The sequence below is a fragment of the Urocampus carinirostris genome, chromosome 12 (genome assembly GCF_059441175.1).
Source record: "Urocampus carinirostris isolate Australia breed hairy pipefish chromosome 12, RoL_Ucar_1.0, whole genome shotgun sequence".
Taxonomy (NCBI): domain Eukaryota; kingdom Metazoa; phylum Chordata; class Actinopteri; order Syngnathiformes; family Syngnathidae; genus Urocampus; species Urocampus carinirostris.
Window position 1 is genome coordinate 407164 of NC_142360.1, and position 120269 is coordinate 527432.

Sequence of the window (120269 nt, forward strand, 5' to 3'; positions counted from 1 at the left end):
GTGCAGCCACGATCAATTATCCCAAGTCCACTTTAGTTGGGATTGGCTGCTGTTTTTTGCAGTTTTTTTTTTTTTTTTACCTAAAATGAACTGCATTCATGCGTCTAGGATCATTATCCCAATCCCATATTACTGCAAGCAGGGACTGGTACAGCACATTCTTGGGGGGGGTTCGGTCGATGAAACATGCCATTTTGCCCCACCTAAAATGAACTGAATTGTTTTGGTGGTGATCCATTATCCCCAGTCGACAATTGCTGAGAGCTGGTGCCGTGAAAGAAATTTGTGTCATACCTGGTAGCTTTTCACCCCCCGTTCTTTACACCTAAAATGAACAGCACCCATGTGGCTGAGATCTCTTATCCCAGGTCTGCAGGATGCGTGTTTGGGTAGGGGTGTGCTCTATTTTGCATTTATCGGGAGGTTTGGTCCTCATTAACATCACAACTGTGCTCCGCTGTTTCCCTCTCAAGGCAAAAAAAAAAAGCAATATGCCAGTCACCCACTCATAGCAATATGCGATCAGAGATAATAGATTAACCTGCGATTCACTTAGGACACGAAGTATTGAGGAATTAGTCGTTTTCAAGTATACTTCACATTCAGAATTGAATGAAAATGAAACTACAGAAGCATAATCAAAGCCCATCAGGATATTTTGCTGTTGTTTCCATGTTGATGCTAATTACAAGATGCTAACTGGTTCTAGATAGATAGATAGATAGATACTTTATTCATCCCCGCAGGGAAATTAACATTCCAGCAGCATCCCTGCGCCTGATGATGTAAGCTTTTTTTGAAGCATGAGGGCATAAAAAAAAAAATCACTTTAGATGTCTTAAATGTGTTTTCTTTTTGTAGCCAGCCAGTCACAACACTAAACTCGCCAGCATAAACAGACTTTTCTTTTTGGGGTATCTTTTATGTGAATAATTATTCTTCCGCTGACGATTTTTACACTAGTCACTTTGCATAGTAGCATACTTGAACGCAGAATGATTGTTTTTTTTGACTGAGTTTGTAAATACCAGCAACTGCCTGATAGCGTTAGTAGTGCACAATAGATTTTTTTAATATCATTTTGATTATATTAACTGCAAAAAAATAGGATATTGTGAACACAGACTGTCTTAGTATTAAAAAGGGAAATTGTGCTGAACTTCTAGTGTGTTTTTTGTTGTTGTTGCGTTTGTCTGTATTACAACAAATCTTTTGGTTGCTGTTAACATTTTTTATGTTTTTCTTTTTTTTTTTTTTTAATCCCAGAGATGTGGTTACACTTTTTTTTCAAAATTCACTATACAACAGGGGTCTCCAAACTTTTTCGAGGTGAGAGCTACTTTTTGTTATTAGTTAGATCAAAGGGCACCCACTTAGATATTCATCCATCCATCCATCCATTATCTGTACCGCTTATCCTCAGTAGGGTCGCGGGGGTGCTGGAGCCCATCCCAGCCATCTCCGGGCAGTGGGCAGGGGACACCCTGAACTGGCTGCCAGCTAGTCGCAGGGCACAAAGGGACAGACAATTCGCGCGCTCATTCATACCTAGGGACAATTTGGATCGGTCGATTAACCTGACATGCATGTTTTTGGAATGTGGGAGGAAACCGGAGTGCCCGGAGGAAACCCACGCAAGCACGGGGAGAACCTGCAAACTCCGCACAGAAAGGTTGGTAGCTGGATTTGAACCCAAGACCTCAGAACTGTGCCGCACACGCGCTAACCACTGCCCCGCCGTGCTGCCCGCTTAGATATTAATTTCCAAAAAAACAACTTGGCTAAATGGCTTGCTAAACAGCTAAAAAGTACTGGGAGCTTGCTAGTCAGCTAGAATATTGACAGGTAAAAAACCTATAAGGGAGAAAGATGGCTAGCTAAGAGTTAAAAGCCAGGCAAATGGAAAGCTAGAAAAAAGCTTGACAGCTTGTTAGAAAGGAGACCAAATTTAGCTTGATAACTAATGAAAGATTTTAGCGAGATAGCATGTAGTGAAATGTAAAAAACTAGCTAGATTGCTAAATAGCCATAAATGTTGGAAGATTGCTGGCTAAAAAGCAAGTTAAAAGAAATGCACATTTTTCGCTCATTGGCTATACAAAACAGATAAATTGGACTTTTTTTTGTTGTTTTTCCTGTAAAATAAATCAATACAAAAATAAATTAATAATTTTGTTTTAAAAGTGAAGAGATTCTCATTCTTTTTAATGAATTGCTTAAAAATAATAATTAATACTTCAATATTTTTTGGTAAATGGCCTTCATTTATACAGCGCTTTGAATGGAATGTATTTATTTGAATTTCTAAAAAACAATTTATCGTGTTATCACGTTATGAGCTTGTTTGAAATTAAAAATAGGGTTGAATGGAATAGGCAACCAACAAAAAATAAATTGAATAGAAAATCACAATGACACAGCACTGGTGGGCTATTTACAGAACAGGCCTGCAAAAATCTTAGGGGGTACCACGTTGGAGACCCCTGCTATAATATGTTATATATTAGAAAAATATATCAAGTTTACCTTTGAAGCTTATCTTCGAAACTTATCCTGTCCTGTCCCCACACATGCCTTGACACCTTCCACATATTTTGAAAAACATAATGAATCAGAGTAGAACATTTCTCAAAAAATAAAGCTTCGACATTTTCAATTAAGTTGCATTATTATTACATATGAATAATATATATATATATATATATATATATATATATATATATATATATATATATATATATATGTGTGTGTGTGTGTGTGTGTGTGTGTGTGTAATGTGTGTGTAATGTGTGTATTAGGGTGGAGCTTATGTGACAATTTTTTTTTTCATGTATTCTTTTATCTTACCCCACAAAAATGTTCCACTTCCATCAAAAACTACACAGCAGAAGTTTCAGTCATGTAAGTTGATATTTAGACACTGTATAAATTTGAATTAGCGCGCATTAAGCCGGTTATACACACAAAATAATGATGGTTTAGGTAGATAATACAAACAAGAAGAAAAACTCAGTCCTTTATTAGAGTCTCTTTACGGCTGTCAGGAATAGTTTTGTGGTGTTTTTCAGCAATTTGTAGCAGATCCCGCAGATCAGTTTCATCGTTTGTGATATGACCACAGTATTCCTGAATCAGCGCCACACCTTGTTCTGCAAGATCATTGACCACACTGATTGCCTGAACAATTTCCAAAGCTTGTTTGAAGCCATCCCGTGATTCCCATTCCTGTGGTTCAACATCAAGATAGCCAACAGGAAGGTCCATGATTTTGAAGAAAGTGCTAGATCTAGAGGGCAGTCTTTTATATATTTGCTAGTAACAGTGTCTAAATCCTCTTTTGAAAATCCTGTTCAGCAGTTTCATCTATGTTGTCCTTATTTTTCATTGCAGCCACCATGAGTTGTTTCGTTGATGCACTGACTTGATTGTCAAACAAAGCGAGTGTAACCGTTTCTGGTGTTAGATACCACAGGTGATTGGAAATTTTCTGAAGAGCCTTAGATATTGCAGCATTGATGTTTGAATATTCCACCAAAGACTTTAAACGCTGCAAATCAGTGCAAGGGGTACTTGCAGCAAGAGGTGCCATGATCCAGGCCTTCACGTAGATCCTTACTGTGAAGACACACACGCCAAGGAGTGCTTGTTCTTCCCTTCTAGTCAAACGGAACTGGGATCGAAACATCCATATTTTTAAAGAATAAATCTGATATGTCATGACTTGTTCCTGGTTTATCATCTTCCGAACTACTACTACTTCATGATAGTTGAATTGAGTCATTCGCAATTCTTTGCTCAGCTTCAGATTTTAGGCCTCTTTTCAAGGTCTTTTCTTGTTTTTCTTTCAGTCTTTTTTCTTTCTCAGCTAATTTTTTTGTCAACACCTGTCATTGACCCTTTTCTTCCCTTTGCTCTTTGAGCCAACAAAAACTCTTTGTCTTCTGGAATTGTCATAATGTTGAGCATTAGCTTGAGCAATGTCAAACAAGTCATAAAGTTCTTCTTTGAACTCACTTTCCTTGGCTTTTTGTGTTGCCGTTTGTCGTCCTCTGTTCTTTTTTTCAGAAAATGTTTTTAAAGTTTAGTCTGACCATTTTGTGGATCTTGAATTGGAATTGTTCGAATGTACTGAATATTTAACTGATGCTAATCTTTGAATGTTAATCACTTCTTAGAGGACAAAGAAGGTCTGCTAGCCTTGTCTTCAAAAGTAGGTCGAGGGAAATTATACTAGTTGAATTAGACTGATTTTGCTGAGCAGTAACTTGTGGTTAATGATTGTTTGAAATGTAAACGTACACATCTGTGGCTTATCCCAGCATCTCTAGAACTCCCATTTAAAAAAACTTCAGAGGGAACTGCTACTGGTAAGACACATCTTTTGGTGCTCCACAAAAGAAGTTAATTTTAAGCATTATAACCACAGCTGACAAATCTCTCAACATGCACAGCAATGTGATTGATGTTGTCAAGCTGTTTAGATTTATTTTCGTTTTGTTTCTGTTTTACTAAAATATTAATTCCCCTTGTAGAGATCAAAGCCAGCAGAAAAGCTAATGTTGTGACTCATTCATCTGCAGAAACTGTAATAATAAAAACCTCATCATCCAGTCCACGTTATTTGTGGATCTTTTGTGAGACAAGCACACCGCGGTTACATTGGTGCCGTGACCTGTGACTTCTATCAAACTCTCCGAACCAAGGACTGTCCTACCTGCCACATCAGCTCACAGTATTTGAAATTTTAGTTACATGAGCGTTATCGTTAAGCTCATTACCGTGCAGTGTCACAGTGATGCAGATAACTAAGTGTGCTATACAGTGACGTGTTACACAGGCTGCTGATTTATTTTGTGATTTTGACTTATTTAAAAAAAATTCTGTTAATCTTTGAAACATGTTTAACCAGAGCAATGTGCTAGCTCCACAATTTGAGACACCTATTCACATTGGCAGGGGCAGGGGCATGGCTACCCCCATCCCCTCTGTTGATAGTTCTACCCCAGGTGTTGCTACACATAGAGTAGAGGCAGTTTCTAGTGTCGGCACCTATAATGCAGCTCACCAACATGCCAGCCTACCTTCACCTCAGGTCAGACCCACATCTACGCCAAATCCCACGAGTGACATTTCTGAGGGTGTAGCTAATCAAATGACAAATATTATTCAGGAGATAGGACATAAATTGGCTGGTAGCATTTTTCACGCATACAGTCGCACAATATAGTAGCTCCTAGCTCTGCTGCCACACAAGATGTAGCAAACACATTGAGTCAGCCTAGTCATGTGTCAGATGTATCACAGGTTCAGGTGGTTATACAGAGAAAGGTTAAGGAACCACCGTCATTTATTGGGGATGGCTCAGACTCAATAAAAGTACATGAGTGGGAAGATCTAATGCGGACATTTATTAAGAAGAGTAATGTGAGGCTTGAAGAGCAGGCCGAGGAAATCATTATGCATTTGAGAGGAAAAGCTAAAGATGTAGTTTGGTTTGGCATTAGAAACAGTAATATAGACCCCTATACCCGCCCTGACATGATTTATAGTCTTCTCAGGAAACACTTTAGCTGTACCAAGTACTCTGCTGTCCCTTTAGCTGACTTTTACTCAACCTTGCCCAAAGACCAGGAAGACCCCTATGACTACTGGCTAAGACTAAACAGAGCAGCTGACCTTGCCTCTGACTGCTTGAGAGAGCAGGGTAAAACATTTGACAACCCTGAAATTGAGGTAACTAGCATGTTTATTAGGAGCTGCCCTTGCAAAGAACTGGCACTCACTTTCAGATCTAAAACCATCGATAAGTGGTCAGCATGTGAAGTACTAGAGGTGCTGAATGAATACCATGCTGAGAAGAGCTACAAAGCAGCTTCCCTACAACAACCTGCGAATAGGGCGGGAATTGCCATACACAAAGCTAAGATGAGCCATAGTCCAACCCTCATGCACGAGCCACCTCAGACTTCAAGCCCACAGTATGTCCCTCTAACAGACGTTATTAGTATGTTGGAGAAAGTTCTGCTACGTAGTGCCCCTAACCAGTTTCAAGAGAGAAGGCGATCTCCAACCAGGCGACCTGGAGACAGAATGAATGGTTTCACTGACAAGCCATGTATCATTTGCAAAGAAGTCGAACACAGTGCTCGCTCTCATTGCCGAGACAAAAACCTTTGCTTTCACTGCCATGCCCCAGGGCATTCTCGACGTGATTGTCCAGTGAAGAAAGCTGTTCCACTGCCTCAGGGAAACTGACTGATCTGCGCTTAGGGGAGAACAGTGCAGATCAACTGAGTATGCCTCCCACCACTAATGTGATGCCTGACATGCAAGATAATAAATCCATTTATGAGTTATACAGCAACACGATACCTCCATCAAAGAAGCTGATCTTTCAGGGGTTTCAGAGAATAGCGGAGACTGACGAACTGTTTTACACACCTGTACTTGTGCAAGATGGCTCCACTTTCAGAGCGCTGTTAGACAGCGGGTCGATGGCTTGTACAGTAAGTGAGGACACTGCTAAGTCCCTGCTGCAGCAATTCCCTGATATGATGAGTTACACGGCCGATAACTATGTCATTGTAGGCTGCGGTGGACACTAAGTTTCTCCCAGAGACATGTACGACATTCACGTCACAGTTTACGGATGCCAAATGATAATGCCAGTAATGGTTGTGCCAGGCCAGACAGAACAGATGATCCTTGGCAGCAATGCCATCAAACATATTTTGACTCAATTGAAAAGCACTGACGGCTATTGGAGATTAGTTTCCAATACTGACAACGGTCTGTCCGATAACCACAGTCAATTCCTGTCAATGCTTTCTAACACAGAGAGATGGAGAGGTGATTGGATTCCAGACAAGGTAGGGACAGTGAAAATCAAGAGTTGCGTGACGCTGAATCCACGGACCGAGTACGTTATTTGGGGCAAGTTACCTGAGTTGGCCGGGAGGTCAGCGGGCAGCACAGTTGTTGTTGAGCCAACCCAATCTAAGGCTAAGCCCAGACAAGTCCCTGTCGGACGAGTTGTTACTCCACTCTGGGGAGATGGATGGGTACCTGTTAAAATATTTAATCCTACGGACAGAGTTGTGGTGCTGAGAAGAAACGGAAAAATTGCAGATGTGTCTCCTTGCATCGCAGCGGAAGACCTGCCCAGTGCAGAGGAGGTCAAGTGCAACGTGCAGAGTTTACAGAGCAAAGAGGTCCAACCCAGGTCAAAAGAGGACATGATGCGTACATTGGAAGCTCAGGGACTGCAAGACATTGACCTGAAGTCATGCGAGGTTTCGCTGCAGTGTAAAGACAAGCTCCTTCATATTATCGAACAATTTGAGTCTCGTTTTCTTGCCATAAGATGGACTGTGGAGAGGCCAAAGAGTTTGTACATCGTATCCACCTTGTTGATGATAAGCCGTTCCGTCTACCCCACAGACGTATACCACCAAGTCAGTATGAAAAACTGAGGACGACTCTGAACGAGATGGAAGAGAAAGGAATTATCCAGAAGTCGACTAGCGACTATGCATCTGCTCTTGTTCTCATATGGAAGCGGAATGGAGAACTCAGGGTATGTACTGATTTCAGAAGGCTTAATGCGAGAACTATAAAGGATGCCTACCCACTACCGCATCAAGCCGATGCTTTGGCCGCACTTGGGGGAAATGCCTTTGTCTCCACGATGGACTTGACGTCAGGCTACTACAATGTCCCCTTGCACCCTGATGCCAAAAAGTACACGGCATTCTCATCACCCTTTGGGCTTCACGAGTACAACCGGCTCCCTCAGGGACTCTGCAACAGCCCAGCAACATTTATGAGGATGATGATGTCGATATTCGGTGATCGGAATTTCATGAGCCTATTATGTTACCTCGACGACCTGATGGTGTTTGCACCTACAGAGGAAGTTGCACTCCAATGCCTGCAGATGATGTTTACTCGCCTCAAGGAACACAATCTCAAGCTCGCACCCAAAAAGTGTTTTGTCCTCAGACGGACTGTGAAATTTCTTGAGCATGTCATCAGTGAAGACGGAATTCGGAATGACCCCGAGAAGGTGAGAGCGATAAATGACGTACAAGTCGCTGACCTTATGGAGTCTGACGGTAAGACGCCGTGCCCTAGTAAAATCAGATCTTTTCTAGGCATGGTGATGTATTACCAAAGCTTCATTGAAGCATGTTCTGCAAAGACAAAACCTCTGTTCAGGCTCACATCTGAATCTGGTGCCCAGCATAAGCGCAAGAGAGGCCGCAAACTAGTGAGGAAAGGTCAAGTGAAGCTAACGCCTGCTGATTGGTCCAATGCATGCCAGAACGCATTTGAAACACTGAAGCACGACTTTGTGACCGGTGTCACTCTGGCCCACCCAGATTTTGATGCGCCGTTTATTCTGGCTGTCGATGCATCCTTCGATGGGATTGGAGCAGTCCTGTCACAGCTGCCACCTGGTGGGAAAGTAGCCAGACCAGTCGCCTTTGCAAGTAAAACGCTCTCTCGCTCCCAGCTCGAATTTCTTGCCTTGAAATGGGCAGTATGTGATAAATTCAGCCATTGGTTGAAAGGAAGACACTTCACCACGTGGACTGACAATAACCCGCTGACATACATTTTGACCAAACCAAGACTTGATGCGTGTGAACAGCGGTGGGTAGCGAAGCTAGCTGCATACAATTTTGACCTGAAGTACATTCCCGGCCCAAAGAACATCATAGCTGACGCTCTGAGCCGTGAGCCATTTGTACGGTCATGTGTGGGTCATCGGCTTGTTACCGAGCCCTATAACTCACTGTTGGACCAAGTCAACGGAGTGAACAACAGTACTGTGCAAGAGGTGTTCAGAGTATCCAACAATTGTCACGCTGTTGTAGACGAGAGTGCTGAGGCATCAGACGAGTCAGTGAAAAGGGCAGTTCCACCAGGCACGAATGGTTCTGTGACATCAGAAGAAGTTGCTGCTGTCCTCAGTGCTCAGTCCACTGGTGGCGTGGGTCAAGTGATGGGAACGGGTGCTAACTTCAATCTTCTGCAGAGGGAAGATCAGTCAACAGCACTCCCACAGAGTCAGCTTGTTGGTTTACAAGAACAGGACAACACAATAAGCAGAACCATGTACTATGTGCATAGAGACAAGAGACCTACCAAGCGTGAGAGAGCTGTCGAGTCGCCTAGTGTGATGAAACTACTGAAGCATTGGAGCAGACTCACCATACAGAATGGCATGCTCTACAAAATAAGGAAAGATCCTCGCATGGCCAAGAAAATCTTCCAGTTTGTGGTGCCTGACTCATTGAAACAGAAAGTCCTCCATGGTTTACATGACTCAGCAGGTCACCAAGGCCAGAACCGTACTTTGTCTCTTGTGAGGCAACGATTCTTCTGGAATGGCATGGAACGTGATGTTGTGAACTATGTTAAATCCTGTCAGCGTTGTATAGTAGGGAAAACACCGGAACCACACAACCGTGCACCGCTCAAGAACATAATCACCTCTGAGCCTATGGAGTTGGTCTGTATAGACTTTTGGACTGCTGAGCAAGAGAACAAGTCTGTAGATGTCCTGGTCGTAACTGATCATTTCTCCAAGATGGCGCACGCCTTCCCTTGCAGGAATCAAACCGCCAAACAAGTTGCTCGCCGTCTGTGGCAGGATTTCTTTCTTGTCTATGGTTTCCCTCGGCGTATCCACTCTGATCAGGGAGCCAATTTTGAGAGCAAACTGATCAAAGAGCTTCTAGAGATGACTGGTGTAACAGAGTTGAAATTTGATTGTTTTGAATGTTTTTTGAATTCTCACAAAATCTGTGTTTTTGTTGTATTACTGTTAATATTCCGGTACCTCATTTAGTTGTTAAGTCATGGGCGTCTGCAACTGTCTTTTTCGTTTGGCACTTTATGGGCTTCAGCGCTTGCCGTAGCTTAAGTGAATTTGAAAGCGCTGAAGGTAAGATGTGCCCAATATCAGTTGGATAAAAAAATGCATATTTTGGTAGACATATGGGCTGCTTTTGCAAATTATTTTTGTTTATGAAGATATATAAGTTGTGCTAAATGATGTATATTAAAAAAGCATTAAATAAGAAGTAAAGCAATACAGCTTGAAATGAAGATGCAACGTGTTTTGATGCAAACACGCCACGAGGTGCGGCCTGTTGAGTGATGACCCGTTCTTTTGTATCTTTAATATTTTAGATAATTGCAGTCGTGAACAGAGGCCCCTGACTTTTGTATTGTTTTGTTTACTGAATGCAGGTACGTGGGAAAGTTATGTTCATTGTTATTATGGAAGTTTCATTATTAATGTGCTCGCATGTTGTCTGCTTGCCGTAGCTTAAGTGAATTTGTAAGCGCTGAAGATAATTGCAGTCGTGAACAGAGGCCCCTGACTTTTGTATTGTTTTGTTTACTGAATGCAGGCAATAAACCCAGAGATTGTGAAACCTTGTGTCGTGCATGAAAGAGGGTCGCTACTCTGGTGCCGTGACTACACAACTGGATCATTTTTATCAGCCTCTGAGCAGATCCCGGCGTTGCTGCATATTCTTCTTGTGTCCACTAGAGGGTACCGTTGCACTGCATTGGCGCTTTGATTTCGTTTTATGTATTTGTGCCACTGTGCATTTGCTATCAATACGTAAATTATTAGTTAATTTCTGTTTTTTATTTTTTCCTGTTTTATTTTCTATTCTTTGTACTACTTAAAGTATAATGGCTGAAAATGGTCAAAATGACGATTTTCAGGGCTTTTCTATTGGCAGGGGCAGGGGTGTCCATTTTAATGGTTTGAATGCAAACACACTTACTAGTGGGTATGGAAGTGAAGGTGTAGGTGGTCTCCAAGAATATGTTAGTGATGGGAGGGACAGGGGGCGTGGTATGATCCCAAACTGGTCTCCAAGTGAACAGTTCTTGAGGGAGAGTGCACAGACTTCAACCCCAATGAGTGATAATATTGCCCTGCAACACCTGACTGACATGGTAGGCCGAATTGGAGAGCAGATAGGCAACTCAGTATTGGCTAGTCTGCTCTCTTCTGGTTTCATTGATCACACACATGCACATGACACACCAATGACTGGCAAAGCAGCGACTGGTATGACTAAAGACGACCCTAGACCACATAACACAACGCAGGTAAACACTACACCAGTAATTGTCCATGTCAAGACTGAACGTGAAATTGTGACTTTCAGGGGAAATGGTTCTGACAAGTCTTCAATTCAAGAATGGATCACTATGACTAAAGCCCAGCTTTGCAAACAGTCTTATACAACAGCTGAAAAAGCAGATGAGATACTAAGCAGGCTTTTAGGGAGGGCAAGAGACGTTGTCAGAGTAGCTCTCAGGAATGATGAGGCACTTGATGTGAGGCAAGACCCAGATATCATTTATGACATTCTAATACGATACTTTAGTCATTCCTCGTCAACTCTCCCGTTGCAAGATTTTTACACCACGCTACCCACGCCAAAGGAAAATCCAGTTGACTACTGGATCAGACTAAACAAAGCAGCAGACACTGCTGATGAGGGTTGGGCAGAAAAATGGAAAACCTTGGCGGGGAAGTGGCACAAATGTTTGCAAAGTACTGTCCTGATCCACAGCTACCGAACATTTTCAGATGCAAGCCTGTTAATGAGTGGACCTCTAAGGACGTTCAACTCAGGATAGATGAGTATCAAAGGGAATCAGGGGAGTCAACTAGGTCTTGCAGTGTCCCTCCACTGAAGAATTACCCGACTGCAGTGCTTGACAGTAAATCTTCTTGTTGTTCCTACTCTGGCTCTATAGAGACGGGTCTCCAGTCCATTTGTCCCCACCATGTTAACCCTGATCCATATACAGATTTTTCGTGTGTTCGACAGCATGCCCAGCGCCCACAGCATGTCTCACCGCCTGTCCGTGCCCCATCACAGCATGTCCCACCACAGCATGTCCCACCACAGCATGTCCCACAGCCTGCTCAGAAAGATGACAGTGATGTCCTTGGCCGAATGATGAGCATGCTAGAGAGAGTTTTGTCTAGAGTGGAGCCACGCAATCCTGAGCGTATTCAGAGTCCTTTCAACTCCCCTCCATGTAAGGTGTGTGGTGGCGCTGATCACTCCACTTTATATCATTGCAAATTGAATAATCTGTGTTGGTCACTCTAAGCAGCATTGCCTCGACAAAGTTCCTCCCCAAATCAGTTCAGTTTCGGGAAACTAGCTGACCTGTAATCAGAGGGAGGCCGTACAGGTCAAAATGAGTTCTCCCACCCATTTGATCTCAATTTCAATTCAGTTTTTAATTCTGACACGTTCACACAATCTCAGTTGCCTAATATTGTTTATCAAAACACACATACTGTAGGGGGCAGCGATAGTTTGTTTTATGTACCAGTTAGAGTGGGGAGCAGTATGACTTTGGGGGGGGATGTTGGATAGTGGCTCCATGGCCTGTACCGTGAGTGAGACTGCTCTGCGTAAGATGCTCTCTGTCGGAGCAGTACGTACAGAAGACGAATTTTCCACCAACGTGACACTCATTGGTGTTGGGGGTCGACGAGTGTGCCCAAAGTCAGCTTTCAACATCCATATGGAAATCAATAACTGTAAAATGATTGTGCCAACAATTGTTGTTGAGGTGCAACCTGATGACCTAATCATTGGAACTAATGTTATCAGAAACATATTGCATGAGTCAAAGAAGTTTAGTGCGTACTGGACAGCAATCTCTGCTCCATCATCCACAAATGCTGAAACGGAGCAATTTCTTTCAATGCTAGCTGGCTTGCATAGATGGAGTGGTGGTGAAATGCCCGAGAAGATAGGCACAGTGCTCTGCAATTCAGCCACATGCCTTGAGCCTGGCCGTGAGTACCTCTTGTGGGGGAAGCTGTCAAAAACTGCACGAGTATCTCCTGGGAGCGCAGCGATGACAGAACCTACGTCGGCACGATCTGCCCCCAAGGGTCTAATGGTCGCCAGAATCGTCACACCTCTGTGGGCAGATGGATGGGTTCCACTGAAGGTCATGAATGTCACAGAATATCCGCTGTTTTTGAGACGCAATGCAAAGCTGGCTGACTTGGTGCCTTGTGTTGCTTTGGAGGATCTAGACCTAGTCAGTGGCCATCAGAGTACTTCCGTTGTGCAATTGCCCCCTGTCTGCTCTGATGTAAGTAATGCTGAGGAGAAGCTACAATTTATTGGCCTGGGTGAACTAGATGTTGGCTGTTGTGATGCATCGTCTGAGTGTAAAGACAAGTTGTCAGAGCTGATCATTCACTTCTCGCGTAATCACCTTGACTGCGGAAAGGCGAAGGACTTTGTTCACAGAATCCATCTGGTTGACCAAAAGCCGTTCAGACTCCCTTTCAGACGTGTGCCACCGAGTCAGTATCAAAAATTACGCCAAGTCTTGAATGAAATGGAAGAGAAAGAGATCATTCGAAAGTCGACAAGTGAATATGCTTCACCTTTAGTTCTCATCTGGAAGAAGAATGGTGATATGCGTGTGTGCACTGACTTTAGGTGGTTGAACAAGAGGACTCTGAAAGACGCTCATCCTCTGCCACATCAGGCTGATTGCTTAGCAGCACTTGGTGGCAACTCCTTCTTCAGTACAATGGACTTGACGTCTGGATTTTACAACATGCCTTTACACGAAGATGATAGGAAGTACTCAGCGTTCACTACGCATATGGGGCTTTATGAGTACAACAGGTTGCCACAGGGGCTCTGTAACAGCCCAGGGAGTTTCATGAGGATGATGACTTCCATTTTCGGGGACCAAAACTATTTAAGTCTGCTATGCTACTTGGACTACATTTTAGTTTTTGCCCCTGATGAAAGTTCTGCACTCAGACGTCTTGAAATGGTGTTCAGCAGACTCCGTGCCCACAATCTGAAACTGGCCCCCAGGAAATGTCACTTTTTAAGGAAATCTGTAAAATTCTTGGGGCACATTATTGATGAACATGGAGTGTCAACCGATCCAGAAAAAGTTGAAAGTATAAGCAAAATGACTGTGGCGGACTTGATGGAGTCGGATGGAGCGACACCTTCTGAGAAACGTGTACGGTCTTTCTTGGGCATGTTAAATTTTTATCAACACTTCATTCTGGGGTATTCAGCACCCGCAAAGCCCTTGTTTTATCTGCTGGCTGGCCAGAAACAGAAGAAAGGCAGAAAGCCCAAATGCACTGTAGTGGGTCGCAAACTGAAATCAGGTGACTGGACTGCTGACCACGACCGGGCATTTACAGACCTCAAAAAGGCCCTTATCCATTCTGTGGTTTTGGCTCATCCAGACTTTAGTCGTCCATTTTTGCTGTTGACTGACGCCTCACTGGATGGCCTTGGAGCCGTTTTGTCCCAGGTACGTGAAAGTGACACAGTGGCTAGGCCAATTGCGTTCGCTAGCAAGTCTTTGACCCGGTCACAGAAGAACTACCCAGCTCACCGTTTGGAATTTCTTGCACTGAAGTGGGCTGTGTGTGAGAAGTTTAGCCATTGGTTGAAAGGCCATGAGTTTACCGTCTGGACTGACAATAATCCACTTACACACATTATGACTAAACCCAAATTGGACTGTTGTGAGCAAAGATGGGTGTCAAAGCTGGCCAGTTACAATTTTGAAATCAAATATGTGCCTGGTCCCCAAAACACGGTTGCTGACGCTCTCAGCCGTGTCCCTTTTTGTCAGAATGTCGGCCACAGACTAGTCAGTGAACCTCTTCATGATCTCACTGCAGAAGCTGCGGTTTTGTCTGATACAGCCGTCCAACAGACTCTCAGAGACTCTACAGATCAGCCTGTCATGGCAGAGAAGCTGTCCCATTCTATAGCCACAAATGTCCAGTCATTATTTGTGTCGGCCCAGACTGTATCCAATCAAGAAGTTGCTGCTGTTGTCCAGTCACACACTGAATGGGCCTCCGGTGCAGCTCAACTGATAAGCCACATGCCCCACCTTATTCCAGATACACTACCCAGTCTGCTTGCCTTCTCGATGGATGACCTGCGGGAGGCTCAGTCCAGGGACAGAGTTTTGTCTCGTCTTCGGTTTTATGTGGAACGGTCTCGAAGACCGTCTAGACGTGAAAGGGCACACGAGACAAGTCAAGTCCTGGGCCTCCTGAAGCACTGGGAGAAGTTTGTTCTGAGTGATGATGTTTTGTACAGAGTATCCCGTAATCAGATTTCAAATGCAAAACGCCATCAGTTAGTGGTCCCTGATTGCCTGAAGGCCGAAGTTTTAAAAGGGGTGCACGACAGTGCGGGCCATCAAGGCCAGTCAAGAACCCTGAGCATCGCCAGACAGAGATTCTTTTGGTTGCATATGGACTGAGATGTGAGGATGCATGTTCGTCAATGTCAGCGTTGCATAGTCAGCAAAGTCACTGAGCCTGCAGGGAGGGCCCCTCTGGAAAGCATTGGCACTTCCCGCCCATTGCAACTTGTTTGTATTGATTTCTGGTCCGCTGAAGATTCACACAACAAATCTGTTGACGTATTAGTGATAACAGACCATTTCACCAGATTGGCACAAGCTTTTCCATGTAGAGACCAGTCAGCCAGGCAAGTAGCTAAAGTTCTATGCGAAAAGTATTTTTGTGTTTATGGCTTTCCGGAGAGGATCCACAGTGATCAAGGCCCAAGCTTTGAGAGCAAATTGGTCGCAGAACTTTTACAATTATCTGGGGTGCGTAAGTCACATACTACCCCGTACCATCCGATGGGAAATGGAAGTGTTGAGCGTTTTAATCGTACTTTGGGCAATATGATCAGAGCTCTGCCCCCTGAATCAAAGCAGGACTGGCCAAGACGTTTACAAACACTCACATTCATGTACAATTGCACTGCTCATGAAACTACTGGATATGCACCATTTTACTTGATGTTTGGGAGAGTTCCTCGCCTCCCAGTCGACACTCTGTTTGGGAAAATTTTGTCCTACCCTGACATTACCACCTACGGCAGATATGTTGCAAAACTGTCTGAAGACCTGAGGGAGGCTATGTCAATTGCTCAGGAACATGCAAAAAAAGGAACAGGGCAGACAGACTCGACTCTATAACAGGGCAGCAAAAGGGCCGTCAATTGGAGTTGGAGATAGAGTCCTTGTGGCGAACAAAAATGAGAGGGGCAAGCGAAAATTGGCTGATAGGTGGGAGTCTACCATCTACACTGTTATTGAGATGAACCCTCAAACACACACATTCAAAATTCAAGACACCATCACAGGGAATGAGAAGGTTGTTCACCGTAACCTGCTGATGTTGGTTAACTTTCTCCCAGTTCAAGACCAGCCCTCTCTCCAGTCTGATTTGTCTTTGTCCTCTGCACAATCATCTGCCTCTGTTTGTTCTTCAATGACCAGTCCCACTGTCTCCGAAGAATCTCATGCTCGAGTGCCTGCTCAGCTAAATCGGTCTGGATGTGCGGCAGATGATGCGCAGAGTATTGTAAGCATCTCAGGCCCTGACAACTACACAGATCTCACACCTGCGTCTGGGGAGAGAACCAGAGAGTGGGTGCATGGGCTGAACTCTGAAAGTTCTGATCACTCTGGTCATTCCTTGACCACTCATACTCACGACACTGCTGTTAGGGATGACATTTCGACTCTTAGTGAGCATGACCATGTTCAATCTGTAGTGGCTGCTGTCTCTGGAGGTAACGTTAGCCACACTGATCAACCAGAGTCTGCACCACACCGCACTACACGCCTTGGTCGTGTTATACGACCAGTCAACAGGCTTCTTCACACTATGGCTAGACATGATGTCACCAGACACCTACAGTGTAATGTTTAGACTATGCGTAACACAGTAGTTCGAGCTCTTGGGTCATGACATTTTTTCCCTTTAAAATTCTTCTGAAATAAATTGGTTTTGGAGAGAATGTTTTGTGCTCATTTATGTCTTATATATGTCTTGGGTGAATGTGGAATGTGTAAGGCATTCTATAGCCGGTGGCTGGTTCAGAGAATTTTCTCTGTCCACTGCATCCTTAAAGGATACTTCTCAGGTCGGTCCTAATATGTGTGACCCAATGACTACTGTTATATATTGATTTTGATTTTATAACCAAGTGTGAGATTTTGTCCAGAATTCGTTGGGGGTGGGTGTAACAGAGTTGAAATTTGATTGTTTTGAATGTTTTTTTGAATTCTCACAAAATCTGTGTTTTTGTTGTATTATTGTTAATATTCCGGTACCTCATTCAGTTGTTAAGTCATGGGCGTCTGCGACTGTCTTTTTCGTTTGGCACTTTATGGGCTTCAGCGCTTGCCGTAGCTTAAGTGAATTTGTAAGCGCTGAAGGTAAGATGTGCCCAATATCAGTTGGATAAAAAAATGCATATTTTGCTAGACATATGAGCTGCTTTCGCAAATTATTTTTGTTTATAAAGATATATAAGTTGTGCTAAATGATGTATATTAAAAAAGCATTAAATAAGAAGTAAAGCAATACAGCTTGAAATGAAGATGCAACGTGTTTTGATGCAAACACGCCACGAGGTGCGGCCTGTTGAGTGATGACCCGTTCTTTTGTATCTTTAATATTTTAGATAATTGCAGTCGTGAACAGAGGCCCCTGACTTTTGTATTGTTTTGTTTACTGAATGCAGGTACGTGGGAAAGTTATGTTCATTGTTATTATGGAAGTTTCATTATTAATGTGCTCGCATGTTGTCTGCTTGCCGTAGCTTAAGTGAATTTGTAAGCGCTGAAGATAATTGCAGTCGTCGATAATTGAAGGCTGCATGTGTGCGGCACAATTCTGAGGTCATAGGTTCAAATCCAGCTACTAGCCTTCCTGTAAAAAGTTTGCATGTTCTCCCAGTGCTTGCATAAGTTTTTCCGGGTATTTAGTTGTATTTTTACTCTTTTAGCGAGTTATCTAGCTCCCTTCTGCGTTTTTTTTTTTTACCAGTTTCCTTTTCCAACTTAGTATCAAGCTACTTTATTTATTTGTTTATTTTAGAAATTCATATCAAACTGGGGGGCCTTTGCACTAATTAGTTAAAAAAAAGTAGCTCTCAGCTGAAAAAGGATGAAGACCTCTGGTCTATCATCAGGCTATCGATTGGCTCGAGTTAGTTCCAGGAAGTTGGCATGTGTGTCCTCTTTGTAAAAGGTTTTCTTCTTTTTTGTATCGCTTTTCATGAGTTGTACGATCAACAAATAAGAGAAAGCACTATGTCTCCCTAAAGCACCTAAATAAGTCGAGCTACTGCTAAATTTGTTATGAGAAAAAAAAAATACTTCCGAACAAAGTTCGACCAAGGTTTTGGAACGGGCACGCGACAGGCATCCACAAAAATGTCGACTAAAATTCTGCAAAAAGAACATTATACAGTACAATAGAACCCATGAATAGAATAGAGATCTTGTGTTTACGATGAACTTTGGGGTTATACAAGTGCTTGTTCAGAAGCTAGAGATGTTAAAAAACAGTTTGAAGCTTGTGACACAAGACGAAACGGCTGTCGTCTCGCTCCGTTGATTTCAACAGTCAGTCGCGCTCGTTTGTTCCTCGTGACTCCGTTGAGAAAGCTCAAAATAGGGAGGGGGTGCTTTTCAAAACGTTTTTTGGCTTATAAACACCCTGCGCTGCCTCATGTTGGAGAAAATGCAGGTTCGAGAATCGATTAATTCTCGCATGCGTTCAAAGAAATGCAAAGATGCCGGCGTCGTGAGAGGGATGTTCTTTATTGCATCGTCGCAAAGAACTTTAGACTTAACAAGGCTTTTATAGCTTCAAGTGAGTAAAACCCGAGCGGAGGCCTGGTCCTGCGAGAGGACCTACGGAACTTCTTCGGAATTGTTTTTCTCTTAAGGAAGGTGTTGTCGTATCCTTATTAGGAGATGTTTTTGCCTCAGTTTGCTCAGAGAGTCCTGGCAGGTCCCATGCTCTTTTAAGGACATAAGTCTGATGTCAACATGACTTTTCTCCATCACAGAATCTCCCCTTTGGGAGTTTCAACTCCCACTCTGAACGGAAATTAAAATTGAAAAATTAATACAGGGTAGTGGTAATGTAACATAAATCATAGCTACCAATACACGGACAGAGTTTACGCAAATCGAAAATAAAAATAAAATTCTGGCGGTCAGCCTGCTGTGATTATTCTAACTTTCATTGTTTATGTTTCATTTACAAAATCCTCCGACACTCCAAACACTTGACTTGAACATTTCAACCCATGCACTAATCCCCCACTGCATTTATCTTTATCCGTACATACTGGATTATACACGTAGACTGCCGATGGTTGCTCGGTACATGATAAAGGTACATGCATATATGAACTGACAAGTGATATCAGCGGCTACACAACAGTGCAAACTTCTGGTTACAGTCGTTGATACATTTCAACATGAGTGCATGATTGGATAGTAATACATATTGGCCTTAGGCCTGACCCCGTGAACACTTTGAAGACCCTGCTTCGCCGTATTCGTCATCGGGTGTCGTGAAGTCAGATGTCGGAGTGAGAGATCATCCCAGCAGGCATCACGCTCAGTTTCCATGCAGCCCAAAACCCGGAAGCGACGATGCATCCTGACCATCCCAGTCAGCAGCTTACTCCCCGGCAGTGTGACATATCAACAAGAGAACCACAATTAGAAACCAATATATTTGAAGCTATTATTCCTAGCGCTATAGTGCGTTGCGTGTCTGACGAAAGTACTATTGGATACTGCATTTAGTCCAGATCATCATACGCGTCTCTTCCCGCAGATGCTCCATTATCTAGTGTAGGTTTTCCTGACTGTTGACGTCGCCAGATAAAATTCAAGGTGTTGAATTCAGTTGAGTCATCTGTTCTCCCTCGCTCAGAAATAAGCTTGGATATTCAATCATTAACTGTGCTAATTGAGCTTCTGCCACCTTAGTACCTGCCAATACTGTTATTTGTACTCCAAAAGTCTTAAGCATTCCTCTTTTTAGAATAGGTGTGATACAGAAACACAACAAACACATAACTATTACGACGGTTAGTACAAGAATTCCCCCTTTTGCTAACAGACCACCCCAGTACCCAAATGTAGACGAGAACCAATCAAAGGAGATACTGTTCTTCTCTGTATTTACTGTCACTTCATTGCTCAACTCACGAATCTTTGACATTGCTTTCGTGAAGCTTCCTGACTCGGCTGTATTTAAAGGTATATAAGTACAGCACTCGTCTTTTATCATATGACACACGCCTCCTTTACTGGCTAAGAGAAAAGCGAGGGCCTGACGATTCTGCCAGGCCATCCTAGATGTCTCATGTAATTGTTCTCCTATTGCACTAAAGGCCTCGTTAGTGTAATTAATAAAACGTTGCTGGTTGTAATAAATGTAATTAATCCATTCCGCGTTCTTATTTGGAGTTATCCAGATAAATATTGATTCCAATCCAGATTTAATTTCATTCCTAGCTTTAAATTCATCTGGAATTCCCTTCGGTTGTCCGATGGCATCTAGATACACTCCTCCATCCGGAACATATGCTCTCTTAACTCTGGCTTCTCCGGGAGTTCTTAGTACCTCATAAACCCCCTTATACATTATATGGACAGGTACTTTCATTCTCACAAGTGTAAACAATCCTATCCAATTTCGTGGGAGCCTGTTCCTTAAATAGTCACCCCCACACATCCAGTAACTGTCTGCTACTGCGACTGATTGATCCCTAAAATAATGAATGTCCGGAATTGACATTGTTATGTTTTCGCACGACTGATCATGCACACCCGGATTTTCGAACCATATTGTTTTATCTGGAAAATAAGGATCCATCTTTGCGTGTGGAAACCAGGATATAACCCAAGTTGTCTTACACTTCACTGTCGTGTTTCCCACCTCATGTCCAATTAGGCCACTATAACTATACGCACCACTCGCATAACATTCATACTCAGCGGTTCGATCAATTCTATACCTTGTTGGAGGGCCTTTTTGGTCCGTTTTTCGTTGAAGTTCTCTACACATCCTATACCTAATTTTCTCAGGTGTTGATGTCAGCCTTGGATAATAATGTCCACCTTTATGACCAGAAGTAAAGCTACATTCTATCGTACACATTGGCAGTGGAGGAGGTTTAACCACAAAGACTTGTGAAGCAAATCTTGGGTCTTTGCAAATCCGCCGCTGCTCCTCTGCACATGTCTTCATATTATGTTTTTCTGGAATTACAATTGAAACGCCTGGCGGCGCCATCGAGCATGCTATGCATTCTTCATCTGTCATGTCTCTCGCAGTATACCATAACCATCTATACCACGTGTTGTACTTTGCGTTTTCCCACCCACGTTCTTTCGTCGGGTCAAAACTTCTTGGCCTAAATACACCCAAGCCTAGTCGACTGTCCTGACTGTCAACTCCACCATCCGCACAATAGTCTTTGTATGCTAAACTTTTTTGAGGTTTCACTCCAATTGGCTTACCCACTGTATCGTTTTGAGTTTTAACTTCAATTGGCTTTCTTTTTGTATCGTTTTGAGTTTTAACTTCAATTGGCTGTCTTATTGTAGGGCTCATGGTAACACCTTCCTTCAGATGTGGCTTCTTTGGCTGTTTAACCTCTGTTATACTTTCCTGTATTTTACGTACTGTTAGTGTACTCATTTCTGGCCGTTGGCGTGTTGTAACCTCACTCTTCGGTGTTGTCGCCGTGGGTGTAGGCTTCTCTGATTTTTGGTGTGTTGTCACCACTCCCGTCTGTATCGTCACTTTAGGTGCTGGAGTGACCCACCAATTGGCCCACCAGCTGTTAAGGTTTGGCTTATTATCCGTTACCTTAGTCTGTACTGTCGTTAACATAATTGGTTTTTGGTATTTGGTCGGCACTTCGACTGGTTGCACGTCTCTTTTTTTGTCGGATAAATCCCATAATACTCGGGATTTTAGTAGTTACAATTTGTTTTCTATTGCGAATTGTACTTTCCAAATTTTCAACCGTTTCGGCATGTTGTACAGTAGTGTCACACTTAACCAGGCCGCTGTCTCTTTGATGCGTCAAGGTCTGCAACTGCAGCGCCGCTGTTCGGATCTCCGGCTGCACTTCCGGACCCGCGATTTCCATTCGCCGCTGCGATTTCTCGAGCTCTGCTCCTAGTAACAACCATATCAGACAACTTATTATCACACACAACTTCATCATCCACATCTTGTTTTCCTAATTTAACGTTACTGCCCTGTTGATCTTGGTTGGTCTCCTTGACGGTGGCAGCGTGAGCCTTGGTACAGTGGTTCAGATGGTACCAGATTGAGCTGGCCTCGACCTGGACTGTGGTCGGCGTGGCGCTTACGACGGTGTATGGTCCCTCACGCCTCGGTTGGTTCCACTTTCGTCAAAACACCTTGATGTACACGAAATCTCCTGGGACCACCGTCTTCTCGAATGGTTGTTGGACCTTGGACTCTTGTCTCTTCACCTGAAGGTAGATGGCCTTCTGGACAGCCGTAAATTGTCTCATATAGTCTCTCAGTTCAGTTTGTAGTTGCTCAAGCGGCGGCCCCTTATAGGGACCTCTCAAATGCGGCGCTGGCATCGGTCTGCCTGTTAGCATTTCATGCGGTGTTAAATGTGTGATCCGATGAGTTTGCATGCGATAACTCATCAACGCTAACGGTAGCGCATCCACCCAGTTGAGCTTAGTACTCGCACAGATCTTGTTTATCTTTGATTTCAATGTTCCATTTACTCTTTCCACCATCCCCTGACTTTGTGGGTGATACACCGCACCCAACCGTTGTTTAATGTGTAATTTTTGTAGGATGCCCTTCACGACCTTTTGAACAAATGCCGCACTGTTATCTGAGCTTTTTTCTGACGGTATGCCAAATTGCGGAATAACTTCTCTGATCAAAAACTTAATTACTGTTTCCGCACCTAGATCCTTTGATGGTACTGCTTCAACCCAACGACTAAATCGGTCGATCACGACGAGCATATATCGTTTTCCTTGGACTGTCTTTATCATATCTACATAATCAATGACTAAATGCTTAAAAGGCCCCTGTGGGACTGGCACAAATCCAATCGGTGCCCGTACGCATTTCCTGATGTTGTTCTCTGCACATATTTCACACTGGTTGAGCACTTTGTCTACCGTGGCCTGTAAATATGGAGACCAGTAACCTTGTTTCTTCAGCTTTTTTACAACCTCCCCCCTTGCACAATGATCTATATTGTGCGCTTCCGATATCAACATAGTCAGCAGTGACACTGGAGCAATAATCAGTCCTTCATGTGATCTCCAAAGTCCTTTATCATCACAGGTAGCACCCCTCTCTCTCCACAGTGTCTTTTCGTTCAGGCTTGCGTTGCCTTGAATGAGGATTATATCTTCTGGCGTTGCTATCGATTCCAGGTGCGAGGACAGCAACTTTGCTTTTTGACACTTCTTTGGCTGCTTCATCCTCTGCATTGTTCCCACGTATCACTGCATCATCTCTTCTGTGTGCCTGGCACTTGATGATGGCTAATTTCGATGGTAACATCATTGCAGACATTAGTCCCGTGATTTGTTGATGATGTTGAATTGGGCTCCCATCCGATTTTTTGAATTCTCTTTGCTTCCAAACAGTTCCAAAATGATGGCAAACTCCATGTGCAAATGCCGAGTCAGTGTATATGTTTGCAGTTTTTCCTCTTGCTATCTTACACGCTTCTGTCAAGGCTTTTAGTTCTGCGCGCTGAGCCGAACAGGGCTGTTCACATTTTTCCGCTTTCTGCGTCACATACTGCTCAGCTTCTTGCCTGACAACTGCGTACCCAGCATGATTTCCTTGGTAATCTCGGAAGCACGATCCATCAACGAAATATGTCAGGTCTGCATTCAGTAGCGGAGTGGACTTCAAATCCGGTCGCAACCTGGTGTACTTCATCGTGTCTGCAACACATTCGTGCGCTTCACCCTCGAACTCAAACGGTATGGTGTTAGCCGGATTCGTTGTATTACATCTTTTGAATGTAATGTCCGGTTGATACATGTAATGTATGTCAACAGTGGCATGAACTGCAGACATCTGGCCTGAGTAACAACGAACTTCCCTTGATTTATCAGTTCTGAGATTTTGTGATGGGTGTAAATTATCACTGGATAACCCATAGTTACCGTTGTGGCCTTTTCATATGCATAATGAACTGCAGCCAAGCCTTGGTAACATGGCGGCCATCCTTGCACCACATTGTCAAGTTTGGTGCTGTAGTAGGCAATTGGCTGTTTTTGTCTGCCAATGCGCGTCTCTTGCGTTAACACAGCTGAAGCATACATATTGTATCGATTCGCTACGTATAGCATAGATGGTTTTGTGTAGTCTGGTGTTGCCAGAGAAGGCGCTCTTTGCATTTCTTGCTTGATGTTTTCGAAAGCGTCCATCGCAATGTCTGTCCATTGTAGTTTTGCTCTTAGCATCGTTGTTCCTGCTTCTTTCATTAAGTCCCTCAATGGGTTGCTCTTCCATGCGTGTCCTCAATCCACTCTGAGCTGAATCCCGTCATTCCAAGGAAAATCATCATTTGTCCGACCGTCTGAGGTTTTGGAGCTTTGCTGACTCCCTCGAGCTTCTCTGGTGTCATTGCAATGCTTCCTTGTGAGATGAGTCTTCCCAGATATTTCACTTGCGGCTGACAGTATTGTAATTTGGCTTGTGAAGCCTTGTGTCCTGTTCCAGCCAGTCTCTGTAGGACTCTGATTGAGTCTCTATGACATTCTTCGAGCGTTGCTGAGCAGATTAGCAGGTCATCAACATATTGTATCAGTGTACTATCGATATCCCGGCCTTCCAGGTCATTACGTAGTACTTGGTTGAACATATGAGGACTGTGTTTGAAGCCTTGTGGCAACCGTGTGTAACTGTACTGCTTACTTCGGTATGTGAATGCAAAGAGATACCATGAGTCTTCAGATAACGGAATACTAAAGAATGCTGAACGAAGATCAATTACTGTGAAATACTTTGCGTTTAAAGGCACATTTGTAAGGATTGTATTTGGATTTGGAACTTCAGCTGGCCAATCCTGGACAACCTCATTTACCGCTCTCAAATCATACACCAATCTGTATTTAGATTTGTCCGATTTGAGGACTCGAAAAATCGGAGTGTTGCATGGACTGCCCATCTCAATTAGTACTCCAGCCTTGAGCAGTCCGTCGATCGTCTTCTGTATTCCTACTTCCGCTTCTGGCTTCAGCAGATATTGTGGTCGAAACGGCAACTTCGTTCCCCGTTTCAATTTTATTTCAGCTGGATTTGCTGATTTTACCAATCCAACATCGGTGTCGTGGTTTGACCACACCTCCTTCGGAACATGTTTCAGCATTTCTTGTCTCAATACGTCCTCTTGTTTTTGTTCATCTTGAACAGCTTGTGTCGCCTCTGGTATGGTAATCACCCAAGGTTTCACATCCATTTTCACTTCACACGGTATTCTAACCATACCACCTTCGTCTGAGATCGTCATTTCCGAATTCTCAGTTTCAATCCATCTCACGCTCTTTGCTGCTTTCACCATGGGACCTAGGTCTTTAGATCTGAATCCTTTGTTGACAACTAATGCAATATGTGGTTCTGATTCCGGCACTCCGAACCACTGCGAGGTGAAGTCGTTTGGTTTGATGTTTAGAGCTGCACCCTGACGGCCAATCAGGAGGCAGTCAGCCCAAACTTCCACTGTGGTGTTCTTTGTTTGTTTGTCCCATATTTCCTCGTAGACCATACTGCAGGATGAGTCATAATACATAGTGCAATGATAATCTGTTGTTGGCTTGAATGCCTCTGGAAGCTGTATTTTGATGACAGGTTCCCAGGTTTTCACAATTTCATTTACGGGCTCTTGTAGATTCCCCAGCCAATAGACCTTTGCGCATTTGCTTTGTTGTAGCATTTGATTCTTGAGTCCAATCCTGTCCAGATACACCCCGTCGGAAGTGCACCACAATTTGACTCCAAGCTACCAAACCAGTAAGTGACTGCAGCCAGACGGCAAAACCATGCTTGTACCGCATATACTTATCGCTGAATGGCTCAAAAGCTCAATGAGATGCTGTCACTTGATCGGAGAGGGGGAGAAACTGAACATAAAAATTTTCTGAGCAAGATACCGTTCAGAGTAGAAATATATTAGTAATTCACACATACATTCTTTGGATCGCTTTTTCTATGCGAATTTATCTTAATAATACAACATCTGATTAACTGCTCATTTTTCTAACGTCGGTATAACCTTTCAGATTGCAGAAAATGGCGAGGTTTCATGCACCACACTTGTCTTTAAATGTAACTTGCATGTCAGCCCCCCAATCCTCAATCGACTAGGGAAACACATAAAAAACATTCCCCGTATGAACTATATATAGATCGTCTACTCTCGAACTGTCACTTCAGCCATGATGACGTCTCATCACCGCTTTTTACACAGATCTCAAGACAATTATACAGACCGGAATTAACCGTTTCTCAATGTACACACACCGACACGGCTGCATCTTTTATCCAGATATTTCAGCAGCCCTGTCCCAAAAAAAAAAAAAAACACAATAATCCCTGAGCACAGGATTGTTGTCGGACAGAAATCTCAACTCAATCTATACAATGTATCTCATCCGTCCGAACTTGGCCCGACTACAGACGAAAAAATCCACGCGCACAACTTTTTTAATTTGGCTTCACGTTACAGGCCCCTGCATTTCAACTTACCCCGACAAGCAAACTGAAATAAGGAGAGAAAAAAATTGTCCTTACCTCAATCGCTCGTCGGGGCAGCGTTCACGACGAGACGAATCAAGTCTCTTCAGCTGGTACAAAATGCCGCAGCGAGGCTTTTAACTAGGACAAAAAAGTACGATCACATAACACCGATTTTGGCTAACCTGCATTGGCTCCCAGTTAGCCATAGATGTGACTTCAAGGTTCTCTTAGTATTGTACAAAATCATACATGGACTTGCTCCCTCTTATCTTTCAGATCTGATTTGCCCCTATGTCCCGGTCCGAAGCCTACGATCTGAGAGTGCCGGTCTTCTGGTGATCCCAAGAGCAAAGAAGTGTTCTGCTGGTTCGAGAGCGTTCTCCATCCGGGCACCGGTGCTGTGGAATGCTCTTCCCCCTGAGATCTGATCTGCAACCTCAGTGGAAATGTTTAAATCTAAACTTAAAACTCACTTCTACTCCATGGCATATGAATAACCTACTCTTCTCGTTGGCTGAAAAATAGTCTGTGTAATATAGTGTAATAATCTGTGAAGCCCTTTGAGACTCTTCGTGATTTAGGGCTATACAAATAAAGATGACTTGACTTGACTTGACTTGAAACCCTTGCCAAACAGCCACGTTGGGCGCCAGTTAAATGTTGGAGAAAATGCAGGTTCGAGAATCGATTAATTCTTCTCGCCTGCGTTCAAAGAAATGCAAGGATGCCGGCGTCGTGAGAGGTATGTTCTTTATTGCTTCGTCCTCAAAGAACTTTAGACATAACAAAGCTTTTATAGCTTCAAGTGAGTAATATTAAGATGGACGGGGAAATACAAAATGCAGTTTTGAAATTCCGTGGGGGCAATGACCAGCTTGGTCGTCCAGAATGGAGGGGCGTGGGACATGGAACATGCATTTAAATAAATCTCTGGCCTGAAACAAGACACAAATATACAAATAATTTGTTGTTTTTTTTTTATAATAAATGAAGACTTTGGGGGTTCAAAACTTTATTATACCGCTGGAGAGTTTAATCACTTCCTGTGAATGAAGGGACCCTGATGTGCGTACGCTTGTGTGAAGTCCAGAAAAAGGAAAGGTCTCGTGAATGAATTTCATTGATTTGGCAGTCCGTGGTTGGCAATTGTTAGGGGAAATTGGAATTGTGGCAGTGTAGTTCCTATACACCAAATAACGATACAATAAACGTTAGCATATAAAGACTACTTATCTACTTATGAACATTCGGGTTACGAAAAATGGTAGATACAAAAACATTTTTCGGGATGTCGAAAAATATCCGGACATTGCTGTAAGTTAAATTTTGTATTGTAGACCTTTTTCCGAGTACAGGACAAGAGTAGTGTCTTCTTTTCACCGCTACCGGCGTGTGGCTCTGTGAGAGCTCCCCCAGCATTCATCCGCAAAAATCCGCCTTCCTCTTCCTAGTTCGTGTGTAACTATACTATACTGTACTCCAGCGCGCTAAGAACTTTGACATTTTTATTGTTAAATATCTCGTGCATCCATCTAATATGGTTGGTGTTGAGTGTAAAGAAAAGGCAAGCCATTTCTTTTACAATGAAAGGGGAATAAGAAAGCTTGATGCGGTTGAGAAAATGGTTTAATCGCTTTTTTTCGGCCACTTTCTACCAGGGAGAAGGAGGTTGCCTAACTTTTGAAGCCCATCTTCCAAAAGTAAGTTAAACTTAAATTTATTTATCTTTATAGAGGATATCATTTTATTAAACTTTTATTTTTCAGTACAAAATAATACAGGTTACTTAAACATACTTATATAAATCTAAAACATACATTTCATACAAAATATAGCACTAAAGCAATTTACGAACAAATTTAACTTACAAACGATCGTCCGGAAGGTATCTCGTTCGTAAGTAGGGCAGCGTCTGTATTCAGGAACTACACTGTAAGAGAAGGATAGAAAACCTGAAATACAAATGAATGTTATGGTAATATTTAATGCAGGGTCATCCAAACTACAGCCTGTGTGCCGCATCATAACCGCCAACAGATTTAATCCGGCCTTCGAAACATGGAAGAAAAAATGGCCGTTTCTCATCAAACAATGACCTGCAGTTTTCATATTTGCTACTGTCGTCAAAAGTCGTCACAGTCACGCGCCACGGCTGTATTTACTGACGACCATTTATCAACCAGAGAGCGTTTGAGGAAACACCTCTCCTGATTATATTTCATTTACTATAGAAATCAGGCAAAATTTGCAATCCCTTGATATCTTAGCCCGTGTCCCTTTGTGTACCCCTATAAAAACTATATTTTTTATTGCGCTCAAAGCCATCATTCAAAAATAGCTGGATGAAGCACCTACTTCATGTGAAGCACCTACACATTGCGCCAATACTGACTTGATATCGCCGATGGCTAGCAGCTTGCCAATAGTCTCTTCTTCAAACCGTCGAATCCACTTCCCAGCACCTTCATGTATGTCTGGCAGCCGGGAGATCAGACCAGCAAGGTCGAGCGTCTGCCAAGGGATGTACTGACCTTTGTTCCCCTTGATAAGAAGTGTACCCCTATAAAAACTATATTTTTTATTGCGCTCATAGCCATCATTCAAAAATAGCTGGATACATTCTTTTGTTTATGCTTTTCTTTAGATACATTTTATACATCAGGATATTGAATTTCATCCAATAAAAGACCTTTAAAGTAGCCCTATTGCATTGAGTTTTTCAATCAAAATAGTCATATTTATCGCTTACAAAAGGGAAATATTACTTTCCTATTACTCCTAAAGTTTTTATCTCTATATGAATATATTTTGGGATATTTTAAGAGTTTTAAAACCAATTGGATGAAATGGTCTTTTTATAAATAGTCAATCAAGCACAACTTGTGCAGGAAACAGGGAACAGGAAAAATGGATCAGCTTATGTTATCCCTTTTTCTCACATATTGCCATTTTATCAGACTTAAGATTATAGGCATTATAAGAAAATTAATTACAATAACCTATTTTTTTCCTCTGGCATGGCCGCAGTGCTTTTTTTTTTTTTTTAAATCAATGTGGCCCACGGCTCAAAAATGTTTGCCCACCCTTGACTGATTTAAGGGTAGTGGTAAATAAATGTGACTTGACCTGGCTAGATGATTTTCTGGGCTGTGTTGATGACTCTGTAAGTGGCCACACCCACTCTGAATCAGCCAAAATTTCCATAACTTGAGCTTTTTGTTACCATACAGATTGAACGACCACCAAGACATTCGTCTAGAAGGCTGGCTTTGATCAAGCATCAATAGTGCAGGTGTCCTCCCTCCCAAGGGACATCCAGGACGTTGATTGTGGCGTCTGTGTCCACAGGGGGGCCATCTGGGGGAATCTTAGGTCAGTAAATGCCCGGCAATATTTGTGTGTCCAAAAGTGTCCATTCGACTTCGTTAATCCATTTTAAAAGAGCCTAATGAGAACCCGCCCACCTCATACATAGAAAACCTGACACGACACCCCGCCCCTCGTGCATTACAAATGCACAGATTTTTACGGCAGTTAGTGCCCCATTCCACCCTCCCTCACCGATCTTTTTGTTTCACCTGTCTCTGATGTTCTTTTCTCTATGTTGGAACAATTTGGGCAAGCTGGTTGTTGAAATTGCTTAGTGTGGTTCGCATCACAATAGAAGCCATTAATTGGACCCTGGAGCGGCATGTATTTTATTATTGTTTTGATGTTTTTCTTATTTTTCTATTTTTGTGTTTTTTCTAATCATTAAATAGTTTTTGTATTCTTTTATTTTTTTCAAGCAGAAGCTTGAAGGGTTGTGATACAAGCATAGCTACATTTTTATTTTTTTTGGTATATTTATTTTGGTATAATTTACTATCCATCCATCTATTGTCTTCCGCTTATCAAGGGTCGGGTCGCGGGGGCAGCAGCCTCAAAAGGGAAGCCCAGACGTCCCTATCCCCAGCCCCCGCCTCCAGCTCATACGACGGGATCCCGAGGCGTTCCCAGGCCAGCCTAGAGACATAGTCTCTTCAGCGTGTCCTGGGCCTCCTGCCGGTGGGACATGCCCGGAACACCTCCCGAGGGAGGCGTCCAGGAGGCATCCTGATCAGATGCCCGAGCCACCTCATCTGGCTCCTCTCAATGCGGAGAATCAGTGGCTCTACACAGAGTCCCTCCCGGATGGCTGAGCTTCTCACCTTATCTTTAAGGGAGAACCCAGACACCCTGCGGAGAAAACTCATTTCAGCCACTTGTTTCTTTCGGTCATAACCCACAGTTCATGAGCATAGGTGAGGGTAGGAAAGTAGACCGACCGGTAGATCGAGAGCTTTGCCTTTCGGCTCAGCTAGCTCTTCACCAGGACGGACCGGTACGGGGTTCGAATGACGGCAGACGCTGCACTGACCCGTCTGTCGATCTCCTGTTCCATCCTACCCTCACTCGTGAACAAAAGCCCAAGATACTTGAACTCCTCCACTTGGGGCAAGATCTCATTCCCAACCCGGAGGAAGCATGCCACCCTTTTCCGGCTGAGTACCATGGTCTCGGACTTAGAGGTACAAATCCGACTTACTACCGGCAATGCGGACCAGACTCGGGCCCCGGGAATACAGGGACCTCACAGCCCGCATAAGACCGTGCGGTACCCCACACTCCCTAAGCACCCCCCACAGGGTCTCCCGAGGAACACGGTCGAATACCTTCTCCAAGTCCACAAAACACAAAACGCAAACTCCCATGCACCCTCAAGGACTCTGCAGAGGGTATAGAGCCGGTCCAGTGTTGCACGGCCAGGACGAAAACCACACTGTTCCTCCTGGATCTGAGATTCGACCTCCTGGCGGACCTTCCTCTCCAGTACCCCTTAATAGACCTTACCAGGGAGGCTGAGAAGTGTATTTCCCCTGTAGTTGGAACAGACTCTCCGATCCCCCTTCTTAAAGAGGGGAACCAGCACCCCAGTCTGCCAGTCCAGAGGCACTGTCCCCGATGTCCACGCCATGTTGCAGAGGCGTGTCAACCATGACACGCCCACAACATCCAGAGCCTTAATGAACTCTGGGCGGATCTCATCGACCTCTGGGGTCCAGCCACCAAGGAGCGTTTTGACCACCTCCGTGACTTCAACCCCAGAGATACGAGAGCCCAACTCGGAGTCCTCCAACTCTGCTTCTCCGGAGGTAGACGTGTCGGTGGGATTGAGGAGGTCTTCGAAGTACTATGCCCACCGATTCACAACGTCCCGGGTCGAGGTCAGCAGCACCCCATTGCAGCTATGCATTGTGTCAATGGCACACTGCGGAACATGGTTCACTCAGACTCAATGTCCCCCGCTTCCCTCGGTACATGGGCAAAGTTCTGCCGGACGTGTGAATTGAAACTTCTTCTGATAGGAGATTCTGCCAGCCATTCCCAACAGACCCTCAAAACACGCTTCGGTCTGCCGGCTCGGACTGGCATCCTCCCACACCGTCGGAGCCAACTCACCACCAGGTGGTGATCAGTAGACAGCTCTCTTTACCCGAGTGTCCAGAACATGTGGCCGCAGGTCCGACGAAACGACTACGAAGTCAATCATCAAACTACGGCCTAGGGGGTCCTGGTGCCAAGTGCACATATGGATACCCTTTTGTCTGAACATAGTGTTCGTTATGGACAAACCATGACGGGCACAGAAGTCCAATGACGATACACCACTCGGGTTTAGGGCAGGGGGGCCGTTCTTCCCTATAACGCCCCTCCAGGTCTCACTGTCATTGTCCACGTGAGCGTTGAAGTCTCCCAGCCGTACGAGGGAGTCCCCAGGGGGTGCGCTCTCAAGCACACCCTCCAAGGACTCCAAGAAGGGTGGGTAAGCTGAACTGCTATTTGGTGCATAACCACAAACAACAGTCAGGACCTGTCCCCCCACCTGAAGGCGGAGGGAGGCTACCCTCTCGTCTACCGGGGTGAACCCTAACGTGCAGGAGCCGAGCCGGGGAGCAATTTATATGCCCACAAATTTACTCCTAATACCCCAACTCTAGAGTGGAAGAGAGTCCAACCCCTCTCGAGAGGACTGGTACCAGAGCCAAAACCATGTGTGGAGGTGATTCCGACTTTATCTAGTCGGAACTTCTCAACCTCACACACAAACTTGGGCTCCTTCTGTGCCATAAAGGTAACATTCCATGTCCCATAAGCCAGTATCTGTAGCTGGGGATCGTCACGCCAAGGACCCCTCCCTTGGTTGCTACCCAGCTCTCTACGCACCCAACCCCTTTGGCCCCTCCCACATGTGGTGAGCCCATGGAAAGAGGGACCCACGTCGTCCCTTCGGGCTGTGCCCTGCCGGACCCCGTGAGCAAAGGCCCGCTCACGGTGGACCATAACAGTTAGCATATAAAGACTACTTATCTACGGACCCCACCTCCAGGCCTGGCTCCAGAAAGGGGCCCCGGCAACTCGCGTCCGGGCGAGGGAAATTATGGCCCAATGTTCTTTGTCTTCAAAGCATCTTCTTCTGTGCTTCTTACCTCTGTTTCTCCCTTGTTAGGTAAGGAGGGAGAAGAAATAACATTATTTTCTACCAATAATCATCCTGCTACTCCACGTGTCAACAATATTCCTGTGGTATAGAATTTGGGCCGCATCTGCCGTCATGCAAGGCACAAGACAAGCAGTATAATCTTGTGGAGGTTGCCACTAAGGTTACCATTAAGGTTCAAAACTCGCGAAAGGTTTCAGCTAAGTCCACAGTGCTGAAGCTTGACCTTCTAAATATTAGATCATTAGCCTCCAAAGCTTTACTTGTCAATGACCTTATTAATGAACACAATCTTAACCTTATTGGCCTTTGTGAAACCTGGTTAAAACCAAATAAGTTTGTAGTGTTAAATGAGGCTTCTTCCCCTAACTTTGTGAGTTTGCACTTGGCACGACCATGCAAAAAAGGTGGAGGTGTTGCTCTTATATATTTTAAAACGTTTGAAGCACTTGTTACGAGGTCCGTAATGTCAACACCAATTTATTTAGTTGTTGTGTATTGCCCACCTGGACCATACTCAAATTATTTGGATTAATTTTAGGAACTGTTAACAGACTTAGTAACTTATGCGGACAATGTTGTAATTATTGGTGATTTTAATGTTCACATAAACTCCCCATCAAATTCACTTGCAATTGCTTTTAAGTCACTGATTGATACGTTTGGTTTTAATCAAATAGTTGATGTGCCCACTCATAAAGATGGGAACACTCTAGATCTCGTTCTGACTCGTGGCGTAGTAGCCTCAAATGTTAGTGTTACCGTATCCTAATCCCATCTCTGATCACTATCTTGTTAAGTGTGAGGTGCTGTTTAATGTTTACTGTGATAAGGAAAATTTAGGCTTTAGTAGTCGCAATATCCGCCCTACAACGGTATTAGCTTCAAAAGAACCATTACCTACGGTAACTGCAGCCTTCCCTTCGTACACTGGGTCTGTTGACTCACTTACAACTTCAATACTGCTTTGGTTTGTTATTGATTCTGTGGCGCCCCCTAAGGAATAAATTTCGACCTAAGAAGAATACACCTTGGTTTACTGAAGAAACCAGGTTACTCAAACAAGGTTGCAGAAAACTTGAACGAAAATGGCGCACTACTAAGCTGGAGGTCTTCCGACTGGCCTGGTGTGACAGCTTGCTGAAATATAAAGTAGCTCTTGCCTCAGCTAAAGCATCGTTTTTCTCTAAGATGATTGTTAAACATAAGAATAATCCGAATTTTTTGTTTGACACAGTGGCGAAATGTACCAGACAACAACTTAACCCAAATAGTTGTACTTATTCTGCTAAGGACATTATGGATTTTTTTAAATAAAAACATTCAACTAATCAGGAATTCAATTTTAAAAGAACGCTCTGTATCCTCCTCCTATCTCAAAGATGTGGAGGTGTTAGGTAAGGACCGTGTCAGCGGTTGTTTAGAAACATTCTCCAGTTTCAATTATTTGTCCCTTGATAATCTAACACAGATGGTCAGTAGGGCCAAACAAACTACATCCCTGCTCGATCCGTTTCCGGCTTCACTGGTGAAGGATCTGTTTGGGATCTTAAGACCATCAGTTTTAAATATTATTAATATATCGCTATCCTCGGGTATTGTTCCTGTAGCCTTCAAATCTGCTGTCATTAAACCCACGCTTAGGCGACCTAACATTGACCCAGAAAGCCTAGGTAATTATAGGCCAGTGTCAAATCTGCCATTTTTTGCAAAATTACTTGAAAAGGTCGTTGCACAGCAGCTAAATGACTTCATGTCAGAAAATAACCTCTTTGAAACTGTCCAGTCAGCATTTAGGGCAAATCACTCTACTGAGACTGCCCTGGCTAAAGTAACCAATGATCTCCTTTTAGCAATAGATTCCGGTGCCTCATCATTGTTATTGCTGCTGGATCTCAGCGCTGCTTTTGATACTGTCGACCACAACATATTACTGGTTCGTCTAGAATGCATTGGTATCTCAGGAACTGTACTCTCGTGGTTTAGGTCCTACCTGTCAGACAGGATGCAATGTGTTAACATGGCAATTTGACTTCTAAACAATCTAATGTCCCCTGTGGTGTTCCTCAAGGCTCTGTACTTGGCCCCCTTCTTTTTAGTATTTATATGATGCCGCTTGGTGACATCCGCAAGTATAATATTAGTTTCCATTGAAATGCAGATGACACTCAACTGTATGTGCCACTGGAAACAACTGGACATTTAAGTTGTAGAAATCTGGAGGCTTGCCTTACTGAGATTCAAAGATGGATGTCACTTAATTTTTTTACACCTTAACCCAGAAAAAACTGAAATGTTGATTATGGTCCAGCTCACTGTCGTCAGTTGTTTTCAAACAATACCCTGAACCTAGACAAATGTAATATCACCCATAGTGACTCGGTCAAAAATCTAGGTGTTATATTTGATCCTAATCTGTCGTTTCAGTCACACGTGATAAGTATTACTAGAATAGCTTTCTACCACCTCCGTAATATTGCGAAGATTCGTTCGATGCTGTCCCAATCAGATGCAGAGGTTTTAATTCATGCGTTTATTACTTCTCGGCTTGATTACTGTAATGTATTGCTTTCTGGACTCCCGATGTCTAGCATTAAAAGTTTGCAGCTAGATCAGAATGCGGCAACTAGACTTTTGACTAAGACCAAAAAGTTTGAGCATATTACTCCTGTATTGGCCAACTTGCACTGGCTCCCAGTCCACTTAAGATGTGACTTTAAGGTTCTCTTCTTAATATATAAATGTTTGCATGGGCTTGCACCCTCTTATCTCTCTGATTTGATTTCCCCCTATGTTCTGCACGGAGTCTGCGCTCGGAAATTGCCGGTCTACTTGTGACTCCGAGAGCCAAGAAGTCTGCAGGCTTGAGAGCGTTCTCCACCCGCGCCCCGGTGTTATGGAATGCCCTGACTCCGGAAGTTTTTAAATCGAGGCTTAAGACACACTTCTATTCCAAAGCTTATGATTGATGCCCACCTCATCTTCTGTATTGTCCTGTCTTCTTCAGACTGCCTGCCTGGTGGTGATACGAAGGAGAAGGACAATTTGAGATGATTCAGCAGACCAGCGTCTGACCTGAACCATGTCAACCCCTGCATTGACCAGCTGGCAGAGATGGGAAGCTGCGTCGTGGCTGTCAGACTTTCTGGACTAGTTTACAGGCTGGGGGTGTCGTTGCTGTCATGCACTTTCCGGACATTTTCAACATCTTACCTAGTGTTTACAATTCTGTGTACAGTAATGCTAATTGTGATTCACCCTGGTCAATCCTGGAAGGGGGATTACCACATGTGAGGTCCTTTCTCAAGGTTTCTCTTTTTTCCTCACACTGAGGTTTTTGAGTTGTTCCTTGCTCGCATGCTGGTTTAAGATCAGGTAATTGAGCAATTGTGTAATTGTAATCCTGTGCAGTCCTTTGAGACATTTTGTGATTAAGGGCTATATAAATAAATGTGACTTGACTTAAAGGGTCTTCTAATCTGCGTTTTTTCTGGCCCCTCAACTAGAACCTGTTTGCCATGGGTGACCCTACCAGGGGCTTAAAGCCCCCGACAACATAGCTCCTAGGATCATTAGGACATATACTCCTCCATGATCTGCTACCTTGTCATGGTGGAGTTTATTTTACTATTATTTATTAATGTTACGATTATTATTATGATTTTTAATATAAATGTTTTTGTGTGTGTACGTTTTAGTTTTTTGTTCTCAGCGTTTATATTATTTTTTTAAATGTTATTTTGTTTTAAACTTTTTATATACAATGCTAGAAGTAGTAGCGTTCGTAAGACAAGCATTAGCTGCCAAAATCGATCAGAATTACCCACTAAACTGACACAAGCGGATAAAACAAAAGGTATCCACAGGAATGCTACCCGCTGATGCAGCTAGCCAAAATATTCACTAAAACCAAACCAGTGACAGTTTTAGAAAACGGTGGCTTCAATGAGTGACAATTTGCAATTAAACAATAAAAAAAGGATACTGTATGTTGTTTTCACATGTTAGCAATAATATTTGGTTATTACTTATAATAATGCTAAGAAAGCTGCCAATTTCCAACAAAAACAAGAAACAACAATGACATTGCTTTTCCCAGGATATTACTTTATTGACATTAAAAAATTGGAAAATACATCAAATTAAGTTAGCTTCAATCAAAAAGCCTTCGTACGACTGAAAACTGAATGAAGACAAACGTCATAAAGTTAAGACGACGGAGAAAGCTTGTACAAACTGTGAAAAACAAACAAAAAAAACTTTAAAAACTCATCAATTATTAAGAATATAAAAAAACTATTTCATGAAAATGAAGTTTCAGGTTTACAAAATGTCCACCGCTATAGGAAGCATACGTTTGAACTTTCAAACAGAAGAAAAACCTTTGTCATTAAACTCATACATTAACACAAAAATTGATAAAAAACAGCTGATGAAGAAGTCATCGTAATCGAGAATAATTCATTGTAATCGGTTATAGTTCACACCTCTTCGTGCGCTAGAAAAATATTTACATGACCCTGAGACAAGCATGACAATAAGTAACTTCAGTTTGTTGCTATCTTGAGCTTGTAAGATACAAAATTGAGGAAAACCAATGTAAAAAATAGGCATACTGTGCGTAGAGGTTGGCAGCATGATGATAATTTGAGCAAGGATTTGATGGAGTAATTTCATCAGTCAGCAGTTCAATGACGAACTGAAGAGAAAGGAACCCTTTGGTCTAAATGGAGCAGGACTATAGACCCTTAAAGTGTTCTCGCGCAACTTTAAGACCCGTCTGCCTCAGCAAGAATCCCACTAAGTCAATTTATTAGCAAACTGAGGAACCACTTGTTTTGGGTTGAATGGTGCAGGACAATGGACTTGTTGAGCAATCTCACACAACTTTTGGGCTTTTATGCTCATCTGCCTAAGCAAGGATCTTATGGAGATCAGTTTGCAGTTTGATACCAAACTGACGAGGAAACTGCTGTACATTTGACTAAAAGGAGCAAGACTATGGACTGAAAGAGCTTTTTACACACTTTTTTAGCTTGGGGTCTCCGAACCTTTTCAAGCTGAGAGCTACATTGTGTTTATAATTAGCGCAAAGGGCACCCTATTATCAAATATCCATTTTTCAAATAGCAACTTAGCTAGATGGTCTGCTGAATATGTAAAAAGAAATGCTTGATAGTTAGCTAGAAAGGTAAACAGGTAAGAAAAATAAAAAAATTAACTTGATAACAGGCAAAAAAAGTTCAGTTGTATATAGATAGCATCCCCAAAAGAATGTAAAAAGCTAGCGAGAAAGCCTGCTATAGCTAAAAAGGTGGGAAGATAGTTAGTTACAACGCTAAAACAACTGCACATTCGCTTAATAAAACCCATAAATAGAAATTAAGTTTACTGTATTTTCTTTAAAATAAATAGATTAAAAGATAAATAAATGCATTTGTTAATACATGAATAGATTCTCATTCTATTCTCTTAATTGCTTAAAAATAATAATCAATACTTCGATATTTTCTGTCCATGAAGCCCATGAACTGGAATTCATATTTGAATTTCTAAAATAACTTATCATGTTATTTCTATGTAGTTACTATGTTATTCCCAGGTTAATTATTAAAAATAGGGTAAAATAGACTACATGTTTTTACGAGAAAATTTATAACGACTCAGCACTGGTGAGCTATTTTTGAAAACAGGTCCACGGGCACCTCAACGGAATCTAGAAGGGACCTTGGTGCATGTAGGCGCCACATTGGAGAGCCCTGAAGCTTCTACACTCGTCAGCCTAATCGAAAATTTGTTGAAATCGTTTCATCAGTCAGCAGTTAAATGATGAATTGAAGGTGAAGGGATGAACATAAGAGAAAGGAACCACTCCATTTTGGCCAACTGGATAAGGACTCAGGGAGCGTTCTCACAAACCTTCTATGCCCGACGAACCGAAGAGGAAGGAACAATGGAACAAGACTTAAAGAGCATTCTACTCCTGTGCCACTGGCACATGGGAAAGTGACACAACACCTTCTGGGTAAACACATCAGGTGAAGGAAGGCAACGGAGACGCTCTTTGAGTCTCCACTTTCCAGGAACGGCTCCAGTCAAATGTTGATGGTAGCGGCGGGGAAGAGATGGGGGGCCTTTCATCCTGGTTGCTGTGGAGAGAAGGTGAATAAAAAAGATTAATGTTCCGCTATGGTGGCGACCCGAAAAGAACGCGGCGGGTTCTCCCGTCAGCTTGTCAAGATAGATAGATAGATACTTTATTCATCCCCGCAGGGAAATTCACATTTCCAGCAGCATCCCTTCGCTGAGAACAATACAATAATAAGGCAAAAGGAATACAATATACAAATACCCAATGTGACGTGCTAATACCCACCGTAGCGTGTTGTATAGAGTATTTAAATAGTGCTACATAAAATACAAACTGCAAAAAAGTACGGTAATATGCAATGTAGGAGGTGTGGTTTAATGTGGGTCTTTACTCCGCTGGGTGGAGTTAAGAGCCTCATGGCATGAGGAAGAAAAGATCTCTTCAGTCTGTCCGTGGTACAAGACAGTGACAGCAGTCTGTCGCTGAAGCTGCTCTTCTGTCTGGATATAATGCTGTGTAGTGGATGTGATGAATTGTCCATGATTGACCGCAGCTTTTTCAGTGCCCGTCTCTCTGCTACTGTTGTGAGGCTGTCGAGCTCTGTGCCCACAACAGAGCTCGCTTTCCTCGCCAGTTTATTGAGACGAGAGGCATCCTTCTTCATGACGCTGCCTCCCCAACACATCAAAGAGACATTCTATACGGCTCAAAGGCAGGGATGATGCCGAAGACCCTGCATAAATGCGAGACGCCCCTATTAAATACACTGCCGTGCTCTTCTGTGTTAACCACCTGGAATACTTGGAATTGGGAGGCTGACGCAGATCATATTTTACACCGATACAGTAGACCCTGAGGATATGGCATCCCTAGTTTACGATCGTTTGACTACCATAGTCGCTAAGATGTTTATTTGGTCCCTCTTTACGGCATTTTTCCCAAAATACGGCATCAAAAACCCTGCATTACTAGTTTATATTTTTACTCTACAACCTAGGTGTCAAACATGCGGCCCGCCGACGAATTGAAAGCAACTGTAGCCCTATATTTTCTATAGCCTGTAGCCAAGTGGCTATTATAAGCGGCTAGAGAAGGAAACGGTGGAAAAAAGGAAAAGTGGCTATCACATCAGGAGCTCCTGTGTTTGGTAAGTGACCGTTAGGTGCTTAAAGTACCAATGGGCCAAGCTAGCTTTGCTTAGCTTCCATAGTTGTAGATGGTGTAATATCATTACAAATTTCTAATGCTAAAATAATGTTTGAGATACATGTGTTTTTGCTTATAATTTTAATCAGTTTTGTTTTATTTTACCCCACAAGATGGTCACTAAATGTACTAGTACACTAGTTAATGCCACAATGAGAGGACACGGAAGATGATGACAAAGCTGCTTCTTCTACTTTCTAGAGTTATGGCCATCGTTACTTTTAAATAATAAATGCCATCACTTTCATACTTGGCCTTCAGCATCAAGCGCTCTTTCGTTTTGTTTACGAATCAGGTCCTTGGAACTATTCCGGCGATCTCACGGTAAGGTGAAGCCCCCGGTAAATGGAAAGCTAATTAGAAACATTACCAAAACTTGGGCTCATGATGGGAGGAAGTTGATCCACATGGATCTGTTGTTTGTGAGGGATTTCAACTCCAGTTCTGAATAGTGCGAGACAACTTTTCCGATTTGAAATCTGATGGCTCCTTAAGAAGCATACCAAGGTTCTACCATGGCCCAACCAGTCTCCAGACCTGAACCTAATCAAAAATCTTTGGAGGGAGCTCAAACTCAGTGTTTCTCGGCGACACACCAGAAACCTGACTGATCAAGAGTAGATCTGTGTGGAGGAATGGGCCAAGGTCCCTCCTGCAGTGTGTGCAAACCTGGTGAAAAACTACAGGAAATGTTTGACCTCTGTAATAGCAAACAAAAATTTTCTCAGGTGTCCGAATACTTATTTGCAGCTATATCACACAAATCAATCGTTAAAAAAATCATGCATTGTGATTTCGGGACTTTTGTTTTTAGTTTATCTCTCTCACAGTCGACATGCACCTACGATGAAAATTTCAGACCACTCCATGATTTCTAAGTGGGAGAAATGGCAAAATAGCAGGGGGTTCAAATACTTATTTTCTTCACAATATTAACTTACATTTACAGTTGCAGGAAGTTCTTGCCATAACAATGTAACCACTGGAAAACACTACCTTCCTTTTTTGCATGTCCATAATTTACACGTAATCCTTGCACTAATACACACTTAAGAGAGCCTTGTTTCAGTGTAGGATGCACATGTCCTTTTGGGCACAACCCGTAGGGGGCGATGACGCTTCCTACGACAATGCCATTCAATCTAATGCCAGCTTCCGTTAATGACGAGGTAAGAAGAGACACAATGGAAAAGTGAAGCCACCGTGGAGCAGTGACAACGTCATTTTTAAGCCGACTTGTTGAGTAAAATGGCAACAATTTCATACATTCATAAGCAATTTACAATCCTTAAAAAACAACATTAAAATTCACTCTTTGTCAAGGATTTTGAGCACCCGTATGAACCCTGTAATGCCCACCACACTGATTTTCATTTATGTAACAAACGACCGCCGTCTTTCTTTTCGATGTTCCGCCTTGTTTGCAAATACCTCCGTACTGCATTGTCCTTTACAAAAATTGCAGTCATTTGCAGGCGTGGGCATTGTTTAAAAGAGGGGTGGGCGGGCGTCTCGGTGCAGCTGCAAAAAACGGAGCATCCTTGACGTAGCGGGCCGGAACAAAGAGGGCCTCTCTAACTCAATTCTCGCCACCTTAAATAGTACGCAATTGGGAGATTAATTAGCGGGCACGGTTGGCGCGTGCCAGCCGGCGCCCATTTACAGAGGTCCCTTGAACTGTATGATGGCCCGCCGCTTTTTGAGGTCATAATCAAATCAATGCGGACGATTATTCCGCCATTTCAAGAAGAGATGCACAGGAGCAAATGTATGACCGAAAACGAAACACTGAAACATAATTCAAGACCTTGCACTGACTTGTGGAAAAAAAACATAAAATGATAATTAACCAAAAGGCATATTACTAGAAGCATATTAGTAGTGTTTTATTCATTAAATTCTTATAAAATGACTAAGAAAATGCATTTCAAAGTTTGAAAAAAATCCAGTTTGACAACAAAGTGATAAAAAGAGAAGTAAAACTGTTGAGAGACCAAAAATGCAAATAAAACAAACTAGTAATACATCTCTTTTGAGGTTATTATAGTATTTAATAGACAGGAGAGTGAAAAGTACGAAGGAATTGATGATGATGGTGTGGTAGTTGAGACAAACGAGTGGCACTCACATAGTTGCCATAGTTTAGTAATAAAGTCAAAGTCAAGGTAACAGGTAACGAAAACCTCAGGGACTAACGGAATGTATGTCAATCACAAAGTATGTACTACCAAAATAAAACTGCTGACGTTATTTCTGTATCTAACGAAAACTTCAAGGATGAATGTTTGAATGTGACACACAAAAAGTATCTGTTTACAAATAAACACGGCTCAACTGTAGTAAGTGAGCTTTGTAGTGTTAAGTGTGTATACTTGACCCAAAGTCTAGCCAGTGGCTAACAAAAACTTCAGAGATAAACGGACTATCACACACGCAAAAAGTACATTTTTACAGATTAAAACAGCTCAACTGTAATACCGTATTTTCCGCACTATAAGGCGCACCGTGTTATAAGGCGCACCTTCAATGAATGATATATTTTTAAACTTTTTCCATACATAAGGCGCACCCCATTATAAGGTGCTATAGAAAGGTATAAGGTGCATGCTGGTTTAAGATCAGGTAATTGTGCAATTTTGTAATTGTAATCCTGTGCAGTCCTTCGAGACATTTTTGTGATTAAGGGCGTCATAAATAAATGTGACTTAACTTGACTTGGCTACAGTAGAGGATGTAGTTACGTTATGCAACCGTTAGATGGTGCCGCGCTAAAGGGAATGTCAACAAAACAGTCAGATAGGTCAGTCGAACTTTATTAATAGACAACAAACAAGCTTTCCACAACTCCATTCACTCCCAAAATGAATAAACAGCCGTTTTAACATTTTCTCTGAGGTAAAGCATTTTCGTGACGCATCTTTAACATCTTTGAACAACAGCAAGGCATAACATTTTACTTTTCCTCCATTTAGTCAACACGCAAAAAAACGTCCGATACTGTTATGGTAAATCAAACGTTAGTGCAATCGCAATATAGTGACACTCGTAATGTGCAAAAACAACAAGTGCAAAACAATAACAGTAAAGCAATAACATAATAATTGTAAAATGTAAAACGTTGTAGTGGGTTTTACATAATTCACCCATGGAACCATTGTTCAGTTAGCGAGTTCCTAGGGGGACTCTTAATTCTGCCAGCTCGAGCCACTCTCGTGTTTTGGTTTGTTTTGTAAGTTTCGATTGCAAGTTTAAATGTCATTAAAGCAGCTTTCGTTGGCACCTTTGTTTGACACTCCGCCTACGACTCCCGTCTCTGCCCGCTATAACGTAAACACACACCAAGTAGGACCACCTCTGAATTCTTTAATGTTAAGTTGCTGTGCCAACGCTGTTGCCTTCATTCGAATAGTTATTGTACTGACACTTCTACTTGCTGCTTTTTGTTCAACAACCCACTGTTCAAGTGTGTCCTCTAACTGTGGCCATCTCGCTTTTATTGCCACGGAAACTTTTATTCTTCTCCTCCTTGATCTGCTACCTTATCGTGGTGGAGGAGTTTGTGTGTCCCAATGATCCTAGGAGCTATGTTGTCGGGGGCTTTAAGCCCCTGGTAGGGTCACCCATGGCAAACAGGTCCTAGGTGAGTGGCCAGACAAAACGCAGATCAGAAGACCCCTAATGATGAGAGAAAACTTTGGTCCTCGATTTCCCTCGCCCGGACGCGGGTTACCGGGGCCCCCTTCTGGAGCCAGGCCTGGAGGTGGGGTCCGCTGGCGAGCGCCTGGTGGCCGGACCCTTACCCACGGGGGCCGGCCGGGCACAGCCCGAAGGGACGACGTGGGACCCTCTTCCCATGGGCTCACCACCTGTAGGAGGGGCCAAAGGGGTCGGGTGCGCAGAGAGCTGGGTAGCAGCCAAGGGAGGGGTCCTTGGCGCGACGATCCCCGGCTACAGAAACTGGCTTTTGGGACATGGAACGTTACCTCTCTGGCAGGGAAGGAGCCCGAGTTGGTGCGTGAGGTTGAGAAATTCCGACTAGATATAGTCGGACTCACCTCTACGCACGGCTTGGGCTCTGGTACCAGTCCTCTCGAGAGGGGTTGGACTCTCTTCCACTCTGGAGTTGCCCGTGGTGAGAGGCGCAGAGCCGGTGTGGGCATATTAATTGCTCCACGGCTCGGCGCCTGTACGTTGGGGTTCACCCCGGTAGACGAGAGGGTAGCCTCCCTCCGCCTTCGGGTGGGGGGACGGGTCCTGACTGTTGTTTGTGCTTATGCACCAAATAGCAGTTCGGAGTACCCAACCTTCTTGGGGTCCTTAGAGGGTGTGCTTGAGAGCGCGCCCCCTGGGGACTCCCTCGTACTGCTGGGAGACTTCAACGCTCACGTGGGCAATGACAGTGAGACCTGGAAGGGCGTGATTGGGAAGAACGGCCCCCCTGACCTGAACCCGAGTGGTGTTTCGTTATTGGACTTCTGTGCTCGTCATGGTCTGTCCATAATGAACACCATTTTCAGACATAAGGGTGTCCATATGTGCACTTGGCACCAGGACACCCTAGGCCGTAGTTCGATGATCGACTTTGTCATCGTTTCGTCGGACCTGCGGCCGCATGTTCTGGACACTCGGGTGAAGAGAGGGGCGGAGCTGTCAACTGATCACCACCTGGTGGTGAGTTGGCTTCGATGGTGGGGGAAGATGCCGGCCCGACCCGGCAGACCCAAGCGTGTTGTGAGGGTCTGTTGGGAACGGCTGGCAGAATCTCCTGTCAGAAGAAGTTTCAATTCACACCTCCGGCAGAACTTCGCCCATGTCCCGAGGGAGGCGGGGGACATTGAGTCCGAGTGGACCATGTTCCGCGCCTCCATTGTCGAGGCGGCTGATCGGAGCTGTGGCCGCAAGGTAGTCGGTGCCTGCCGCGGTGGCAACCCTCAGACCCGTTGGTGGTCACCGGCGGTGAGGGATGCCGTCAAGCTGAAGAAGGAGTCTTATCGGGCCTTCCTGGCCTGTGGGACTCTGGAAGCAGCTGGCAGGTATCGGCTGGCCAAGCGGAATGCGGCTTTGGCGGTTGCCGAGGCAAAAACTCGGGCATGGGAGGAGTTTGGCGAGGCCATGGAAGCCGACTTCCGAACGGCTTCGAGGAAATTCTGGTCCACCATCCGACGTCTTAGGGGGAGGAAGCGGTGTGCCATCGACACTGTGTATAGTGCCGATGGGGCGCTGCTGACCTCGACCCGGGACGTTGTGAATCGGTGGGCGGAGTACTTCGAAGACCTCCTCAATTCCACCGGCACGTCTTCCTCTGGGGAAGCAGAGCCTGAGGACTCTGGGTTGGGCTCTCGTATCACTGGGGTTGAAGTCACCGAGGTTGTCAAAAAACTCCTCGGTGGCAGGGCCCCGGGGGTCGATGAGATCCGCCCAGACTTCATTAAGGCTCTGGATGTTGTGGGCGTGTCATGGTTGACGCGCCTCTGCAACATCGCGTGGACATCGGGGACAGTGCCTCTGGACTGGCAGACTGGGGTGGTGGTTCCCGTCTTTAAGAAGGGGGACCGGAGAGTGTGTTCCAACTACAGGGGAATCACACTTCTCAGCCTCCCTGGTAAGGTCTATTCAGGGGTACTGGAGAGGAGGGTCCGCCAGGAAGTCGAATCTCGGATTCAGGAGGAACAGTGTGGTTTTCGTCCTGGCCGTGGAACACTGGACCAGCTCTATACACTCTTCAGGGTCTTTGAGGGTGCATGGGAATTTGCCTGTCCGGTCTACATGTGTTTTGTGGACTTGGAGAAGGCATTCGACCGTGTTCCTCGGGAGGCCCTGTGGGGGGTGCTTCGGGAGTATGGGGTACCGCACAGTCTTATCCGGGCTGTGCGGTCCCTGTATGCCCGGTGCCAGAGTCTGGTCCGCATTGCCGGCAATAAGTCGGATTCGTTCCCGGTGAGGGTTGGGCTCCGCCAGGGCTGCCCTTTGTCACCGATTCTGTTCATAACTTTTATGGACAGAATTTCTAGGCGCAGCCTTGGCGGGGATGGAGTCCGGTTTGGGGGCCTCAGCATTGCGTCACTGCTTTTTGCAGATGACGTGGTGCTGTTGGCTTCCTCAGCCCGTGATCTTCAGCTCTCGCTGGAGCGATTCGCAACCGAGTGTGAAGCGGCCGGGATGGGGATCAGCACCTCCAAGTCCGAGGCCATGGTTCTCAGTCGGAAAAGGGTGGTATGCTCCCTCCGTGTCGGGGAGGAGGTCTTGCCCCAAGTGGAGGAGTTCAAGTATCTTGGGGTCTTGTTCACGAGTGAGGGTAGGATGGAACGGGAGATCGACAGACGGGTCGGTGCAGCGTCTGCCGTCATTCGGACCCTGTACCGGTCTGTCGTGGTGAAGAGGGAGCTGAGCCGAAAGGCAAAGCTCTCGATCTACCAGTCCATCTACGTTCCTACCCTCACCTATGGTCATGAACTTTGGGTCATGACCGAAAGAACTCGATCCCGGATACAAGCGGCCGAAATGAGTTTCCTCCGCAGGGTGGCTGGGTTCTCCCTTAGAGATAGGGTGAGAAGCTCAGTCATCCGGGAGGGACTCGGAGTAGAGCCACTGCTCCTCCGCGTTGAGAGGAGCCAGTTGAGGTGGCTCGGGCATCTAATAAGGATGCCTCCTGGACGCCTCCCTCGGGAGGTGTTCCGGGCATGTCCCACCGGCAGGAGGCCCCGGGGGCGGCCCAGGACACGTTGGAGAGACTATGTCTCTCGGCTGGCTTGGGAACGCCTCGGGGTCCCGTCGGATGAGCTGGAGGAAGTGGCTGGGGATAGGGACGTCTGGGCTTCCCTTTTAACGCTGCTGCCCCCGCGACCCGACCTCGGATAAGCGGAAGACAATGGATGGATGGACTTTTATTCTTACTTACTTGGCCATCGATTCATTAATGTTGAACTCTCTCGCTGCTGCTCTATTCCCGTGTTCTACTGCGTGACTGATCGCCTTGAGTTTAAACTCTGCGTTGTAAGCGTGTCTCTTAATACGAGCCATTTCAGGGTCTTTATAGAAGCTCACCAATAAAAGAGAATCGTTTAATATTTCCCAGTATGCACAGCGCACTTCTTCTTTTACGCGAAAAATGGAGTCGGTGGCTGCTTACCGTAAGTTGCGAGACCTTGTAATTCAATATTGATCCATATATAAGGCGCACCGGATTATAAGGCGCATAGTCAGTTTTAAAAAAAAAATAATCAGATTTTATGTGCGCCTTATAGTGCGGAAAATACAGTAATTTAGCTCTGGAGAGTTAGCATGTAAACATTAGTAAAAGTCTTGCTAACTTCTAACAAAAAATTCGGGGACGAATTTCACACAAAGTAAGCATTACTGGACTAAAACTGCTAAAGTGAAGTTGGCTCTGTACTGTTAACATTTAAACGTTTGCCAAAGTCAAGATAGCGGCTAGCAAAAACTTGGGAGACAAATGGATTGCTGGTCATACGAAAAAATACGTAGCATATTTATGAATAAAAACAGCTCAACTGTAGGTAGTTAGCGGTTGTGTCTTTGTATGTAAACTTTAGCCAAATTTTGGCCATTGGCTAACAAAAACTTCCGGGACAAATGACTGAAAGTCTCGCACTAAGTACATATTTACGAATTAAAAAGGCTAACAGAGATTGCTAACACTACAGAGCTAACTGAAAAAACATTAGCCAACGTCCGGCTAATGGTTAAAAAAAAAACAGGGATGAACTGACGTCACACACAAAGTATAAGGTACTGAACTAAACCTGCTGAGTGTAGAAAGTAAACATGTCTGTTTGCCAAAGTAATGCTAGCGGCTAACAAAAACTTTGGGACAAACAGATTAAATGTCACAAAGTATGTGTTACTGAAATAAGACTACTGAAATGTAATAAGTTAGCTCTATAGTGTGTATGTGTAAATGTTAGCCAAAGTCTGGCTAGCGGCTCAAACACAAGGTACATAGCAGGGTAAAACAGCTCAACTGCACTGTAGCTCTGTACTGTTAGCGTGTAGCAAAAGACTGGCAAGCAGCTAACAAATAATTGGAAGCAGAACACACAAACTTTTGAGAAATTGTCTTGTTTATTTTAACAGCTTCCCTCCATGTCCTTCTCGTGTACAAAATGAAAAATGAGCCGCTGCGTGGTGCACCTACTCCGCCCCTTGCGAAAGTCAGTTCACACTGCTCCCCTTACCTTAAACGTCAAGTCATGTTTATTTGTATAGACCTTAATCACAAAGAGTCTCAAACGAATGCACGGACCACTGAGAATTGCAAACAACAGACTATTACACCATCCCCTGATCTCAAACCTATATGAGGGCAAGGAAAAACTCAAAAACCTTTACATGAGGAAAATGAAAAACTTTGAGAAGGGACTGCACATGAGGTCTTCCCGCTACCAGGATCACCAGGCAGCAACGGATGTTGCAATAATAAATATTACACAGATATTGTCAACATAAAATAAAGGTTAAACAAATGCTCTAGAATATAGGTTTGTTTTAAGCCTAAATTTAAACAGTTCCACTGAGGTTGCAGAATGAAACTCAGGGGCAGATCATTCCACAGCACCTGGACCCGAATGGAGAACGCTCTCGAACCTGCGGATCTCTTCTTGGCTCTTGGGATCACTAGTAGACCAGCATTTTCAGAGCGAAGGCTCCGGACCGGAACAGAGGGGGAACTTAAATCTGAAAGATATGAGGGAGCAAGTCCATGCATGATTTTGTATACAGTAAGACCTCGGTTATCGCGGTTAATGGGGACCAAAACCACCCGCGATAAGTGAAAATCCGCAAAGTAGTGTCCCACCTTCAAAAAATAAAATAAAAACTCTTTTTTTTAAGTATTATTTTTTAGACCCGGTTGGGGACCAAAACCACCCACGATAAGTGAAAATCCGCGAAGTAGCGACACCCCTTCAAAAAAAAAAAAAAAAAAAAAAAAATCATCTCATCTCATTATCTGCACTGCTTATGGAGCCCATCCCAGCCATCTCCGGGCAGTGGGCAGGGGACACCCTGAACTGGTTGCAGCTGCAAATCATATTAGTTCTCGCAGCTAGCTGTGTTCTTCATCAACGCACGAGCCGAGTGATCCACCGCTAAGAGTCTTACAGCTGGGCAATTTTACGTCCGCCCGGGACGATTGGAGACAAATTCACGACAGGGTTTTACTTGCACCGCACCGCGGGTGCCATTCGGTCGCTCCCGCGAGCGAGCCTCTAACCCGCGGTGCGGGTACTTTTGGGCACACGCCCGCCGCTGGGGTCGTCAGAAGAGCGGGCTCCCCCCAGTTACGTGTGTGACGCCGTGATCGGCGAACTCTCTCCATCACGCGGCCCAGGAATGACCTCCGCCAGCTGAAGGTTCTTGATTTTGGACTTCGGAAGACCGGAAGAAGGGTACAGTAATCGAGATGGAAGGTAACAAACGCATGAATCATAATCTCTGCATCCGACTGAGACAGCAAAGGGCGAATTTCAACAATGTTGCGAAGATGGAAAAAAGCTGTTTATTGATATTCTTAACGTGTGTTTGAAAGGACAGATTGGGGTCAAATGACACCTGAATTTTTGACTGAGTCACTCTGGGTAATATTACATTTGTCAATGTTCAGAACAGTTTTTGTGAACAAGTCACGGCATTTAGATGGACCAATAACTAACATTTTGGTCTTTTCAGAGTTAAGGCGCAAGAAGTTGAGTCTCACATTGTTTGTTTTTTTCTGGGAACGTTAATTTTGCTTTTTTTTTTTCTCTTTTGGCCAAAACTGAAAAAGTGTTTTTCATCATTTTCTGACATAAAAGTTTTCCGTTAGAGAAAATAAGGTGAATACATAATTTTAGGCGTCTTCTCCCCTCTATTTTCTTTAGTTACATTGTGGTAAAAAGTCTGTCACGCAAAGCGGCGTATTGATTACTCTGGGGACTAGCCGTCGAGTGTGCATGTGCGTGTGGCCCTCATGAAAGCTTCATTCACGTCGGGCCCCTTGTGACCTCCATTAATAAAACATTAATCTGAAACCCGCCCCCTCTGATCTCACCGTAACCTTTTCGTTTTACAGCAGCTGCTCCCCACTCGTTATTGATGCCGTTCAATTGTTAATGCCGGTAATTGTGATGTGACGAGAGACGGGGTGAAATGGATAACGCTTGTTTGTGATGTTTACCGTTTTCAATGTGGCCGGACATTCTCTGTGCTATAGTTTTGTCCATTTTTCATTAGCATAACTCATCAACAAGAATCCATTAGCATAATTTGTAAATATGAATTTGTTAAAATATAGCCATTACCAATTTTTTTTTAGCATGAAGCAGTTAGTATTTACCATTAGCATCACTTTTTAGCATGTATCCATTAGCATAACTGATCAACATGTACCCACTAGCATAGTTTGTAAATATGAAGTTGTTAAAATATAGCCATTACCAAAAATATTTAACATGAAGAAGATAGGATTTAGCCGTTAGCATCACTTTTCAGCATGTAATCTTAGCATAACTCATCAACAAGAGGCTATTAGCATAATTTGTAAATATGAATTTGTTAAAATGTAGCCATTACCAAATTGTTTGGGCTTAAGCATTTACCATTTAGCCAGCAAATATTTGGGCTGGCTATGCCAGCCCAACCCATTGCTGACAGTGTTTACAGCTAGCTTGCGCTAATACTTGGGCTGGCATAGCCAGCCCAACACTTTGCTAGCAGCGCACATAGCTGTTAGCATCCTTTCGCTAGCATCCACTCTTTGGAATTCACCATTTACCCATGGTTAAAGGTAATGTGGGTTGGGCCACCTCTGGACACTCCCTGGTTACTATGTCTACCCTCTGGGAAAGCCCTCATTACCATGACTACACTATTGCCCATGTATTCCGGATGGGGAAATCTCAAACCCCATTCATGTCTATGTAAGAAAAAAATCGTCTTTGTGAGGCTCCTGTGTTGTCATAGTGATCCCCATCCCTTACCAAAATCATTGCACGGGAGTCCCGGTCAGGCCGGAATTTTTGGTATAATTCGTTGGGCTCCAAAAGCTCTGGGAGGAGTACGCGTCAAACTTTTACGGAAGAAGATAGATATAATAATAATAATAATTTGGAAGAGATTAATAGTTGTGTGGCAATGCCACTCACAACACATTACAACTGTGCTTTCAGCTCAGTTAGTAATTAGTGTTGTGTGTTGCATTGCCATCACAACTAATAATAATATCTCGGGGGATTATATTAGTTGTGCTTGCGGAGCAATGTAGTCGTGCCTTGCGGAGCCATCACAACTAAATATTCATGTGTACACAATACTTTGTGTGTCTAGAACAAAGAAATAACACATTATGTCACAATTAAGACACTTGTTTACAGAGTTGTTTGGATAGCTGTTGATCTCAACAAGCTCTCAACAGGGTTCGTACGGGTGCTCGGAATCCTTGACAAAGCTTGAATTAAATGTCGTTTTCAAGGTCAGGAAAAGACTTGAATTTTGGGTGAAATGCTTGAAATTGTTGCAATTGTTATGTACCTTGGCAGTCCACACAATAAAGATAAAAAACGAGGGCGTTGGTGGCTTGTCGTTACGGCGTTGTCATGTGAAGTCACTGCCCCCTAATGATTGCACCCAAGCGTACAGCTGGATTTAGAATCCCAGCATTTGGCTCTTCAGATGTTTTTTAAATGGTATATTATCAAGATTAATAAAACATTATGCAAATTAATTAGTAATTATTATTTTAATGTTTAGCAGGGGATCCCTACAAAATACATTAAATATGGATTAAAATATTCACAGCTCTATCAAAACAAATTGTAAAATACAACAAATGTAGCTCTATACACACGGAACAGATTAGAAAAAAATTATATATGAACACTTCAGTGCTATAAATAAATAATAAGATGCAAATAATTAACTATTTTAACCAATTTAGACACAGGTCCTCTGTAAAGCATGCTTTTTTTTTAATAATTAAAACAAAAAGCAACGGTCCAGCAGATTGAATGCAATCGGATTTGGAGCAATCAATATCATTGAGTCCAAACTTTTTTGCTTTTTATAGATACAGTATTTTCTTTCTTTTTTCCTTCATATTGAACGCCATAACACCAAACACCTATAACCCCTTTCAGTGTTTGTAAACAAGTTCAAGTAGGCACGCTGTGCGTGCATTGATGAAGCAGAATGGCAGAATTCACATCAGTTTATAAAAGCTTGTTGACACAAAAAGATAATCGATGGGAACGGTTCAGAATAGCACAAAGCAGCAAGATAGTGACTTTATTTTAGTAATCAAATTTAACAAAAAGGAAAGTTATTTTGATCTGTGCTGGATTTCTTCCCTATAAGGTTCTGTAAAAATTGAGAAAATTGTCCTTAAAAGTGGTTGAAAAGTGTTTGAATTTGGCCATCTAAAAGGTTTGCAAACCCTGTGTCAATCTTAACTCAACACACAGAGTAAGTAGTATGACACAAACCACAAAAACGTTTAGAAACTCGTTCAATATCAAAAGCTTAAGCCGATTTTGGGCAAGCCTTCTGTGCCTCACATGCATCATAGAGAGGAGACACAACCAAGTTGTGCAATAACATTTCTCAAAAATATAAACATATTTAACAAGGAACATGGATGCTTAGAATCTTTCTAACAAGTTGTGTTGGCTGAAAGTCAAGCTCTCCGGCGCCTCAGTCTCATTATGAGGAGGTAAGTGACGCAACCAAATTGTGCTGCTACTTCAATAGATAATCCAAATGCAGTATATTAAACAGAGCATAAATGCTTAGAATCGTTCTAATATGTTGTCGGCTGAAAGGCAAGCTCTCCAGTGGCTCGCACACAATATGAATTAAAAAGACAACATAAACAAATAGTTCTACTACAAATGACTGTATATGCTAAGAAACATAAATTATTAGATAAGAGCTATACAAATAAATTGATGCCTTATGCACATTATGAAGAGGTAGAGGTACTTTTCTAGAAAATCCAAATATATTCAAAGAGCATGGATGCTTGGAATCATTATGAGAGAGCTATTGTGCCTAACACATATTTTGCAGAGGTAGAGAAAATACACGAACAAATAGTATTACTGCATCTAAAGAAAATCTAAATGTATTCTATTTAGAAACATAAATACTTAGAATAATTCTAAAAAGTTGTTTCGGCAAGCTCACTGGTGCCTTACTTACATTATAAAGAGGTGGAGAAGAGAAACATTCAAATTGTGGTACTACTCCAATAGAATTCTATCTATCCATCTACCCTGGTCATATCCCTCAAGAGGGGTGACCGACAACAAGACAAACACATACACGAGTCAAGTCATGTTTATTTGTATAGCCCTTAATCACAAAGAGTCTCAAAGGGCTGCACAGACCACAGCAAACCACAGACTATTATGGTCCGGAGCCTTCACTCTATAAATGAAAGTACCTAAAGCTTTCAACTTCTTCCAGCACCTGTCCATTCAACCTTATTTACAACGCCATGCCCTCTCCATCCGGTGAACACTTCTATCACCTTATTCTTGCCAACATTCACACATAATGTTCAACTATCACACACTTTTCCAAATTCCATTACCAATGTTTCCTCAGAATCACCCACAAGCGCTGTGTCATCTGCAAACAACAACTGACTTACCTGCCACACCGTTCCACTGTTATCATCATTTCTACACCTCTGCATTTACCTCTCTCACCACACCATCCATGTACACATTAAACAGCAAAGGTGACATCACACACCCCTATCCCAAACCAGTCAACACAGGGAACCACTAACTTGTCTCACTCCCCACTCTTACACATGCTCTGCTGTTCACATAAAAACTCTTCAATGCTTCCAACAACTTTCCACCCACTCCATACTAATGTATGGAGTGGGTGATGGTAATCCATCACCTGCCACAACGCCTCTCTATCAACCCTGTCATACACCTTTTCCAAGTCCATGAAAGCCAAACAAACATCCTTGCCTTTTGCAAAATATTTCTCACACACCTGTCGTACTGCAAACACCTGATCCACACATCCTATTCCTTTCCTGAAACCACTCTGCTCCTCCATAACCACCTCATCTGTTCTTTCTCTCACTCTCTTAATCAAGACTCTTCCATACAGCTTACCGACAACAAACTGATACCTCTCGGATTGCTACATTCATACGCATCACCTTTAAGCTTGTATAATGGCACAACACACTGACTACACCAATCAACAGGAACCACACCACTTAAAAATCATACAGTCAACAAGCGTACTAACCAGTCAATCATTCAGCAGTACAAGCATCCAACCCAGGCGCCTTCCCCCATTTCATTTCTTTCACTGCCATTTGCACCTCCCACGTTTCCACAGGCTACATTTAAATCACCCAACACGGGCATTCTCCCCATACCACCGATCGCCTCGAGTCTCACTTCTCTCCCATCCTCCACATTCACCACCTCCTCAAAATACTCTGCCCATCTCATCCTGACTGCACTATCGCTAACTAGCAATCTACTGTCCCACTGTCTCTTCCTTTACAGACTCGCTCTTTCTTACTCTTTTCACTTCTTTCCAGAACACTTTTTTCCTTTCCTAAAAGTACACTCCTATCTTTCGACACCGTTCATCATTTGCTTTCCTTTTCGCTGCTTCTACAACCGCTTTTAGCAACCTTTCCTTCACTTTATACCTTTCATACACAATAGAAAATTCAACTATATTCTAATGGGGAAAATGAATGCTTAGATTCTTTCTTGCCGTCTCTGTGTTGCGTCACCCTGACCCCAGTGACATGGCCACTTTTTTGTGTCCCATTTCATCTGGAGGGACGACAGCATGACCGACTTAGGTGCCGAGATGCTTAACTTGTGGGTGTTTGGGCATTTGGGTTGGCCATGGTCCAAAAAAGTTTGTGTGTGATTTTTTTTTGCTACTTTTTCCCCTTTTTATTTCCTTTTTTTTAAATTTTCTTTGTTTTTTTGTCTTACTGTCGGTCACCCCTCTCGGGCGATATGACCAGGGTAGATAGATTCTTTCTAACAAGTTGTATTTGGTAAAGGCAAGGTCTATGTTGCCTCATGCACATTAAAAAGAGGTAGAGAGCAACATGACCAAGTTGTATTCCGACATTAACATAAAATCCAAAAATATTCTAACAAGAAGCACAGATGCATAGAATCTGTTGAACAAGTTGTGTTATCATGAAGAGGTTGAGAAGTGAGACGACTAAATTGTACAACAACTTTTAGAGAATAAAATCCTATTCTAAAAAGACTGAAGGAAAGCTGCTCTTTAAAAGACTGCAGCTTTTCATTTGTAGTTTGTCTTTACTGATCATTTAAGTCGAGAGTAAACTTTATGGCGACGACGAAAGTCTTTCCACTGCACGAGCGCGCACTTCAGTTTATGTGCTGCGGAGCCCGTCATTTTTTTTCCTTCGGGAACTTAAAGGCAGTTCCTCTTGTGTGCTCGGAAAAGCTTTGATCTTCAAGTGCAGAGCGTAAGTAATGTAAACAACAATTCCTACAGGCGTGTTATTGTCGCTGTGACAGATTGTTTTCGGGGACTTGACAACAACCGTATTTTTAGAGTGTGGTAAACAACACCACGCTAGAATGGTGATGTATAGTCGAGGCACCACAGCTGGTCGGTGTGTGGGTGGGTCTTGAGGACAGTTTTTGAGGACCACTGCCTCTTAGGCATGCATTTTGGCGTTTGACGGCCACGGTTAGAGAAAGAAAGATTGGCTTACAAAAGAGCAAGGAGTACCGGTAGTTGAGTAGTTTTATCTCCATGCATCAGTGAGACGTCATTACGGCAATGGAAGTCTTCTCCGCATTTAACTTTCTAGGTTAAATGAAGAATAATTGAATTCATATCACTCATCAAGATCAACAAAGTACAATGCTTATTTGCTCCAAAAGTGTGCTCCATCGTTATTCATACATTGTCCTTGTAGCTAGCTTGCCAGAAGCTTAGATTTACACTATTAATGGACAGATAAAACTGGGAATGATTTAATTCATCCAACTCACCAAAATCAACAAAATACAGTGCTTATTTGCTTCAAAAGTATGATCAAATGCCATTTACAAGGTGTGCTTGTATGCAGCTTGCCTAAAGCATGGATTTACACCATTTATGGACAGATACAACTGGGGACAATTTCATACCTGTCAACCTGTACAGTTATGCCGTACAAAGTATGTTTTTTATGCATTTTAAGACAAGTACGACATACAAAGAAATCTGTACGGAAAAACGCGAATTTGTCAATGATGGGTACCATCCGATATACACCGACTATCACGAAACGGCAAATCAATCAAGTCAAAGGAGTTTGCTGCGGAAGCCTCTAACTCGGTATCGTTTTTTCATTGCAAACAAAGCGAGCGGTTTGATGCTTCTGTGCGGCATGCGTCTGCCGCCTGGGGATTTCCCATTATGCATCATTCCGGAAAAAAAAAAGGTGTACGATTATTTTGTATGGGAAAATACGACAGTTTGTACGAACATTGAGCCGTGGAGGTTGACAGGTATACAATTTAAATGTCACTCATCAAAATCAACTTATTACTGTGCTTATCTACTCCAAAAGTGTGCTCCATCGCAATTTGAACATTCTGCCTGTAGCTAACTTGCCAGAAGCTTGGATTTGCACTATTTATGGATGAATAAAACTGGGGACAATTTCATTCGTCACTCGTCAAAATCACCTAATTGCCGTGGTTATTGCTCAAAATGTATCCTCTGTTGCTCTTAACAAGTTGTGCTCATACGTGGCTTGCTAGAAGCATGGATTTACACTATATAAGGATGGATACAAAAAACTCTATTTTATCACCAACTCGCTAGACTTTACAAAGCACCAAAGATTCCGATTAATGAAGAGAAAGGTATTGTGGGAGGCAGTTCAGCCAAAACAATATGGGCATTTTCATGATGCTATGACGCAGATCAACATTTTTCATGACATTGACCAATAGAAGGAGAGGGACAACAAATTAATTCATGTAATATATCATGATTTCATCTTTGGCGATTTTAAAAATCAACGTTCCTCCTGGGAATCCATTTTTGTGACGTCATATCCGGCATGTAAAGGTATTTTATTTTATCAAATTATATTGTCTATAATTCCATATTACAACTATTTAAACAGAAGAGAATCGTACAGCTAATTTTACAAGTGTATTTTCAAAACAGTTACAACATGTCAGTAATATTTATACGTAAAGTCATATTTCACGGTCCTCACCAAATTGGGACATGAATTGGTTTACCTGGCACTAGGAGCACAGGCCCGATCCAATTACAGAGCTTCTGTGTTGCTTTGCTCTGCTCTGTAATTAGTAATGGCACTGACATTCCTCTGGCTCAGACCGACATGTTTATCCAACACTCGGTCACCGCAACGGCGAGATAATGTATAACCGTAACCAGTAGCAACCCTGTCAACAGAGAAAACTTGGAAACTAGTCTTCCTCAAACTGACATTAACCTGTGACTACGTTTATGTGCTGGCAATAATCCCATTTGAAATAGAATACTGGAATCCCTTGCTACTTTGTACTTTGCAGCCTTAGTCTTGTGGTGTGACACCTTGACTCCAAACTGTAGTTAAAATTTGCTGGAGCAAACCTCATATGCTTCAGTAAAGTCTCGGGTAATGCAAAAAGCAACATATTAAAAATTTGCACACCTTCTTTTTTATTTCCAAGCCATATGTACCCATGAAAAGAGCTATTCAGATGCTCCCCTTCTTACGACTTACGTAAAATGTTGGATACAAACATTTTTTTCGGGATGTCAAAAAATATCCGCACATTGCTTTAAGTTAGATTTTGTATTGTGTGCACCTTTTTCCGAATAGAGGACAGTGCTGTAGTGCTTCTTTCCACCACGTGGCGCAATGAGAGGTCACCCAGCATCCACCCGAAAGTAAAGAAATACGCTTCCTCTTCCTAGTTCGTGTGTAATCACACTGCACTGTATCATTTTTAACATTTTATTGTTTAATATATCAAGCATCCATTCGATATGGTTGGTGTAAGGTTTGAAGTTTAAAGAAGAGGCGAACAGTTTCTTTGGAAATGAAAGTGGAATAACAAAGCTTGATGCGGTTGAGAAAATCGTTGGATTGCTTTTCTTTGTCCACTTTTTACCACACAGAAGGAAGTCGCCTTACTCTTTCAAAAGTAAGTTAAACTTAACTTTATTTATCTTTATAGTCAAGTCATGTTTATTTGTATAGGCCTTAATCACAACGAGTCTCATAGGGCTTCACAAACCACAGAATATCAACGCCTAATGTGTAGCTTTGTTTTTCATTTCTATGCTTTATGATTCAGCCTGCTTTGTAACGCTATAGAACATATTATTTTATTAAACGTATATTTCAGTTTCAAAACAATACAGGTTACTTATACAAGCCTTAAACATACTTATATTAAACTTAAACATACATTCCATAAACAATATAGCAATGAAGCAACTTATGAACAAATTCAACTTGCGAAAGATCGTCCGGAACCTTTCTCGTTCGTAAGTTGGGGAGCGTCTGTATATGGCTCAAGCCATAAGTTCCCGACCCCTGCTGTATGGTATATGATGAACGCATTTTTTCTTTAAAAAAAAAACAAATTATTTTTTTGCACAATTCTCATGGTTACATTTGTGGGGGTTAATTATACCCATTTGACTATTGCTGACATTGTCTGCTAAGAGAGCAAATGTGTAATGCATTGCAGCTCTTTTTTTCCCCCCATTTTTTCCACCTATTATGAACAGCAGCCATGCAGCCGTGGTCTAATATCCCTGGTCTACTGTTGCTGTGAGTGTGGGACGGCAGAGCGCATGTTAAAAAGGGGGGCGGAGGGGTCTACCCAGGCCTACGCTATTTCACGGAATTCTGCATCATACATGTACAGGGTTCTGATCACTATTGGGGATCGCTTCAGCGGCCCAAACCGAAAACAAAATGTGCTCTGCAATTGCGCATCGAGTACTTTTAAGCACCATGGTGAGAATTTTTGTTTAATATTTTCAAATTCATATTTTTTGACTTGCAATGCACCAACCTATTACAGTATTTCATTTCATCCTTTAACTTAATATTGCCTTGATTTAGCGCACCATACCATGCGCACACACACCATCTATCCATCCATTATCTGCACCGCTTATCCTCAGCAGAGTTGTGGGGGTGCTTGAGCGCATCCAAGCCATCTTTGGGCAGTGGGCAGGGGACACCCTGAACTGGTTGCAAACCAGTCGCAGGGCACACAGAGACAGACAACTCCCTTGCTCATTCACACATGGGGACAATCTGGACTGGCAAATTAACCTGACATGCATGTTTTTGGGAATGTGAGGGGAAACCCGAGTGCCCAGAGGACACCCACGCAGGCACGAGAACATGCAATCTCCACACGGGGAGGCTGCAGTAGGAGAACTTGAACCCTCAACCTCCGCACCTTGGGGCTGCATGCTAACCACCCAGCCGCCGTACTGCCCCACACACACCATACTTTGATTATTTCCTTTAGGCAATCCAAACGAAGTGTTTTGAAGAGTACAAAATACAAATACTCACATCATGAAGTTCAACGTGCCTTCTCGCTACTAGGCCGATAAATACTTCCATGTGCTGACAAAGGCCGTGGGAATGAGCGAGTAAGGAACGCTGGTCACGCTGTCCCAAGAGTCTGACGATGGATCATAGCAGTCTAAGGTTTTACACCGTTGAGCCCCGAAATACCCCCCAACCACATACAGTCTAGTCCCAGATGCTACCGCGTGACAGCTGATCCGTTTGGCGGTCACGTCACTGAACTTGGACCACTGGTACGTCTCACTGTTGAAGCGGTAGGCGGAGCTGGCCGAGAATTCTGTATCGCCGCCGATCACCACCACATGATTTCCAACAACGGCCGCCGCAGTGTAACGCCAAAGCTGCGGACACGATGTCGGAACCGACCATCGGTTCTGCAATGGGTCGAAGCACTGAACTTTGGGGTATTTGTCTCTGTTGACACTGGTCCCTCCGAAGGCAAAGAGCTTATTTTTCGCCCCAACAACGGCGGCGTTGCTAACTCCTTCTCTGAGCGGCGCTACCAGCGTCCATTTGTTGGTCTGGGGGTCGTACTGTTCCACTTGTTTCAGTGATACGGACGGGGAAGCGGGGAAGGATCCCGCGATAGAGGTGTGTCCTCCGACAACATAGAGGATGTGATCAAGTTCGGCCGAGCCGTGTCCGAATCTGGCGACGAGCATGGGCGCCGCTTTGGACCACTCGTCATGTAAAGTGTCGTAGGTCCAGACATCTTTGGAAGCACCGTTTTCGGAGCCACGCCCTCCTGTGACGTAAACCTGCAACACAAAGACTAGATGTGCAGTACTGGAATTGTGCTTGTTTCCGACCTTAAATACAATAGTCCCAGGGGATACTACATCTCCGCCTTATGTTTTGACTTTACAGTGCAGGTCAAGATGTTTTTTCTGCCCCATTTAGGACATTTTACCTACTATATGACATCAACATCAAACTGTTTTGCGTGCCCAAAAACTTTGTTACGTCTCTAAAAAGCCTGTCTGCAACTGTTCAACGTCATAAAATGCTGATCTGCTATTGGTTTTTGTCAAGAGTATCATGAAAATGCTGATTTGCCATTGTCTGAACTACCTACCACGATGCCTTTATTTCTCTTCATTCAGTTCAGAATTCTGCGAGCTTTGTAGAGACTTTGCAAGTTAGTGTGATACACTACTGTACTGTAACCGATCGACAATTATAACAACGAAGAAACGATTAAGGAAATAAAATTTACTAAGGGCATGACAAACCTTGCAAATGTAAGTTTTAATAACAGTTTGAATTTGAATTGCTGTCTCCTCAACTTGGTGTGATACAATACTGTATATTTTGTGCAGTATTCATTAGCTATAGGTCTAAAATTTGCAGTGATGCTACAGGGAAAAGAAATAACATAAAATGGAAATGAAGCTTGAGATAATGAGGAAATACAACGAAGGCACTTGCTAAGGAATCTGGCTGTAATAAATTGCTGAATGGGAAAACTATTAAGAGTAAGGAGGCTATGCAAGATCTTTACCTTACAACCAATGGCACAGGCGCTGCATTCCTTCCTGGGACTGGGGATGTCTGTTTTGGGGGTGATCTCTTTGGTCTTGTTGTCAATCACATAGACTTTGTCGCACATAAAAGTTTGCCCTCCCAGGAGCAGCAAGGCCTGGCTGACTTTCCTAGGCCGGGCGCAGAATCCAGTCACAATGCCATCGTTTTGCAAGATCCTCATCTTGCATCGTACGGCGTCCTCAACAATCTCTCGCCCTACCTTGTGGCACATAACCAGCTCTTCTGAAGCTACGTTATTCAGGAGATACGTCTCCGGCAGGAGAGCTAGACGGACGCAACGCAGAAGTTCGGGCAATTCTCCATGCCTCTGCTCCATATCGACCTTCACCCAATCGATGACTGCTTCGTACACTAAACTCTCGTCCTCCACCTCCAACTCTTCACTGAGAATCAGCTCCCTCACTTTGTCTCGGGGGAGGTTGAGGAAGTCTTCAGTTTTGTAGAGAGTGGCGAAGTTGGCCAGGCACATTCTCCAGGACAGCTCGTACAGTCTCTGGCACTGATGTGCATCTGACAGGAGCATCATGCCTAAACAATTGGACTGATGGAGATTTTTTTCCAAGAACTCTGACGCTGCATCTCTTATGTCGTGGAACTGAAGCATGTCGCCAGCCTCCAGCAGGGACTCAGCGTTCTCCTCGTTGATAATGATCCGGGCCGAGTAGGCGTAGTCCAAAAGGAGTTCCAAAACCTCTGGGTGTAGCGAGTCGTGGAAGTTGACTTCGGCATCGCGGCTTTCCCGCAGTCCACCGCTGAACATGGCCTCAAAGTAACGGCTACAGGAGGCGAGAACGGCACGATGGCAGGGGAAGTTCTGGTTTCCGGCCTTCAGGACCACATCCGTGAAGACTTTACGCTTGCGGAGTAAGTTGAGTTGAGTCAGGAGGCTGTCTGCGTGGGAAGTCTTGTGGAAGAGTTGGATGTTCATGGAGCCAGAGCTGGAGCGGGACTTTCTGTTTTCGTGACTGCTGACCGACATTTTATATTTCAAAGCTGCGAAAAAAAAAATCAAGAAATACCAGAGATTAGCAGAGGAGAAACGCTGCAGGTTGTTGCAGAATACAGTAGGCCCTCAGGATACGGCGACCACTTTAGGGTGTGACATACAATGTATGGCATTTTCCCCACTGTACGGCATCAACAATAAGTTATTTATTTTTGTCTGCTTCATAAGGACTATGACTCAGGCAACACAAAAATTTATTTTTGTACGGTATTTATACCCTATTTTTCCCAAGGCTTGCAGTGATGTAAAGGGAGAAGAAAAATCAATAAACCAAAGAAACGAAGGTTCATTAAATTGCAGGTTCGAATCCCGGCTCCTCCATGTTACATGTCGAAGTGTCCTTGGATAAGACACTGAACCCCTAATGCCCCCAATAAGCAGGTTAGCGCCTTACATGGCTGCACGGCCGCTATTGGGAAATGTGAAGCACACTGTAAAGCGCTTTGGGAAGTCATTGACTTGAAAAGCGCTATATAAATGCAGATCATTTCATTTAGAACACAATAAAGTAACAAGGATCCAAATTGCTATCTTTTCTAAATTGCATGTTCGTAACCAATCGAGGTAAAAAAAATGTTCCTATACTTGTATATTTATTAATGTTATTTTTTCAAATGCATGTAAACTACTAACGTTTTTGTTAGCTTTTTAAAACATTTTTATAAGGGACCAGAGGGTCTGGAGCCAATTAACCATAGGTTTTTATTCATCACTATACTTGTATTCCCCTTTGCAGTCAATAACTCAAAATAGATTAATATCAAAACCCAGGGTTATATTGTAGCATGTTGTTAGGCAGTAGTAATAAAACATTGTATTATGTGTAACTACGGAAATGAACTCTGGACTTTAAGCAGATACGCAGAAACTATCAAGAAACTCTGAAAATGTTCAAACAAACGGCCTTCCCTCACACCCCTGTTACTCATAACCCCGGTCTTATATTACATTATTCCACCCTTACACTTTTCGAGCTCGTAAGTCACTTGTGACAGCCAATGAATGACCCACCTACAGACCGTGTAAAACATGTCACAAATAGAAATGCAGTATCCAATAGCAAAGAATAATGAGATTCAAAGGTTTCTTTCCTTCTATATCGTTTTTCCAGGACTGATATAGTCCAGGCGTGTTTCTAAGTTGTTAAAGTCAAGTGTCAGGACACAAAAGCAGTTATTCATGAAGGCAGCATACTTGTTAAAGTACAGTACAATAAGATGTAGTGTTTCGTTTGGTTTCCAGTACAATTATTAGGCTATTTTAGGATACACGTAGGGATCTACGTAATTATAATGGCGGTGCGTGAACAATGCAAGACTCAGCATCAAGTGCTATGCTTCCTCAGTCATGGACTACATTTTCACCACCATAGACAGCATCACTTCTAAAAAACAGATCACCATGTACCCTAACCAGCAGAGCTGAATGCCCGCAACATCGCCTTCAGATATGGAGACTAACAGGATTACAGAACTGACAGAGCTGACCTGGAACAGGGCATCAAGAAGGCCAAGCACTGCTATAGGCTGAGGATGGAGGAGCACTTCTCAAACTCCAACCCCTGACGTATGTGGCAAGGCATTCGAGTCATCACTGACTAAAAGCTCACCAACCCCTCCTCCTCCCTCTGACACATCCTTGCTGAATGAGCTCAACAAATGTTATGCTCGTTTTGAGAAGGACAACCACCAACTGCAATAAATCCTAAGCTGGCTGCTGATCACCAACCACTAATACCCTTCACTAATAAAGTTGAAGCAGTGTTGGGCAGGATCAATGGACACAAAGATGCAAGCCATGATGGTATCGTATCCCCGGGCATGTTGTCAGAGCATCTGCTGGAGATTTGGCAGGGGTCTTCACAGACCTATTCAACCTGTCCCTGGCACAGGCTGTTGTCCCAGCCAGCTTCAAATCCACCGCCATAGTGCCGGTACCAAAAACACTCCACCCGACGTGCCTCAATGACTATCGTCCAGTGACACTCACCCCCATCATCACCAAGGATGGTGTTGCCTGAGTCGTAAAGTCCGGACAAAAAAGACACATACCAAAATACTGTTTATAGACTTCAGCACAGCATTCAACGCGGTTATCCCCTCATAGCTGGTTAACAAACTTACAGATTTTGGCATCACTACTTCTATCTGGAACTGGTTGATGGAATTTTTAACCAACAGGCGCTGCATGATTGGCTTGACAGCTACTGCTCCTCCACCCTCACTAGAGCTGCACGATTTTGTAAACTATGCCTTGCCTTTATTTGTTGGTCCCATTAAAAACCTGCTTCCGATTGGCCGGGACTGTTAAACCACGAAGTGTGAAGATTCTTGTTGGCCAAACACTCTGTCAATTAAATAATAAATAGGAACTATGAATCCTTGAAAAAAACCAAGTGGCTTGCCGTTACACTATTGCACTACATCACATCACGATATTGATCTGATTTCGGTGAATCGTGCGGCCCTAACCTTCACCATAAACACTGATTACCGTAAGGCTGTATGTGAAGTCCATTCCTCCACTCCCTTTTCACGCACGACTGCAAACCCAAACACAGCTCCGTCGTTATCATTTAGTTTGCAGACGACTCTAGGGTAATTGGCCTCATCAAAAACAACTCTGAAGAAGTTCCACCTCTCTTTGGACATCTTGATGATCTTTTACCGATGCACCATCAAGATCATTCTAACCAGTTGCGTCACAGCCTGGTATAGTAACTGCTCGGTCGCTGACCGCAAGGCGATACAGAGGGTGGTGAAAACCACCCAACGTATTACTGGGGCCTCTCTTCCTGCCATCATGGACATCTAAAGAAATCGTTGCCTCAGGAGAGCTACAAACATAATAAAGGAATCCTACCACCCAGCACACAAACTGCTTGCCCTCCTGCCCTCTCTGGGAGGCACTACAGGAGCCAACGAACTAGAACCACCAGGTTCAAAATCAGCTTCTTCCCCACAGCTGTCTTCCTGCTGAACTCTGAATTAGTATTTAGTATTATCTTTAGTATTACTAGTATTTAGCTCATTCAACGTTAACGCAATTTAGTCCCTGAAAAATGGTTGTGGTTCTGTTTATCCGGTCTTAAGTTAGCCCTCAATTTTTATCTTTCACTTTTTAACTAAATCAAAACGACTTCTAAGAAACCAGAGCCTTGGGATCTTTAACATTTTTGATATATTCGTCTTTTAAACCAGTAGAAGTTTATGGCGACTTTATTATGCAAGCACCTTCAAAAGCCTTCTCTGCTCTTCAACCATGAACCAGTAATAAACTCTGCACGACACAAAACGCTTTGCAATTCCTCTCCGATACAATCCATCCATTTTCTGTGCCACTTATCCCCACTGGGTTGACGGGGAGCCCATCCCAACCATCTTTGGCTGTGTGCAGGGGACACACTGAACTGGTTGCCAGCCTGTCGCAGGACCAACAACTCACTTTCTCATTCACCTATGTACAATTTGGTATGGCCGATTGACCTGACATGCATGTTTTTGAAATGTGGGTGGAAACTGGAGTGCCCGAAGAAAACCCACAAAGGCCAGGGGAGAACATGCAAACTGCACAGAGAGGTAGCTGGAATTGAACCCCCGTGGACTTTGTTGGAATCAATGACAAGATTATTCTGTTGTACAGACGCTGCCCTACTTACGGACGATCGTTCGTAAGTTGAATTTGTTCGTAAGTTGCTTCAGTGCTATATTTTGTATATTTACATATGTTTAACGCTTGTATAAGTAACCTGTATTGTTTTGTACCAAAAATACATTCAATAAAATAATATGCTCCACAATGATGAATAAAGTTAAGTTTAACATACTTTTGGAAGATGGGCTTCAAGAGTTACTGGTATTAAGTGGCCAAAAAAAAAGCAATCCAACCATTTTCTCAACCGCATCAAGGAAAAGAAGAAAATTATTCCACTTTCATTTCAAAAGAAACGGCTTTCCTCTTCAAAACACTTAACACCAACCTGATTGAATGGATGCAAGAGATAGTATACAATAAAAATGTCAGTTCTTAGCGCGCTGAAGATACAGTATAGAATGTTTACACATGAGCTAGGAAGAGGAAGCAGATTTTACTTCCGGGTGGATGTTGGGTGACCTCTCACAGCGCTACACGCCGGAAGCGGCGGAAAGAAGCACTACAGTACTGTCCTGTACTCCGAAAAAGGTGCACACAATACAAAATCTAACTTGCAGCAATGTCCTGATATTTTTCGACATCCCGAAAAAAAGGATCGTATCTCCCATTTTTCGTAAGGCGAATGGTCGTAAGTAGGGGAGCGTCTAACGTGGGTTCTTTTTAACGTATTTTCTAGATCTTTTCAACTTGTACAAGCATCCTTAGACGTCAAATCTTGTTGTAACAATGTAGACTTTTTTGGATCAATAACAATAAAGATTATTTCGTTGTATTCTAAATGTTAGCTCCTCAAAATTATTTTTTAAAAACACATTACTTCTACTCTCTCCACCTTGATAAATAAGACTTTTGGGAAGAACCATTGGTCTTTTTACACCTTCTTATAGTGAAAGGTTGCTGTTGAAGATTGTTTTAGCTCGTTTTATATTATTCCATAAATATTAGTCTTTTCAGATAATTTTCTAATCAATTGTCAACCAAATAAAACGACTTTAGGAAAGCATTTTCGGGGTCGTTTTAACAACTTTTTTTTTAACTAGTACAAGCACCTTGAGACGTCAAATCTTGTTGTAATAGATAGATAGATAATTTATTCATCCCCGCAGGGAATTCACACTTCCAGCAGCATCCCTGCGCTTGAGAACAAAACAATAATAAAATAATACAATACACAAATACCCAATGTGACGTGTTAATACCCAATGTAGCGTGTTATATAGAGTATCTAGATAGTGCTACACAGAATACACACTGCAATAAAAATACGGTAATATGCAATGTCTGGGGTGTGGTTTAATGTGGGACTTTACTCAGCCGGGTGGAGTTAAAGAGCCTCATGGCATGAGGAAGAAAATATCTCCTCAGTCTGTCCGTGGTACAAGACTGTGACAGAAGTCTGTCGCTGAAGCTGCTCTTCTGTCTGGAGATGGACAATGATAATAAGGATTATTCTATTTAATTCTAATGCTTGCACCTCAAAAGTCGTCTTTTTAGAAATACTGTACGTTTTTGCTATATACTCTTGCACTAAAAGTTACTTTTGGAAGGAACCTTGGGGTCTTTATTGACTTATTTTCAAACATCTTGATCGACATCTTGACAGACGTCTTAATGGGGCGGCGGTTGCTCAGGAAGTAGAGCGCTAGTCTTGGGATCAAGAGATCGCAGTCCGAATCCCGGCTCCTCCGTGAGACATGTCTAGTCTAGCATGAGCGCCCAAAAACTTACCAAAAACAACGTTTCAGGCGTTATTCTATTCAATTTTAAACCAAATAAATACAATCTTTAGGAAGGTTTGAGGTAGTTTGCGTCTTTTCAACGTCTATTCGTGTACCGTTAAGGATTTGTTAGTCCCCCAAAAGTCTTCTTTTCAGATATTTTTACTCAATTTTCAAACCAAATAAAGACGGCATTCGGCGCTTAGGGTTCGTTTTAACGTCTTTTAAACTACTGAGAAGTTGGTGGCCACATTTATTATGCAAGCACCTTCAAAATCCTTTTTGGTTTCTTTGAAATTTTATAGTATAAACTTTTTTTTTTTTTTAAGCACACAACACAGAACTAATCGCAGTTCCGTTTCGATCTTTTGTTCCCGAACCGGACGACATGAAATGGGCTTTTGGGCGGAAATCCCATTAGTGCGACCTCCTTCACAAAAAGCTAAACCCTGGACGGGAACCCAAGTAAGGGGATCACCACAACTCGCAGATGTGGAGTAAACACAACGTGTGGCTTTGTGGAAGCAAACTTACCTTAAAAAAACGTTAGCCAGTGACGATCCGTGCAATCTTCTGACAAAAGTATCCCTTTTTTATCGTTGTTTTTCAATCAAACCAGCTTTTCCAGTCCAGAACTATTCTGCGAGTGGAGAAATTGGTGGGGTTATTCGCCATTTGTCCAAACGTGGAGTCAATGAAGAAAAAGAGAGGCATTCATAACAGCGCTGTGTAATTGTCTAGTGTCCCCCTTCCCCTTCCACCCAGGGGTGGATTTTGGCCAATCAGATTGTAGGACCGGTCCCACACTTTACGTCGGAACATTTTATTAGGGACACTGAAAATATACAAACTGATTTTTTTTAAATAGGGGTCGTAAATTGAAATTGTTGTATGACTCGGGATAGAGGGCATTGGCAACAATCAAGTTAGGCTCCTTACTAAATAAAAAAAATATTTACAGTTGGGAGTAATTTCATTTGAAATGTAAACCTAATACCTCCAGATTACTGACACTAAAAAGTAGCGCTTTACTCTGAAAGTAACTATCTCGTTACAATTTACTATATATGTAACCCCGGTGTACTTGTCCCACCAAAGATCCACATTCACGCTGGACTGGATGATGAGGTTTTTATTACAGTTACTGCAAATGAATGAGTCACAACATTAGCAAATGCGGCAAGCTGTCACAGTTATTTGCCTTCAACTTCTCGACGACAACCACCACAACAATGACGTAATCTTGAAACAACGGGATCTTGTTTGCCGAGATCGGCGTGCAGACGAAAACTCGAACCACGAGACCAAAACAACAATGGCGGAACTGCCTGACGAAAAGTTTGGAGTGCGGTAAATATTTGTTTAAAAAAAATGTAATCGGGTAAAAATGAGAATTTTGTGTCAAAAAAGTTGCATCCTAGGGACGCACGTTGACTTGACAGTATGCGTCCCCAGCAAAAATGATGCGTCTAGGACGCAGGGATGCGGGCAAACGAGAACACTGCTTCAGAGCTTGCGAACCAATACTTAACCGAAACACTCTAGATCCATTTTGTCTCTGAGCTTCAAACTGATCAAAGATTTCCATCTCAATTTCTGGGTACTGTCCAAGACCTTTTCCTTTTTCGTCAGGCATGGTGTATTGCAAAAAATGCTTTTACAAATAAAAAGAACAAAATTCAGCCCACTTTTATTGTAAAGTCTGTGATTGCCTCACTGATTTTGTTTTTCCTGTCTCCATGCACCGCCCACCATTCGCAACTAGTGACACACAACCAAATATGCAGATATTAACTGACCCCCTGAATTTAGTGTTTTACTGTACTGACCCTTTGCACATGACGTTGGGTTGCCTTCTCTGGTTGAATGAGAGCCAGGGTAGTTGAGTTGAAACAAATACTGATAACTACCACGGAAAAAACAACCACCACTTTTTACAAAGGTGATCCATTCCTGTGCAGTGGGCAAGTTCCTAAGCCCAATTTGGAATTTTATCCCTTTAGATGAAGACAGTAGGAGGAAATATTTATCTGGAGTCTAATGGAGGGAGCCACAACCTTGGCAGGCTGGCAGCCCTCACGTATCCAGTATCTGACAGGACATAAAAGCTGGTGTCAACAAAAACAAGACTGATCGAACTAGATACACCCAGAACTTCTGAAAAGAGCTAATAGCTGGAGTTGGTCAGAACTGGTAGAAGTGAGTAACCTAGTGGCAAGTGGCAGAAGCTAATACAAAGGCGAGTAACACTAAAGCAAACTTTATTTACCAGTAACAGCTAACAATAGTGGTGAGTCATTGCCTGCAGCAAGTGGCTTACATTAGTGGCCAAAGAAAATAGTGGGCGGATAAAGTAAAATGTCTCAATCATGGGACATGGCCATGGTTGCTTGCATGAGCAGCTGTGAAGAACGAACACAGAGCACATGACAAAAGTTAATTGGACAAGATAAGTGGCTAGAGAAGGAAACAGCCAGGGGGAGAGTGTAAAATGTCTAAATCACGGGACTAGGCAATGGTTGCTTGCATGAGCAGTTGTGAAAAGTGAGTGATACTGAAGAACGAACACAGAGCAGATAACAAAAGCCAACTGGACAAGATGAGTGGCTAAAGAAGGAAACAGTGGAAAAAGGAGAAAGATGCCTGAATCAAAGAAATTTGCGACCATCATATGCAGGGCTCAGCTTTTTGCAGTAAGTGGCCTTTAAGTGCAAAGCTCGGACATTCTACCATAATAGTTAGATGGCAGACATACACGACAGTTTCTTCAAGTTCTGTAATATCATTACACATTTCTAAACTTTAAATTCTGTTTAAGATATATTACATGTGTTTTTCCTAATTATTTGTATCAATAGTGTTTTATGTTAAACAAAAGGCGTTTTTTTGACCCCACTAGGATTCATGCTTTAAAAAAGGCTGCGAATTTAAGTTAAAAAACTTGTCAGTTGCTATTACTTTCAGGAATGCGGCACAATCTGCATGTCCAAGATTAACCTTGTCCTTGCTCAAAATAAGTCTTTAAAAATCATATGACAGTAGGTTCCTGCACCCCGTGAACCCTCAGATTGTTCCATGGGCAGAATTCCGGACATTCTCTGAGGAATTGAAATACCTTGGTCGTGTCTCCTCTCTACTTCTCTGTAATGTACCCAAGGCACCGAATAGCTTGCCCATTATTCTTATTATTTATAACAAAGCGAGTATTGATTGCTAAAGGCAAGCTCTCGTCTCTCCAACATGAGGGTTAACCCTACAGTCAAGTAGAACAAGTTTGAGCATGTTCCAGCTTGCCTAACATGATAATTACATTTAGCTCAAATGATACCTAAAAGATTTTTTTAATTTGATAAGATCAGGTTGCTATTTTATTCCAATAGGAGCAGGCAGCTAATCTTTCGGCGCTACAAGCTCGGCTGCTGTTTTGGCAGCTTGGGTTTCATTTTGATTCCCACTGACACCCAGCAGATGCTTTTTAAAATATTTAAAAACTTTTGGTAGTTCACTGCCCTTGCACTCCAATATTTGTCCTCTCAACATGTGGGCATATGCAGTGTTCATTTTACCTCTGAAAAGTGATGGGTCCCGGGGACTCGCATGCTCAAAAATCTATGAGTCCCAACAGAGATCTATGGGTCCCCAAAATTTAGTGTTATTGAGGTTGAAATTGTAAATCGGCGACAAATATATAAATAAAGATATAAATCTATGTATTCATTCAGTTTTAATCATCCCACTTAATTGGTAATACAAAGCAGTTATCACTTCAGATTTTTCAGTTCACAAAAATATTGTACATTATACAAAATAATATTGCTGAAATATCAGTCTATATATTCATGCAGATTTAATCACTTCAGATTTTTCAGTTCATATATTCTTCTTGGTTTGCTGTCCCGCCACAGTTGTAATGCCTTCTCAAGGACCAATTGCAGCAACGGAATTTCCATAGCTAATTTGTGTTGTGCCGATCGAATGTCTTTTCTGAAACTTCATATTGTGAAATGATTTGTGCAATCCAGTTTTTTTGTCACGCTGGGTGCACGCATCACAGAACATGTAGCCTCCATTTTCATCCTCCTCATAGCGTAACCAGGAATATAATTGAGTCCATTTTGGCAGAAAAGTCCTTTTCTTGCTAGGAGTATTCTTTTGTTTATCTTTCGTCGAATCGTTCGCTTCAAAACACGTGTTTTCCGGTCTTCTGAAGAATTTCTCCGCGTTTTTTTCGTGCCGGAACTATTGCCGTTGTTACCACTTTCTGTATGTTTCGACTTATTACCGACACTGAAGAAATTACCAATTTTTTTTTATTTGCACCTAATACCAACTGTTTTTTACGGAGGCATACTTCTCTTTCACTCGACAACCACCAAAACAATGACATCATCTCGAAGCAACGAGATCTCGTTTGCCAAGATCGGCGCGAGACCAAAACAACAATGGCGGATCTGCCTGACGAAAAGTTTGGAGTGTGGTAAATCTTAGTTGAAAAAAAAAAGTAATCGGGTAATAATGACAATTTGGTGTCAAAAAAATTTGCTTCCCGAGGACGCACGTTGATTTGACACAATGCGTCCCCAGCAAAAATGTTGCGTTTAGGACGCAGGGACGCGGGCAACCGAGAACGCTGCATATGCCCTGCGTCGTTTTGCATTGATGTTTTGTTCAGTCAGAGGTAGTTTGTTTGCCTGCATTATACTTTATTTTGTTGTAATGGCACTCTCGCTGTTATTCTGTCCCTGTGTGGGAATGTTTCGTGCGTAGTGTCCTGTTTTGTTCTGTTACAGCATGTTGAGGTTCGGACATTATGTATGTACCTCTTCTATTCATGCTTGAATATGTTCCCTGTGTCCTCTTGATTTTGTGTTTTGTTCAGTTAGAACCAATTGGTGTTCCAAAATATCCAGTGTTGTCTTACTTTCATGTTTTTTTTTTGTCAGAGCTAATTTTACAACCAGTGTTGGTAATAAATACCCCGTTATGAATGCTGCATTTATAAACAACGCCGTTATAAATAAAGCAATTTTAAATAACGGCAATATATACAAAGCTGTAATGAATAACGCTGTTATGAATAAAGCCATTATAAATAAAGCCGTTATAAATAAAGCCGTTATAAATAACACCGTTTGAATAACGCCGTGATAAATAGTGCCGTTAAGTAACGGCATTATTTTTTAATTAACGGGGTAATCTACCTCATTATATGCTTCTACTCGTCAAGGTTAAAACTTGAGATGGTAGTAGAAAGAAACAAAGAACACACTCTGAGTTGGAAACTTTTGATAGCCCCTTGCATCGGAGGTACGTGCTTCCAGAATCGGCTCAAGGAAGAAGAATACCTTTTTCAGAAGGCTCATTTATTATAAAACACAAGAAGGAAACTACACATCCGATTGGTTTATATAAACACAGTGAGCGAATCGGATTGGTTTAGAAAGAAATTACATATTTAAATGCAGTGTATAATGTTGGTCACTAGATGGCATGTGAGTATAATAAATGAGTAAACTTTAAAAACACAATGCGAGGAGAAAAGCAAGCTCTCAGCTTGGAATTTGGTAGTGTCAAGGTCATCTTGATTAGCTAGCTAGCAGGCCCCATAGTGGCCTTCAAATTGTATGGGTTAGCAGAAAAGAGTTCTGTGCACCTGTTTGATAACAGATAGGAAGGTTACCAGTGGCCTCCAAGCTGTAGAGACAAAGTTCCTTTGGCTTTCTAAACATATAGAGTACTGCTCCATGACAGGGTACAATGGTGCAGGCCAGGTCACAGGTGATTAGTGAGTCTATAACCACGGGTTTGGAGAGCGATAACTAGCGCTATGCTAGATTCATGCAATTCACTTAGTTTTTGTAGTTTACAGCGTTCCATTGCCTGCACCACACACCCTGATCTGTTCTCTTCTATAGTATCTTGTTCTGTGCTCCTATCCTCTGATTCTCCCTTGTTAGGTGATGAGGGAGAAAAAATAATATTATCTTCTAATGCCATTCATCCTGTTACTCCACCTGTAAAGAAAATAAACAAAAGAGAACTCCTAGCAAAAAAAGGACTTTTCTGCCAAAATGGACTAAATTATATTCCTGGTTACGCTATGAGGAGGATAATAATGGATTGGACCTTGAGAAGGCATTGCAACTGTGGCGGGACAGCAAACCATATATGCTAAATATATGAACTGAAAAATCTGAAGTGATAACTGCTTTGTATTACTAATTAACTGTGATGATTAAAACTGCATGAATACATAAACTAATATTTCAGCAATATTATTTTGTATAATGTACAATATTTTTGTGAACCGAAAAATCTGAAGTGATAACTGCTTTGTATTACTAATTAACTGTGATGATTAAAACTGAATAAATATATAGATTTATATTATATATTTGTCGCCGATTTACAATTTCAACCTCGATAACACTAAATTTTGGGGACCTATAGATCTCTGTTGGGACTCATAGATTTTTGAGCATGCGAGTCCCCGGGACCCATCACTTTTCAGAGGTAAAATGAACACTGCAGTGCTGATGCTTGGTCTTCTGAATATTAGATCACGAGCTTTCAAAGCTTTACTTGTCAATGACCTTATTAGCGATCACAATCTTAACCTAATTGGCCTTTGTGAGACCTGGTTGAAACCAAATAGGCTTGTATCACTAAATGAGGCTTTCCCCCTAACTTGTGAGCTCGCATTTGGCACGACTGTGCAAGAGAGGTGGCGGTGTTGCTATTATATCAGAAAGTATGCTGAAATTTACTCCTGGTACCTCTACTGTTTTTAAAACATTTGAAGCACTTCTTATGAGGCCGTCAATGTCACCACCAATTTATATAGTAGTTGTGTATCGCCCACCTGGACCATATTCAAATTTTTGGGATGAATTTTCTGAACTGTTAATAGACTTAAGCGGACAATTTTGTAATTATTGGTGATTTTAATGTTTATATTAACTCCCCATCTAATTCACTTGCGGTTGCCTTTAAGTCACTGATTGATACATTTGGTTTTAATCAAATAGTTGATGTACCCACTCATAAACATGGGAATACTCTAGACCAGTGTTTTTCAACTTTTTTTGAGCCAGAGCATGCTTTTTACATTGGAAAAATTTTGTGGCACACCACTAAACAAAAATAGTATAAAATGTCACTGAACAGTACGTTTAATTACAATATAATTCATAATGCCCCCCGTTTTTACAGCACAGACACTTGACAATGACATAATATTTGCAGAAAATGATTCATAAATGTTTTATAAAATTTTACATTTTAAAAAGTGACATTGGATAATTTCTCACAGCACACCTGACGATTGCTCACAGCACACTAGTGTGTCGCGGCACAGTGGTTGAAAATCACTGCTCTCTCAATCATTCCCAAACTTTTGCAGGCTGGCGCTCCCTCTCTCCCCAGTAATTTCCTGGGACTATGTTTACGGAGTCCGCTATGACACTCAATAAGTTCACACGGTGGGTGAGACATAGTGCGGCGCTTGTGAACTTTGAATCGCGTTTAATGGCTTGTGCTATATAAAAACTTGCCTCTGATTGGTCGGCGCTTTTAAAACTCGAACAGTAACAATTGTGGTTGGCCAAAACTCCATCACTCACAACAAAACCTTGAAAAAAAAGTCGCAGTGCTTTGCAGTTTTACAACCGCAGAACGTCAAATCGCGATGTCGATTTGATTTCGGTTAATTGTGCATCCCTAACGTGTTGTGTACAAATCGTCAAAGAAACGTTAAAACTTCTGACTTTGACCTTGTACTGCCGCCCTCCTACCGCCCCCTTACCGGCCCTTTCTTCCTCACCGACCCCCCCCGATCTTTCCACCGTCCCCAGAGGGGAGGTACCACCCACTTTGGGAACCACTGCTCTAGACCTTGTCCTGACCCAGGGTGTGGTAGCCTCAAATGTTTCCGGTTACCGTAACCCAATGCCATCTTTGATCACTATCTTGTTAAGTGTGATGTGCTGTTTAATGCATACCTGTCAACCTGTACGGTTTTGCCGTACAAAGTACGTTTTTTATGCATTTTAAGACGAGTACGACGTACAAGGAAATCTGTACGGAAAAACGCAAATTTGTCAATCGCATGCGTCTGCCACCTGGGGATTTCCCATCATGCATCATTCTGAAAAAAAAATATATGGTGTACGATTATTTTGCATTTTGTACAGGAAAATACGACAGTTTGTACGGGCATGGAGCAGTGGAGGTTGACAGGTATGTTAATGTTTACTGTAATAAGCAAAATTTAGGCTTTCGTAGTTGCAATATCTGCCCTGCAACAGCTTTAGCTGTAAAAGAACTATTACCTACGGCAACTGTGGCTTTCTTTTTGTACATTAGGCCTGTTTACTAACTTACAAACGACTTTAATATTGCCTTGGGTAATGTTCTTGACTCTGTGGCACCCCTACGGCATAATTTTCGAAAGAAGCATACACCTTGGTTTACTGAAGAAACCAGGTCACTTAAACAAAATTGCGCACTGCAAAGCTGGAAGTGTTCCGAATGGCCTAGTGTGACCACTTGCTGAAATATAAAGTAGCTCTTGCCTCAGCTAAAGCATCTTTCTCTCTAAGAGTATTTCTGTACATACAAATAATAATTTTGTTTGACACAATGGCGAAACTTACGAGAAGCAACTTAGCCCAAATAGTTCTACTTATTTTGCTAATGACTTGGTATGGTATTTTTAAATAAAAAGATTAAACTCATCTGGAATGACATTTTAAATGAACATTCTGCAACACCGTCCTACCTTAAAGATGCAGAGAGAGGTTTTGGTTCAGGACCGTGTCTGCGGCGGTTCAGGAACGTTCTGCAGTTTCGATGATTTGTCCCTTGATAGTCTTACACTGATGGTCAGTAGGCCAAACAAACTACTTGCCTGTTTGATCCATTTCCAGCTTTACTGGTAAAAGATATGTTTGGGATCTGAGGACCTTCAGTTTTGAATATTTTTAATGTATTGCTATTCTTGGGCATTGTTCCAGTAGCCTTCAAGTCTGCTGTCATTAAACCCAAGCTTAAGCGACCTAACCTTGACCCGGAAAGCTTAGGTAATTATAGAACAGTGTCAAATCTACCATTTTTTGCAAAATTACTTGAAAAGGTTGTTGCACATCAGCTAAATGACTTTATGTCAGAAAATAATCTCTTTGAAACTGTCCAGTCAGCATTAAGAGCAAATCACTCTAGTCGGACATAATAATAATAATTTAATATATATCAAACTTGGCCTAAAAAAGTTTGTTTTTCTTGAAAGGATTTAAAAAACATCATTAATCTATCAATTCTTATTTGCACCAGTTGACAGAGGCCAAATGGTTTTATGCTCACGAGTGGCAAAAGAAGATCAAGGTTTTAAGACGATTTAATTAACTCGTGATGGTATTCTAGTGTTAATTCATTTTGCCGTACCCAGTCTTGTGGCTTCAAGCCAAACGCATACTATACTTGTTAGAGTTGACCATGCAACCAGTAAATAGTAGCTATGCAACCAGTAGCTATTCCTATGTTGTTATTTTATTTAGAGCTACTTGTCTGGATATAACATTCTGATTAATATTTGTATTTGTGAAATATGAACCAAGAGTAACTTTAAGCCATTTTTTAGATAAGGGGGTGGCCTTTTGGAAAATGGCGTCACAATCCAGGGGGGTTTAAGTTTTGCTCAATCATGACTTTACATTTATTTTAGTTCGTAAATGTTTCTTCTATATTTAGTACAGTTTTCCATTACTTCTTGACCATTAAAACTGTCTAGGATTTAGTACATGTAAAACAACATAGTAATTAGTTTTGGTATTATTTTTTAATTCATTTGTTACAATTTTTCGCACAAGGATTGATAGTCAGGACGAGGTTTTAGGTCAGGACCGTGTCGGCGGCTGTTCAGAAATGTTGTCCACTTTCAATAATTTGTCCCTTGATAGTCTCACACAGATGGTCAGTAGGGCCAAACGAACTACTTGCCTGCTTGATCCGTTTCCAGCTTTACTGGTGAAAAACTTATTTTGGGGATCTTAGGACCTTCAGTTTTAAATATTATTAATATATCGCTATCCTCGGGCATTGTTCCGGTAGCCTTCAAGTCAGCTGTCATTAAACCCAAGGTTAAGCGACCTAACCTTGACCCGGAAGGCCTAGGTAATTATAGGCTAGTGTTAAATCTGCCATCTTTTGCAAAATTACTTGAAAAGGTCGTTGCACAGAAGCTAAATGACTATGTCGGAAAATAATCTGGCTAAAGTAACCAATGATCTCCTCTTAGCAATAGATTCCAGTGCCTCGTCAATGCTACTGCTGCTGGATCTCAGTGATGCTTTTAGCACTGTGGACCACAACATACAACTTGTTCGTATGGAAAAATGCATGGGTATCTCAGGAACCGTAGTCTTGTGGTTTAGGTCCTACCTGTCGCACAGGAGGCAATGTGTTAACTACGGCAGTCTTACCTCTAAACACTCTGATGTCCCCTGTGGCGTTCCACAGGGCTCTGTATTTGGCCACCTTCTTTTTAATATATATATGCTTACGCTTGGTGATATTATCCGCAAGTATAATATTAGTTTACATTGCAATGCAGATGGCACTCAGCTGTATCTGCCACTGGAGACAACTGGACAGATAAGTTGTAAAAATCTGGAAGTTTGCCTTACTGAGATTCAAAGATTGATGTAACTTATTTTTTTGCGCCTTAACCCAGAAAAAAACTGAAATGTTGATAGTTTGTCCAGCTCATTGTCGTGAGTTGTTTTCAAACACTGCCCTGAACCCAGACAAATCTAATATTACCAACAGTGACTCAGTCAAAAATCTAGGTGTTATATTTGATCATAATCTGTTGTTTTAGTTACACATTAAAAATATTACTAGAATGGCCTTCTTTCACCTCCCTAATATTGCGAAGATTCGTTCGATGCTGACCAAATCAGATGCAGAGGTTCTAATTCATGCATTTATTACTTCCTGGCTTGATTACTGTAATGTACTGCTTTTTGGTCTCCCAGTGTCTAGCATCAAAAGTTTGCAGCTGGTTGAGAATGCGGCAGCGAGACTCTTGACTAAGACAAAAAAGTTTGAGCATATTAGTCCTGTATTCGTCAACTTGCACTGGCCCGCAGTCCACTTAAGATGTGACTTTAAGGCTGCGTCCCATTCTTCGCACAGTGCATAAATCTACCGAGGGAGCCGCAAAAAAAATCCTCACACTACAAACCGTAGAGTTGGATAACTGCAGAAAATCACGGTTCAGCCTATCCCTGTTTTTATCTTAAACGAGTCGTGCTTTTCTGAAAGTAAATTATTTTTTAACTCAGAGTGAATTGTAGTTGTTTTCTGTCGAACAATCACACAGTATGTCACATCATTATGAAATAAACCACCAAGGTGTCACTCAAGATAAAGACGTTTAATGAATAGTAGTTGTACTTAGAGAAACAATATACCAAATACACATGATGCACAGGTCAAATATGAATATTAACTTGTGTAGAACTCAGGACAAATAGTGACTGCTGCAGTAATATCTAATAGTTCAAACAATGCAGAAAAGCACAGGATGGAAATGTGGGTCTGTCTTCCAGAGCCTGAAACATGGCTTTTGGACAATTAATTTTATATTAACTGTGGGCAATTCTGTGTACGGTGGACCTGTGAACATTGAACACCCTTGACACCACACGGTAGGACAAACCGTGGGCCAGCCAGTACACATAGATCAGGACCTCTAGCCATGGTCTTGTTCCCCCTTCAGCAGCTCCTGCAGGGCCCACATGGCCTTCTTGCTCAACCTGAAATCCTGAATGAGTTCTGCTTCCACATCGAACCATAAGCACAGGATAGGAACATTCCTGTCCAACCTGTCCATGCTTATGAGACGGCCACTCTGGAACACAATAAATAAGATAAACAATTTAGACATAAATGTGGGCATAGAAAAGAAAAAGAGCTTTTAGTGTTATGTAAGAGTCATGAAAAAATGTAGAAATGATCTTTTTTTATATCCAATGACAACTCTTTTGAATTAAATTCCTTATGAACTAAGGTGTTTGGGTCGTACAGGGAAGTTTGGTGATGATATTATGTCAGCTTAAGGGTCAGGTGGACTGTTCTTGTGTTTGTTTTGTCTACACATACATAGGGTTCTATGTGAATGTGGGTTGTACGTTAACCCTTACTGTATTTGACCAACTGCGTCATCTTTTTAATGAGTGGACGTACCTTGTAAAGAGGAATCATCGCTACATAGCGCCGAAGCAGTCTTCAATTTAGCGCATTTCTCCTCCGTTGATTGGAGAAACGGAAAAGGTGATGAGCTGTCAGGCGATCGGTAATAACACCGCTGTAGCGGTCATTTTCAACATTGCACGGACTCTCCAACACAGGTCCAGACTCGAGTTGTTTACATGTGACGTAGGCCAATACGTCACTGGCGTCTGCAGCCAATTAGTATTATGGCCATCTACTGGACTGGGGTGGAACCTTGCAAGTACCGTCCAATTTCTTAGGGGACAATCTTCACTTGCACTCCTCTCACTTGAGGGGACTTCCCTATGGAGGGGCCTTAGTTTCTCTTACTAACATACAAATATTTGCATGGACTTGCGCTCTTTTATCAGATTTGGTTTCCCCCTATGTTCCTGCACGGAGCCTCCGCTCTGAAAATGCCGGTCTACTTGTGACTCCGAGAGCCAAGAAGTCTGCAGGCTCGAGAGTGATCTCCATCCGAGCCCCGGTGCTGTGGAATGCTCTGCCTCTGTGGAAAAGATCTGCAACCTCAGTGGAAGTTTTTAAATCTAGACTTAAGACACACCTTTCTATTCAAAAGCTTATGATTGATGCCCCCCTAATATTTTGTATTCTCCTGTTTTTTTTCCGACTGCCTGGCTGGTACGAGGGAGAAGGACAATTTGAGATGAGTCAGTGGACCAGCGTCGGACCTGAAGCATGTCAACGCCTGCATCGACCAGCCTGATAGAGATGGGAAGCTGCGTCATTGCTGTTATGGACTTTTCAAACTATTTTACAGGCTTGAGGCGTCGTTGCCGTCTCAACATGTTCTCTTTTATTGATGTTTACTGTTACTGTTACCCAATGCTAAATCTATTCCACCCTGGTCATCCTGGAAGGGGGATTACCACTTGTGAGGCCCCTCAAGGTTTCTTTTTTCCTCACGCTGAGGTTTTGAGTTTTTCCTTACCCGCATGTCAGGCGATGGTCTAATTGTAATCCTATGCAGTCATTTGAGACATTTTTGTTATTAAGGGCTATACAAATAAATGTGACTTGACTAGTTGTTTGAAATACTGTTTATTGTACACTTATATGCCCCACAAAAGTATTTTATTGTGAGAAATAATTTACTTCACATCAAACAAATCTAATTATGTTAAAATATACACCATCAGTCAAATATTGTGGTTAGTTGGAAAATTCCGATCTTTGACGAAAGCAAAAATTAAAATATACCATTTTATTTCAAATAAAAAATATTTCTTACCTCCTCATTGTCTTGACTATACTTTCTCTTTATTTTGCAACTCATTTGTTTTATAAAAAAGGGACCACAATTGCGTCATGTTAAGAATGTTTCTATAGGGATGGGGGAAACGGGTGAGAGGGTCTTGGAGTGAAGAAAAATGTTGAAATGGAGATTGGTGACTACCTTTAAGGAAGATGGCTTGAAAAGATGGAAAGAAGAGGAAATCGGGCAACAAGATTGGTGTGGCAGGTCTTGGAGTAGGTAAAACACGTGTCTGGAAGACCGGGTAGGAAGAGAAGGCAGGAGGGTCAAATAGGTCCAGGTTTAGAGTCAGAAGCGCAGACCAACACGTTACGGGTGTAGGCTTTGCAGGCAATCAGACAAAGGTAAGCTGCAAGGCAGAGCTTTAAATACAGAGCTTTATTGGCAGTAAACTCAGAACAGCTGGTGGTAAATGAGGACAGACCGTTTGAACAGTTCAGGGTGCAGTGACAGAGCAGGGATATGACTGGTGCTGGTTACCGGTAGAGAGAGAGCTCATGACAGAAAAACACATAATTGTCTAGGTGACCTCAAAATTTGAACGGTAGTTTGTGTACACCGTTTTCCAAATGATCAAAAATAGTAAATATTATTTTCCATTTGCCTTGTTCCAAAACACGGATATAAATCAAACTAATACAACTAATTCTTACACAATATCAGAAAATACAACTTTTGATCCATTTATTTTTGGGGATTGTTATGATTTGGATTTTAAATTTTAATAAAACCTGATACATATCGGAAATGTTGGTAACTTTTAATGTCAAGTCAAGTCATATATGTTTGTATAGCCCTTGATCACAAGATTTCTCAAAGGACTGCACAGCATTACGATTACAACATCGTCTGATCCTAAACCAGCGTGCGGGCAAGACTCAAAACTTCAGCATGAAGAAAAAAGAAACCTTGAGAATGGGCCTCTAAAGTGGTAATTCCGCTTCCATGGAGGACAAGGGTGCAATAGATTTGGCATTGTGTAGCACAAAACATAGTGAACATCAATAAAACAAAGCAATGGGTAATATGTTGAAATTTGTCCAGAAAGTGCATGACAGCAACGACATCTCAAGCCAGTAAAATAGTGCAAAAAGTCCATAACAGCCACGACGCAATATTGTTGCATTATTTCATGAAACAAAGATTTGTTCGTTTGATGTGTTCTTCTGAATGACTACACTGCCATCTAGGCGTCAATTTAAACATCTCAGACCTGAAATGCCTTTAAAAAACTACTATTCCCATTTTGTCACCATGTACCGGAACTGACGACGTGAATTTTGTTGCTGTCAAGGGCATCGAGTTCCTAGTTTGCTCAAGCTCTACACGTGTTTTAACTGCAGACTTTAGGCGACAAAACCTTTAAGCGATGGACAGCTTCGGTTCCGACTTTTCGACTGGCGGGGCGGGCGGTAAAATGGACACCGGCACGATTATGGAGCAGGTTAAAGTCCAAATTGCGGTGGCCAACGCACAGGAGCTACTGCAGGTAAAATGCTAAAGCTAGCAATGTAACACATACCTCCGGGAACGGTGCATTCGCAATGATCGCAACAAGGCTTTAGGGCTAGGACCTTAGCTTAGCCTTTTGGTTGAGAGTAAGTGTCCCGGCTCCTAGGCTTTGTAGCGTATAATGAACTGACCGATAACGGATAATGGATAATGAATAACGAAGATAGAACAATAACCCTTAAAAAAAAAAACCAAAACCCCATGATTTTTAGTTATGTTTTATATATTTTCCTTCTGAAAACGTAACTTTTCTTAGCTCTAAACAGAGTAATACATATGGGGTTTGTTTCGGTTGCCAGAATAATAACTGGACTTATTTTATTTAGTTCGTATACGCAGTAGACCCCCAGGATACAACATGAATCCTTTCTGAGTTGGTGGGTCGTAAAAGGGATTGCCGAATGGTGGGGGATTGGAACCCTTGGTGATTTAAAAAACGTATTCTAAGCCCCGAGTTCCTCGAAAAGAACACAAACACAATAAAAAAATATGTGTTAAGTACTACTCATGTGCACAGTGTATGGTAAAATATCATGCTATAATATAAAAATCTTAAGGGAAATTGCATGTACCGGTACATACCTACCAACCACAGTCAATTCCCCTGACCTCATCATCAAGACACACTATGTAGAATGCCACAACAATTTTGTAAGGTATGATAATTTGTTGAAATAATTCATATTCAAGTATCAGGTGATTTATTTATTTGTAAAAGAAAACATAAAATACAACAAATGCAAATATTAAAAGTCTACGACGGCGTTGTCATCTGCTACCAGTCACCGAAACAATCTCGATTTGAGCCGAGATTGGTCAAACAAAAAAAAGGTTCTAAACGTATTCAATTTAAGTAAAACTTATTAGTTGAAAGATGCAAACCATAGCAGACTATTTTATTTGAGGTCACCCGATAGCAAATAGGCATTTTAGAGTTACTTGTCCTATGGATGAACACCGCAGATTGAATTTTTTTGGCACGCTAAAATATTATTTTGTTGTTGTCGTAAAGCGGGGAAAACGCTGTGATGAAGGGCCAAAAAGGCATTTTAATCCGAATCGTAAAATGAAAACATTGTAGGACACACTTTATTCCAAGCGTCTACTATAATGAGAAAATAACTTTACATTGTTTTTTTAATATTCCAGAAAATGACAGACAAATGCTTCAAAAAGTGTATCGGAAAACCGGGAAGTTCACTGGACAATTCGGAGCAGGTCTGTTCACACAAATTTATTTGAAATTCACACATTATTCAAAGTTATTATTACATTTCACTTCATTATTCTTTCCTTGTTTTTTTTTTGATCTTCCAGAAATGCATTGCCATGTGCATGGACCGGTATATGGACGCTTGGAATACTGTTTCCCGAACGTATAATTCCAGATTACAGAAAGAAAGAGCTCGCATGTGAACACATATTTCTCACAACATTCTCGTCTTTTGACCTTGAAAGTCAGGTCAGGGGTTGTTTTGGTTTCCTTATGGAGGCTGCCTTTCCATTTTTACCCTGCCCTTCTTGAAATATTTATCAGAGGATTACTACAGTTAAGACGTTTCAGACACTCTACACCAATATGTTTTTCCTTTGTTTTCTACATCATGACAAACTGGAATGTTTGACTTGAACTACAGTTAAAGCAAAACTGTGTTAAGGATTACCATCCATTGATCAAACTATCTCCACGGCTATGTATATATAAAAAAATCTTGCTTTCTTAAAATAAATAGGAATCTTATCTGGATTCAATGTTTTTCCTCTTTTTGTGTGACTGTTTTTTGGGCAATACATTTTTTTAATACACTTATATCTTAATTTAAATTTCACTTAATTGGATTTGATGTAATATGTTGTGCATATCTGCTAATGTTGTGGAAACGCACTTATGTCTTATCCTTCACACTCAACTCTAAACTGCAGGATTATCAATGTATTTTGTTTCCTCTAACAATCTCCCAATCTCTTATCTGAAGCTGTGATTTAAGGTGAGCTATTGCGGACTTCCCATGCAATTAATTGTTTAGCTCAACAAACTGTTAAATTTTCTCAGATTTTCTCCTAACCAACTAAACAAGTTTGTTGCAATTTGGACAAAGTTTTCTGCAATGGTTATTACAGCACACCAGCGGTAGTATGTGATTATTGAAGTTTCCAAACATTAGTATTTTGAGTATTATTTTGTCTAAATAATGTTTTGTGTTTCCACTTTTTTTTAGTTACAGCCTTGCGGGTTTTTTTTTATGTGAATGAGGATTAAATTATGATTGAGTAAGATTGACAGCTGTCCGACCAATTCCGCAAACAAGCCACACAATGTTACTTTTCTGTACTAGATGTGTTCACAAAGTGCCGTGCACCCATTTTAATGTGTTGTACTCCTTTAGAAAAGAATCGCTGACATAAGTTTGCTTCACATCACCGCTTTAAGAGACCATATATGGCCTAATGTTAAACTCGCCTAATGTATCAATTGTATATTTTAATTAATTGTTGCTTCTAATGTGTACAGCTGAGATTATTTTACTTGATAAGAACGAGTAATCTATTTTTTATTGACCAGGGCATGTGTGCAATTAAGTATTGCAGCACTCGTATCATGTTTAGTATTTTCACCAAATTACACCCATAATCATATTAATATGACCTGCCATATCTATGTCATATCAATATATTGTCTTTATATTTCTTATTGATACCCAAAGTATTGATTGAATTAGACAAGATCTAAAGATATAGTCTTGGGAAAAATGTTCAATGAAGTAGTGTTATTGTAAATGTAAAAAAAAGCAAAGGGACACATAAAAATAACATTATTTTGAGTGTTTTTGTTTTAATAAAATCTAAATATACCACAAAATACAGGGTGTTCCAAAATTCTCGGGCACATTTGAAGTCCCCATATCTCCTTAACTATGAATGGTTGTAAGATAAAAGTTGTGCCCTTTTTAAAGCTAATTACATTATTTTGTTCTTAAAGGGGTCATGAGATCGAACCTTCCTGTGTGGAGTTTGCATGTTCCCCTGTGCTTGCGTGGGTCTCCTCCGGGCACTCCGGTTTCCTCCCACATTCCAAAAACATGCATGTTAGGTTAATTTTTAATTGTCCTTGGTGTGAATTAGCAAGTGAGTTATCTGTCTCTGTGTGCCCTGCAACTGGCTGTCAACCAGTTCAGCCCGAAGATAGCTGAACAACCCTACTGAGGATAAGTGGTACAAATAATGGATGGATGGATGTTCTTAAAGGACATTGTTTTTTGTTTTGTTTTTTTAATTTCTTTTAAGACCCATTAATGATCTTCAGTCAACTACAAATGGCTTCTTATGTGCTTGAAATAGCAAAAACTGAATCATGGACTATTGTTACAACATGCATTTTGCAGACAATTCAGAAAGGAGCCACCAAAGGGAGTTCATCTTGGCATGTCAATTCATAACGGATAGGTGCTTATTTCCAGCTAAAATAACGTAAACCGCCTCAACTTCAGAAGAGATGATTGAACAAGCTAGAACTGCTTTCCAGCGGAGCCTAGTAAATCGATCATAAGAACCAGTAGGGAACTTCAGTGTCCTACAACAACTTTTTGTCGGGTCCCAAGTCAACTGACGCCTTACAAGCCACAGTTAGTCTAACAAGACACTGATAAACCAGCTTGTCGTGACTTTTACATTCCAGTGCAAGAGAAAATGGAAGAGGATGGATTTGAAGACTAGTTTGTCTTAGTGATGAGGCGACTTTCTATGCAAATGGCAAATTTAACAAGTAAAACACTCATGGTGTACTGAGAACCCACATGAATCAGCGATATTCCCCAAAGATGGTCATGTTTTATTCTATGTTGAAGAAAGCTTTTTACGGACCATTCTTTGCAAAAGCAACAGTCAATGGTTAGACATATTACAAATATGCTGGAAAAATGGTCAATTGATAAATTGAGTAAGAAAGAGTGGTGAATTAATTACGCCCAGGCACTGGAACTGTGGATTGGAATTAACAGGATGGGGCACCATCTGAACACAACACTGTCAGATACATGGATTGAATGGTCTGGGCAGATCACAAGCTCATGTCCTTGCCATCCAGATCTCACACCATGCGATTTCTTTTTGTGGGGAATTGTTTTAAAAGGATTTAATATTTGTGCCCCCTATTTCAAGAGACGTGGGTGAGTTGGAGTCAAGAATAGGAGAAGCTTTTGCAACCTTGACAATGCAATGCTGACTATCGGTTTGAAGTGTGTTGTGTGACCACATAGAAGTTCTTTGAAAATTCCACGTAAAAATTTAAATTCAAAGCTTTCTAAATTTACCAGATGTTTCTTTAGATCCTTAAGTTTCTGAAATATCCAATTTTAAAATGTGCCTCAGACCTTTGGGACACCGGATCAAAATTAGAGAACAATTGAATGATTCTGAAGAAAAATGCTATATTCAATGCTCAACAGTTTAAGGACATTTGGTTGTTTTGTTTACCATGGTACTACAACAGTTTTACAAAATAGATGAGGCATTTCAACAACAAAAAACTATTTTGTCTAAAATCCACTGATCAAAATTAGAGAACACTTTCAGGTGCCTTCCACTTAAAGGTGCTAAATTAGCACATGGTGCTAATTTCCTTTATTATCTGTCAACACCTATTTAACTAAGTTTGCAAGATGGTGGGGTGTGCTAAAATGACTGCAAGCTTCTGGAAGAAAGTTGTCCAGATGAAAATGAAAGGTAATCAGCCATAGCAAGACAAGTTGATCATTCCAAATCTATGATTTCAAGAATATTGAATCTTTACAAAAATAACAGAGTTATTGAAGTATCAAAACCTTCTTCAAAAGAACATGGCTCCTTACTTGCAGGACAATATTGCATGTCACACAACAAAAAAGATAAACAATTTCTTTGATGGTGAAAACATTAAATAATTGGCGTGTCTTGCCCAAACTTCTGAACTCGACTGAATAGAGAACCTCTGGAAAATCCTTGATGACAAAGTTATGGTCAAGAAGCCCACTACAACCACTGAACCGTGGACGAGGCTGGGAGAAGAATGGACCAAAATCACACTAGAGCAGTGTGAGACACGAGTGCTATCATGTGGCCGCAGATATGCTGAAGTCATTCACAGCAGAGGCCTGTACAGTTCTTACTAATTGCTGATTGTTGCAACCTTCAGACAAAGTCATTGTTCTCTAATTTTGATAAGCGTGTTTTCTAAAAAATACAAATGTTTTGTGAAATGCCCTTATTCATTTTGTGAAAAAAGCGTTGTACCACGTTATAGAAACAATAAAATATCGTTTAACCGCGGAAGATGGTATTGTTTCAATATTTTTTATTTTCACATAAGTTGTTCTCTAATTTCTATTGTAAATATCTATCAGTATTGGTCTCAAGGAGCAGTATCAGGAGATAAAAAACGTTATCGTGCATCCGTAATGAAAAGATGTCATAAATGATATTTTGCATGAAAAAAATCCTAATGTCCACCTGACTAATTTTTCTTCTCTATGAGATCAGAAAGGCAAATACAAAGACATCCAGTGGCGCACGGATGTAACCCGAGCATAAATCCCTGGAAAACCTACTCGCCCACATCCGTGTCCCCAGCTGGTTACCCCGGCAACAAACCAACGCCCTGAGCCCTCACGACAGGTCAGAGGTCCCCCAGAATCTCCCTGTATGGAGGTAAAGAAAGCTGTTTTATTTAAAAAAGGTGATTTTCATGCTGGTGATGCGTTTTCTTACCAAACAGGTGTCCCTGCCTCCTTCCATGTAGCCGACACACATCATGTAAGGCGTCAGGTTGTTGCCGTAAGACTGCTTGCAGTGAGCTTGCTTAATTGGGCTCACTGGGGCTTTCTGTAGGAGGTTGCCCAGGGAACCTTCCAAGGGGAAAACGGATTGAGTACAGGTCGTGGTTTCCAGAGAAAGACATTAGGTGTTCCTAAAGCTCCATATGTGACATTAAAATTGGTATAATTGTTTATTCTTTATTTACCACAGCTGCTTAAAGTGGTGATGTGAAGGTGGAGGCAGGCCCTGGCATTAGGCGGCCAGTTAATAGTTCGAATGGCGCAAAACCTGTTATTTTGTGCACAGTCTGGCGGACGACCAACAGGGCTATGGGCAAAGCTTGCGACCACGTCATTTTTGTCTGGGCCATGAGTTTAGCCAATTTTTCTTTCAAATTTCTGTTAAACCTCTTAACCTTGCCTTGGCTTTGGGGGTGGTAGACACACCCAAAGCGATGTTTTAGCCCCAACAGAGCCTCCACTTTAGCCATTGCTCTGTTATTAAAATGTGTCCCATTGTCAGATCTAACCTTAGTCACCATGTGTTGGAATAAAATGATTGACCAAAGCTTTAATAACTGACGTGGTGTCTTTCTTCGCACATGGATATGCCTCCGTCCAGCGTGAATAGGAATCCACACTGACCAGAAGGAACCGTTTCCCATTTACCTTTTCAATCATATCTGTGAAGTCAATTACAATTTCTGCCACAGGAGAGAATGCCCCTGGTTTGGGTTTCACTCTTTCCGCTCCACCACTGCTGCTGCTGCGTGGAGAGTCCCCTCCTTGGCCTGCCAACAGCACCCATCCGTAAACATCACCCGTCCACCTTCCAATGGTTCTGCATACAGGTCCTCACGGACCTTTTGATCTCTCTGTACTTTCAGAGCACACTCGTGTGCCCCTTCCAAGAGGTGGTTAGCCATGTTTACCCCATTATGCACATATGTGACGTTTGGTGCCGTCAATGTTTTCATCATCCGTGTTTGTCTTAGGGGTGTCAACGTGAACGCTGCGGATGCAACAAAGGCCGACACCGCGTGGTCCGTTAACACCTGGACTGGATATCCCATGACCACATGGGCCGTTTTCTGAAAGACCTTGGCCAAGCGGCGGCATATCTGACACAGTCTGCTTGCTTTTGTTCAATTCCATCCAATGGTACACTGCAATACAACAATACTGCCCTGTTTGTCCCATGTCTTTGATACAGTGCTGCGTTCACTGTTTTTTCGCTAATGGCCACATCCAGATGAAACACCTTACTGTAATCTGGTGTGGCCAGCGCTGCCGCTGATGCCAATTCCTAAATTAGTTGCAGAAACAATGCATCATCCTCTGGGGTCCACTGCTACATGGCCTTCAAATTGCGGACACCCTGTTGTTTAACTAGAGCACGCAGACCTGCTGTTCTGTCCACATAGCATGGGATGTAAGCCCGGCTATAGCCGCACAGTCCCCGAAAGGACAGCATGTCCTTTACTGTCTCAGGACGTGGGTTTTGCAAAATGGAGCTGCAGTGATCCGGGGACATGGCCAAACCGGCCGGTGTGATTACTCGTCCCAGAAAAACCACAGACTTGGGACAGCACTGTAACTTTTTCCTTGAAACTTTGAAGCCCAGGTCAGCAAGCTTCAGCAGCACCACTCGTGTGGCTTCTACACATTGGTGGGATGTTTCAGCTGCAATGAGGAGATCATGCACATACTGCAGGAGCACTGAACCTTGGGGTAGCTCACAGGAGGACAACAAGTCCTTGAGGACCTGATTAGAAATACCTGGCGAATTCTTAAAACCCTGTGGGAGTCGCCTGTATTGCAACTTCTACCCTTTGTAGGAGAACGCGAATACATGTCGTATTGACTCATCCAGTGGTAGACAGAAATATGCGTTCGCCAAATCAATCACTGTATACCACTGCTTCTGAGGATCTAGGGAGGACAGGATGCGGTGGGGGTCGGGAACCGGCAAGATTGGAGTTATGGTAATATCATTCACAGCCCTCAGATCGTGGGCCATCCTCCACGTCACCCGATCAGCCTTCTGAACCGGCCTTAGGAGCGTGTTCCAGGTGGACGCCGAAGTCTCCAACACCCCCGCATCCCACAACCCTGCCACTGTGTCCTCCATGTTTTATCAGCTTCCTTTGGCCATCGATACTGAGGTCGGCGGAGCAGAATGGAACATTCAAGCTCCAATTGAATCGGTTGAACCGTAAAACAAAAACCAACATCAAATGGACCCTGTGACTACAGGGCCTGGGGCATTTAATCTAGCATTGCCGGTACGGACTCGTGGTTTGTCTGTTCCCGCCCATGGTGACGGTCCAGAAAAACCAACTCAAGGTCTGATTCATTCACCATCTTTGCCATTATTCTGTAACTTTTCGCTAGAGCCGAAAGCCACACATCTGGAATCTCTGTCATCGTCCAATCATGCTGTTGTGTTAAACTTTTCACCATCGGCCCCACACAGCCAGTGACACATGTTGCAGACCTTCCTTACTCATCCTATACCATTGCTCTTGCTCTGGCGACAGCTGCACATATCTGCGACCCCCTCCGGGCCCAAGAAGATGCATGGTGACTGTAATGTCCAATCATCTCCCTCAATATCTTCAAATACATTGTAACTCGTTTCGACAGCACTCTACTTGGCAGTGGCATGTTGGTCGATGAATGTGTTGCTCTCGAGTCCACTAACATCTGGACCGGAGTATCCGCCACTGTCAACTAAAGCATTGGCTCTGCCTGGCCAGTGCTTCCCGAGCTTCCCAGGCCCCCCTATTTGTCCGGGCCGTACCACGGGTCAGCCTGATAATACTGAACCCGTGGGTTGGGCTGTGGCCACGGGCGGGGCTGCTGCGGCCCCCCTTGGTTCGGTGGCCCTGCTTGCTGGCTCTGTTGCTCCGCCCCTGGTGGTGGTGGGTACCCGTGACAATCTCGCGCCCAGTGATCAGGGGATCCGCAATTGAAACAGGTCCCTGGGGCAAACCCGTTCTATCCCCGGCCTGGGGGAGTGCCACGACCACGCCCCCTGTATCCACCACGGAACCCCTGCCCTCGGCCTCGTCCAACCCCCACTGGAGTTTGATACATTTGTTTCTGTTTAGCGTTCTCCTGTTTTGCTTCACCATGCAATTTTGCTAACTGCAGCTTAACCAGACTTGTCGCTAGAGCATCAGTTTCCTTCTGATCTTTATTTGCTTTTTCCATATAGATGCAAAAATGGTGTATCAAATGCCTTTTGAACCTTGGTTCCGGACAGACCAAAATATCCGGATCTGTCCTCAAAATTGTTTGCACCTCATTTGGGAGTCCATTCAACATCGCCGTCCTAAACATCATCTCGGCCTCAGGAGAGCTACCTGGATGTTTACCTGTGGTTTCAATCCACAGTTCCAATGCCTGGGCGTAATGTTGTTCAGGAGTCACATCTTTTCCATAATTAAATATTGTGAGCGCCACATCTACTGGGGATGGGAAAGCTGCCCTCAGTTCTCGAAACAAAGCATCCGACACCTCTGCCAGTGGTGTTTCTCTCCCCAACTGGCGGGTGCCAGCTGCCCCTTCTATGTTTTGCAATTGAATTAGGGAACATGATCCCAAAATAGCCTGTCTAAAATCCCCCAATGCCACTCCCTGTCCTGACATTGCAGCCAAAAATTTAGTAATTCATGCTCGTGCCCCCTTATGTAGAGGTGGTAATTTCTCCACCAAGGCAGTCACATCCCTGAGCACCAGAGGCTCGTAGTGCCTGCCAGCATGAGTCACCACTAGGGTAGCCATTGTTTGAGCCTGCTCCTGCTGCGCCATCATCTTTCCTTTACTGCGAGTATTATAACCTCGCTCCGCCCCTGACATGCCATCCTCAATGTCCTTTTGTCCCTCTCCTTCCCTCAACACCCTCAGCATGTGCCAGTGCTCTCGTAACAGCTCCTCATCACTCTCACCTTCCTCCTAATGGCGGCTGACGTCGGCGGGCGTCGCCTGCCCATAACTTGGCATCACTTCTTTCAACATTCCACTTTCCTCACTCTGACCCTGTGTCCTTCAAACAAATGTCTTGCTGCTTCCTCTTTCATCAGCTTAGGAGCCCTTCTACTCCCTCCCACCAGGGTGTCCCCATCTCCTGTTAGGGCCGCCCCTGGCGTCAGCCCGGGTGACTCAATCTGACTCCGCGCACCCTCTTCCTTTCATTATTCACCGCCTGTTCGGTCAACTACCGTCACTGGGGCCATTTGGGACCCATCATCTTCTACATCTAAGAACATACGACCACTGTCAAAGCTAATCATATTTAGTTAATTGTGTATTTCTCTGTCTTCTATGTTACAAATAATCCTGATGTGCTTGACTTATATTACAACTCGTTTTCTGCTGTTTTGTACTATTTTTGAACCGAAAGATATATATGACGTCGCTTGTTATTACTACGCATGTGCGAACTTTGAACCGTAGACGTATGTGTGACGTCATTGATACTTTCTGCGCATGCGCACGCTTTTGAACAAAACCCGGTTGCAACGCGGGAAACTTGTGAGACGGTGAGACTTTTTGAATCCGTCTGCCCACTGCAGTGAATAAATTCTAAAACTACATTTGCCTCTCTTACTGATCACTCCAGTTTAACCTATTACGAAAATATTAACCCTAACATTTTTGATGCCGAAACCGGGACGGTACGTAGTATTTTGAAGTTGAAAACGAAAAAAAAAACAATCCATTCTACCGCGTGGTCTAGAACAAAGGAAACTTTGTTCTTTTTCGAGATCAACTTCAAAGTCAGCGGCATCGTCAACGAACCAGGATGAAGTGATCGGTAAGAGATGCATTTCTAATATAAAAATTTGGAATAATTCTAAGAACGAAGCCATTTTTATAAAAAGATAAAGTTGAATTGGCCACAGAGAGAGATAATAGTGTTGGACGGGCGCCATATGTGGGCTTGAGAAGCCATTACAAAACCTTAGCTAAGTAAATACCCAAAAGGAATCAGAATAAAATACGAAGTATTTTAAATACTCAAACTTTTTGTTTGAGACGGTTGGATTGATTGCCTCGGGACGGAAAAATGTCGACACTAACCCCGCCGTGGGGTCGGTAGAGTGGGAAAGAAAAGTAAGGGGGATGGGTACTGAAACGACCCCCCCACTTTTCCCATTGTCCTTTTTCAAAAAAAGGACGGATCCCTCTGTGATAAGGTAAAATAAAATAAGGTTTAAGTAAACTGCATGGCTTCATAAAAAAGTGTACACGGTCTAAAATTAAACTAATTTTTTGTGGGCCCACTCTGTCTTGTCAAATGTTTTATGTTTGTTCAATGTGTAAATGTTTGTATTCTTTCCTATATTCTTATTCTTCTTGTCTTATATGTTTGTTTGAGCTAGCTTTTAATCGGCCCACGTAACTGAAAAGAAAAAAAATAGAAAAATACGAAGAAAATTGCCGCAAACGAGAGAGCGCGCGCATTTTTAAAAGGAAAAAAAAAAAGGAAGCGAAGTGCACATTGCAACGAGAGAAACGTTTTTTTTAAGAGTAAGACCGTTTAAAAAATGTTGTTTTTGGGTGGAACCGAGAGCACATCGCGTTAGGAATCGAAAACGTTCGTTTTTTGGGAAATCGGCGTTTGACGCTAACTGTGTACAACATAACGCCTGCGGGCCTAAGGGGTTCCAAAAAATATTTTTTTTTCGGTCCAAATTTTTTTTGTTTTTTCAATTGGAAAACGATAAATTTAGGTGTGCTAAGTTTAGAAAACTTATGTTTGAGTTATTTTAGATGCATTAAATGAGTTAATACCAGAATAACACTTACTAAAGATACAATAACAAAAATAAAGATAGAATATTCCGGTTTTCAGTTCTAAATTAGAAAATTAAGGACTGTAAAGACGGGGGAAAAATCAAATTGAGCCAATTGGAATGGAATAGAGATAAAAGGTGTTTTGTACAAAATTATCAAAATAGAGCGAATAATTATTTTCAATGAATATGGAGGGAAAATTCATTGAGGGGAATAAAAATGATAAAATGACTCGTAGATCAATACACGTCATTTTTACATTTAGGCTGGTAAGCTAAAAGGGGTGTTAGAAAGTGCAGAAGGAAAAAGTGTTATGTAGGGAATGGATTGTTGGCAAAGCATGTAAGGAAGTTGTTAGATGGACAGTGAAAGTTCGAAGTTTTTGAAGAAAGGTTTTAAAGGAAGTAGGCACGAAGATCAGATTAAAGGCTGAATTAGTTCACGAAAGGAAAGAAAAGATGAGGAAAGGAAGAGACACAAGATGTGGACTGATCAGAGCGAAAAAAGAAGAAAGGATATTGCAAGTAAATAAGAGTTGGTAGAAGGAAGTAAAAAAGGGAAAAGAAAGTGAATCGTTAAGGAAAAGAGCAAGTGGAATACAAGTAAGAGAAAGAAGGAATGTAAAAGGGAAAAGTTATTTAAAGAAAAAAATAATTCGCTGAAAATTGGATATGAAAAACTTGAGACAAAAGTATGAAAAACATCACATTAGTGTTTTTGGGGTTCCTCATGGTCTTGAAAAACACTATATAAATGCAAACCATTTATAATAGATTAGAATATACCTTTACCGACATAGTTACAAAATGGGTTAACATATTGTGACTGACAATGAAATTTGGCATAACAATCCATCTTCAAAGTAAGGTAAAGGAACAGAGAAGATAAGGTTATAGTCATAATTGATACAATATTTACACAAAAATAATTGCACGTAAGATGTTACATACAATTGAGGTTTGTGTAAATTAACAAAAATTATTTAAAGGATGAAAATCTAATTGAAGGCAAATGAACATAGATATACTATCGAACACTACACTATTTCGTTGCCATAATGGAAAATATTATAGACTATAGAAAAATAGTTGGAACCATTATGAAAACACTACAAAGGACCTAAGGTAAAGTTTGATTTTACAGCAAAAGTGTTGCACTAACAATGTTTTGAGTTCTAGAATTTTGGTTCTTGTCTCATTTGGACTCAACAACCCGCTGAGGAGAAAATGGGATCAGCGAAAGGTAGCAAAAATAACATGATGAAGATATTACATGTGATGAACAATGGTAAGTGAAAAACCAATTTTTATGATATTAAAGGAATATGTCATCAATAAAGGTGTTACAGGTGAGAACCAGAAAAGTTTTGTGTTCATATTCGGCCGGTATGAACCATAACTATGACAAGTAGATCTCATCTTGTTGGAGTCCATCACAGCGACCATCGAGCAGCGATTGGAGGACACCCTGAACTGGTTGCAAGCCAATTGCAGGGCACACAAAGATACACAATTCACTAGCTCATTCACACGTAGGGACAATTTGGACCAGCCAGTCCACCTGAAATGCATGTTTTTGAAAGAGGTAAGTGATCCGGATAGCCGGAGGAAACTAACGGAAACAATGAGCATGCAAGCTCCGCACAGGAGCCCAGTGGCTGGCTTGGAACACACACACCTGTTCCCAGGTCCTTAGTAATGCAGTACACGTGCTGGCCACTGCGCCACCGTGCTGCACACACATATATAATATATATAAGAAACAATTTTAATACTGAACTATCAATAATGATAATATGATAGGGATTTTGAATTCCCTGTCACTTTTGATCATCAAATTATTAATTTATTTTCTGCATTTGTTGATGGTAATTGCAAATAACAGGCTTGTCTTTTTTCCATTTTTCTACTTTCTGTACTTCTCTCTTTAACATCTTAGTACAACATAATTCGTGATATCAATCATCAAAGCAAATGAGCCGTAAAAGCAAGCTCTCTTTGATGAATTGAACAAGGAAAAAAGCCGTTTGTCTAATAAAAAGACTGACCTTCACTCGACAAGAATTACCAACAACAATGACGTAATCTCGAAGCGATGAGATCTCGTTAGCTAAGATCGGCGTGCAGGAAAATAAAACTCGTATAACAAAACCAAATTAACGATTAGGCTTGTAATGTGTTAAATCTTTGTTATAGAGTAACTAAATGATACTGACAATTTAAAGGGAAAAAAGTTGCGTCCCCAGCATAAATGACGTGGGGAAATAATATATAGTATAATACAAGATAACTATACAGAATAGTTTAAAAAGAAAGAACATTTGAATAACCGAACTAATCATTTTTTGTTGAAGATGCGAATAGCAAAGGGTAATAACTTTAAGACATGTAGTTTTGCTCCTGATAAAGCAGGGACGAAAAAAGCAATGAAGATGACTGGAAAAACGTCCATAATTTTAGTGTTCATCTTCTCGTTCGTAAATGGACAAATTCAAAAGAGGCGTAATATGTAAAGGTTATTTCCTTAGTTGTTCTCGTATTCAATAATAGATTACTCTCAATAGGTCATTTGAACCATTTCAAATAATCAAAATTTTGAAAGAAGTTTGAAAATGACGACAAATTAACACAAAAAAGAATTGGAGACTAGAAATCATAACGTAGCTGAAGCTATTTCAGTCACTGAATCTATTTTTTTCTTTTAAACAGGAAAAAAAAGAAACAAGTATTAAGTCGGACCAGATCGTTAATTTGTTTAGCTTTTATTACAAGGGATCTCGAAAGGATGCTTAGAACGAAGACTAGTGCGTAGAAACAAAGATTGTTGCGCAAAATAAAAGATAATGAATAAACAAAATAGATACACTCAACAAGATAATTCATAAGTGACAAGTATGTATGGCTCTATATTGAATCAATAACAAAAGATTGATTATGGTTACAGAGAGAAGAAAATACAATTAGAGAAGTTATGACATTAAGTTCGATTTGGCATTTTTTTGAGAATTTTTTGTTGATCTTTTGAGATTTCTGATGTTTAGTGTGAGAATTTGGAATTTTGACAAATTTAGCCCAAAGGAAATTGGGAGGACAATTGATTACACACTGAATTTTTTTAGATTGAGTGTTACGATTGACAAATGATAAACAAATGTGTAACAAATACTGACTTATGGTTTGGTTAAGTTAAAAGGAAACGGTTTCTATGTAAGAGCATTTTTAGAAGACAATGAGAAACTGATCAATCTTGAAGAGGGCCATAGGAAATAACGGATTAGTTGATTTTGAGACATATCGGGCTAATTTAAGAATAATTGCATGGGAAATAAATGAATAGAAATTGATTAAACTAAGATAATGTCTACTAGTACTTAAATTTAGAGAAAAATTTAAGACATTGAATAATCCGGCCAATTTACTAAAAAATCCCACTACGTAAGCACAATGGAATTAACGAGACTCTTAAGTGCCAGTGAATTCCACAAAAAGACTCTCCTTTCTTTTTGAAAGTCCATTTACTCTTCAAAGGACATACCACCCTGTCAAAAAGAAATCATGGACAAAAATCATTTGCTGAAAGAGCCAAAGACATCAGTCATCCATTATCTGCGCCGCTTATCAACAGCGAGGCCAAGGGAGTGAGATGGAGCACATCCCAGCTACGCTCATCAACAACGACATCAAGGGAGTGATGGGGCACATCCCAACTGCTTTTCAGACAGCAGTCGTTACCAGTGAAATTGACAAAAAAGTCAATAAAGTCATTTTGTGTTTGACATGGACACATTTTTGAAAAACTATTTTTGATGGGCCAAAAGCAACATTCAAATGGTGAATGTGATGTGGAATAAGCAAATCAAAAGACTGAAAGACAACAACATTCAAGAATGCGTCTGCTTGAAGTTATATAGAGTCTTGTTAATACAAAGTGTAAATGTATTTGAGGAAGATTGATAAATTCATCTTGCAAATTTATAAATGTGTCTGATTTCACTCCTATTCATAGATTGTGAACTTAGGTTTTAACTCAGGGGGGAAATTGAGACATTCAGTAAAAAATAAGTTAAAACCTAGTTTTTTCCGAAATTGATGAAAAATTGTCTTCTGAATAAGCTCTCCATATAACTGTTTTTTGAGATTCAAATTACGAAATTTGGACGGATAGAAAAATATTACACAAAAGAAATGTTGTAATATTACAAAATTTACAATGTTTGTCAAATTGATTAACAAAAATCAATTAAAATAACCGTTTACCATTAGAAAATCGCCCACATTGAGAACATTTTGGGATGGTATTTTTCATTTTTGGCAAAATCATTCACTTTGAGCGTGAATTACCTGCTTTCTTTGCAAAATACTGTTATTTTGAACAAATTTACTTACTGAAAAGATAATATATAGGTTATGATTTTTACAAAAGGCAAAATAAAGGGTGAATCATAACAATAAAAACGTCTTTTCTTGGGTTAAATTAACAATTTAACAATCTATCCTGGTCATCTGCCTCGAGGGGAATGGCCAACAGCAAGATAACACATTGAAAATCAAAAGAAAATGCAAATAAAAAGTGCATACAATTTTTTTTTTCTCGAATGTGGTCAATCTACAAAAGAGAAAACACTCAAATCAGGGTAAATGATTCTGACAAGGATAATGGTTAAACTGATTCAGTGACTAGATTTAGTGAAAAAGCAAAATTTGAAATTTAGAACTGACAATTTAAAAAATAAATTGTTTATCTTCTAGTTAGAATTTTGGGATAAAATGCTCAAAATGGATAGGGCATCTTATAGTGGGGATTTTGATTTTCACTTATAATAATATAAAGACAACTTGAGAAATTATACAAATCTATAAATGATTTTTTTTTTTAATTTGTTTTTAGCCATGAAGTCTCAAGAGGGGGGAAGAAATAGCATAGCACAATCTATTTAATAATATAAAAAAAAAATTAAGTCCTTACTATCCTTTTTTCCCCAACTACAGCTTTCCCTGAATATCCAGTTCTATGGTATTGATTTATGCTTCTCATCCATACAGAAGGTGACCCCTGCTGATCAGATGATGGAGTTCTGTCAGCCCACAGGGAGCGTCAAACCTAACTTCTTTCCAAGGACAGCGGTCAGGATTCTGGGGAGTGTGCTAGCACTCGCGCCATCAGCTGTGTCTCCTACACACGTCCGCCTCGACGCAGGAGGCCGTTGTCATCTCAGGGAAGAAGCTAACTTGCCAGATCCGAAAAGAGGAGCAATCCAATGTGGACAACTGGATGGTGTCACCTCATCTACAAGCACACATCATCATCACGCCAGGAGGTGTGGGGATCCTTACGGTGCCCATGCTCATGAAAAACAGCATCAAAAGCTGCCAATAGTGCCCTAATCTATTCTTCCGAAAGAATATGCATCAGATTTTACAATGATATCTAGAGAAATGGTGGTCGTAAAAGTACCAAAATGAGAATCCTAACAATTGAGGGAAGAAACGAGATTAGGTTCAATTTCTTCTATCGTAATGTTGAAAATTTTGGACTTTGCGGACTGCTTTGTTACATTGGTATCAGTTCCCATACACCAAATTTAAATGGACTTAGACAACATTGTCTAAAAGGACTTATCCCTAAAGGGAAACCTCCCCATTGCACACGCGAAGATCTGAGCGGGTAAGCTAATCGAGTCCCGTTCACCAAGTCATCCAGGCCCTGTGGAGACCAACGCACAGGCAGGGTTCTTTGTTTTGTGTTTTTAACCATCGCTCATTACTACTACTACGTTTTCTAGCATAAGAAACACTCTCGACCTCATGGAAATGAGGTGGGAGGAGGGGAATTTTTTCCTTTACGAAGGTTTTTCGCCCCTCCACGAAACTACTAACCTGTTGTATTTCTTAATGATGTGTTAACTTGAAAATCTTTGGTATTATCACTGATATCCTTCGAAATCCACAACAGAGGGGAAATGTCAAAGCTAATCATATTTAGTTAATTGTGTATTTCTCTGTCTTCTATGTTACAAATAATCCTGATGTGCTTGACTTATATTACAACTCGTTTTCTGCTGTTTTGTACTATTTTTGAACCGAAAGATATATATGACGTCGCTTGTTATTACTACGCATGTGCGAACTTTGAACCGTAGACGTATGTGTGACGTCTTTGATACTTTCTGCGCATGCGCACGCTTTTGAACAAAACCTGGTTGCAACGCGGGAAACTTGTGAGACGGTGAGACTTTTTGAATCCGTCTGCCCACTGCAGTGAATAAATTCTAAAACTACATTTGCCTCTCTTACTGATCACTCCAGTTTAACCTATTACGAAAATATTAACCCTAACACCACCCAGTGTGACTACTGGGGCCATTACTGGCGAGGTCGGGTACGGCGGCGGCTCAAACACATACTGCCGTGACTGTCCATTCTCTGGCAACTGTGGATAAATTCCTCTTACCCACACAGTCTTCGCTTCCACTTTCCCAATTGCCTAAGTCATTTCCTTCACTTCAATCGTACATTCTTTTTCATCGCCGCCAGTGCAGTTGCAATAGTTGCCAATTGATGTATGCCACGTCTATCCTTTTCTAATCTCTTCACTTCTCTCTCTAACTTATTACGCTGCCTCCAACCTGCGTGGCTTTTCTCCTCCCTTATGTCTCGAATGTTTGTCGACATTCTACTTTCCTTTTCCCGCAACGTGCCAACTTTGACATGTCCCATGTTCCGGGCTCTCCTCGGAACAGCTCGTCTTTCTTTAACTTCAAAAACAACTTCTGACTGTGCTCCCTTTCCTTCTTCATTTTCTTGTCCTCAATCCCACTTATTAACTGAGTTTCCAATTTCGCATAGTGACCATTAATCTCCGACCACACATCGTTCCCTTCGTCTGACGTGCCACACCCGAAACCACTATCACACTTCCTCTCACACGCCATATTGAAATCCACCCGTGCGCGTCCCAGACACTTTTTACGCAGAACAGTTAAATGTCACACTCACACCGCTTCCACACCGATACGTAAATCCCAGATTTTAAACCGTATCTCAACCACGAAGCCACACCCTTCTACTAGAATAATTATTCTAGTAGGTAAATCCCAGATTTTACACCCTACTAACGTCCAAACTATTATACTTTTACGCCGTTCCGCTTCTCCTTCCCCTTATAATTTAGCGTTGCCAATGCGCAGAATTTTGAAAAGGATTCTGCCTACCTTTTTCACTATGGAGCCAAGAGGAAAGATGGTCGGACTTGTGGCTTCCTTTCAGGTCGTTACGTGGTGTGGACGTGGGTCCCAGACCTGAGTTCCTGACTCTGTCCCAGACTTTTTTACCCTTCTTGCATCACGTCGGGGTAACCAAATAGTTAAAATTGTATTTCAAAATGGATAAAGATACATTTCAGATAAAAAAAAAAATCTAGTAGCATTTAAGAGCACATTTTTAGGTTTAAAATGCTATCCCTTTAAGAGCTTTAAACAAAGCAGTGATCATCCATCCATCCATTATCTGTATCTTATCCTCAGTAGGGTCACGGGGTGATGGAGCCCATCCCAGTTATCTTTGGGCAGTGGGTAGGGGACACCCTGAATTGGTTGCCAGCCAGTCACAGGGCACACAAAGACAGAAAACTCACTCGCTCATTCACACCTAGGGACAATTTGGACCGGCCAATTAACCTGACATGCATGTTTTTGGAATGTGGGAGGAAACCAGAGTCCCCGGAGGAAACCCACGCAAGCAAGGGGAGAGCAGTGATCATAAAAAAACTTATTAGACAGATTTTGTATGCACATAATTGCTTAAGACGGATTTATATTAAAAAAAAAAACATTTATCATAACTGAATGAACATTGCTTTTTTTAATTTTCGTCAATTGTGTACTTAGTGATTTGCCAAAAATGGGTGTAGTAAAAACAAAGATTGTTGGTATCTTATTATCACTTATCTCAATTTTTATGAAAAAGAAATGTGTGCATGAATTGAACGTTCACATTAAAAAAAAAAGGTGGGGAAAAAAGAAGTCCCAAAATGGGAGACGCGTCTTTTTAAAATAGCGGACCTGATTTGAGAGTAAAAAAGTTGATACATCTAAAGTTGTAAATGTTGAATAAAATATTGTCAAACCTACCATTTTGCTCCTCAAATATATTATATCAATAATCTTGGCAAAAACAAGGCGGTTGTAAATGTTTCTAGACGTTTTCCTCTGTGTTGCGTGCATTTGAGGTTTGAGGCAACTGAACGCCAAAATGATAGAACATTTTGGATACTGGACGCCATTGGGGTCGTGCAGTTTTCCATCAAAAAGTACCCCTGCCACACCTGGTGCCCCCAATAAATCCAAATAGCGACTGGTGTGGCAGGTGTGAGTAGGGCATAATATTAAATCACTCAATACTTGTGAGATAAGCTCCCCAAAAAATTCACAATTACCTTCCTTCATCAATCCCCATCCTGAGATGTAGCACTCGGCACTTTCCGCAAAGCGGTGCGCCACCGAAGGTAGACAAACTGGCCGGACAGTGGGGGTCACGGGGACCGGGATAACGAGCTCCAGCAGGGCTACGTCGTGGTCCATGCTGGTCTTGTCGAAAAAGGGGTGAATGATAACCCGCTGGATGGGAATGACCACGGCTGCCACGCTCGAACGTAGCACGGAGCCAAGGCTTACTGCCCAGTTGGCAGGGCTGGGGTCACTGGGAGGGGCCACAGTAACAATCGACTATGATCTTAGACAAATGTTTGACCTAAAAAAGCAGTACAAGAGTCATTCTTTTTTTGTTTTACTTTTCAAACTTGAGCTCATGGACGTTTTCTTGATCCCCTGCAAATAGTTAGTTTATACCGCCGCCAGATAGCCAACACTAGGTACCTTTATATTTAGGCAATAATAAGAACGATTCCTAGTGATCCGATTATGAAAAGCCATGCAAACACTTTCAGACATTCGATTCAAGCCTTATTCTGATTCACAATTACAGTACTTGTGCATGCATTCTAATAATCCGATTTCTTCTCACTTTGTTTCCTCGTCCGGAATATTTCGATTCCGCAAAGAACTGTGGGCCTTGTAATACAGACATGATAGACGCAAACTGTCTCACTCACTACAAAAACTCCATATGTATTGGTTCATTTCCCCGATACGTTTCCGTGTTGTTTTCTGCCCCTATGACAAAAATGCTCTGTTTGCATCTATCCAGATATAGTGTAAGTCCATACTTCTGGCCAGCCACGTATGACCAACCAGACGTGGCAATTGAAGAAATCTGTGCAAACAAGCAGGGTACTTAATGTAATTTGCAGAGTGACATGAATAAAATCATCCACAGTTGTGTCCGCCTGTGTATAGTGTAAGTCGATACTTTAGGCCACGTACAAGCACATTTTGCAAACACCATACGCATTAGAGGAGCTTATTTTTGGAGCAGGAAGCAAACAAGTACTTTGTTGAATTCTTGAGTGACATGAATGAAATCTTCGAGAGTTGTGTTCATCCCTGTTAAGTGTAAATCAGTTTCTGCAAGCCACGTTCGAGCGTAAATTGCAATGGAACTGAATATAGGGGAAAACAAGCACGGTACTTAATTGAATGAATGAATGAACGAATGAATAAAATATAACTTGATATCAAGAGTTAAATGCAAAATTAATGTCTATTTCCGTCATGACGTTTCTTCAACTTGCCCTTTGTAATCAGATGATGGGCAAATTACATGTCTAACATCTTTTTTTTGCATGTAAACGATCCATGCCGATTGCTTTAAAAATCAAAATTCTGATCCTAGTACAAGACCATTGCCTGCATGTAGACCACCCAAATGCCTATAGACATTTTCCTGATCCTCTGCATGGAGCTGAACTGTCTTTATATTGTACTGCTGTTTTAGTCAACACTGGTAACAGTCCATTCAATTTCATCCTTAAATCCAGTAAAATACGTTTCTTACCTCTTGAAGCAATGTGCGGCAGTCAGCAACCATTTGATATGAACCAGTGTAGCTTCACAATGGTGGAGCTTCTGGTACTGCAGGCTGCCGATCCAAGGCCACTCACCCCTGCGGGCGGTGGCCCCACTTAAAATTCGATTAGAGCCCAACATAGGACGCTCACCGCAGTCTGAGAAGAAAAAGAAATTAGATCACCTAAAATGCTTGGACCGAAATGTATCAAATATTTCAACGCACCACAATGTCTTTCGTCGTATTGGTTGGGGCAGTCGAGGACACCATCACATTCTGGATTAATTTTGTTGATGCAGGAAGTTGTGCTACATTGGAAGCTGTTACTACAGTTGGAAACTAAAAACAAATGAAGGAAAAGTGTTTGAAAACTAAAAAAAAAATAATACAGTATTCCCTTGATTCATTCCTGACATCCACTATACAGTACTGTATATGGCTGGGTACAACTGTAACATCCACGTTATACTGATGGATACAACTTAGATTTTCAATGTATACGAATAAATACAACTGTGACTACCACTGTATACAGATGGATACAACTGTGACTGCCATTGTATATGGATGGATACATTTGCGGCTTGCACTGTATGCAGATGGATACAAGTGTGATGACCACTATACATGGATGGATACAACTGTGACGTCTACTACACTTGGATGGATACAACTGTGACGTCCACTACACATGGATGGATACAACTGTGACGTCCACTACACGGGTCAGGCCGGGTTTCTAACTCGATGGATACAACTGTGAAGTCACTACACATGGATGGATACAGCTGTGACAACGGCTACACATTGAGGAGGTGGCAAACTGCACTACTGAATACATTGATTTCTTTATGGACACTGTTGTTCCTGTAAGAACTGTACGCTGCTTTGCCAACAACAAGCCCTGGATCACGAGCGACATCAATTGCCTTCTGAACCAGAAGAAGGGGGGCCTTTGATCAGCAGGAGCTAAAGCAAGTGCAGAGGGAGCTCAGGGTCCAGCTCCGGGAAGCGAAGAAGCAGTACAGGAGGAAGTTGGTGAGAAAGCTGCAGAACAACAGCATAAAGGAGGTGTGGGAAGGGATGAAGACCATCACCGGCTGCAGCACTAAGCAGGGTGCGGCCGTGGAAGGAGATGTGGGAGGGTTAACCAGTTGAACAACTTTTTGAACAGGTTTGACCACCCCCACTCGTTCTCACCCCTGAGTACTGCAGCTGTTACTCCCCCTCTGGACACCAGCGTGGAGGGGGAGACCCTCCCACTCAAGATCACTGCAGCCCAGGTGTGTGGAGAGCTGAGGAGGCTGCGACCCAGCAAGGCAGCTGATCCAGATGGAGTACCCCTTGACTGCTGAAGGCCTGTGTGTTGGAGCTGGGAGACCCTCTACAGCGCATCTTCAACCTTAGCCTGGAACAGGGGAGGGTCCCCCAGCTGTGGAAACATCCTGGATCATCCCAGTCCCAAAGAAACCACGACCTGATGAACTCAACGACTTCAGACCGGTCGCCCTGACATCACATGTGATGAAGACCATGGAACAGCTTCTGCTACACCACTTAAGGCCACAGGTCCGCCACACTATCGACCCTCTGGAGTTTGCCGACCAGGAGAAGGTGCGAGTGGAGGACGCTATAGTCTACATGCAGCACTGATCCCTCTCTCACCTGGACAGAGGCAGGGGTGCTGTGAGGATTACTATTTTGGACTTCTCCAGTGCATTCAACACCATACAGCCTCTGCTACTTGGTGGTAAACTGACAAAGATGGGAGTAGGCTCACACCTTGTAGCATGGATTACGGACTACCTGACAGGCAGACCCCAGTATGTGAGACAGGGGGGTCATACATATGACACTGTGGTCAGTAGCACAGGAGCGCCGCAGGGGATCGTGCTCTCTGGTCCTGTTCACCCTGTATACGTTGGACTTTCAGTCCTGCCACGTGCAGAAGTTTGCTGATGACACTGCTATCGTGGGATGTATCCGAAGTGGGCAGGAGGAGGAGTACAGGAAATTGATCCAGGACTTTGTCTAATGGAGCGACGCTGACCACCTGCACCTGAACACCATCAAGACCAGGGAGATGGTGGTGGACTTTAGGAGGCCTAGACCTCACCCGGAACTTGTAACAATCAAAGGAGAATGTGTAGCGTTTGTCCAGACCTACAAATACCTGGGTGTGCAGCTGGACAATAAACTGGACATGGACTGCCAACACAGAACCTCTATGCAGGAAAGGACATAGCCGACTATACTTTCTCAGAAGGCTGGCGTCCTTCAACATCTGCAAAAAGCTCCTGCAGATGTTCTATCAGACTCTTGTGGCAAGCGGCCCCTCCTATGCGGCAGTGTGCTGGGGAGGCAGCACTAAAAAGAAGGATGCCTCTCGTCTTAATAAACTGGTGAGGAAGGCGGGCTCTGTTGTGGGCACAGAGCTGGACAGCCTGACAACTGTAGCTGAGGGACGGGCACTGAACAAGCTGCTGTCAATCATGGACAATTCATCACACCCACTACACAGCATCATCTCTAAATGGAAGAGCAGCTTCAGCTACGGACTGCTGTCACAGTCTTGTTCCACGGACAGACTAAGGACATCATTTCTCCCTCATGCCATTAGGCTCTTTAACTCCACCCGGGGGAGTAAAAGCCCACATTAAACCCCAACCCTACATTTGCATATTACCCTATTTTTATTACAGTGTCTTTTCGGAGCACTATATAAATACTCTCTATTCCACTCGTTATATTGCAGGGGTTGGTGACCCGGTCCTGGAGAACCGCACGTCCTGCATGTTTTGGAGGTTTCTCTGCTCCAATACAGGAGATTCCAATCACCTGGATCATTATCAAGCTCTCACAAAGCCTGCTAACAAGCTGAAAATTGGCATCACCTCTCCAGGACCGGTTTAGCCACCCCTTTTATATATTGGGTATTTTTGTTTTCCATATCTATTTTATTTTTTAACACAAGAATACTGCTGGAAATGTGAATTTCCCTACGGGGATGAATAAAGTACCCACACGCCTGACGTCCACTGTACATGGATGGATGCAGGCCTGACGTCCACTGTATATGGATGGATGCAGGCCTGACGTCCACCGTACATGGATGGATGCAGGCCTGATGGGCCACTTTACATGGATGGATGCAGGCCTGATGGGCCACTTTACATGGATGAATGCAGGCCTGAGGGCCACTGTACATGGATGGATGCAGGCGTGACGGTCACTTTAAATGGATGGACGCAGGCGTGACGGTCACTTTAAATGGATGGACGCAGGCGTGACCCAACTTTACATGGATGTATGCAGGCGTGACGGCCACTATACATGGATGGCTGCAGGCGTGAGGGCCATTCTACAATGTGGAATGTTCCCCTTGGTGGCAGAAAACAAAACTAAAATTTTCCAGGGAAATAAGTCAACGCACACAAGGGGTTTTTTTTGGTAGTTGGCCAGAATTTGCCTGTATCGTTTGTCTCTGTACTACAAGTCCTATAGTGCTTTGCAGCACAAAAATAACCCGGATGAGAGAAACTCCATGTAGGTAATAATACATGCAAATAACTGATTGTGTTACGTTTTTTATATGTGGTTCACTTAATATGGTGTTTTTTGAACTAATAGACCCAGAAAATCGTGGGAATACTGTATAGATCAATTTTGATCCTTTTTTATTTTGTCTGTACCAGGAAGTTTAGGTTCAGATTGCAGAGCCTCGTCAAGCATTCTTGAAGGTTGACTATAAGAAGAACTTGCTGTTGCAACAGTGTCTGGAACGATGAGGTCCTTTTCTGGGGAGTAATGGACCAAGCTGGGGTCCGCCTGGCTAAGAATCCAATTATGGAGTTTGGTGACCTTGGAGTAAACCCCAGGCCTGTAGATCTGGGCACATCCGACACCCCAGCTCACCACCCCTGCCAAAAAGAATCTCCCTGGGGCCCCCTCGCACACCAAAGGGCCCCCAGAATCTCCCTGGAAATACAAAACGTTTTACAGTAATATGAAAAAGTGTGTGAAGCTTTTGGAATTCCTCAAATTGAATATAATCGCCTAGTATCAGAAAACCACCCAAATATTTACAGGTTTGCATATTTTAATCAGATCACATGCAGACAGACTGGAGGAATAAGTAACAGAACCCTCTGACTTTTTCAAATTCACACAGATTCTTAAACTCTATAAGTTCAATTTTTAATGAGGATAGCATGCAAAAAATGACAGGAGGCGGGGGGTAATAAGTTACTGAATCCTCTGCCTTTTCTAAATCTCACAGGTGGAAAAAAAACAGTGTCTGCTTCGACAAAAAAAACACACAAACCTCTGTTGTTGTTCTTCCATATTTAAATGAAGATGCAGACAGGAGGTGGAGGAACAAGTTACTGAACCCTCTGCTTATGTAAATCACACTGATAAAAAAAACTGTGCTTTCACAAAACAGCCCAAACCTTTATTGGTTTCCATATTTGAATGAGAATAATATGCATAGAGAAGGGGGAGGAATAAGTTACTGAACCCTCTGCCTTTATAAATCACACAGATTAAAAACTGTGTGTGCTTTCACAAAACAGCCCAAACCTTTATCAGTTTCCTATTTGAATGAGAATATCATGCAGAAAGAAGGAGGATGGAATAAGTTACTGAACCTTCTGCCTAAAAACATTCAAAGAGCATAGCCCACGTGGCCCGCACCTGACAGGAGTCAACTTTTCCCTGCAGAAATCCGGCACACATCATGTTGGATGTGATTGAGCCTCTGTACACTGGGAGTTTGTTGCACAGCCTGGAGTCGATGATTTTCACTACTGCTTTCTGTAAAGTGGAAGGCGTTCTGGCTGAAAGACAAGTGAGTGGATTTGCTGTGATATGAATGCAATTGTTGCACAATCATTATTGGGTTAATAGCTATCAGACAGATATCGACCAATTATGTCACAGATATCCGCCCTATTTAAAAAAAAAAAGGCTTGATGATAAGTCACTTGCAGCCACACTATATTATTCATTCAGCACACTTTATTTGAAGCTACATTCTTTAGAAGAATATTTTTTTATTTTCTATGGAAGTAAAATCAAAACTTGGTTGTTTCTCCTCTTTACCTCTCCGGAACGTGCATGAAGCACTGAAAAGCTCGTCCATCATTTCAATTTGGAAAACAAATTTTGTCTTTGAGGGATTGGAGCCAACATCACTTTTTCAAACGATTCAAAGCATTGACGTCCTTCATCAGGATATACAGAATCTTGATTTTCTGTTGAAGTTGTAGCACAATTTGCTCTTGTCTCTTCTTAACCCCTCTGTAATGTGCGCGGGGCACTGGAGAGTTTGGCCGTAATAGGTAGCATGGCTCAGGGTGTGTGAGCATTTTTGTTACCGATCATATTTTTAGTTTGTTTGAGAAGTAGTAGAACAACTTGGTCGTGTCTCCTCTCAACCCTGCTGTAATGTGCGCAAGGCATCGGAGCTGACACTACTTCTAAGAAAGATCTTTCTTTGCATTTATGTTCCTCATTAGGATATATTTTGATTTTCTGAATTAGTAGTGGCACAACTTAGTGTTGTCTTTCTGCAATGTGACTGCGTTGTTTGTCTCTAGCAACGTAAACAATTCATTCAGATTGGTCCAAAATCTGACTTTTGATCAGTTTCGAAATATTAGGCTCACGTATCAAAGACAACAACTTCATCAAGACATTTTTTTTTTTTTGCCAGGGTGCGTCACTCACCACTAAATTGATTTAAGGACCCCCACCCTGACACCACGCATCTCTGGCCGGGAGTGAAGACGTGAGATGGGGCTGGAAGACAAGCCGGTTGAACGTAATGTCCGAAGGTAAGCAAACTGTCCAGCTCCAGGACAGCCACATCCATGTCGTTGGTCATGGGATCGTAGTCGGGACACACCGTCAAGGTTTTGATGTTGACGGTTATGGACTCCAATTCTTCACCGCTTACCAGGCTGGCCCCCACCAGGGCTGTCCACTCTTTAGGGTTGTTGGCGCTGGAAATAAAGAGTAGAAAATCAAAATAATGTTCACAGACTATAATGTTGGAGCCGCCTAGGTGGTGCCCGCAAGCACCAGGTAGCCCCCAGACCGCCTTTGAAAATAGCTCACCAGTGATGGGTCATTGTGATCTGCTAGGTAATTTGATTTCTAACACTCATGATGTTGTATTGGTTGATTGAGCTTTTTTAGCTCTATTTTAAAAAATAACTACCTGTTTTGAACCTAAAAGCCTGCAGATAAGTGACGAAAGAAGAAAACTGTGGAAAAAAGTTAGATTCCTTAATTACGGGACTTAATTACGCGACACTTAAAGAAGTTTTGTCTTCACAAAGACGCTTACAGTGACAAAGGCCACAAGCCATAGCCTGTATTAAAATTGCTAATATAAGTGGCTAGAGAAGAAAACTGGGGGTGGGGGATGTTTACTTTATCACAGGACTCAGCACCTTTTAGCTGTAGAAGGTGATTGACACTGAAGGACAAACGCTGAGTAGCTGACAATAGCATCTACTGGGGAGTCATAGCCTGCAGCCAATGAGATAACATGAGTTGCCAGAGAAGGAAAAAGTGGAAGAAAGTGGAAAATGCTTGAATCACAGGACTGTTCAGCTGTGGAAGGTGAGTGACACTAAAGGATGAAGCAAACTTTATTTACACAAAGCAGCTAACAACCACAATAGCGGCAAGACATAACCTCTAGCCAAGTGGCTAACATGAGCCGAGAAGAAAGGGAAACAATGGGGAAAAAAAGCACCAGATGCCTGAACCCCAGAATTCGACGACGTTCGCTTGCATGAGCAGGTGTGGAAAGCGAGTGACGATGAAAGACAAAGCAGGAGCACTTACAACAACAATGGCAACTAGCAGCAAGCAATAGCTTGCAGCCTTAGTGGCTTATATGCGTGGTTAGAGAAGGAAACATTGGGAAAAAGGGGTAAGATCCTCGAATTTAGCGACGTTCGCTTGCATGTATAGCTATGAAAAGCCAGTCACACTGAAGGACTGACCAGGAGCAGCTAACAATAATGTCTAGTGGCGAGCCATAGCCTGCAGCCAACTGGCTAACATAAGTGGCTAGAGAAGGAAGCAGTGGAGAAAAACATGAAAGAGACCTTAACAACAGGACTTGGTTGACTATCGCAGGGTTCAGTTGTCCGCAGTGAATGGCTGTGCAGTGCTAAAAGCACTACCGGTACTGTACAAGTATCGTTTGTGGCTAGATACTGGCTTTCGATACTTGTCACATAATGAACAAAACTAAGCACTTACGTCTCAAAACAGTGCGCGGCGCTGACCAGCCACTTTTGGTTAATGATGGAGGCTCCGCAGTGGTGCTGACCATGCAGCCTGAGACTGACTTGCCACGGCAGCTCCCCCTGCTGGGCGTCTTCCCCTCCTACAATCCGGTTCCCCGACGCACTACGGGTGCCACAGGCTGAAGGTACGAAAACCAAGTTACGATTTTTCATTCTCAACTCGTGTAAATGAAAAATAAACATTCACCACAACGCTTTTCATCAGATCCATCGGCACAGTCTGTTACAAAGTCACATTCTGGGTTTAGTTTGGTGACGCATTCTCCATCGTCACACATGAAAGCAGTCTCAGGACAACTGTCTGAAAAGAGAATCAAGCAGTGGGAAATGAAAATATTTCGTCAAGCAACTATTGCGTGAGTTATCCCACTGTTTCCTTCTCTAGCCACTCATGCTAGCAACTTGGCTGCAGCCTATGGCTTACTGTTATTGTTAATGTTAGTTGCTACGTTTTTGTCCTTAAGTGTCACTCGCCTTCCACAGTTTAAAGTAGCTTAGTTCCTTGATTGAGGCATTTTTCACCATTTCCTTCTCTAGACACTCATTGTAGCCATCTGGCTGCAGGCTATAGCTAACCGCCATCCACTATTGTTATTAATAGCTGGTCCTGCTTCATCCTTCAATGTTGTTCACCTTTCACAGCTGTTTATGCATTATTGCAGAGTTCAATGAGCAACTCATGTTAGCCACTTGGCTGAAGGCTATAACTCACCACCATCCGCTATTCTTACAACAGCTGCTCCTGCTTTTTCCATCCAATGTCACTCGCCTTCCACAGCTTTTCATGCAATGTTGCAGAGTTCAATGATTCAGACATTTGTCACTTCTTCCACTGTTTTCTTCTCTAACTACTGGTGTTAGCCACTTGGCTGCAGTCTATGGGTCGCTGCTATTGTTGGTCCTAGCTTCTCTTGATTTGTCTTTCAGTGTCACTCATCTTCCACAGCTGTCCATGCAATGTTGCATGGTGCCATGATTCAGACATTTGGCACTTTTTTTCTTCCAATGTTTCCTTTTCGAACCACTGATGTTAGCCACATGTCTGAAGGCTAAAACTCAATGCCATTCGCTATTTTTGTTAGCTGCTTTTACTTCATTTTTTAGTGTCACTCGCCTTTGACAGCTGCTCGTGCAATAGAACGTAACCGAGTTCTTTAGTTCGGGAATTTTGCACAAGTCATCTTCCCCCCTTTTTTTTAGTGTTTCCTTCTCTAGCTCCTCATGTTTCTGAGTTTCGTGATTCAGAGTCCCAACGATTTACAATTAAATCTCTTACTATTCTTCTCACTAGCTTCCTCCCACTGGCCACTAAAGTTGGCAACCTTCACAAGATTTGACCTACTCCAGCTACAGTCGTATGCAAAAGTCTGGGCACCCCTGATCATTTTCAAGATTTTGCTTCCGATCTGGTCTGTGAGTTGAGTTTGACTGTTTTCACCATCCTTCGCCTCTGCTTATCTGAGATTTTTCTTGGCCTGACACTCGGGGCCTTAACTAGAACTGTGCCTGTGGGATTCAATTTCCTCAATATGTTCCTTACAGTGGAAATTGACAGCTGAAATCTCTGAGCTAGCTTTTTGTATCCTTCCCCTAAACCATTATGTTGAACAATCTTTGTTTTCAGGTCATTTGACAGTTGTTCTGAGGCTCCCATGTTGCCACTCTTCAGAGAAAATGCAAAGAGGAGAACAACTTGCAACTCGCTGCCTTAAGAGAGAGATTCAGATTCAGTTAATCTGATACCCTATTAAATACCCTTTCTCATGATTGGCTTCACCTGTGTATGTAGGTTAAGGGTCAATGAGTTTAACAAACAAATTTAGTGTTCCAGTAATTAGTGCTAAAGGTATTCAAAACCATAAAACAACAAGGGTGCCCAAATTTATGCACCTGCCTGCTTTTGTTTAAGTAATTATTGCAAACTTTCTGTAAATCCTATGAACTTGGTTTCACTTCTCAAATATCACTGTGTTCATCTGCTGTATGATATATTTAACTGTAATTGATGATCCGAACAACAAATGATTTATAAAGGAAAATCTTGAAAATGATCAGGGGTGCCCAAACTTTTGCATACTGTATCTGTCCATCGAACTGCTTCAGGTGTATCCAGCTAGCTATTGCTTGTTAGCATACTTTAAACATGTACTGGATTACCATTCAGAGAACTTGCACAATTGGTTGTTGACTACGTGTTTTCTGATGGTAATAAAAAATACACTCACCTTCTCCAAGTATAACATCTCCAATATTGTAAAAAGACTTCCCGCTAGCACCTGAGTGGAAAACAAAAATTAAATGTGAGCTTGCACATCTTGGAGCGAACCGTTGCGGATTGTTCTCGACCCAGTAAGATGATCGCGTTGATGCGTCCGAACTCGGGGACCTCCAGAGGGTTGCCGTGCATCACCGAGGTCAGCCCCGCCCGCAGCAGATCCTGAATGAAGTTCTCCGAATACTGTTGGAATCTGGAAACTGTGAAGACCAGTCGGAACGTAGCCATCACGTCGCTATTTATGTCACTGAGGGAAAAAAACCCATTCTGTGTTTTTATTCATCTATGTTTGCCATTTGCAACATAACCAAACTCGCCACTCTGTGCTGCTGAAAAGACACAATAAGTAGAATTGGTCAGAGCTGGTCTAAGTGGCTAACTTTAGCAGCTAGCGGGAGATGCTGCTAAAACGCATGACCATCTGTCGAAGGCAAGTAACAAGAAAGGATGAAGGATGAACACGATGCAGCTAAAAATAATAGTGGCTACTGGCAAGACATGGCCTGCAGCCAAATGTTTGGTATGCCTGGCTACATAAAGAAACTGTGAAAAAAGTGGAAGGTGTCTGAAACACAACTCGCCCACGTTCAGCTTCGGAAGGCGAGTGACATTGGAGGACGAAGCAGGTGTGACCAAAAATAACGATAGCGACAAGCCACAGCCTCGAGCAAAGTGGCTAACATAAGTGGCTAGAAAGGGAAACTGTGAAAAAATGTGAAAGATGCCCGAATCATGGAACTCAGCAACACTCAGCTGTGGAATGCAAGTGACACATAAGGATGAAGCAGGAGAAGCTACAAATAGCAGCTAGCGGTGAGCCAAAGCCTGGAGCCAAGTAGCTAACGTGACTGGCTAGAGAATGAAACAGTGGAAAAAAGTGCTTTCATCAGAGCTTTTCTTGTGAAAACCCAATCTTATAAGTCCTTACCCAAATGCTATAAAGTTACAATCGACATAATGATCCGCTATGGATGAGGAAGCAAAAACATCTTGAATCTGTGGAAGTAAAAATGAACAATTTAGAATCTTAGGTTAAGTGAGACAAAATATGAAGAAAACAAAATGGCCGCTGCTACCTTTGATCTAAGAACAGATGTGAGTATGACAAAAAAAACAGAATTTGGATCTTGGAGGGCCGGATCATGCTTGAGACCCTTCAGCTCCGCTGTTTCCATAAAGTCTTGCTGCTCCTGGATCAAGTACGCTGCGCTCATATTCACATAGATGAGAATTGTGTTATAAATAAAGCAAATTTGGAATCAGAATTAGAGATGCAGCCTCATTATTGAACCAATAATTTGGTTTTGTCTCCTCTCTAACTCTTCACAATCTGCCCAAATCACAGGAGAGCTTGCTCGTTATAGTTACTATTGACAAAGCAAGTATTGGCCGATTCTTCCTCATCGGCTCGCTACAACGGGTCAGGTGCAATCGACATTTCGTTCTGTGTACATTGTTACACAGAATGACAATACAAGGAAATTATTATTATTATTATTATAAGAATATATTTAGATGTAATAACATAACTTGGTTGTCTCTCCTCTACCTCTCTGTAATATGCACAAGACACCAGAGATCTTGCTCGTGATAGTTACTATTGTCAAAATCGATATTGGCAGATTGTTTTTCATTATAATACAGTATATCAAGATTTTCTATAAAAGCGGCTACACAACTTGATTGTGTTGACTACCCACCTCTACATATAGTGCAAAAAGCACTGGAGACAAAGTAAGTATTGGCCAAATGTTTTCTTAGAATATATTTTAATTTTGTATGGAAGTCATAGCACAACTTGGTTCTGTCTCCCCTTTACATCTTCATAATGTGTGATCTTGCCTTTGATAGTTATTATTGACAAAGTAGGTATTTGCCTCATTAGAATATATTAAAATTTTCTATAGAGGTGGTAGTGGTCATGTCACCTCTTCTTCGTAATGCGTTCAAGGACCTGAAGAATTCAATCATTAACACTTGGATGCATGACCTATCTACCAGTGCATACACTCTTCCTTGACTGGGGTCTAATATTCGTGAAGGGAAAAATAAAAATACTAATGGCATCATGTAATAAACATGCTTTATAAGGAATGCCTGGAATATGAAAATATTACAACTTGTTTAGTTTTACAATTTGCAAAGAATTAAAACCCATTGGGTCATTTTTGACCCCACTCATAACAAAAAAAATGTACTGTAAATTTTTGCGGATTGTTCCTCATTATAATATATTTACATTTTCTATAGAAGTAAGAGCACAACTTGGTTGTATCCCCTCTCTACCTCTGTGTAATGTAAGCGAGGCATGGAGAGTTTCCCTATTATAGTCATTATTGACAAAAGTAAGTATTGGCCGATTATTTCTTATTAGAAAGTATTTTGATTTTCCATAGAAGTGGTGGCACAACTTGGTCGTGTCTCCTCGCTACATTTCCATAATGTGAACGAGACATCAGAAATCTTTACCATTACAGTTATTATTGAAAAAAAAAGTCAGTTTTGACCGATTGTTCCACATTTAAATGAAATTTGATTCACTAACACAGTAGAATCACAATTTGGTCGTGTCTCCTCTCTACCTCTCCGTGAGGCACTGGAGAGCTTGCCCTCAGTTATTTTGACAAAGTAAGTACCTTTTGCTATTTTGATTATCTATAGTAGTAGTATAACATCCTGATTGTGTCTCCTTTGTACCTCTGTAATATGGGCAAGGAACTGGAGTCTTTATAAAGTCAAGCTTTCGTCTCTCCAACAGGATTTTTGGGAGAGACATGATTAGATGTTAAATTTCACTGTCACTTAAAACAAAAATAGATACATAAAAAATTGGTTTAAGTGTGTGTTTTCATCATTAATTTTTTTAAGTATAACGTAGTTGAAAAACAATGTTATTGGTTATCTGTGTTGGTCCCCAGAAGCAGGATTTTACTGACATCGATAGGAAAAGAAACAAATATCATGCATCCCTAATTGTGACGATTTTATCGTAGAATCACCAATGAGAAGCCCCACAAAAACTCCAACGGCAAGGAAGAATAGGAGGCAGAATACGAGGCCCGTTCGGTGGCAGCTAGGTCCCGAAGGAGCCAACAATGAGCCTCCGTCTTGGTCCGTCATCTCGGATTTGGCAAAATAGACGATTCACATGGCGGCTGAAATCCGAAACGGGGAAAGTTCAATGCCGGAATGTTTTCAAATGATTCCTTCGACACAGGCAAAAACATTAGGTACACTTCTTCAACACAATAAGTCAAGGGTGTCAAACTCATTTCAGCCCAGAGGTAGAAAAAAAAGTGTGTCTTTGCTGAAGTTTGTCAAGACATTCATCAAAATTCATGTAAAATAACAACTTTCTGAGGAAGCCATGTTGTATATTAAGTCGTCAAGTCACGTTTATTGTAAAGCCCTTTATCACAAGAAGTCTAAAAAGGCTTTACAGACTATTATTACACCGTCCCCTGATCTAAAACCTACATGAGGCCGCAGGATGACCAATCCGCAATGAATGTTGCAAGGGTATCAACAAACAATACAGACATCATCAACATGAAATATTAGTCATTCTTGAGCCATAGAATATAATTGTGTTTTAAGCATTGATTTAAACGATTCCACTGAGGTTGCAGATCTCAGAGGGCAGACCACTAAGGCCCAATGGAGAACGTCTCTATCCCGCGGATTTTTTTCTTGGCTCTTGAGATCACTAGTAGACCGGCATTTCTCGAGCGAAACGCTTCAGCTGTTGAACAAAAGAGTGTGTTGTGTCACCCTGACCCGAGTGACATGGCCGCTTTCTTGTGTCCCGTTTCATCTGGAGGGACGAAAGCATGACCAACTTAGGTGCCGAGGTGCCCAACTTGTTTGGGCATTTGGGTTGGCCATGGTCCAAAAATGTTTGTGTGTTTTTTGATAATATTTTTCCCTTTTTTAAAAAAATTTTTTGTTATTGTATGTGTTTGTATTGCTGTCGGTCACCCCTCTTGAGGGATATGACCAAGGTAGATAGGTATTGTAAAAATTTTTTTCCCAATTTTTCCTTCTCGAAGATTTAATCTTTTGTAGTGTTTATAAGCTGCATATGTAAAAAAGAAAAACAACAATTTTATTTATTTCCATTAGATTTTTCAACTCGGTAGAACTGGAAAGTGACCAAAATAGCACACAAACACTCTTCTATCTATCTATCTACCTTGGTCATATCCCTCAAAGAGGGCTGACCGACAGCAAGACAAACACAACAATAACAAAGAAAATAAAAGGGAAAAAAAACAGCAAAAAACACACACAAAAATTTTTGGACCATGGCCAACCCAATTGAATGAATGAAAATTTTATTTCGAACATTAAAATAAAAACAGGACAAAAACAATGAGTCAACAACAAAATAATGTCACATAACATGTTCGAAAAGGGGTAGTCAGAAGCAGATGCTTTTTTTTCCTACCCCTTTATCTTCCCTATTAAATACCTTTTACAAATCCTCCTTTCCTCTTATGTCTAATACAACAAAATCTCGTGGATATACTTATTCCATTGGTCAGATATCAATAATTTTAATAATTACAATAATCACATATATTATACACTAATCTTCGCGATACCCATCCCTCAACGTCATAATACGCCTAGTTACCAAATGTCACTGCGGCACCAATGATAATAACAATAAAAATAAACTTAATATTTATAATAACAGTTCTGATATAATAATAGCAACAATAACAATTAAAGTTAAACATAGTTATAAACGCAGTATTTCCAATCTCCCTCATATCCCATTCTCTTCATCCCTGTATTTCGCCAGTAATGCTTTTTTGTATTCAAATTTGAACACATGGATAGTTGGACATCGTTTGATCTCATCTTGTAAATTATTCCAAAGTTTGACCCCAATCCCCTTTGGGAATTTGAAATCACTAAAGCCCCTCAAGTTATAATTTCCCTCTTTCCAAGTGAATAATTTTTGTATGTTTTCTGGCACTATGTTTTTGGTGACCTTAAATAATAGTTGTGAAGTGAAAATTTTTATTAAATCATCCAATTTTAATAATTTGGACCGCATGGATAAAATATTGGTATGATCCCGATATCCTACCCTGTGTATGGTTCTTATTGCACGTTTTTGAAGGATAAAAAGGGGCTGTAGTGAACTTTTGTAATTATTGCCCCAGACTTCTGCACAATATGTTAAATATGGCAGAACGAGAGAACAATATAATAAATACAATGCATTATAATTTAAAATAAATTTGGCTTTGTGGTTTTTTTTTTCTTACAAGCATTATATAAACCCCTAGTTATCCATGGATGGTTTACAGATTTATTCTTAATATTTGTTTGTCTTATGGACAATTTTTGTTATACTTGTTGGTGTATATTTCGAAAAATATGTCAAACGCACGATCCACATCATCTGTACCATATATAGCATTCCAGTTGTTTAACTAAGTCATCATAGAGTGATATAATAGTCTCTTCAGTTGTAAACATAATCCTTAGTTGATTCTTGTCTAGTAACCTTTTCATCATACACTGTAAATACTAGTAGGTGATCAGAAATATCACAAACCAGTAATCCGCTGACGTTTGTAAATTCCATATTATTTGTAAATATATTGTCAATGAGTGTTGGACTGTGTGAAGTGAATCTACTTGACCTTAATATAGTCGGGTACAAACTCATACTGTACATCATATTAATATAGTCATCAACGTTTTTATGTTTGTTTGGATTCATTAGATCGATGTTGAAATCTCCACAAATAAATATTTGCAATTGTATGAGCTAGCTGATAGAAATTTGTGGTCAGGATCGAAGTCATCTAATCTTGAATTATTGGAGTCAGTGTGATCAACAATGCTCAGTTCCGGTAGATCATGGCCTAATATATTTTGATGGATTTTTTTATTGTAATCTGTGATAAAGTTGTCCATATTGTCAGTCCAGGATGCCATTGTTACACTTCAGGCAAATCTGTCCAGCTCCTGCATTTCTCGGACCCAAAGTATTT

At 42.0% G+C, this 120269-nt stretch overlaps 3 protein-coding genes and 1 long non-coding RNA gene across 4 annotated transcripts; 1 reads left to right on the plus strand and 3 right to left on the minus strand.

Moving 5' to 3' along the window:
- Positions 1–37295: 37295 nt before the first annotated feature.
- Positions 37296–68784, minus strand: enc3 (ectodermal-neural cortex 3). The gene is made up of 4 exons (XM_088349112.1): positions 68570–68784; positions 61614–62650; positions 60095–60870; positions 37296–39358 (listed from the first exon to the last, which is right to left on the minus strand). The coding sequence occupies exons 2-3, from the start codon at positions 62634–62636 to the stop codon at positions 60124–60126; spliced, it is 1770 nt and encodes a 589-aa protein (XP_088205238.1). The 5' UTR covers positions 62637–62650; positions 68570–68784; the 3' UTR covers positions 37296–39358; positions 60095–60123.
- A 10664-nt stretch (positions 68785–79448) lies between these two features.
- Positions 79449–81331, minus strand: LOC148354595 (uncharacterized). The gene is made up of 2 exons (XR_015852189.1): positions 80282–81331; positions 79449–79946 (listed from the first exon to the last, which is right to left on the minus strand). It is a non-coding gene; the product is annotated as an uncharacterized LOC148354595 (long non-coding RNA).
- A 1500-nt stretch (positions 81332–82831) lies between these two features.
- On the plus strand, positions 82832–84843 carry timm13 (translocase of inner mitochondrial membrane 13 homolog (yeast)). Its single transcript, XM_088349118.1, has 3 exons — positions 82832–83073; positions 84246–84314; positions 84414–84843. Exons 1-3 carry the CDS (start codon positions 82954–82956, stop codon positions 84510–84512), a joined length of 288 nt encoding a protein of 95 aa, XP_088205244.1. The 5' UTR covers positions 82832–82953; the 3' UTR covers positions 84513–84843.
- Positions 84844–87331: 2488 nt separating this feature from the next.
- Positions 87332–117375, minus strand: tmprss9 (transmembrane serine protease 9). The gene is made up of 16 exons (XM_088350153.1): positions 117255–117375; positions 115332–115459; positions 115184–115251; positions 114327–114502; positions 114206–114256; positions 112168–112281; positions 111934–112099; positions 110379–110657; positions 109348–109486; positions 108345–108630; positions 104878–104991; positions 104641–104809; positions 103124–103386; positions 93093–93095; positions 88839–88975; positions 87332–88768 (listed from the first exon to the last, which is right to left on the minus strand). Exons 1-16 carry the CDS (start codon positions 117373–117375, stop codon positions 88607–88609), a joined length of 2376 nt encoding a protein of 791 aa, XP_088206279.1. The 3' UTR covers positions 87332–88606.
- Positions 117376–120269: the final 2894 nt, after the last annotated feature.

What these genes read in the sequence shown, in the direction of transcription:
- enc3 (XM_088349112.1), bottom strand. Translation starts at nt 62,636, where the DNA reads ATGTCGGTCAGCAGTCACGAAAACAGAAAGTCCCGCTCCAGCTCTGGC. An exon ending in CCTGTGCCATTGGTTGTAAG is followed by an intron (nt 60,871 to 61,613) that starts GTAAAGATCTTG and finishes TTTGTGTTGCAG; the next exon opens with GTTTACGTCACAGGAGGGCG.
- timm13 (XM_088349118.1), top strand. Translation starts at nt 82,954, where the DNA reads ATGGACAGCTTCGGTTCCGACTTTTCGACTGGCGGGGCGGGCGGTAAA. An exon ending in ACGCACAGGAGCTACTGCAG is followed by an intron (nt 83,074 to 84,245) that starts GTAAAATGCTAA and finishes TTAATATTCCAG; the next exon opens with AAAATGACAGACAAATGCTT. An exon ending in CACTGGACAATTCGGAGCAG is followed by an intron (nt 84,315 to 84,413) that starts GTCTGTTCACAC and finishes TTGATCTTCCAG; the next exon opens with AAATGCATTGCCATGTGCAT.
- tmprss9 (XM_088350153.1), bottom strand. Translation starts at nt 117,375, where the DNA reads ATGACGGACCAAGACGGAGGCTCATTGTTGGCTCCTTCGGGACCTAGC. An exon ending in TTAAATCAATTTAGTGGTGA is followed by an intron (nt 109,487 to 110,378) that starts GTGACGCACCCT and finishes TCTTTCAGCCAG; the next exon opens with AACGCCTTCCACTTTACAGA. An exon ending in GAAAAGTTGACTCCTGTCAG is followed by an intron (nt 108,631 to 109,347) that starts GTGCGGGCCACG and finishes TTGTATTTCCAG; the next exon opens with GGAGATTCTGGGGGCCCTTT.